General features: G+C 38.3%; 7 protein-coding genes across 20 annotated transcripts in view; 2 read left to right on the top strand and 5 right to left on the bottom strand.

Moving 5' to 3' along the window:
* Nucleotides 1-5,103: 5,103 nt before the first annotated feature.
* On the top strand, nt 5,104-64,222 carry nedd4l (NEDD4 like E3 ubiquitin protein ligase). Of its 10 annotated transcripts, XM_059357504.1 has the most exons (33): nt 5,104-5,436; nt 8,444-8,517; nt 15,612-15,705; nt 17,366-17,404; nt 19,141-19,194; nt 30,956-30,991; nt 31,708-31,758; nt 33,377-33,438; nt 33,792-33,894; nt 34,901-35,052; nt 35,848-35,983; nt 36,073-36,261; nt 36,430-36,507; nt 39,199-39,258; nt 41,234-41,380; nt 43,005-43,190; nt 46,271-46,468; nt 47,702-47,779; nt 49,401-49,415; nt 50,406-50,460; nt 51,646-51,704; nt 52,025-52,090; nt 53,006-53,235; nt 54,840-54,961; nt 55,084-55,154; nt 55,823-55,918; nt 56,015-56,088; nt 56,193-56,253; nt 57,879-57,938; nt 58,089-58,196; nt 60,200-60,296; nt 60,763-60,835; nt 62,319-64,222. In XM_059357504.1, the coding sequence occupies exons 1-33, from the start codon at nt 5,392-5,394 to the stop codon at nt 62,419-62,421; spliced, it is 3,072 nt and encodes a 1,023-aa protein (XP_059213487.1). In that variant the 5' UTR covers nt 5,104-5,391; the 3' UTR covers nt 62,422-64,222. The 10 variants fall into 10 exon arrangements, with proteins under 10 accessions (XP_059213487.1, XP_059213488.1, XP_059213490.1 ...); XM_059357505.1 differs by lacking the exon at nt 30,956-30,991; XM_059357507.1 differs by lacking the exon at nt 30,956-30,991 and having other exon boundaries at nt 15,612-15,693.
* A 25,566-nt stretch (nt 64,223-89,788) lies between these two features.
* On the bottom strand, nt 89,789-95,821 carry oacyl (O-acyltransferase like). The gene is made up of 15 exons (XM_059358395.1): nt 95,739-95,821; nt 94,607-94,740; nt 94,441-94,519; nt 94,206-94,341; nt 93,718-93,921; nt 93,370-93,578; nt 93,196-93,298; nt 93,012-93,113; nt 92,131-92,296; nt 91,955-92,034; nt 91,232-91,342; nt 90,908-91,031; nt 90,638-90,824; nt 90,086-90,228; nt 89,789-89,982 (listed from the first exon to the last, which is right to left on the bottom strand). The coding sequence occupies exons 2-15, from the start codon at nt 94,718-94,720 to the stop codon at nt 89,878-89,880; spliced, it is 1,863 nt and encodes a 620-aa protein (XP_059214378.1). The 5' UTR covers nt 94,721-94,740; nt 95,739-95,821; the 3' UTR covers nt 89,789-89,877.
* Nucleotides 95,822-99,373: 3,552 nt separating this feature from the next.
* Nucleotides 99,374-111,845, bottom strand: znf532 (zinc finger protein 532). Of its 5 annotated transcripts, none has more exons than XM_059358279.1 (9): nt 111,739-111,845; nt 106,085-108,359; nt 105,697-105,878; nt 104,791-104,967; nt 103,961-104,123; nt 103,406-103,729; nt 102,503-102,615; nt 101,971-102,109; nt 99,374-101,880 (listed from the first exon to the last, which is right to left on the bottom strand). In XM_059358279.1, the coding sequence occupies exons 2-9, from the start codon at nt 108,326-108,328 to the stop codon at nt 101,389-101,391; spliced, it is 3,834 nt and encodes a 1,277-aa protein (XP_059214262.1). In that variant the 5' UTR covers nt 108,329-108,359; nt 111,739-111,845; the 3' UTR covers nt 99,374-101,388. The 5 variants fall into 5 exon arrangements, with proteins under 5 accessions (XP_059214262.1, XP_059214261.1, XP_059214263.1 ...); XM_059358278.1 differs by lacking the exon at nt 111,739-111,845 and adding an exon at nt 109,344-110,430; XM_059358280.1 differs by lacking the exon at nt 111,739-111,845 and adding an exon at nt 109,328-110,430.
* A 7,348-nt stretch (nt 111,846-119,193) lies between these two features.
* grp (gastrin-releasing peptide) lies at nt 119,194-121,210 on the top strand. The gene is made up of 3 exons (XM_059358494.1): nt 119,194-119,756; nt 120,644-120,858; nt 120,944-121,210. Exons 1-3 carry the CDS (start codon nt 119,603-119,605, stop codon nt 120,995-120,997), a joined length of 423 nt encoding a protein of 140 aa, XP_059214477.1. The 5' UTR covers nt 119,194-119,602; the 3' UTR covers nt 120,998-121,210.
* Nucleotides 121,211-122,993: 1,783 nt separating this feature from the next.
* On the bottom strand, nt 122,994-126,039 carry rx3 (retinal homeobox gene 3). Its single transcript, XM_059358199.1, has 3 exons — nt 125,763-126,039; nt 125,172-125,407; nt 122,994-124,236 (listed from the first exon to the last, which is right to left on the bottom strand). Exons 1-3 carry the CDS (start codon nt 126,013-126,015, stop codon nt 123,787-123,789), a joined length of 939 nt encoding a protein of 312 aa, XP_059214182.1. The 5' UTR covers nt 126,016-126,039; the 3' UTR covers nt 122,994-123,786.
* Nucleotides 126,040-130,218: 4,179 nt separating this feature from the next.
* cplx4a (complexin 4a) lies at nt 130,219-136,714 on the bottom strand. Its single transcript, XM_059358200.1, has 3 exons — nt 136,551-136,714; nt 133,776-133,863; nt 130,219-130,446 (listed from the first exon to the last, which is right to left on the bottom strand). Exons 1-3 carry the CDS (start codon nt 136,712-136,714, stop codon nt 130,219-130,221), a joined length of 480 nt encoding a protein of 159 aa, XP_059214183.1.
* A 2,815-nt stretch (nt 136,715-139,529) lies between these two features.
* Nucleotides 139,530-144,179, bottom strand: part of lman1 (lectin, mannose-binding, 1) — a 15,920-nt gene continuing 11,270 nt past the window's right edge. The window contains exons 11-13 of the mRNA XM_059358468.1: nt 141,672-141,834; nt 141,452-141,576; nt 139,530-140,034 (exon numbers count right to left, since the gene is read on the bottom strand). Of these exons, the coding sequence (XP_059214451.1) occupies nt 139,998-140,034; nt 141,452-141,576; nt 141,672-141,834 (325 nt within the window). The 3' untranslated portion in view covers nt 139,530-139,997. The remainder of the gene's footprint in view (nt 140,035-141,451; nt 141,577-141,671; nt 141,835-144,179) is intronic.

Here is a 144,179-nt window from a genome sequence, read left to right on the forward strand (position 1 = left end):
AAACCTCTCTTTCTCATCTTTGAAAATGAAACCAAACAATATATTAAGTCTATTAAGAAGTCTACCAACATGAAAGCTATAAAAACTTTGAATTTATGTACACTTTACAATGTTTTTGTATGAAAGCTTGCCTCTGTATTGTTGAAACCCCCTGACGTTGGTGTATTGTCTTGTATTGCACCATGATGCTTTAATAAAGCTTCAAAAAAAAAAAAAAAAAAAAAAGGACAGATGGACTGAGTTCACATCCACCTCAAAGGCAAAACAATGGAAAACAAAAAGAGGACATTTGGGAGCTTAAACATTGTGCCAAGTTTGTTTTATACAGTGAAATGTAACTAAAGAGGCTATATTTAGATATGAAAGTACAACATTGATGTAAGGTGCTAGTACTTTACTTGAGTATTACCCAATGGTGGAACGTACATTTACCCAAGTACAATACAATTATATATAAATACAATTGAGGTACTTAACTTGAGTATTTCAACATAATTATGTAACTTTATACTTCTACTTCACTACATTTTATGGGCAAATATTGAACTTTTTTACTCCACTATATTATATTTAGCTGCCAGCTTTAGTTACTTTTCAGGTAGAGATTTAACACAAAAATACAATAAAAAATGACAATAAATCAATACAATAATACAATACAATAAAAAATCACATGCAATTAAAAAAGATTACTCATGCTTATAAATCAAACCACATAACAGTCTATTAAGTTGTTAAAATTAGCCCACAACACACTAAAATGCTGCTTACATAAACACATCAATAATAATAATAACCCAATAACATGTTTAGAATATATAAAACAATCTGAGTGAGGCCATTCTGCATAACGAGTACTTTTACTTTTGATACTTTAAGTACATTTTGATCCTCATACTGTTGTACTTACTAAAGTAAGTTTTGAATGCAGGTTTTTTACTTGTAGTGGAGTAATTTCACAGTGTGGTATTACAACTTTTACTTAAGTAAAGGATCTGGATACTTCTTCAACTACTGGAATTACCACTTTCTTCTACTTTTAACTCACCCCCCTTACTTTGCAGATTTGATTAACGCTGCAAAATAATAAAAAAAATAACTTAGGATTTAATATTAGGAAGACTATGGAATTCACAAGCTAACCTGCAGTAGATAAAGTAATTAAAATCAACTCCTCCTCTGTATAATTAAAAGTGATGAACACATTAACACATCTATAGTCCAATAATATAATATACAATATTCTGAATAAGTAGGCTACTTTTAATGTTTCTACTTTTGCACATATAAATTAGTAAGATTTTGAATGCATGACTTTTACTTGTATGTCTAAACTGTGATATGGCTACATTAAAGCTCTGAATACATCTTCCACCACTTGTTTTTTATTACACCAAATTATTTTTCATTCTCTCCAAATGTAAAGAATTGTCCCATGGTTGTGGTTATTACACATTACCCCACTCTCTGTTTTACTGTCAGGGATGTTGGGATCCCTGGTAACCTAAATAAACAGATGCCCTGTGGCACACCAATCCACTATGCCCTTGCTGTAACTATATACATTGAGCATGAAAACCTGTAGGATCATAGTTTTCTCAGAAAAACAATAAAAGTCACATGTCTTTAGGACAACACATTGTGCTACCATAGTGACCTTAGCTCACTGTTCGTATGAACAAATATTGTAAAACACATTGTGACATCAGAGCATAAAATACTGTTTATCCTCTTACCGGTTCCTCTTATTGGAGCTGTAAACATAGTAAGGTCTCCCAGTATTTGACCTGTCTCTCTCCTATGTTCTGTCTCTAATTCACTCACACATGGGAGTTTATCTCCTCTTATATTGTTTGATATGAGCATATAAAGGATTAATATGCTTCTTTTTGTGTAGATTTTAATTCTCTAGAATTTTTCGCAAAATGACAGAAAGCAGTGCATATTTTTGTTCGCCTTGAATAAGACTAAACATGTATGGAAAAGGGAAGTCTTAAAGTGTGGAAGTCTGTGATTCTGTATGCAAAAAACAAGCATTCACAAAGGCGAATTAATTATAAAACACACATTGTTTCTAATGAAACTCAAACATCTGGGAGGATACAGAAGGAGAAAGAGATGTAATTAGTTTCAGTATCTTTAGGGATCTGTCTCAGTATCCGATCATTGTCCAACATCCCTTTTTACTTATTCTGATCTCTTTTTTGGGAAAGCTACACCTACAGAGATATTAACATCATTGACACAAACACACATTGATGTCAAAGAATTCCTGGAAACTGATGATGGTATGGACAGCAATGTGTGCTTGGCACCAAAATGTAAACCAACTTCAGGGTAAATCATGTGAAGAAATAATAAAGTAATTAAAAAAAAAAATAGGGAAAGGTCTAGTAAAGCATTCAGATATTCACTATAATACTTATTATACTTATTTATTAATATTTTATACATTAATTCATTCATTACAAGTAAAAGTCATGAAAGAACCTGCAACCCTTATTATCATTATTTTTCACTATTTTAGGAGTTTATTATTATAATTTTTTGTTTATTTTTGCTTGACTGTTTATTTATGTATCACAAAGTTATGTATTTTGACTTATTTTCTTTGTCCGTCTTTGGTTATTCTTTTCCCTGCTTCCATCATCTTTGCACCTGTAAGGTCATTATTTTTTGCATAAATAAAAAAGATAAGAAGTATAAAGCTGCATAAAAGGGGAACACTTATGTAAAATACAAGTACAATAAATATGTACTTGAGTCCTATCATCTTATTGTGAAACAATTTTCCTGTCTGCAACATCTCAGTGATTTGTGTAAAATGTCTATACAATCAGTGATTGGTGAAAAGAAACTCCTGTCTAATATATCTTCTTTTAAAATTAAATTAAATTCAAATAAAACATCTACCATCATTTATTTATTTATTTATTTATTTATGGGGGGGGGGGCTTACATGTGCATTTAAAAAAATAAATAAATGGTTAACAATAAATTATTAACTATGATAAACTATTTTTTTTTTAACAAATACACAACAAAGTATTTGGATGGACTGATTGTAGCTTGGGAAATCTCCCTGCCCTCCCCCTTTCAGCTCTACTTAGGAGCAATATTGTTACATAATGTGACCATCTGCTCTCACATCGATTTAAAAAGTCACATTTTGCGCCATAGCCATGGTGAATGCCAGTGAACATTTGAACCAGGATACGATTGATGGAAGCAAAAAGCTCACAGATTTATTGCACTTCTTAAAAGATAAAATAAATAAAATTCTCTGTCACTCATAATAAATGTTTCTGTGTTGCAGCAGAGGGTGTTAGATATTTTGGTGTGACAGCTTGCATGCATGGGCTTGCTCTGTGAGGCTGGTTGCAAAAGAAGCGAACTGAGGCTCGAGCTGCAGTCAGAGGTAAAGGACTGAGGACCACTTCATCTCTTCCTCAGTAAAACAGTTTCACGGGTTGTAACTGCAGCTTTGTGACATTTGCTCTTTCAGTCACTGGACATCTGCCATCAGGCTTCAGGGCCAAACATTCAAATGATGAAGAGAGCATGACTATGTAGTGACATCTAGTGACGCTTTAGTGAAAACAATCTCTGTTCATGCAGTCTGACAGAATTGCATTAGCGTGATAGGCATCTAGGCGGCAGTATAGGACCACTGTTGCTCATGAAAGTGATTCAAGAAACAAACAGAGGTGGAAGAAGTACTCGGGTATTTTACTTAACTAAAAGAAGAAATACAAGTGTGTAAAATATACTTTACAAGCAAAAGTCCTGTGTTCAAACTCCTACTCAAGTAAAAGTACAACAATTCAGCATTGTAATATATATTTAAAGCACTAAAAGTAAAAATACTCATATGCAGAATGGCGCATTACATAATAATATTTGATGGTAATTATTAAAGTGTCCCTGTCTATAATCTTACAGCTGGAAAAGCTAATTTTAATTATGCTATGTACTTCAGATTGCTTAACCTACAATAACAAAATCATATCAACAAGTTGATTTATATTTTGAATAAATAATCTAAATATCAAAGGTAATTAAAGCTATTAGATAAATGTAGTGGAGTAAAAAGTACAAACAGCCCTCTCTGAGATACAGTGGAAGTTTGAAGTATCAAATGTAAATACCCAAAATTGTACCTTACTGCTTACTTAAGTAAATGTACTTAGTTACTCTCCACTGATGTAATCAAACATGACATTTACTTGTCTTTTGATATGGTATCAAGCTATGATTGAATGGTAAAAAAGCAACATGATATAAACTATGATAGCATTGCCAAAACAATGTAAACAAATATTTGTTTAAATGAATGAAAAATTGTGCAAGATGATATCCTCAGTCCCACTTGTGAATAGGAACTCTTCACAAATGCTCAACATTTTGAGACGAACATAACATTTTTATAGACGGTTTATATGGATTACATTATGTATGCTATGCTATTAATCTATAAACCAGACCTATTATAATATAGGCTATAATAACTATAAGCACACTTTAATATAGCCTTATTTTAGCCCATTTTTTGATATCATTATTTTCACTCCTTCACCTCTTGTTGTTGAACAAAATTGTAAATGCTAATACTAGAGATAATTTTATTTCCCACGGTGACTCTAACTGTTGCCTCCTCATCGACCTAAATTCGTGATGCGGATCAGTAGTTTCATCTAATCTGGCTCTTTCTGTCTATGTCGCCTGTGATTGGCTGTCCTCTTCACAAGCCCCGCCCCTGACACGAACGCGCTCAGAGCTGAATGGTAATGACCAGAACAAGTAGTCCATCTTGTTTAGACCAGTTGGCTGAAAAAGATGACATTATATATTATAACGTTACTTAAAAAAATCCTGACAATGTTAAACTTACTTGCTTTGCGAGACACATCCTCACACACCCTGAAAAAGAGATAAAAAACACACACACACCCAGCTCCACGCCCTCTGCATATTTTATTGGCCGTTGAGGAGCTTTGGGGAATTCTCGTCGCACCTGATTGGCTGATGCTGACAGCAATCACGTCTACTCGGCACACGATTGGCTGAGCTGTCAGGAGGAAGTCAAGTGTCAAAACGTTTCGGGGGATAAGCTCGGAGTTGACAAAAGAGATCTGTCTCAGTTGAAACATTTTGGACACTGTTTTTCTTTTTAATTTCCAGGTTGTGTTCTGGACGGACCACACTGGCGAGGATTACATTATCCAGTAGCGAACCAAACCCCACGATCCGTGCCAAGGACTCGGTCTCACCGTAGACTTGATCACCACCGCACGACACAGTGAGGAAAGTGGGACTTTATTGTTCAAGGCTAGCTAGCTAGCTCTGCCAAGCGGATTGTTTTTGTATGTTTTAGCGTGGACCGCAGGCTATATGGCTGCGAATTACGAGCCGATATATGGACTTTCAGAAGATGAGGTAAGCTTCCATTTGAACAAAGCTTTGTTATGTAGACAGCAAGTCATAAATAGGTGTCTCTCACTGGGGGTTCAGTCGTTTGTAGCTAACACCAGCGCTAGCGAGCTAACCTCACCCACGGTTACATTCCATAGTAATGTTCAGGCAGCTGTCAGTGTCCTGCCCCCCGTCTGCCTGTCCTCTACTTTACCCACCTTAATTTTACTAACAGATACACCACTTTGCCACTGAAGCGTCTAGTTCAACAGAGCAAGTCTAGCAGACACGCCATATCGTCACACTGTTAAAATAATCGCCTAAGTAATTTTTTGTGAAAATTGTTATTTGTTTTTTTTGGCTAAATCATCTCCTCATGACGCCTGCCACCTATGGTAAAATCGCCTACATCCTCAGTTGATCAGATCATGTGATTTTACCCCTTTAAGATAATGGCCTATGTCAAGTGTGTGACTTAAGCAGATTTATAATGCCTAAGTCAAAATAAAATGTGACTTAAGCAAGATATGGTAACACTTTATTTTGAAGGTGTCTACATAAGAGTGACATGTGCGTGTCATAAACATGACATGGGATGTGTCATGAACATTAATGACACTTTGAAGTAACATTAATGCTCATGATACTTGTCATGCCATGTTTCTGACAGGCTTGTGTGACTCTTATGTAGACACCTTCAAAATAAAATGTTACCATATCTTGCTTAAGTCACAAAGGCATGTTCAAAAAATTCCCTAAGTCATTTATTTCTCTTAACTTACATAATTAACTACATAGTAATAACACAGTGTGTTATTACTATGCCATCCTTTGTTACATCCTTTTTGAGTGAAATTATCAATAAATGTCATATGTTGCACTTTCGGTGAAGTTTTTTGTTTCCTGCAAACCTTGAAAAAATGAGTTAGGCGATTATTTTAACAGGGTGACGAGATCCTCTATTTGAATTAATTCATGCACGACTTGTGGCTCCAAAGTGCTATTTTGAAGCCCAGGTGCGCAGATGAGACATTTCTTGGGTGGAGAGCTGGATGGCATGTCAAGCCAACCACTCTGTCTGACTTCTAACACCGCCTTTTGTCACTAATCAAAGCTGTTTGATGGCGAGCTGACCGCTAAACGAGTTTGAAGCGGAGGCATGTACGTCTTGCTCTGTCAACTGAGGTCAATATTGATTTTTTTCAGTGGTAAACTCTGTGTCGTCTTTGACATACAGACGTACATCGATACTATAAAGTAATGCCACGGTGCAAACGTTTTTCACGGTAGCAGGGTAGTCACGAGTCAAACACATGGACACTACTGGGTGACAAATGAAATGATATGCCAGGCGAGCAGCTGTCATATCGAGTTTTAAAAAATAAATAAAATCCGGATGGATGCCTAAAAATAATATTTCATATGTTTATTCAAGGTTCTCAGAGGCAAATAGGGGCGTGACTCTGATTGTTGAGTCTGTCATCAGAAGGCCAAAGTGTTTTACCACGATGCAGGAGATCGGCATATAGCCTTATCATGCCATTTTAGTGGAAATATATGGATACACATTAAACAACAACAGCATTAGACTGGGTGGTATCTGAATAGACATTCCAAAGCCCATTTAATTTGTTACATTTTCTTTAAAAGGAATTCTTGATAAATGATAAATTGTATATCAGTTACTCAGTTACCGACTGCTTGTTACCTTGAATTCTTAAAGAAGAAATTGTTTTTTTCCGATGTTTCCAGGGTGAATGAAGGAGTCCAAAAAAAGAGAAAATTCTTGATGAATTGAAGTGAATGGGTATAGCAAGTCTATTTAAGAATTCACACAGTGATATCCAAGTCTTATTTATCTAGTCGTATGCTACTGTCGTTTTATTAAAACCTAACCATTAAAACACTACTCTAATGTTCTGATGACTAGTGCACCTGAGACACCTGGATCACGCTGCACATGTTGTGTAAGAGTTTGTAAACTGATGTTTTGATATGGATGTTAAATGCAGCCATGATTACTTCAGTTCATCAGGAATGTCCTCCGTTTTTGCATGCTTAGTTCACTATGGGGGCATGTGAGAAAAACAAAGTTATCTCTAAGTTTTCAAGGTTACACAGAGTGAGTTATTGATATACAAATGATTATGTTGGGGGTGAAGTATTCCTTTAAGATGAGAACAGGTAATGATTAACTTCATTGCACGGGGTATGAGCAATCTAACTCAGCTTGTGTTTGTGTTTGTGCTGCTTTCTTGATGAGGTAACTCTTTTTCACTTTCATAGCCCTATCTGTCAGTCATTACTTGAAAGGAACCATGCCAATAAAAAAAATTCCACACAGTGCAACACAGGGGACTTTAGAAAGGGTTGGTGAGTTTTTGGTTAACAATCACCATATTGCCGGCATTAAATCTCCACCAGTAATGGTTTTAAGACAATTGTGGGTCTACATTCCACAAGATACTGCATTTCCTGTGACTGTGAGGCAAACATTCAGAAATGTTACACCCTCTGAACAAGGCCTTGGCCTAAGGTAACAGCTGGGTTGGCCTGGACTCCCACCCCCACTCTCTCCTTTTCTTCATTCTCCAGCACTTGTCTTGAAATTGTGACAGAATTTGTTAAAGTCATTGTATAAATGTTATTACCTTTACTTAGAATCCCCACCAAGAAGCAGTATTTTAGTGATTCAAAATTGCAGTCATGTAGAGAAGAGAGTTTGTGAAGCTGTAAACCAAGCATGGTGTGAGGTGGTTTACTGAACATACATTTTTTGTGTACAGTATGCGCTGTCAACTAACATAAAATAATGTTTTTCATTATGCTTTTTAATACCAGGTTCTAAATGTTGAGTCATACAGGACTGAAAGCTTTTTCAAATAACAACTCGTTTCATTTCTAGGTCAGGGTTATTTGACTTAAAAAATGCAGCTTGAAATGTTTGAAGTGGCTCCATTGTACAAGGTTATGAGATCATTTTTCTGTGAATTTAATTTAATGTCTTGTCCATCATCTCTTTCTTCTGCAGCATGAAACGAGAGTGCTGCGGGTTAAGGTCATTGCAGGAATTGATCTGGCGAAGAAAGACATCATTGGAGCCAGGTGAGCATTACATTCACAGGAAGGTTTTCTTTTGGGCCACTTTCATGCCATAATTGTGCGATCAATGTGTACACCTGTTAAGTGCTTCAATTCAGGTGCACTGCCCCAATCTGTGACAATCTTAGGCTATTTGTTAGTTGGTTTTTGGTTCTTTTAAACTTGCATATTGCCATCTTTAAAACTGTTTTGTACCATGCATAGCATCCTAGGCTTTGATTTAGAGGAGTCCTTTTGTCTTTTCAGCCCTTTGACACTCTTGACTACACTCTTTTTTCTTATAAAGACCTTGAACTCCCAAGTGTTGATTAATGATTACCTACCTGCCTCTCCTACCCATAACCCACCTCTATTTCAGTTTTGGCAGATATGAGCATTTGACTTATAATTATAGATACCATAAACTTTCTAAGATGCAGGATGACACAGATGTTAAACTTAAACTTTTGTGGGTCTTTGAAACGTTATGTTCTTTTGCTGTCAGACAGACCGCCTCTCTCCCTGTGCGATTCTGTGATGAAGTGTAACCCAGTGTTATCACAACTTTTATGCAACGTTACATAATATCCCTCTGTAGAGTTGTATTTCAAGTCTGTGTTTAGTTATTTTTGTGCATGGCTAAGCGCTGTAACTTCTGACCCCTGAAGTTTAATTTCCTACCTCGCTGTGCTTGAGGTGCTAAAACAGTGGGATCAATTATTAGTACACAGAGTGACCATTAATAACTCCTTAATCCTTTATCATATCATTATCTATGTGCTATGTTTGTGCTCTAATCTGGACCAAATGCATCATTCTGTCCAGGGCCAAGATAATATGTTTATTTTTGATGGGTCAAATGACTGAACTGAACTGTATTTGACCAACCATTCTTTCTGCTGCATTATTATTTAAAGTTGGGGTAGGGGGAAACTGCTCTGTTTCAACAATGTTAGGCTGCATGATGCATTGCACATAGCTCGCCTTATCTGGCAACGGTGGCGACTTTTACTAGTGACTTGTGGGCACCAAATTTGAATATCCATCTTCTACATTTTTCTGAGCTTAAAGGTGCTTTTTGCAGATATAAGGCTGAAATGTCACTTAAATCCGACATTTTTACTGCTCTTGTCAGTGATTCAGGTGAGTGACATAACTATCGCTCACAAAACAAACGGCATATAGAGTCACATGTTATGTGACTCACCCGAGAGGAGAATTCACCGCATACAAAACAACAAGTCTTGCAATATTTGTTTTCACAAGGCAGCAATGTAGCTTCTACAATTCTAACGGTTATGAAACCGTGACGTCACGCAACCGTGGTCATTGCAAAACCGGGTTAATCCTGACATCCCTTCCTGTTATTGGCCAAAGTCTCCAGTCACAGGCAAAATTTTCTACGCACCCTCAGTTCTCACACACCAAACATCCTGCCTTCCTCCGCTTTAAAACAGTTCAGTGACATACTGCTAGACTTTGCTTTGTGGCATTGCTTACCACACTTGTAATGATGTTATACTCTAGACTATAAATAAGTTGTGTAGTTAATTTGCTCATATACAGTAGTGTTCAATATAATAGCAGTCCAATGTGACTAACCAGATTAATCCAGGTTTTTAGTATATATTTTTTTGCTACATATGGCAAACAAGGTACCAGTAGGTGCAGTAGATTCTCAGAAAACCAACAAGACCCAGCATTCGTGATATGCACGCTCTTAAGGCTGTGCTATTGGGCATTTAGTTGAAAGGGGTGTGTTAAAAAAAATAGAAGTGTGGCATTCAATCAGTGAGGTCATCAATTTTGTGAAAAAACAGGTGTGAATCAGGTGGCCTCTGTTTAAGGATGAAGCCAGCACTTGTTGAACATGCATTTCTCTTTGAAAGCCTGAGGAAAACGGGTCGTTCAAGACATTGTTCAGAAGAACAGCGTACTTTGATTAAAAAGTTGTTTGGAGAGGGGAAAACTTATAGAGAGGTGCAAACAATTATAGGCTGTTCAGCTAAAATGATCTCGGGAAGACGGAAGACAACCATCAAAATGGATGGAAGAATAAGCAGAATGGCAAAGGCTCAGCCAGTGATCAGCTCCAGGATGATCAAAGACAGTCTGGAGTTACCTGTAAGTGCTGTGACAGTTAGAAGACGTCTGTGTGAAGCTAATCTATTTACAAGAATCCCCCGCAAAGTCTCTCTGTTAAAAAAAAGGCATGTGCAGAAGAGGTTACAATTTGCCAAAGAACACATCAACTGGCCTAAAGAGAAATGGAGGAACATTTTGTGGACTGATGAGAGTAAAATTGTTCTTTTTGGGTCCAAGGGCCGCAGACAGTTAGTGAGACGACCCCCGAACTCTGAATTCAAGCCACAGTACACAGTGAAGACAGTGAAGCATCATGATATGGGCATGTTTCTCCTACTATGGTGCTGGGCCTATTCATCACAAACCAGGGATCATGGATCAGTTTGCATATGTCAAACTACTTGAAGAGGTCATGTTGCCTTATGCTGAAGAAGACATGTCCTTGAAATACGTGTTTCAACAAGACAATGACCCCAAACACACTAGTAAACCAGCAAAATCTTGGTTCCAAACCAACAACATTGATGTTATGGAGTGGCCAGCCCAATCCCCAGACCTTAATCCAATTGAGAACTTGTGCGGTGACATCAAAAATGCTTCTGAATGTTTCTGAAGCAAAACCAAGAAATGTAAATGAATTGTGGAATGTTGTTAAAGAGTCTTGGAGTGGAATAACAGCTGAAAGGTGCCACAAGTTGGTTGACTCCATGCCACACAGATGTGAAGCAGTTATAAAAAACTGTGGTCATACAACTAAATATTAGTTTAGTGATTCACAGGATTGCTAAATCCTAGAAACAAAAAAGTTTGTACAAAATAGTTTTGAGTTTGTAAAGTCAACGGCAGACACTGCTATATTTTTGAACACACCCCTTTCAACTAATTGCCCAATTGCACAGCCTTAAGAGCGTGCATATCACGAATGCTGGGTCTTGTTGGTTTTCTGAGAATATTCTGAGAATTATATTTTACACAATGCCTTGAAAAGCAAATTCTTAGACAGCTAAATGGAAATTCCTGTTCAAGAGTCAGCTGTTTGGCCTACAAAGGTCCACTTACATACCTGAATAGGTCATGTAGCTCATAACTCATGTAGCGGTATGGCAGCAATGTCACTCCAGGTTATCTCTCTGAAGATCACATATTACCATTCTTTAACTGCATTAGTAACTTCTGCAAGCACAAAAAGGTCCAAGACTAGTGTTGATGAGACATCGATGAGCATTTGGAGTGCTTTCTCTCAGAAACAGTTAGGAAAAATGCATTTTTAATGCACTTGGTATTTGAGGGACATCTCCATATGACTAGTATAGACTCATCTAAATGGGAACACTGTTTCTACTGTTGTTTACAGTAATGCATTGTATTTGAGCTATGAGAGAGCGGACGTTGTCAGAGAAAGAGCCTGGCATGTTTAGCACTGTGTGAGTGCTACTCACATGCCAGGGTGCATGTGAGTAGCATCCTGATGGCCTGCTGGCAGGACAGCTCAGCCTGGCTCAGGAGAAATCTGAACTGTAATGAAGAAACACTGAATGAGGTCTGGGTGTGTGGCTAGCTACCACAGGAGACAGTGCTGACTTGGCAGTCTGTCACCTCATAAGATGCTCAAACAGTGCTGGCCTGTTCCTTTCTTCTTTTTGCTCCAAACCCGTTCCTGTTGCCGCTGCAGCCCGTAATGCAGCCACTTTGATCTATTGTGTTCTGCTCTGTTATTTCAGTCTAAGTGAAACAGCCCGAGGTTTTGTTTTTGTTGTTCTAGCGAGGTGTCGATAGAAACTCGAGGAACTCGCATGCAACCCAACAACAAGTGGACCAAGCTACCATTTGAATCCAGTGACCCGTGCTAGCTTTCATCTCTAAGAGTTGACCTGAAGTAGCCTGTCTCCCTCAGCAGGATTTTTGTTGATAGAGGGAAGGAGACAAGAAGGAGTCTCAGTGCAGTCGAGATACAGTAGGCCCATTGTTTTAGTTTAGTCACAGCACATCACAGTACCACACAAACACACAATTAGAGGCTGTGAGGTTCCTGGAGACGCTAATTAACAATCAAGGAGCAGCAGTTTTGCTTTGGGTACATTTTTAGCTCATTTTTAATATTTCCCGTCCCTCCTGCCCCTTCTGATTTGCTCCCTCTCAGCAACTTCCTTAGAATCAATGTACGGCTGCGCTCCAACAGGCAGACCAAATCTAATTTTGGATCTATCCAAACTGGAATTTGATTTCTGCTTATATCGAGTTTGGACCGCAAAAAATATCCCCCTGGAAACAGAATATGCCAAATCAGATTTAAAGCACATTCAAAGATGGTTTGAAATGTGATTCAAATCAAATTTCCACCGTGTGTGTTAAGTCTAGCTACTGCAATCAAAATGTAATTTATTACACAGGAAATGCAACACATAACACTCCAGCTTCCCACCCAGAGCGTGGGGAAAAGAATGATTTAACTTCCTTGGTGTCATCTGGGAAGATTGAAAGCTAGATATTGTTTTGGTGTGAAGAGCTAGATGAGGTTTCTGAATGCTTCATGTAGCCTGCACCTTGCTGTTTTACGTCTTCACTGGATAAACACACCATCTGTTACCTTATGTGTGTGTGTATAAGTTGGTGGAGGTTTTTTCAGGACACGCAGTTGTTGAGCAGAAAAGGACAGAGAAATGGAAACTTTATTGGAATGTTTTGCCCCCTCTGAAGTAGATCAATTAGTCAATTAATTGATTAATTGAGAAAATAGATTGGTATCTATTTTTAGATCCCTGATTAATCATTTAAGTAAGGTTTGAACTCTTGGTTGCATAAAATAAGACATTTGATAATATTATGTTGGATTCCAGAGTGTTGTGATGAGCATTTTTCATGTTTTCTGGTGTTTTAAAGACAAATTTATATACTTACACTGAAGTAATCAGGAGCACTGAATGTATTTAAATACATTTTGTGGGTTTTTTTGGCAGAAATTTAAACAAGACAGAATAAAGTGATTTTGATGAAACATCACTTTGTTAAGCTTAGATTTGTTTATTTTTTCCTGATAGTAGCATTTGCCACACATGATTCCTTAAAGGGCCGTTGTTCATTCATTCATTCATTCATTATCCTAAACCGCTTATCCAAACTCGTGTCAGCGGGTCTGGAGTCAATCCCATCGGACTAACGGGCCGTTGTGAATCTGAAAAATAAATAAATAAACGGTGTAATTTTATTAAATTATTTTACAGAAAACCTGCCTTTAAGGTGCAAACCTACTGTTAAGTATTGGATCTGGATGTTTTGTTTAGACCGAGCAGGTGTGATCCAAGTTAAAGAGCTTACCTTGGGGTTTCCCATCCACTTGGTTCTGCTGAAGTACTTAAAAAAAATCTGCCTTGCCCTTTCCTTATCCATTCAGAGATGTCACTGTAGTAAATATTTACATTCTCTTTTGCCAATTATGAAACAAGACGGTACAGAATGTAAAGCCCTTCAGCTGCCATGTTTGTTTGTGTTGACAGTGCCATCTCTCCTCATTCTTCTGGTTTTACGTAATATGCAAGAAATGGCATTATTTTGGACAGGCATAATACAGAAAATGGTAATATAAATGTAAACAGATAAATATAAATAGTGAGTGTGTTATCCAGGTTCAGTTTGAGTAGTAGTAGTTAAGTAAATTATTTAAGAATATAATTAAAAAATGTCCACTGTCCCTACACACAAAGACTTATGAGAAGTTTTCTTTTCAGGAAGGTTTTAGAAAGGTTATAACCCGACACTGTACCTTGTGCTGCCTGTTGGGACTGAGATCAGTAGAGTAATTGGTCTGCCTGATGAATAGTGCAGCTCTGCCTCTCTATCCAGAACTCACTGGAGATTTTCTCCCCTGTCAGCACCTTCAAATAAACCAATTGGCTATTTTTAAATGTCACTGTCACATACCCTGCTTACTATTTGCGCTGCTCACCTCAAAATGTTTTGCAGTTTCTATTTTTAGCACTCTGCTTTGTCAATAAGACATTATAGCCTTATCTCACAATACCCAAATGCAAGCAGTTTTTATCTGCTGTGTTGGTGGTGGCCAACTCAGGTTTCAGCTCTGGAAACAAGCAGTGTGTCAGAGTCTAAGTGGCCTAACAATATGGGCTCTGACACCTGTGTCCACAGTTTATATGATGTTAGACTGGAAGTGGGACTAACTGAAGCTAGGCACTCTACTCTGTACTGATACTGTACAGTATTATAAACACACAAGTAACTTAAAGTTTCCACTATATGCTTGGTCAGATTTTCACTTTTTAGTCTGATACTGACTTTAAAAAGGGACTTCATTCCTAAATCAAAAATACATTTTTTTCTCTCTTAGCTGTCGCTCTATTTATCAATCAGATTGTTTTGATGCGAGCTTCCTGCAGAGTGTTGGATATATCAGCCATTGAGCGGTCCACCTTTTCACATATATAATGGAACTAGATGGCACTCTGCTTGTTTTGCTCAAAGCTCCAAAAATACATTTGAAACACTCCACAGCAGTGTCCTTTTCCAGAAATAATGACCCGGTTACTCAAGATAAGCCACAGACCTTGTTGTCATGTAGGAACCACTTTCTTTCTAGTAAAGTTCCTGAATGAAACCGCTGACAACAAGGACTGTAGATTATTTTGAGTAACTGGGTCATTATTTCTGGAAAGACATTGCTGTTGAGTTTTTCAAATGTAATTTTTTGACTCTTTGAGCCAGTGCCAACTCTTTACATTATATTTAAGAAAAGGCAGTCCTCCACAGTCGATATCTACTTGTTTCATAGTACTTGGCTTTTTCTTGTGTGAAAACAGATTTTAGAAAGACACTGGAAAAATATTGTTTTGGTATTGGCACTGAAATAAATATTTCTCGTCATGTGTTAATTTTCAAAATATGTTTTGGTAAAATGACATACAACTTGAGTGGATTTGTACCTGTGAATGTGATTGAGGTGTTACTAATTGAGAAGTGTGAAAGGCTCAAGATTATTTTATTGACACTAATTATTTCAAATTTCTGTTTTGTTTCTGCAGCGATCCATACGTCAAACTTTCCCTCTATGTTGCGGATGAAAACAAAGAGCTTGCCTTAGTCCAAACAAAAACCATTAAAAAGGTGAGTCCTAAGGTGAGAAGTGACTTTGATGCATTCATCTGCTGCCCACTGCTGCTGCTTCCTGTGTCCTGCACAAACCTTTGACTCGTAGTTCCAGACCTACTGAACCTAATGATCTCTGATGTGTTTGCATGGTATCAGATTGGCCACTCCTGCCACACTAATCTCCTCCCACACCTGCACCACACATTCACCGTACAGCCTCTTCAATTAGGATTTGTTCACTCCTCTTTTAAGTCACAGATTTGAGATCACCAGCTCCTTATCCCACCCAACCTCCAACACTACCACCACCTTTGCTTCAAATCAAGGCAATCATTTCATGTTTACAGATGGAAACCACAGGAAGGCACCAGAAGGCAGTGCTTCCTTTTTTGCTCAGTAGAGTGTAGGGGGAGACATTGGGCAAGCCCTTTTCCCCTGGTATCCTATTTTGGGGAGGAAATCTATTCACAGCAGGGGGAGCTATTACTTGCTATTAGTGTAAACTCCATTCAGAGGATATTTTAATGTCAACGTGGGCTGTGATTTTAAAACAAATGTCCATGTTCATTGCTCACGTTGTGGAATGCTCCAAGCTGTATGGTTTAAAATCTATACAGGTCCGCATTCCATGTTACTCATATGTAATGCATGTTATTCTGCATCACATGTTATATAATATGCAGGGGCGAAACCTAGAAGAAAGCTGTTTGCTTCAAACACTGTGAAGTAGCCTGACTCAGCTTCTTATATCTTTATATATTTCCTCCTTTCTTAAGGTTAGCTTCATGTAGCTGCCAGCCAACCCTCTGCTGGAGTCGGGCAGCTCAGGCCTTCATGCAGGCAGACATATGCTGCCAGTGGCCATGGTTGCCTTACTGGATATAAATAGCTGACAATGCACTGCTATGTGGAGCAGAAAATGAAGCATCACTGCTCGGCTCTTCCATGGGCTTTATGTGTCTTTAAGTGGGACACCTTTGATGGCGTCTTTGTCGTTGAAGCGAAGAGTATGGCTTGTGGCAAGATGAAAAATGATGACAAATGAAGAGCCAGTCTGAGACTTGACATAAGTAACTAGAAGCTACCATGAGCCCATGATGTTTTTCTGTGAATTATTAATCATTTAATCAATAATAATTAGACATTTTAGAGGTAAATTGGCTTTTTTTTTCCAAAGTTCAGTGGGTTCATTTGTAATTCTGCTATCACAGTGGTTGTTTTAACAGACATGTTATTTTATGACTGCTGTAAAATGCCGTAAATGTTTATTAATCAGAGCGACTTGTGAAATTAAGGCTCCATTGACATTCTAGTGTTTAAGTCATTTCAATCACCGGAGGAATTTTAATGAGATGTGTCACATAGTTCTCAGTCTAATAAAAATATCAAATGTGTGAGGTAGAAGGAGAGCGTCTGTGTGGCCACATACCGAGCTGATCCATCCAGAAAGTGGATGAAAATCCTCATGGCTGTTAATCTAGGGACTAATGCCAATCACTGGGACATGTTGTTAGCTACAAACTTCCTCTAACAACATAAGAGGATCATTGACGCACAAGATTGAGCCTAATTTCTCACTTGGGCCATCTTCTCTCACTCTAAGTTGGATAAGTTTCATACATCTGTTCTGTTCTCTGTGTAAAGTAATAATGTTCACTGGTAACCGTGTCTGCTCTTTCTGTTTCAGACCCTCAATCCCAAATGGAACGAGGAATTCTACTTCAGAGTGAGTTTGGATTCTGAACTCATTGGAGGGCTGTACTGAATAGTTCAAAGTTTGTTTCATAACAGTGACATTCAAAGTCTAAATCAACATTTGAATGCTGCACAGCTTTTTTCTTTTGCGTGTGTATTCATTGTCTTTTTTGCATTTCTGCACAGTTGCAGATACAAATTAGGCTACACTTATATTTAATATTATACTATTTGTCCAGGCTGTTTTGGTCTAATAAATAAACTAAATAAATATGCCAATGAAGGAAATATCCTTATACCTTGTGAAACAGAAAAATACAACCACAGACCTCCTTTAGTCAAGTTTTCCCTTTCACTTAATCGATATGAGCATTATTCATCGTAAAACACCCATTCAAACTCGACAAAAACAAAAAAGGACTCGCCAAAACCGTCTTGGTTAGACTTTCCACAGTTACCACAATCACCAAGTCAAAATAAACCCTTAATACACTGTGGAAATATGTGAAAACATGTCAAAATTTATTGATAAAAAGATAAATGTCATCATTTCCAAATTCACAACATGTTTTTATCTAACAAAATATTCTGCTTCAATCCATATTTGTGGCCATTTAACTATTCAAAAACAACATTGTCACTGTGTTTCATGGTTTTTTGTTCTCCTGCTTGCCACATACAGTCATGGAAAAAATTTTTAGGCAACCCTTTTTCTTCAATTTCTTGTTCATTTTAATGCCTGGTACAGCTAAATGTACATTTGTTTGGACAAATATAATGATGACAACAAAGAAAAGAGCTGATATTTAGCCATTTTGCATGGTTTTCTTGTTAGTAACCAACATATTTATCAAGAAAACCATGGAAAATGTCTAGATATCATCTTTTAAATGAAACTCTTATGAGCTATTTTTGTTGTTGTCATTATATTTGTCCAAACAAATGTACCTTTAGTTGTACCAGGCATTAAAATGAGATGAGATGAGATTCAACTTTATTGTCATTGAACAGAGTAACAAGTACTAGAACAACGAAATGAGCCATAAATGAACAATAAACTGAAGAAAACAAGGGTGGTCTAATCATTTTTTCCATGACTGTACAAAGGTAGGAGCGTATTAACGGGCTGCTCGAGCAACACTGTAATTGACAAGTTCTATCCATTCAAATAAAAAATAAATGTATTTATTAAAAAAGACTATTTTAATCCAATGAATCACTTCATTTAAATTGAGGATTTTAATATTTTTTTTAGTGTGATGACATCATAAAATATCACGGCAGACATTCAAGGCTTCATTTGAAACCCTCGGTAGGAGCTTAAAAAAAAAGCCGTTGGGTACAGCCCTAACGCTTGGTGTGTTTTATTATGTGTCAGATTCCCAGTACACTCCCACTACGATGGTCTGTTATTGCACTTGTTTATTCTAGAGTGGTAGTGTTAGAGTTGTTAATCTTTGTTTGCAGTTTAACGGAGAGCCGAGTCCCACCTCCTCCACCACTGTAATCAAACAGACCATATTAGACTTTAGAAGCTTTGCTCCATACGTATGGGTACTCCCCACTGGTTATTTATAAAATAATTATAGTTGACACTTGATTGACTGCCTCGTAGCCACAGTAGTTGTGAATTATTATGACACAAAAACTAGCAGACTGATGCCTAAAAAATGTTTGTATGAATGTACATCTACGTTGTATTTGTATGCCACATAACCACTGGGTGACTACTGTGTAATCTCTGCTGTTTTCTTGTTGCCAACATAGGTGTGTCCGCAGAATCACAGGCTACTCTTCGAGGTGTTTGATGAAAACCGATTGGTAAGATCTCACCCTTCATAACTCCTTACCCTTCAATCTCTCTGTTACATATTATTTTAAATTACAGCCTGTTATGTTTTGATTTATTTAGTGCTGCCTACCGCAAAACCTCACTTCACTTCAAATTTACTTTGTGCAGTTTGTTTCCTCTTAAAAATATTTAGCCATTGTTATGTTGTGATAAAAAACTTGTTTCATTTCCTTTTGGTGATAATGAGCTTTCCAGTAGTACTTTCTTTTATGGTTTAGTCTCAATTATACCAATAAAACTTTCCTGTGCCACCAAATAAATTGTGATGATTGTAAAAAAAAATATATTGCTGCTCACCTGATTTGCTTTTAATGCCATTTTGGAAGAAAATAGTTTTATTTCACCACAGGAATCACTAACAACCTGGATAGAATTTTAATACCTTCATCTGCATCCCTTTGTCTTTATAGTTTTCTTCTTGTGAACTTTCTCAAACTTTGCCAGATTAGTTGTCACAGGATTTCAGCTGTTGGCTGAAGTGAGATCAGTCATGTAGTCATGAATGATTTGTTGCTTCTTGTTTTCTGTTTTTTTTTAATTGTATTTATGTCTTGTATTGTTTTTTTCTGTAATTTCTTGTTGAGTTTTGTGCTTTTACTGTACAAACATGTTGTTGAACTGCCTCTTGTGTATCTGTTGTTGAGTTTTATGTATTTTAAAGGCCCATCTATGGAGGGGCATTACAAATTAGGTTGCTGTGGCTTGTGGCATTTGTTTGGGTATACTTGTCCCTATACAAATAAGCATTAAAGTAACATAAAATTAGAGCCCAACCGATATTGAACTATCAAAGGCATATCCTAATCTATTTATATGTGATATGTGCCATTATGAAAACTTTTTTAACACACACAAACATTTTTTTATACACATATAAAAATGTTGCTGGATGTGATTCAGAAATGTGTTAGTTATTAATTTTTTTTATTCTTTCTTTTTAAAAGTCAGCAATTGAAAAGTACTGATTATTACTGATGTTTTCTCAGTTATCATTTATAGAGTTGGCTGACAGTGTAACTCATTGTTTGTAGAATGTATAATAATGAATAACAATGTTGAATAATAATTGATAATGGTTTATGTTTGAGAAAGTAGCCCTCTGGGTACATTTACATAGTGGTGCTAAAATCTGTGCATAATACTCATAAAGGTCTGTTTTCATTCATGCTCAAAAAATTTCTAGATCAGCCGCCATATTGGTTATCATTGAATTTGCCCTCCTGAAATCAGTATCGACATCTGTCTTAATAATCCCATATTTGTTCTGGCTCTGCACAAAATAAAGGCTCGGTAAAGAAGAACTCAAGCAAAACAAAAGCATTGCAGTAAACATGGAGGGAACAGGAACAGATGCAGTGTTCGGCCTGTTAATCTGCTTTCACTGCTCTATTTTAAAGCTGTAGTCTACCAACAACTCCTACATTCCTCTTAAGTCAAATTTCTCAGATTTCCGCCACAGACGGGGAACACTAGTTTCATTGACTTGTGAAATTAAGCCTGTTGTAGGCCCTCAGTTGCCATGACAACTAGATTAAATGTCTGAACAATATCAAGAGTCCTAGCAATTAAAAAAACAACACAAAGTAGGTCCTGTTAATCAATTCACCAATTAATGCTTTTGTGTAAGCTTCACCTTGGCGAGCCATCTTCAGAGGAGACAGAGGCGGGTGAAGTGGTTGTTGACATAATGAAGACATTGTTCTCGAGAAAAGGAGAAAGGCTTCTCTCAAAGGGGTTTAGACCCGCAGTGACATCGGCTTCTTATGAATTCTCAGTAAATCTTGGGCCTGTTTCTCGAGCTTGATGTTTGATAAAACAAACAGCGGATGCAGCCCAACATCGTATTGATGTTTTTGGCTGGATGAAGCACATTCTGTCTGGGCCTCACAGGTTCAGGAGGACTACTGCTTTTGTGCATGGAGTACCGACGTGGGAGGTCGAAAGATTTGAGCTTGTGATTTGAGCTGTTTGCTACACCACATTCTGCAGTTTTCCTGATAACTTAATGAAGGGAAGGGTTCATTTTATGATTGCATCTCATTCAGTCACTTTAATGTGCATGTAACTGATAAAATCAGTGCATACATTAGTGTGTTTTGTGTGCACGTTTGACAGAGGAGAATTTCTGGCACTCTGCCTGCTATGAAAAGGGCAGCACTAATTTTCCCAGTACAGTGGGAGCTCTCTGCTGCTGTATGGAAGAGGATGACACAAGAACAGCCTCAAGCCCGGTCCTCTCCTTATATGTCTGGGGAGGTGCTTTTCTGTCTGTCTCTAGGTGCGTGCCAAGGAGAGCTCCTCCAGCACTGGCCAGTATTTCTTTGAAGGGGCTGCTTGTTCTCCTGCATCGTTTAATTTATGGTTTATTTGTGCGAAGAGACAAAATATTTGACTCAGCTTTGTGCTATAGCATGTATGATAGATTGTGTTTCACTTAAGTCTACTTGAAGAGATACTAATGCTTTAGAAATGTCAACTAATGTAAGTGTCTTCAAAATATATATGAGCGCTACTGTGTGAGACTGGCAGCCAACACAGAATGTAAAGATAGGCCTACAATACAGTATGGTGCTTTGTTTGCAGCAGGCATGTTATGTCATTTGGCAAGATGGGCTAGCTGCCATTGGACCACACACTGGCATTTTGTTTCTTTTATACAGAACATTCTCCATAACATTTCACACACACACACATTTATTGACTGTGCCTAACACTGTAGGCTGTGTGTGTAAGTGTAACCGGCTGCCAAGCCACGATTTCTTCTTGCTCAACATTCTTTTTCTTTTGGCTGTTTTCCTGCCTCAAGTCAATATCGCTTGTCTCCTTGATGCCCTCTTGTCCACAATGGAGAGCTTTCTTTTTTTTGTTTTGGTCCTCTCCTTTTTTCCTCCCCTTTCCCATTGTGGAGCACCATCAGTGGCTTGGCTGTCAGCTTGTTGCAGCTTGCTTTCTGAGACCGATAAGCTGACGCACTGAGGACTGAAGCATAGGTTGAACTAGTCATAGAAGTGGGAGCAGCTTTTTGGGTGATACATCGGCTGAAAAGTGAAAATATCATAGGGGCTTTGTCAGTTCTGTGAAGGCAGACTGCTCGCCCAAGTGGCCTCACAACCCCTTTTTTTATCCATCGTTGAATCACTACAGGATAAGGAATGCATTCATGGATATATTGTGAAATCCTAATCAATGAATTTTATCATGTATTGTAGCCAAATAGTACATTTAAAGTGCTTAAGCATCATAATTTCTGTGCCTGATATCAGCATTGCAGACTAAAATCACAGCTGAGTCGTATCTCAGCAGGTTTTTGGATGCAAACAGAATGGCCTATAAAACCAGCAGACAGTTAAGTGTTTGGCTGTGTATTGCAGCGTAGTCTATTCTGTTTGAAGAAGACTGGGATATCTTTCTCCAGAGAGGACTCTGCTGTTTTCTTTATCAAAGCTGCAATCTGTCAGATACTCTGCTCTTCATTCTGCAGCTGCCTCTTTTTTCTGGTCCATTTTTAACAACATCTTCCTTATGCTTCTTTTTTTGTATGACCAAGCTACAAGAATTAACAGGGCTCAATTTGTTCTTAACATTTGTTGATGAAATTCTGATTTTTTTAATGGGAACATTTAGCCATAAAATCATTGTACCTTTTATGAAGAGGATGATGGTGTTTTGAAGCTGTCTCTGAAAGAAATTAAGCTACACTGATTTAGGGAAAGGAATGAAGGGAATCTGGGGATGTCCCTAACCCATCTCAAAGATGCAATATTGGGGCTGCTCAAGGCATTTTTTAACTGATCAGTATTGCGTTATATTTAGCCTGATCCAGTCCTGTGTTTTGGTATTAATACTCGCAAAGCTTTCCTACACAGCAATACAGCGAGTTCAGCCAACAGCAAAATGCAGTAGGAGGCTGTTTATTTATATTATTTACCAGATTCACGTGCACTCGCTTCATTTCAGCTCAGTGTGAGAGTCTCTTGTGTTCGGCTGTCATCCTGCATGCTTTTTCACCGCGTTTCATCTATTTGGAGGAGACACAGATAGCAATACAAACTGCCACTTCAAGTGCAACAAAAGCCCTGAGAAATAATAAAAATAAATACAATTATTTTTTTAATTTTATCTGTTCAAAAAATGACAAAAAGACTCAATGGAATGCAGTTCATTTAGGTAACTCAGTCAAATGCTCCTCCGAAGCAACAAACACTGAAGTAGAAAGAAATTCCCTCGAGATAGTGACAATGCCAATGCCAGAGAAACATTTAGGACATTAAAATTAACATTGACGAAAAGCTTGCACACATTTTTTTTGTTTTTGCAGTGCAGAGCTTTTCCATTGTCAAGCATAAGCAATAGATTGATTTTACCAGCTGCATCATCAGGGAAAATAGAAGTACCGGATTGGGAAACGGTTTCAGCAGATACTCAATATAAATTTCTCTGCTCGGGATTCGGAGGGTAAAAAAAAACCTTGACCTGGAAATTCCTAGTAATTTCAAAATGAAGAGGTAACTTATTGAGGTTGCAAAGTGGACAGAGAAGTGAGGATGTTGAGAAGGTGAAAGAGATCATGTGACAGGAGGACGGGGTTGACAGTGGTACGTTGGGTGTGTTTGGGGGGCCAGTTGGCACTTGAGGGCAGCATGGGGTTGTAACAGGAGGTGCTGGGGCCATTTGTGGTCACATGACTTACAAGCAACCCACTGTCACCCCGGAAACCAGGAGCGCCGGCCGCTCTTATCCAATCATGTCAGGAATGCTGGCCGTCACTCGGCTCAGGCTATTTCTGCTGTCTGTCGCTAGTGCTTGGTAGTGCTAAGAGTCTGGCATACAGGGATCCTTCTTTTTTTCCCCCTCACCCTTCCTCTCTCTAGCCTCCACTCTGCCATTCCTCTGAGTGCGCAGTGTAAAGTTGTCAGCTCTTTCGCAGTTCAGTTTTTGCGGTGTGACTTCTTTCCTCCTTAGAGTTTACTGTGGAAGGAAAGTTGTGGAAGAGTCTCGTAGAGGCTGGGAGGGGTGGGGGGTGAGGGAGACTGGAGGAAAAAAAAAAGGGGATCAGTCATCCAGCCAGCCAAAGGAGAGAAGTGGGCGACACTAAGAGACAGAGACTGGAGCCAGAGCAGAGAACCAAACAGCCAGTCAGAGAGAAAGTGAGAGGGAACGGGAGCTGTGGGACGTGAGGTGAAAATGGCTCAACGTCTGCGTTTGTACTTTGGCTCAGGCCGCAGTAACACAGCCCCGGAGATACTGGAAGGAGACTCTGAGGAGGGAGACAATGATGTGGTCACGGCGCTCCACATGCAGCCGCCTCCCGCATCGACGCCTTCTCAGGAGCCAGCCGCGCAACATGCCCCATCAAGAGCATCGAGGTCGGAGCCTTCGCTTAAACGCAGCTCCTCCATGTTCATACCCCAGCTTGCCGCCTACGCTGAGCCGCGGCCCACCAAGAGCTCCTCCATGCACATCTCCCTCCAGCGTTCTAATGGATCGAGTAATGGAGATTCCCGTGGTTATGCTGATGATGTCCCGCCACCCTGTTATACTCCTCCAGGGCCTGCGCCTGCCTATATCGAACCAGAGGTCGAAGCAGACGTCCCACGGCACCCGCCTCCTCCGTACTGCAGCCCGGATACTTTAAACTCACAAACTTTTCTCACAGACCCGAACCTGCCCAAACGCAGGGTCTTCAGTATTGGCTCCAATGGCCATACTACGTATAGCAGAGGTCAACCTGGTATCAGTGTTGGTGGTATTTCTATCCAGAGGAACTCTCCTGACGGTTTGGACATCCAGCATTTCAGAATCCACCCTTACGGTGGTAATGGCTGGTCTGTCCAGCAGCAGAGCTCGGACCAGGGCTCTGTCGTCAATGGTGGAACACAGAGACTAGTGTTTCAGCTTCAGCAAAATCAGAACCAGGATCCGAGCCAGGGCAGGCAACAGGCTGCTGCATCCCAGCAAGAATGCACAGATGTTGGCATTGCTAGCTCAAGAGGCAGCCGCATGGTTCGTTACCCCAGAATTCGCCTGGAGAGAAGGTCGTCTCATCCGAGGCTGTTGCTGGAGAATCAACACCAGGAAAGTGGGGCAGATAGCCAAGCCATAGAGGAGAACCAAACAGACATGGAAGCAAGAAACCGATCTAATGGTTGTACTTTCAAAATCAGTGGGGATTCTTCCAGGCGGCAGCCTCATTTCAAGATATACTTTACTCCAGGAGGAGGTGGAGATCAGGATGTGAGCCTTGGCAGTGATTCAGCAAGAAATAATCCCAAGGTAAAGATTATTCTAAAACTTTAGTAGGACTAAAAAAGTTTTTAAATGGAAAATATTTGAATGACATCTAGCAAAGAAATTGGCAGGTGGTTGGTTTATGATGAAGAAATGAATTTGAGAATGAATTGTAAACAAAAACAACAAATAGTGGATGGGTCATCTTTCTCACATGACATTTAGTTGAGCACCTGACCTACATGTAGTGTAGCCAGGGAAGTTTGCCTTTTGGTAGGGACATGGATATAACAAATGAGAATCAGGGTGAATTGTATGCGACCTAAATTATGCAAACTTTGTGGGATGTGTTTCACATCTAATTTGTCACTCACTGAATACAGCCCAGTTGAGGAGAGATCCGTATGGTGCAGGAAGAGGGTGGTGACATTCTGGGAAGTGAAAAGCACAGACATGGTTGCTGAGCTAAATCACACACACTGGCTTTCTTTCACTTCACAACCACAGGCATTTGAAGTTTTATACACATCGGCCAATTCAGTCATGAAAGGAAAACAGGAACAGGATGAATGGATAATTTCTCCCTGTGCACTTGTTGCCTGTTTCACAGAAATGTGACACTTCAGTTTGGTAATACCCTTAACTGCAGCCAGTGCTCTTTGAGACTTGGCTGTTTCTATCTTTAGTCTGTTTCTAGTGAGGTTGTTGATTTTGAGAGCGGGCAGGCGGCATGTCTTCTTTGGCTCTGGGCTGGTATGGATCTGTATCCTCGCAGCTGCTCCATGAGTGATTAAGAACTAAGATGTCATTATGGGCCAAACTGCGATCAAGAAGTTTAACAAGCTCTCACTATCTAAGTTCCTTAAAGCCTGAAGTCTTTTGATGTATCTGTTTGTTCTTGCATGTATAGCTCAAGCTTTTGGAAGCAAAATGGATTTAAAGGTTGCACTTTTTTAAACCGTGTAGCAAATTACCTAATTTTTCATCCACAAGCTTCTTTTTAAAGCACTTAAGATATTTTCGATAGGTACAAATCATGGGCCTGTCATTAATTATATAAGCATTACTCCCATTAGTTTCTCATAAATGGTTTCTGCCAGAAACTTAAAATAATGTGCTTGCCTCCCACTTTTTCAATGTATACACCCTGGATATTTGTAGTTCCCAACCTTTTTTGGCTTGTGATCCTTCAAAACAAAAAATATATGTCTATTTGCGACCCCTTGTCACTGGTTGTATGTATACCAGTTGTGACCAGATGGCCTCAGAGTCTTGTAAAAATATATATCTTGTATTGGATTTTTTTTCTGCTTTTCTTTTTCTCATATTTTTTTGAGACACCCTTGGGGTGTCCTCACCCCAGACTGACTCTACTACCAGTGAATTATAATGAATCCAACTTAAACTTAGTTTTTCACCACTAATAATGCTATGGAGCAGGTTTTTTTTGAGTGGGTCCCCATTTTTTAAGCAGGTGACACAATTCAACATCCTGCTAATAGTCTGACATCATTCCATTTATGTGTGGTGTGGTATAAGTGGTGGCAATGTGCAAAGATTAAACCCAATGCACCAGATAATGTAAACGACTGATGTAGATGAGTCATACTGACTGTAAACACAACTTGTTTTACAAGAAAACTCCCCAGGGTATCTCAAATACTGAACACAAAATTGCATTATTAAATTATATGCCGCAATAATTAGATCAGATTAATTTTTTGGAGTGTGCCCCAGCACCCTCAGCCATATGCCAGGCTTTAATTGCATGAATAACAATTTTGATAAACTAGTTATTCTTGCCTTCCTGGCCATTAAAGCCAGATGGCAATGACAGACAGCTACATTTTATTAGGAACTGTCAACTTCAAATCCAAATGTTATAAATCCAAGATGGTGTAAGATTTAGTAAAGTATTTCTGCCTTTGTCAGAGTCTAGAGGCAAAATTTGACGATGTTATGATGGTCTGTGCTCTGCTAATGCATCTATATTCTTAATGTATTTTTAGGTATATTTTTGACAGCCATACTTGAATACATTTTACATGCCTTCACCTTCCCCTCTAGCCTTTATTAAAGACACACGGTGTTGTGTTACCCGAGGGCATCCCGTTTCTCATGCAACAAGGAAATCCTCATTTAGACCATAATGACAGGTCTTCCCCAACTGTTAGCCTGGAGTTGGAGTGCCCCTTTTAAAAGCCCTGCATGAGATACTATGAGTGTGTATGTGTGTGTGTGTGTGTGTGTGTGTGTGTGTGTGTCAGTGAGACTAGCTGTCTGCCACAGTGCCATGCCCTCGTTACAGCCACGACGCTCCCCAGCATCCATTCACAAAGAGCTCCTGCAGGCCACTGGGTTTGCTATATTTACCTGAGACGGGATTGTGGACGGATGGGGATGGGGTGGGTGGGTGGGTGGGGACTCTCTTTTTATTTTGGTCCAGTAGCATGTGAGAGGGGTTCATATTGCTATTGTTGTGAAGGGCTTTTCTGTGTCAGCTCTGATCTCTGAGCTCTGATAACAATGCATGGTGCTGTAATTCAGTCGTGTCAGCACGGAGACTGTTGAGTAGGTGAGACAACCTTTTCACACTTCAGTACCAGTCTGGACATGCTCCAGGTTTCTGTATATCATAAACTCTCAGGCTGTTGCCACCTCTTCATATGCATCTTCATGACTTCATGTTCAGTATGACTACAGTTACCATTGGCAATTCTTATAACTTCATTTATTTTCCTATCGTCTTATATGATTATAGATACAAAATAAAATCTTTATTTTTTCATCACTTACCTCTTATACTATCCAGACATGCTCATTGTTTTTGTTTTAGTTCTTTTGGGTCCAAGACATGGGGGGCATTGAAAAATAACTTTTTAACTCGGGCTGCAATTTTTTATTGATTAATTGATTGTTTTAGCCAATCAACAGTCCAAACATACAAAGCTACTCAGTTTATGATCATGTTTGATAAAAAAAAAAAACCCCATCAAATTCTACTTTGAAGAAGCAGGAAACAGGAAAAAGCAAATATTTGGCTTTTTTTCTTTACAAAAAATACAAAAACGATAAGGTTATCAAAATACTCATAATAGCCAATTCATTTTCTGTCAATTAATTGATTAATTGATGCAGCTCTTATATAAACAACAGCAACATTTACTTCTCTAAACAATGCCTAAAACAATTGTTGATAATATGCTTTGTGGATTATCAGAGAACGACAGGGACATTATTGTTTTAAATTAATTAATGTTTTTAATTAAATATTTTAATGCTATGAAGACAATTGCATTCTTATCCATTGTCCTGTTGTTGCTGCTTCAGACACAGATAAACAAGTATAAAACCCAAACCTTATTAGCATACAACTAAAAGTATGTGAGATGTATGTTTTTTGGGTAAACTGGCCTGTTTGTGTTTTATTTTCTAACTTTTTATAAGCTAGCTTTACAATCCTTCATCTGCCTCTTTCGCTCTGCGTCCCCCCATCCCTCTCTGAGTGTAACCTGGCCCTGGGAGGCAGCTGCAGGCTCAACTGTGACCCTTTGATGACTCTGCAATTATATCCCACTGCATACACATACCCACAGCTTAAAATGCTTGTTATTGTTAACGACAGAAAAAAAAACGGCCATGTGTCCCAGGAGCACATGTGTCCTGTGGGACACCGCCATTGGCACTGACTATCTCATAGGTTACAAGCTTCAGCGCTTCCATGTTTTATTGGATGGAGCATGTTAGCACGTGAGATTTCCAGCTTAAGATAAAATGCTCTCAGCGACTCATCAAAGCTGAACGTCTCTGCAGCATTAATTGTAATTTTAAAAGTTATTTGTAAAGCAATTTTCAAAATGAATTGTTTATCTTTTTAGGTTATAGGTCAACACATGTGAAAGAGTGTAATACGATACCATCAGACTCATGCTGTGGATGTTTTTGTAGCTCACTTGTAGTTCAGATATGATCCACTGTTTTGAATTACTTGTGCAAGATGTAAATTAATTGTGTAGTTGCTTTGGGAAATGGAAGCAGATACTGCTGCAACTTACACAGTAGTCGTTCTGGCTTTTCCAAGAACAAATAGTTCAAACTGTGTGTGTCTGCATGTGAGTAGGTGTGTGGATTTGTGTGTGTGTGTGTTTGTGTGTGTGTGAGAGAGAGAAAGTACACATGCATTCACAAGTGTCTGTTTACGTGCCTGTGCATTAATAACTCAAGGTTTTTATGTGACTCATTTGTAACCTTTCACCATTGAATTCCAGGTCTGTTAACTGTGGTGGGAGCCCAGTGCACCCACGTCAAAAACACTGCTTTCGCTTTTCTCTTCCAATAATGAGAAAACAAAGTGTGTTTGCTGTACACCTTAACCTCAGACAAGCTTAAGTTTTTCTTGTTTTTTTACTACATTCATTTTTGACATCGCAAAGCCACATTTAATAAGCTTTGGAAGCGCTTAGGACTAAAGAAGTGGCTTTCAACCTTTTTTTTTTTTACACACTTTTTCTTCAAAGTGTTAAAAATGGACCACAAATATTAAATTTAATTGTCCTGTCAAGTTGATACTCAGGGTTCCCCACAGTTAAAGTTCAATGAGACATTGTTTTCATAACTTCTTATTGAACTTTATGACTGTGCTACTTTTGTGCAACAGTGAGGCAACTTTTACAGATGCCACAGCACTGAAATGTCCTCTGTTATATGAACGCTTACAGAATGAATGAACAGCCTTCAAAAGAAACAAAAGCTGTGTTTCCATTCACTTATGCATTTTTAAATTATTGCTGTCGAAAAGCTGAATGGAAACAGCAAAATTCGATAAGGCCGTTTGCCTTTGTCGAAAACGTGCTGATGCTCTAAATGGGACATGGGAATGCCTTACCCAAGAATGCCACAACAACAACTGTTTTTGCTGTCCATGTCTAATATAATAAATAATAATGATAATAAATGTTTATTTCTTTGTGTCCAGACAGCATATAACATGGTTAATAATAGCTAACATGAAAGAATAATTTAATCTTGCCTAATTGAAGCAAATTCTGTAAAGGTCTCTCCATTTTTCTATTGTACATGGCTTAGATGACCAAGGTGACTTGTTTTGTTTACGGTTCCCATCCCAGTCTTCTTCTACTCTTATAACTGGGAAATTACAGCCATGCATTGCCTAGAGCGCCAACTTTTGCTGGAACTGTGCTGTAGCCTAGTTTATTTGCTTCTAACCCGTTCATAGAAACACGGCTTAATTTGTATATCTTTCTTGCAACATTTCAAAAGTCAAATTAGAATAGAAATCCAATAGAACTATTGTATCTGCCATGTTGCTCTTCAGTCTCCCACAACCCTCAGGTGGACCATAACTCAAACTGAGAAACACTGGACTGATGAAAGTGTCAAGCATTGTTTCAGCTCAGCCTTTCCTGTCAAACCAGTGTCTACAAACAAACATCATTGTTAGTTTAATGCCTGTTGTCTAAATCAGTTGTATCCCGCACACAGGCTACTTCCAAGAATGGTCTTTTCCTCCTCACACAGGTAATCATTGCTCCCACTGGGGGCTGCTGCTGTGCAGCTCAATCATCCGTCAATCTCCCCCTTTTCCTCTCAGTCTGCATTAATTACGACAAAAGGATGGACAAATCTACGGGGCTTCTTAAATCTGAAACACAAACCTCCCTCTGGTTCTCCCCTGTGGTCACCTCTATCCTTCTCTCCCTCTGTCTGGCTGACATGGCTTCACTCTGGTGGCAATGGGTGTTGTTTTTCCTTGCTGGGTTCACGGATTCTTCTCCTATGAAATGATACCAAAGGCCTGTCCATAAATAAAACCTTAGACTGAGCCTTCTGCAATGGACACTTGTGGGAATCTGATTGGCAGAGAAGATATAAACATTGTTGCATAATCAACCGCAACAATCCAAAATAAATATTGTAAGAAATATGTGGCGGAAATTGTCCCAGACATAAATGCACTCCAATCTGAGACTGTCTGATCACTACAGGTGTTCATAAAAAAAGGCTAGAGGTTATTTCTGGGCTGTCCATGACATGAAAATCTTTGTCTCTTTTCATTCTTTCTGTGACAAATAAACACAAAATGCTGCTGGAATTAAGTAATTCACATCAACATTGTGGTTTTTTCCCCTCTCTCTTCCCCTGCTGGAAATGTTGGTGTTCCCCAGACACTCTGAAAAAAGCTGTTACTTCTAAATTTAAGCTGTTAAAGGTGACCTTCTTGTTTTCTTTCCCAGACCAGAGATGATTTCCTCGGACAGGTCGATGTTCCTCTCAGTCATTTGCCGGTAAGTTATTTGCATCAGTGTGGGTGTGTGTGGCCTGACTAACGGTTATAATAGTGTTTTGAATACTCAGCTGTTTCTTATCTTCAGTTTTGCTTTGCCTGATAAACTCCTGTGAAGGTCAGGGAAAGAGTGTGTTTGTGTGTGTGTCTTGACTGTGAGAAAGTGCCAGCCTCACAAGTAGCGTGTTGTTGTGTTCAAACAGCGCGCTCCTTGTTAGAAATGGAAAGCGGGCTGCCTGGAATATAAACAGAGGTGACCCTCCTGAGGGCGGGCTACCATCAGAACCAGTGGAAAAAGCTACACTTGTCAAATTCACTCACATATAACGGCTTGGAAACTATTCTGTGAGATAAAAGCCTGAAAAAAACAATAACATGCCGAGCCAGTGTGCTGCCTGGGAGATTTATATTTAATGTAAGTGTAAAAGGCCCTGAAATGTCAAACAAATAGACCTACAAATCATTGATCACCTCCTCTCTTCAGCTTGAACTACGCTGTCAGAATGATTGAGGCTCTCTGCAGTTCTGTCTAAGTTGTGAACCTTAAAAGCATATCAGTAAAAGGTGTCAGGGTTAATTATTAATGTCCTGTTTGACTCCCATAGGCCCAGGAAAATTAGCAGCAGATAAAAGCCTCAGCTGAGTCATGTTGAGAGTTGAAGTCAGTGGACGGGATAGAGAATATTTGGTCCTGATGCAGCTAATGCTCCCTAATGCTGAAAATCTTTCTTTAGCCTTTAAACGCATGAATAAGCAACTGCGAAGCTTGTGTAGTGTGTGATCTGCGTTTTATGTGGGTTTTGATTTGATTAATGAGTTTAACACATGACTACATGTTGTAGGAAGTGTTATTCATAGTTCCTGGACATTACTTTAGTCATCACCTTTCTTTTTATACCAGCTTTACTTTTCATTAATCCAGTCGGCCATGACTCATCTAAAGCCATCTGGTAGCTGCATTTTCCTTGGAAGCTTGAACTCACTTAAACATTTTACAGGAAACCCACCAATGTACATAGCCCTGTTTTACATGAGTCACAGAAAAATATAAGAGTACATGTTGCTTCAGGCTAACAGCAATGTTTTCAAGCAATCATTTGGATGGATTATTTACAAAACTTGATATAAATTCTTAAAGGTATGAGGTACTTTATTTTATTTTCACCATTTTACCTTACCATCAGATAGACAAAAGTACCTCGTGTAACCCTACTTCAGAAAGATCTCTCTAAGTTCTTACATGTGAGAATGGTTTGGCCCTAGCAGCTTGATCAAATTTCAAATTATACATTTTTTTGTGTTCAAGATCTTCCACTTGATATGGAAACAGACAGTCTGATAAGCTTACAGAGCAGTGTGTGGTGAGCAGCCTGTGTGGACTGGTTTGGCCCAGTCAGTCAGAGAGTAGTAGGAGATGGCTGTGAATACAATAGACCTTCCTGCTGTTCAATATGTAACAGGAGAAGCTCAGTATTGCATAATGATCCTGGGACAGCTGTGCAGAGGGTTGCAGCCGTGCTGTAAACTCATGACTCTGATATTTTGGAGCTGTCCAACATGTGTATTTGCTTGTGTGTTCTATTGATTGCTGTCAACAAATGCCTCCTCTCAATTTGCAGACAGAGGACCCGACGATGGAGCGGCCCTACACGTTTAAAGACTTCCTGTTGCGGCCCAGAAGGTCAGTAACAAACAGGATGTGACAAGTAAACAGTGACATTTGATACTAGTAATGTAAATTCTTATGTTAAATTAGGTCTAATTTGGCCTCGATAGCAAGTGGAATAGACAGATTATTAAACTCGTATTGACTTTAAGGATTCTTTGCAACAAAATGTAGACTGGTGTCATGTCTCTAGGAGCAGTCATGTGATGGTCAGTTGAACACTGAAGGTGAAAGACCATCTGGTGGTAATGGGTGCTTTGGAAAGTCCCCTGCTTTTCTAAGAATTAGCTTACTGGGTGCTCTGAGGGTGCAGGGTTTTGATGTGCTCATTTTAAGTGGCTCCATTTTTGCTGATGTTGTTCCTCTAGTCACAAGTCCAGGGTGAAGGGTTACCTGCGTCTGAAGATGGCCTATCTGCCCAAACAAGGAGGACCCGAGGAGGAGGCTGGGGAGATGAGGGAGGAGGCTGAGGTAAGGTCTTGGCTCCTGATGTTGTTGGGATTTAGTTTAAACTGCTGACTTAGCATTACCTAAGGCACACTTTCAACCATCGTGTTCATAACGACCTGCAGCCAAACCAGAGTCTAGTTTTATTTCTTCCTTCCACACAAAGAAAACACACTTCGAAGCTTTAAGATGAAAGTGAGCGTCCCGTTTTGGTCCAATAGGGCGAGAGTGGTTTTCGCTGAGAGCAAGAGGAGAATGGATGGCTCTTCTTTTTATTATTTTCTCTAAGAATTTGGGCAGCATGTTGCTGCCAGAATCTGGTCATTTCCAGTCAGGGTATGGAAAAACCATTTACAATACTGCCTGTTATTTGGAGAAAAAGGAGCTTCTCCTCTTTTATTTTATGTGTGTTCAAGTGTGGATTTCTTGTGGAAGAGTGCTGGAGAGGTGCTAGACATTTTCAGACGGTGAAAGGCTTCACAGATAAGGTGACTTTTAGCAGGCGCAGTACAAAAACTTTAATGCCACTCTGCTAACCTCCCTTCACTAAATGCTTTCACTGTGAAAAATCCTTTACATTCACTCTCTATATGTATTTACTTCTGTTCACTGACCTGTAAATGAAATGTATTACACCAGCACTCGTTTTTTTTCCTGGTTACTTCTCTGCCAACCTGTCTGAGAAGAAAGCTCAAATTTGTCAACGCTGGCAGTGACACTGATGCACATTAGCTCAGTCTCAAATCCTGTGGTCGGATCCTGTGGTCTGAGAAATCCCACCCAGCCGGCAACTTGTCAAACAAAAATAAACACCAGTAAATGCTAACAAAACATTTTAAACCACAACACAGCAACAAGTTTTAACCAGCCACAAGTTAATCCAACATCTTTAATGTATTCCCATGCCTGAATCCTTTCTTAAATCAGATGTTATGTGTGTCTGACGAGCTGTCAGCTCACTGGTATATCTGTGACCACGGGCTACCAGTGAGTTACTCATATGGCCTCTGTCAAAAACGTTCTCTTTTAGGGATGGGATGAGTCTGCTGACTCGGGCCAGCGACAACAGCAGCTGCTTCCTCCACTGCCCCCAGGCTGGGAAGAGAAGGTGGATAACCTGGGGCGCACCTACTATGTAAACCACAACAAGCGCAGTACGCAGTGGAAACGGCCCTCCACCATGTACGCATAATCTTTCACTTTACGGTTTTAGTTTTAGAAGTTTTTTTTCTACATTAGTTACATAAAAAAAATGTTATGTTAAGTAAAGTACAATAGCAGTACCAAAGACCTCAAGAGTACTTTTTTAAAGTATGCATTTTATTTGTCTGTGAGGGATCATTTTCTAAAGAATTTTACTATAATACTACCTTATATATTAGTAGCATCTTGATTTCCCATTACATAGCAGTAATTCTGGCTGAATCTAATGTTTAGTGCACATTTCTTAAGGTGTGTTCAGATAGAACACCGAGCAAATTTTTTTCGTGTGGTGCGATTTCAAACAAAGTCAATGTAAGGATGCAAATAGATGCAAATATGCATCTATGCTAGTTGAAATGTGATAAATTTGTGCGATGCTATTTTGCAAAAGCCTAGCAGCACTGAGATTCCCCTGATGTCAGTGAGAATCAGAAATGGAGGGCAAATTTATTATCGTCTGTGGGCACCTGAAGCTCCGTGACTCAATCTTGATACTGTACAGAGACGAAAAAAATAGAGGGCTTCAAGAAAATGAGACTTGTATTTTACCATGAACCAAGTAAGGCAAACCCCTCAATCTTTCCTGAAAGGAGTACTCTCATTGATTGTTTCAAGCAAATATTCCTGAGTTGTGAAATATTCCAAAAAACACTCCAACTTCAATATAAGTAACACGAGGCGATAATTAGCTTTGAGTTTGGTCTAAACACACCTTAAGCACTCATTTTGTGACTTAACACTTTCTTCTGTATGAAATTACTTCTTCTCCTTCAGGGATGTCATTTCAGAGACTGAGAGTGACAATCAGCAGCGGCAGATCAATCAGGAAGCACACCGTGTTTTCCGTTCGAGACGCCACATCAGTGAAGACCTGGAGAACGAGCACCTGGAGCCCAGGGACATGGACAATGTGAGAAAGAAGAATATACACATGCACGACTGAGCTGAGCCACAGCTATCTTGAGTCGCTAAAATGTTTTGTACTTCTCTTTCATGTAGTCCTGGGAGCTCATCACAGAAGAGGATCCTAACGACAGCCTGGCCCAGTCTCTGCCTGGCCCCTCTTCTGTTTTGACACCACAACACCCACCGACGCCCGTCACCCAGGAGTTCTCTGAAGATTTAAATCTGAGGCTGTCACTCACTCCAGATACCAACGGCGAGGTGGCAGGGCCCAGCTCTGCTCTGGTGAGACAGCAATTTCCAGTAGTAAAAACCTAAATCACTCCACTTTTAAACGACTTAATGTGTAGGTGTAAATGTAGGCAGGTCTTTTTGTGTCACACATTAGAGAGACAGCCAGTGCTAGCAGTAAAGTTTTTTTTCTTCTTTCCCCACTTGCTGTTTTTTTAACAGAGCCAGCTGTCAAACAGACTCCGATCCTCAAGTATGACGGATGGTGTCAGTGATCAGGCCCAGGCTCCTCCTCTTATGGTACATATTTATGAACACTTACACTTCTTCCTCCCTTGACTTCCTCCCTTTCCTTGACATGTGTAACCGCTGTGGGTGTTCCACACTTCAAATCACCTTCTTTGCTCGTCCTTGCATTTAAAATTTCCACTTCTTCTCACTAGGCTTGTACGTGCTTCCTCCTCACCTTTCCTTCCTGCTCTCTGTGTTACGATTTTACCGTCCCCTCTTTTCTCCTTGCCTTTGTAGGATTACCGCACCTCTTCCTCCCCCTCCTCTCCCACTACTACTCTGTGCTCTTTGTGATTCACTCGCAGCTTTGTTTGATGCATTGTAAAAATGTTGGCGTTACAGCTGAGTGCCAGCAGAATGACCATTCCAGTAGAAACCATTGGCAAGCAAGATTAAGGGCAGCGCAGCATCAGATCAAACGCTCCCCAGAGAGTCCTGAGTCATAGCATCAGTGGGGATTCAACTCGAACAAACTGTCACAAGATCTGAGTCAGATGTTTGTCACAGAGCTGAGTCACAGCAGTAAGCTAGACATTGTCAAGCCAAGGAAAAGTACAGGTGCTGAAGTCAGCCTTTTCCTTGAATGACAAGTCTCTCAGGGCTGGACAACAGGACGAGGCTCATTAAGAGGGCAACTTAGGGAAGGTTAGTTACAGTTCAACAAGATATTACAGTAGTACATGTAGGTGGATGGCTGTGGGGCCCACGAGAGCATTTGCAAGTTACTGAACCAGAAAAAAGAAGAAGGCAGACATTCTATAGTTTTCTTATTTTCAACAAATCCCATAAAAAGACCAACACCAACAATGTGTTACCCTGTGCTAGACCGCAAGCGTCTCAAATGCAGTTATTTACGCTTCAAGGCGTTTATTTCTGAATAATTGGTTCATTCCCATTAATAAGGCACTAAATAAATATATTTATCTACATTTTGAAGAGAGTATTGCCACTGACTACCTAAGCAGGACACAGGAACTTCTCAGTTATTGAGGAACTGCAGTGTTAATTCATGGGCAAAAATGTGACAAACACTGTACATTTACTGCCACACACTGCACTGAAATTTTTGCTTCTCATTTGCGGATGAGGCCGGACAGTTACGGACAGTCCCGTCTATACCTGTCCGGCCTTGACAGTCCTGTCCGCACCTATCTAGCTTCAGTGTCCTGTGAACGCTGTTGTTACCTAAGCACTGAACGCTGATGTGATGCAATGTCCGTTTGTCACTCAATACTTTCACACTTCCCTCTCCTGTCTGTAACACTCAGCCTTAAACTCATTGGCTCCTACGAACAAATAAAGAAAAGAAGAAACAATAAATAATGAGGGTTTTTTTAAGGGCTCAATCATTTCCTAAAACAGCTGGGCTATGGTGTTTTTTATCAAACTTTACTTAAACAGAAGGAAATGGTGCATTTTGGGGACTATTTTCAGCAGTGGATTAATACATATATAGTGGTCTGGTGGATATTAACAGAAGCAGGACAGTGTATATGGGATTGACTCGAAATAAACTATAGTGGCTATGTTCGTGGTAGTTAAGGTAAATGTCCGCTAGTGAGGCTCACTGATGTGTTTTTAATAGATTTTGGACAATGATGGAAGCCTTTCTTCACTGAATAAAAACCTGTTGTATATGTCAGGCTTTTGCTGCACAGACAATACATATTAATCAAAACAATTCATTAGCAGTTTGGTCTTGGATTTGTTGATAATAATAAAATATAGAATATTACCACACATACATGGAAGACTGACTTAAAATGTGTACCCACCCATTTTTGCTTTATTATATGGTTTTGACACTAAAAACAACTATTGAGGTAATTCTTTACTTTAATTATGAGGCTGTTATAGGGTTGGTAGTGATGAAATTCTTAAGTGCAAATCAGTTTGCAATCTGTTTTCCAGATTGTGTCGTTTATAATGAGCAAAACAACATCCAGCGTCTTCGTTAAGCAAACTGCTGGCTGAACTACACTTATGCTGTCATCCTACTCGTCTTTTTGATTGCTTGGATCAAACTACAGTTTGTATTTTTGTTTTTCTGCATTTGATTTGATCATTTCCCAACAGCTCATGTCTGAGATTCAAACTCCTTTTTATGAACTTGCTTTCAACTTTAGAACTGTAATTCAGTTTTACCGCTCAGCACAGAGAACAAGCTGTTTTCTCTGACTGTTACTGTAGCTTACACATCATTTTCTACTTGGGTTAAGATAAAAGATGCTGCTCTCGCTGGGGATTAAATTTACTGTTCAGGGAAAGTAATCTGTGTCTTCCCTCCAGCAGGGAAATGAAAGCTTCTGAGGCTCAGACTGTCTTGATTTTTTTTCTTTGTCTGTCTTAATATTAAAGTTGATTTACTTTACTCAAAAGTTACTGACAGCTCACTGATGAAAGTTTCCCTACCCCCTGTAATCACGTCCACCAATCACTACTCAGTTACTTTCCAAATCATGCTCCTTCCTGCTACCCAACAACCTCACAGCTCGTATGCTTCAGTGGATGAATCTCCCACTTTCTGTCACTCCTCGCCTCCTATGAGAAGTAATTTCCCCCCTTTGTGCACTCAGTTTTTTCTCACTCAACCTTCACTCCTGCACAAACACTCCCCCCTTGTCCCGATACTTCCACCCTGGAACTGAAAACATAACATATGTGGACTAAAGACCGTCTTCCCCTGTTGTCTACCACCAGCAGGGTTCCCAGACCAGAAGAACAAGAGCTCAAACAGTCTCAGGTGGTGAGGAGTCTATGGTAATATCTCAGTTTGTATACAGTTCAAACCCAATCAGTCGTATACCTCTTAGTTCCCAGACACAATGTAGGATGGGTTTTGTGATTGAAACCTAAACTTTGGTTAGAAAGCCACATTCAGGCTTTCGGTTATGTATACTGAGACTGTAGAGGGCCTGAAGAAAAATGGCTTGCCAAAATATTTAGAGACTAATTGCAAGTAACCTTGTGGTTCAGTAGTGATCCAGGGTCACCTCTAGACTGGAAAACAAATTCAAAATCGAAGGATGTTTGAGGGGAAATGGTTTCAGCAGTATTCTCCCCTGTCATGCAACACTGTGAGGACCTCAAATGAATGGGAATTCAAGTGTCTTAATTTTTTTATGTATTTTTTCTATGTTAAAATGGCCATTATTGAAAGATTGGGAAAAATATAAATCCACAACTTTGGAATGGAGAGAATAAGATTCAACAACTTTATTTGTTAAATCTTAGTGCCCATTTAAAGCATCCATGTTTGTTATTGCTGCTTGCAGGTTTATCAAGAACGGCTCCTCCAAACAACTTCACACTCGACACTGTGGTTCTTTGAATCCTAATACACCTTCCATGACAAAGTTATGTCCCCTAGCAGTATGAGAATTTACATGTAATTTGTGAACAGCTAGCTATTTGGGCCGAGGCTATTTCCAGAGACAAAATTGGTCATTCTATATGTTACACTGTTGATACTTTTGCTACAATGTAACATCACTGGTCTCTTTATCTGTTCTTGAATGTACCGTAGTCAACGACATTCTTTGAAATGCACATCCTTCCTGGAAGGAAATGATCAGCTATAGAAGCAATCCACAACCAAAGGAATCTGCCTATATAAAGTCTGTTATCTAGATTAGCAGTTGTGCCAAAGTTTCTGACATGTTGTATACAGTGCTACGTGTGTGTGTGCAGGTTTGTTGTTGATGTGGTAACTTGGCAGTTAATATTAAATAATGCCACTGATCAGCCATTGATAGCAAGCCATAAAGCGGCATTATAAAATGTGTCCAATAAGGATGTCCGATTCAAGTGGGTTTGGTTTTTTTGGGCCTAGATCAAAGTCCATTAATATTCAGTGTGTCTGCTCATACAGGGTGGGATCTGATTCTGATTCTGGGGGGTATTTTTTGTGGGGAAAAGGCAAAGAAATAAATGTATCTTATGTGTCCTATGCATTGATATAACAGCTTAAGACTACCTGGTCTTACACAAGCTGCTTGATCCGATAAAAATATATATATATTGTTATGTTATGAATGAAAGTTTAACTGACAAATGCGACGCCTGAAATTGACATGATTCGATCGACTAGAGAGAAGATGTATTGCTCTGTTGGAACTACAGAAACACTTTGCTTGTACAGACTGGAGCTTTCTTAACCTGTCACTCAATTCACAGACTCCAAAGTTCACTCACTTATGCAGCAAAAAACATTTACTGTAAAGCCCAACTGTGGCTGCAGAGTACAGTAAGGACAGAAAAAAGGTTATGATTGGCTGATGCCAATCTATTAAAACAAGCCCTGTTCATGTCCTGTATATATCTAAAATCTGACCACAGTTAATGCTGTGATCATTTGGTTGACTATTTCAGTTATCGTTATGCTACAATGGTTAATAGTTGACTCAGCACAGCAGTAATGATCCACTGCTTTTCCCCATGTGGTGTTTATTTTAGTACTACTCTGTTTTCCATTGTTATTTTTGTGGGTGAAGGTCCATGTCATACCCAGTCACAAACTTTTCCATTAAAAATCTTCTTTTTTCATATTTTGTTCCTAAACTGTTTCTCTCACCTGAAATGGGAAAAGATGTGAAATTTCTTGTGTGTTCCTTGATAGATGTAGAGAAGAAAAAACCCTGCTAATTTGAATATTTTATCCCTCCACTTGTCCTTAAGCATGCGGGCCTGTACTGATTAGCTGTCTTTGCTTTGCTCTCTCTCCACACTCGGCCAGTCTCCCTCATCGCCTGCTTACGCCTTGACCACCCCTGGCCTGCCCCCTGGATGGGAGGAGAGGAAGGACGGCAAGGGAAGAACTTATTACGTCAACCATAACAGCCGCACCACTACCTGGACTAGGCCAATTGTGCAGGTACAGCAGGTCAGAAGGCTGAGCTGGACTCTATGCATGGGACTGGACCTGTCCTCGGCCCCTTTCATGGCCTGTGTGTCGGAACCTCTTCCTCTATTACTCCCCCTGTGTTTTCTCCTCTGTGTAGCCATAAAGAATAATGGAAAGAGACACAGCTATGCAGCCTCAGTCTCCTTTCTCTGTCTTTCCCTCTGCCCGGTTTCCTCTTCTGTCCAACTTTATTGTGCGTCTTCCTCCTCTTGTCTAGCGTTTTGTTTGATACTCTGGATGAAGTGCAGCTCTGTATTGGTCACGCCTTTCTAAACCCTGGCATGGAACTGCAACCACCAGTTTTTCCTCCCTTTTCCCATTTCTACCCTGTTTTTCCACTTGTCTTCCCCCTGTCTTTCTGTCTGCAAATGTGGCAGCTGCATATAGTCTGAACTCAGGAGGAGACTTCTACATGGAACATGCCTCTCCTCTTTGAAATTCACACGTTCATTTCTGCTTTTATCAGAACACTGACGGTTATATTATACATGTTCATGTCTTTCATCACATGGTCTTCTCATCCCACTGATCTGTTTTTTGTTATCACTCAGAAGGAGGGGACACGACCAAATGCTTTGTTTTTGGTATATAGTCGTGACTTGTTGTACATGTGGGTTTACACATTGTACCAGCCACTTGGGTTAGGGTTGTAACTAACACTAACTTTTGTTTTTACAGTATGTTATGTTAATGATCCTAAGCCCTAATCCCCGTTTTCTATTGGGATGCATAATCGTAATCATTATATGTTAAAGCGACTACAAGGAACTTTGATTTTGTGTTGATTTTGGCGATCCCTGTTTTCAAAAGCGGTAGCACCACTACCTAGTGTCTCAAAGATCTGGCTAGCATGGCCAGAGCAAGACTATTTTTATTTTTTAAACACAACTAAATCATTATGCAGGATGCATAATGATTTAGTTACATATAGATATATGTGGCTATCTAAAATCAATACCCTATAAATTAATTTACCTTATAAATAAAAACAGACATATTACATACCTGGCTAGGAGGAAAAAGGACAATTAAGGTTCGGTTTTGAATCCTTTTAAATTTTGCATTCCATTTTAAATCCCTTTTGGCTTTTTTTGTTTTTCAGTCAGTTCTATTCTTTTTTTCTTTGCTGATCCTACCACAGTATTGGCCGTAAACTCAAAATATAACATAAAAAGCTATATTCTCTAAAGAAAAATCTCCACCTGTCTCCACCAGTACTGCTCACTGCCAAACTTTCCCTGGGAGGCTCTTCCGATCTGAGTGCCATACATCATTTTTTTCAAATAGAAATAGCCGATCATTCTTCTCGTTCATAGTGTTGTTTTCTTATGCAGGTCATATAGAGGCATCAGTATTAAATTGACACAGTTTCATAACCAGATAAAAACTCCTTGTAGTTGCTTTAATCAGCTGTAATTGATTTTCTTCTTGGACTTTTATGACAGAATGCTTTTGACATTTTAGGTCCTCATTTCAACCTTTCCGGTGCAGACAAGCATCTCCTGACAGCATGGCTTATGATGAGTTTAGTTATTTCGCAAAACTGCATCGCTTACCTTATTCCAACACCACTTAACCTCAAAAGTGCTATTCTCACTGACAGCTGACTGAAGACGGAGCGAGCACATCCTCAGCAGCTGCAGCAGCATCAGGAGGAGCCTCGGCCCTGGCACCCGCATCCACCCCCTCCTCCTCCTCCAATGCCTCCAACAACCACCTCCATGAGCCCCAAGTCCGACGACCTCGTAGCCTCAGCTCCCCTACTGTCACCCTTTCCACCCCCTTGGAGGTGAGAATTAGTCACCCTTACCGTCCTGCTCCATCATTTCCTTTTCCTCTTTTCACACCCCAAGGACTTGTTTCTGTCTCCTTCCTGCAATCTCTACCCTTCCACACTTCCTTGTCATGCATTCCTTCATTTCTATCCCTTTTGAAGATGACAAAATCATGATCCTTACCCACCTACATCCTCAATTTCCTTCATTAAAATATTACTTCTTTCAGGTTAACTCTGTCTTGATGCTGCTTTTCTATCTTTTCATCCTTGCCAACCCTTCGGATGTATTTATCACATCATTAAACTGGTCTTTTCTTCTCATCTCTTCTTTTCATCTCTCCAATGAGGATGATTATATTTCCTCATACTGCTCTTTCTTTCATCTTCAATGGATAACGAGCCGATGACCAACAGCTTATACAATTATTAGTCACATGAAATGGTCCGGGCTTTGTTATTCATGACGAGGAGTTTGTTGTGAACGATATGCACTCTTTGTGCAGTCAGCAGTTTATTCTGCAGCACAGTGTGTTTTATAGCAAATACAGAATGAGGCTGGTGTGGTAAATCCAATGGTGGTAGATTCAGTTACTGCTGAATGAATAAATTATTTGAATTGATCCCAAATGGTTGTTGTAATTTGCTAAAGCAAGCCAGGGGATATCCAAATCAATCATATTGATTTTGGAAACTAAATATCATTAAATCCAGAGGCCATTTTTGTAACACAAAAGCAACCTCAAAAGCAAAAAAAAATGATGTCTAGTGGGTAGCATTTGAAGATCAGTGTGTACAGCATGGCATCCTGTGTGTACCTTAAAATATCCCTATCCCTATTTAATACTAGTGGTTACACAGTGTGTTGAATTTTTAAATCCGCGATATGAACTTCCACATTCAACACTTGCAAAGACTAGTTTGGATTCACCAAACTCAAACTAACGGATCGAGGTGGCAGCAGACAAGCATCTCCAGTGTTCTGTGAAGTAAAAAACAAACATTATCTATGCTTTCTTCAAAGCCACCAGACTCCATTGACAAAAACACAACTTTTATCTCACAGAATACAGGAGTTGATGGTCTACCACCACCTAGATCAGTTAGTGTGCTTATGTTATTGTGTGACTTTTTATTTTTTACTTATGACTTTAAAACACCAAAATCACATATTCACATAAACAAACTAACCGATCAAAGCAGCAGTAGACCAGCTACTCCTGTGTTCTGTAAGGGAAATTTTTTTTTGTCAAAGGAGTCTGGTGAATTTGAAGAGCATAGATGGATACAACAGCTTCAGTTTTCCATCAGAAAAGGGTCGTTTGTCGTCAAGCTTAAGTGTATAATATTCTAAATATTCTAAATATAGCATACACTTAAACTGATCTTGTAAATACTCTAAATGTGAATGATCAGCAATGGATCACAGTTATTCCTAATCCCTCTTGTTCTAGCTAAATTCACAACATGTCTTCTGTTCTGGATGCCTTTCACACAGTCAGTTTTTTTTCTCATTTGTCGGAGGGTTTAATAATCAGACAGCCTGGGTGGTAAATGTCTAAACCACATGAGACTACAGGTAATACCTTACTCATTGCCACTTTTTGTTTTGGCTTGAGCAGGCAAGCTTTTCTAAGATGTGACATTACACAAAGAAAACTGCCTGGGATAAAACTCTTGTGATGTTTTTGAGTTGGGTTTTTATTGCATGTATCAGATTTTATGCTCTCAACATAACAGTGTGTATTTATGTGTATGTGTTCTTAACATGGATGCACTTGCAATTGCAGCTCACATGTTAGAAAAATTTTTGATTTACTTTTTTGTACTCGGGGCCCAGTTATCACAATTTAAGTTGAACTTTAAAACATCCACTGTAGCTATAAATACACCACACAAGCTTGGCTAATTAAGATGAACATGTATCTTAAAAACAGGACGGTTTATTTTCGACCTCTAACTGCATTTAATGGCTTGACTCTGTGCTACTACCGAGGGAACAGACCTGTGGAAAGTTTAATTAAGGTGAGCGTCTGTGTGTTAACAAGGTGCTGTGGAGGTAGAAGAAAGTGAAACACTCAGTACAGAAAGTTGTAATTACAACTTCAAGAGGTGGGAGGTCTGTGGATTAATTAATGCAGTCTTTTATCTTGTTTAAAATCAGATCAGTCAGCGATAATTACTGCTAAAAGAATAATGTGATGTGGGAACACTCGAGCAGTGGTGGCTTAGATTGTTTAATGTGGCTTTTAAGGAGCCAGAAATGTAAGTTTTCTAGAGATATGTAGTTTCTGGAATAGTGGTATTTTGTGACCAAGGTCTCCATCTATTACCAGAAATAAATTCATAAACAGTTTTGGCAGATTAAAAGTAAATGATCTTCAGTCTTCCTTGGACTTTTACTTTGAAGGAGGGAAAATTTGTATAGTAATATTTTATTGTAACTAGCGATGCAGAGATGTCGATCATTGACCATGACATGTAGATACTGATTCATATACCGAAATTACTTTTAAATGTTTACAGAAAGGCTTTATCCAGCGAAATCTTTATGAGATTTGTTTGAGTGAAAGTGAGAGAACGTCCTGTGATCTGGTGCAGTTTTGGTGAAAATGTTATCAAAGAAAATGTTAGTTTTTTATTATGAACAGGCAATTCATTTTTTCATTAAGAAAAGTAGCAAAAATGGCGCTCTGTGCTCTCAATAATAGTTTTTGGAAAGAAAACAATATTGGAATCCAAAATCAGAATTGGCCAAGAAAAAAAATCACTAAAAGCTTAAATTTTTAGATTTTTGGTGTGTTGATTAGCTTCATCCCTCTTTACATGTGCATCAAAAGAATTTACCCCCACGGTGATCTCAGATGTGATATTGTTGTGACGATGGTGATGGTATTTCCTCAATCTCTTCTAATCGTATTCAGTTTTCTAACAGAGTACCAAGACAGCTCTCGGAGGACTCCATCCTTGTTATTGTCCGTTGTGTTTCAATGGATCGGTGGAGTTTTGTTTCATGCTGTCAGTCATCCTCATAGGTCCAATGGGAGTGATAATATTCTGCTGAACTTTTATTTATTGTTCCGTTTTGGTTCCAGGGAGCCAACAACATCCAGGTGAGGAGGGCTGTAAAAGACACGTTCTCCAACCCACAGTCTCCCCAGCCGTCTCCCTACAGCTCCCCCAAGTCACAGCCCAAGACGCAGCAGAGCTTCCTGCCCCCGGGCTGGGAGATGAGGATAGCCCCCAATGGACGGCCTTTCTTCATCGACCACAACAGCAGAGTCACCACCTGGGTGAGCAGAGTCGAGTCTAGTTTATTTATAGAGCACATTACAAACAACAAAATGCTGGCCCCAGTGCTTCACAAAGAGATTGAATAAAAATGCAGATAGAAATTAGAGATACATGAAAACAAGCATGGAATATCTTGCTAACAAACAACATTGCAAGAAAAACGAAATAACTCACGCTGTGGTAACAGGCTTGAACAGAATTGTACTATAAACTAAAAGATTTTTGAAATATGACTGAAGGGTAGTGCTTTATTTTACAGGTCTGTAATTTCCTGACAATTTCCTACTAAGTTTCCAGGAAAGAACTGTTATTTAGTAATAATTATAGGTAATATAAGAGATAATTTTAAGTTCCAATGGACTAAACTCAAGCACAAGGTCAGCCGACCAGCATACAGTGCAGCATACATGAAGATATATGAAGTCTCCAATAGCAGATGAATAATGAATGAGTATTTACTTTAGTTTAAATTTCAAGGAAATTCCTCTCAAAATCAACAGCTGTGTAGAAACTGGACCATACTGAAATAACTGTCACTTTACACCTTTGTCTATATTTTCTTTATTATTACTAACGATTTAAAAAAAAGTAGCTTTTTCCAGTTGGGACCCCAAATGATACTATAAAATTGACAATACAATACATATTTGTTTCTGCTTGTGATTATGAGCATAGTAAGACAGTTCCAGTTATTAAATTATAATAGAAAAAAACATTTCATTCAACTAATATTCTTATTTTGTCCGTTCTTTCACTTTAATACACTTAATCATAGGTCCCATTTTCAGCAATATTATTATTATTATTATTATTAGTTACACAGTCTTCATTTCCATAATATTTCTATTTTACATATAAAGCTGTTATATATTATAGTCTAATGTAAATATTTTACATAGTTATTTCTTATACCTATTTTTTTCTCTTTTTATTTCTAATCTGGAATGGGAGCAACTGTAAAACTAAACTAAGCGTAAACAAATTTCCCCTCTTGAAACAAAAATGTATTTCTGATTTTGATTCTGACTGATTAAATGGACACTAAAAATCTGGGGCAGTAGTTTGTGTTGATCTTCCAGGATCATTTAGTGACATCTGCTGGTGTGAAAGTCCATTTGAAGTCTACTTAAGTCCTTATTATGATTCAGCCCTTCAGACTGAGGAGCTCTGTTGTATTAAATATTTTTTCTTCACCCTGTTAATTAATCTGTATCTAATCCTTTCTTCCCTAGGAGGATCCCAGGTTAAAATATCCAGTCTATATGAGGAATAAGAACTCAATGGAGCCCGGTGAACTCGGCCCTCTTCCTGTAAGTACAGTCACAATTAGGCCAACTGCAGCATATTTAACCTTTAGCCCACAACAACCTAATAGATCCCAATAATGCCGAGCTTCATTCACTCATTAACTAACTCACTAACTGGCTGTTACCAAGATGTGCTTTATGATGTGTTCTAGATCAGTCTGTATTTATTTAGATTCCCATAACCAGTGTCCTAAGATAAACTTTGAATGAGAAAAGGTCATCCCTGACTTTTCATGTTTTTGTTGTGGTTTTTGTTTATAGGTCATCTTAAAGGGATAGTTCTGATTTTTTTTTTTTTTGTAGGGTTGTATGAGATATTTATCCATAGTTGGTATATTACCTCCAGTAGTCATCATTGCCCCCATTTTGGAGGAGCAGGCAGGAGTATTGGCACAGAAGATAAGCAATGAAGAGTAAAGTTATTTTTGCCACCTAAAAATATATTTTAGTTTAAGCTAAATGTGGAATACTTTCACCACATTACCTTGTGGACAGCCCTATTTAAGTTTATGCGGAGGGAAGTTTTTATGCTCTCTTTAAACCTACCAGAATCCTTTGACAAAAACAATAATTTTACCTTGCAGAACATGGGAGTTACTGCTTCAATCAGTTAGTTTGTTTGTGTGATTGTGTCACTTTGGTGAATCTAATTTAACCCTTTTAAAACGCCAAAGTCAGACAATAACACAAGCAAAGTAATTGGTCAAGGTGGGGATAGACCAGTAACTCCTGTTCTGTGAGGTAAAATTTGTGGTTTTGTCAAAGGAGTCTGGTGGCTTTGACGAGACCATAGATAATTGCTTTATAGCCCCTGTGTGAACTGTCTGATGGCAAGGTACAGCAGTGAAAATATACTAAATATAGCATACACTTTTTTATGTGGATATAATACATTTTTTCTGCTGTTCCTGTGCACAGCTAGCCTTGCTAACACCAGACTAATCACAAATGAGATGCCTGGAGGTGCGAAATGAAATTCGAGTGCGCAAGGCAGTATGGGTATACCCAGGCTAGTGCACAGCAGTACATGGCTCTGCTTCTGAGTCTCTACTCCTTCCTGCTTCTCCAAACTGGTGGCGTGCAGACAGCCATCCTTTGTAGTCAAAACACTGAATCTGGATAAGAACCTCATACAACCTCCTCTGTGTTTAAATCCAAGCCATGTGAATGAAGTGGATTTTGCAGGAAAAGATGAGACACGATCCTGTGATCAGACTGTTTCAGGCATTTCCTTTTTAGTCCTGCTAGAAAAGAGGGTGTCAGTGGAAGAATTTCACTGCATGGTGAGGACGAGACAGCCGAGGTGTATGTATGTGTGTGTGTGTGTGGGGGGGGGGGGGGGGGGGGGGCTGAGTGATAATCCCTAATTAGCAGCTGAAGACTGTCTGCCACCTGCACTATTATCTGTGTGACAAAGACAAACTCCCATCATGTGTGCCAAACGTTATTGTAGGTAGCTGTTGAATAATATAAGCTTCGTAGGTATTTGTACATCTCACAGGCTTGTGTGATGTGTGCATGTGTGTGTGTTCTCTCTCCCTCTTTCTCTTTCTCTTTTCTCTCTCCGTTCTGGTGGATCTAATGTATGCTACTTCTTCTACACCTGGCCATGTCTGTTTGGCAGCACCTACCAGAGGAGGTTGGTTGGTGCCTCCCTCCCTCTGCCTGCCTACCTACCTGTCTGGTCCGGTCTGGTCAAATGCCTGCAGACAGCCTTGCGCTTTCTTTTATTTTATTATTTTTTTCTTCTTCTCTCTCTCTTTCTATCTTTTCTCTCTCATGACCGGCATGAATGGACTGTACCTCTCCCTTCCTTTCCATCAGTATCCCCCCCCCCACTTCCTCCTGCACCACCAATACCACCCCTTCTACGATTAACATTCGGAGCTCCTCACCACTCTCCAGGGATCCCTCAGACTGCTCCATGTCTGTGTACCTCTATCAGCGTCTGAAGCACAGACAGACGAGTTGGGAAAGTGGAACGAGGCGAAATGCCCCAGGCGTTTGTTAGAGATGGGCTGAAAGAGCAGAACAGGGTTGAATAAAGGGGGCAGAGGGAGGGAGAGATACAGAAGCAGCTATACATGAATGTTAGAGGAAAGAACTGGCTGTGTGCTGCATGTGTTATCAGCTGGTCTCTCAAATCATGCAGTAGCAGCATACTTGGAAACACAACTTGTCAGACTCGGTCCCTTTCCCCACCCCTTTACTCTCAATCTACTGTTTTACTTGCCTGACTGCTGGTGCCGTACGATTACGTGTGTGTGGCCTGTGACACTGAGTGGTCACTGTGTCAGTGGTGGTGTACTGGTTTTATTAGTGGTGATTAACCTTCATGTTGTGGTCGTACCCCTGCCTTGCTGACGTCTCAGACCTCGACTCAAATAGGAGAGAAAATCCTTTCAGTTCCTTTAGCGGTGTTTGATTGAGCTCGCCTCGCCCAATCGCAGTGCCGGGCCGTCAGTGTTCAGGACCACTTCATGGTCAGTCAAGTTCAATCAAACATAAATTAAAAAAGGAAAGAAAAAAGTGGATGGATTTAAATTACTATTTGAGCTTGGCCTGTTTATTAGTGCAATCTAATGGTGACGTTGCTTTTTCTCACTCTGCTTCTCTTTTTGTTTTTTAGCCTGGATGGGAAGAAAGAGTTCATTCAGACGGACGCACCTTCTACATAGACCACAGTAAGACGACTCCACCTCACCACTTTCTGTCTCTTCCATGCTTGGTCATATGTGTCTTATCTGGTTTTTATTGTGTGTGGTGGTTGAAGTGCTGCCACAGATTTTTCAGTGTCAGGAACGGCAAAACACCTCATCCATTACAGCAGTGGACATGTTGTGCTCTCTAAACTGGATTATGGCCTGATGTGCTGCAAATGCACAAAGAATGGATTGTGGCTGCTGATAGCACCATGAATTACGCATCATTACCTCCATCTGCCCTGTTTATTGCACTGATGATATTACAGAAAAAACATACCCATAAAGTTTTGCAGCTAAGTGCAATTTGCCCTTTTTTTATACATCTAATTGCAATAATCCATGTGGTAAAGTAGAAATGTTTCCTCTGTGCCAAGAACATACAAGTAATGGCACAAAGAAAAAAATAAATAGGACCAGGTCCCAAGGCATTGCTCAAACTACAGGCAACAGATTTATAAATGTGTCAAAAATAAACTGTATTTGGGATTTAAAATCCTAGTCTGTCAGTGCTGTAGGTACGCTTCAGTTACCACCAGTTCTCTCACCAAGGCTGTAATAATTTCACTGTAACTGTGTGTGGCTGTTAGTGCTGATGGTTGAAGTGTCCCATTTTGCTCCAAATGTATGCATGAAACCTCATTTAAATATGTGAAAATAGCACAGGAGCACTGATGATGAGCATTTCACCCTTTGGCGAGTGCTTTTAGTTTGTTATTGTCTTATTTACACAGGTTTAGCAGCCATGAAAAGTCTTTAAACTAAAGAATTAATGTTCATAGGAACTGAAGAGCTCCAGCAACTTCAAATGACTTTCCTTATTGATTAATCTGTAGATTGTTTCTTGGATTAATTGTTTAGTGTATGACCTGTCACCAAAAATGTCCTTTATATTTCCCAAATGTGGCCTTTTTAAATTACTTGTTTTGTCCGACTAACAATCCAAAACCCAAATATTTTTCAGTTTTTAGTAATATAAAACAGGGGAAAGCAGCAAATCCTCATATTTGAAAGTGTTTGTTTCTTGCTTAGTAAATTAGATAATTAATCAGTTATTAACAGTGTTTACAGATGAATTTATTAATCATTTCTGCACTAGATTTCACTAAAATCTTGTTTTTGCCTAAAGACTTGTGAAAAAGTGTTATTTGTGTTTGTTTTATCCAGATACAAAGAACACACAGTGGGAGGACCCTCGTCTGCAGAGTCCAGCTATCACAGGACCTGTGAGTAGTTTCCTCTTTCTGCCCCACTATGTCAGAGAGCCTCGGCAGCGCTGCTACAACATTGAACTTCAATCTGTCACACTATCATCAGTGTGGCCTCAGTGTCATTGTACAACAAAGATAAATCACTTTGTCTCTGCGGTCGTCACTTAACATGCCAACACCTTTGTGTCACTCTGTCGCACTTCAGATATTGTTCTCCATGTTGCCAACTCCACTCCAAAAGTTATTCTATGTAGTTTTAGCAACAAATGGAAACATATTTATTTTCCTGTTTCTAAGTGCATTGATCATTTGTGTTGTTTTTATTGTCTGTGCAGGCTGTTCCCTACTCCAGAGAGTTCAAGCAGAAATACGACTACTTCAGGAAGAAGTTGAAGAAACCGGTAAGATGCTTTTTAAAATATGATTTTGAAAATGTTAATGGTCCCCTGCTGGGCCACTTTTTCATAACAGGGCTAATTTTGGTCGAAACCTCACGATTTCTCCTTTTAGAGATGGCAGTCTAATTTGCTTATATTTTTATGGTGCTTGATTGCAACTTTCTTCACACTGGCTTGACACTGCGTGACTGAGTTTGACATTTGTATCCCATGCTGAATATTCATTATAATCATTTCGCAATATCTCCATGATTAACACTTATATATAGGTGGAGTGCAGTGAGTAATGCTGCTGCCTTTTTTCTTATCTAACTGTTGTTTACCTGGTGCTGGAATCTAATCTCGGGTGAACAGTAACAATAATAATTGACCTGAGATCCATTTGCAGTGACACAGCGTTCACTCTGATATTAGAGAACATTTCAGGTCACCAAGCAGGATTAATATGCAGAGGGTAATATGTACACTGAGGTTTTCAAAGAGGAAATTGATGCATTTTATTAGATGTAGTAATGACTTCAGTAGGCGTCCAGTAAATAATGGACACCCTGCCTTGAATATTTCTGCGCTAACCACCACACCATCATGTAGCCCCTACAGCAATCTTCATTAAGTAATTTTCATTAAGTAGAGAGTGATAATGATTTTGCACAAACCTGTTGTTAATCACAATATTCATAATCTTCAGCAGCACTTACACTTTCTAGTCATCGTTAATGTGTCTAAACTACTTTGTTGCCTTTGTGGTATTATGGTTGGTGCTGCTGTCACAAAGACAACCGGATCACTTTCCAATATCAGTGCTATGATAAATTCAAAGTGAACCCCCCGTTATTATTAATAAATTGGAAATAAATTGCCGTGTTTGTACAGTATGTTTTTTCTTTGCATTTGATTGAGTTTTGTGATCTATTCTAGGCCGACATCCCCAACCGATTCGAGATGAAATTGCACCGGAACAACATCTTTGAGGAGTCGTACCGTCGGATCATGTCCCTGAAGAGGCCCGATGTCCTGAAGGCTCGCCTGTGGATAGAGTTTGAGTCGGAGAAAGGACTGGACTACGGCGGCGTGGCCAGAGAGTGGTTCTTCCTCTTATCCAAGGAGATGTTCAATCCTTACTACGGACTGTTCGAATACTCTGCTACGTAAGTCTCTTCTTTGATGTGTGTGTGCGTGCTTGTGGTAGATTTACAGAGTTGCCTTGAAATAAAGACAGTGGTTTAAACAGGGTATGACCGAATAGCAACCAATTTTTTTTTCTCATGCGCAATCTCTACTTCTTCTCCTGTTTAGAGACGGATTAGCCTACAGCAATACATTACACTGCCATCTTCTGACCAAAGTACGTTCATACAGCTTTGTTTATTCGCTCTAAACCAGTTAATGGAAGTGTCTCAATTTTGCATTTTCTTTTAATGCAACATTTCAAAATTTCACTTCAAAATTCGCTACGACTTCAATGGAAACACGGCTATAGTTTTGAAGCAAGAAGTCACTTGTCTTGATTGACAAAAATTTCCATGAGCACCACCGCTTCATGTGAGCATAAGGCAAATGCAACTTATTTTTAATACAATTTATCTTTTTTGCAGGATGCAAACAGTCCTTTATAGTTTTTTGGGGGGTTCTTTGGTCAATTCAGTCAATATCACCCCTTTCATTACTTGCTTCTTACTAATGGTCTTGTTAGTAATCGGTATTATATTATATTCAGAATTTTTCATAACCAGTTAGAAAACACATTTCGTAGTTGTTTTTAAGCAAAGAAACTTTGCTATACTTGCAGCTGTGGAAAAATCCTTCTCTAGTCATAATTTTTGGTTTGCAGAGTAAGGGCCAGAACTGCTGTATTGTTTCCCTAAGAGACTTGTTAAAGTTTCCTTTTACTCTGATTAACTTTTCCTCTCATTCAAAAAGCCATCCTGGAACAAATGTTTCCCACCAACAGCAAACGTTAAGATAATTAAAGTGAAGTATGCTTTGTTCCTTTTCTTGGCAGCGTCATCAATAGATGAACACTCTGTTGATTTTCTCGTTTTTGCAGTGTAGGGTAAAGGTAACAACAGATTAATAATACAAATTAAGCTGCTGAAATGGCAAAGAGGTGTACCAATGAACCCTTACTTTGATTAAAACGTTTGCTGGATTTAATAAAAAGTAAGAGTTTGATTAAAACTTAAACGCTTTGAAATGTAACCACAGTGTGATTGTTCATCACAGCAACTTTTATTCAGGTAATTTAAACATCATGCAGCAGTTTAATGAAAAGCCAATCCTTTGCAAACACTTTGAGGTTTTCTAAGGTCACACAACAGTGTTACTGAAAACAAAATAATGTAAAATTTTAACTATGTTTTGCAGATTCAGATGTCAGATAATGATCCAAAACAGCAGCAGCAACTGTGTGAATCTTGCAGGGTTTTGTTGCCATGGTAAAGAGGGAAAATATGACATGTTTTATGTAATCTGCTATAAAAAAAAACAACCTCAAGATGTCCCCTCAGCTGCAAGCAGTAGTTGATCAACATTGTAGAAAACCAGAATCTGCAGGAGTCCATGTACATCTAGGTGTGTACTGACCTAATGTGAAGCACTACGGAGGTAATTACAAAATAAAATGTCTGGAGCAAAACACTTGAAATAAATAACAGCCAGAGAAATAAACCCATTGGTTGCTACTGACTGCATTACTGAGCATTACTGAATAACCTGGAAATGATTTTCTTCCTCTGTGCCCTCGTCTCTGCAGAGACAACTACACGCTTCAGATAAATCCCAACTCTGGTCTGTGCAACGAGGATCACCTCTCCTATTTCAAGTTCATCGGGCGTGTGGCAGGAATGGCTGTGTTCCATGGAAAACTACTGGATGGTAAGATGCTTGTTGTTGAATTATGCATAAGATGTTTGAAATGTACTGAAATGATTATGATTTTAAGCTTTTTCCCCACATGCATAAAGCTACAGCACGGTGTTTCTTTTCTAATTTCTTAGGTTTTTTTATCCGACCTTTCTACAAGATGATGCTGGGAAAACAGATCTCCCTTAAAGACATGGAGTCTGTGGTAAGATCTCATTGCTACTAGATTATTAGGCATAATATTTATATACAGTCATGGAAAAAATTATTAGACCACCTATAATAACCAAAATCATTATCAATAAACCATAGAAAAAGAAAATCAGCTCTTAAATTAAACACTTATGAGCTATTTTTGTTTACCATTATATTTGTCCAAACAAATGTACTTTAGTTGTACCAGGCATTAAAATGAACAAGAAAAGGAAGAAAACAAGGTGGTCTAATACATTTTTCCATGACTGTATATATAAAGGCAAAAAGCACCGCCAGAGTCTTCTGTCACAAGCTATATTTTCTAAACCCTGAAACAGAACTAAGAGGAAGTGCAAAAGCCTTTTTTTGTCTCAGACCACTGTAATAACAATAACTAAAAGGGTATTAAGAGAATATTTTACTGATGATGCCAAAAGAAAAATAGAGAAAAAGAAAATCGCACACCCCAGCTTTAACTGAAATATGCTTTTAATTTAGTAATACATTTTAATGTTTTTAACAATCAGCAATTAAGAATACTGACAACAGGGTTGATTGTTTGTTTGACTGGAAATGCAGACTAAATAAGCACATAATAAATCTCTGAAATTAAAGCCACAGAATTACTTAATTCTCTTTGTGTGTAATCTTCATCTGTCCTGCGTTTCCTCCCTGCAGGACAGTGAATACTACAACTCTCTGAAGTGGATTCTGGAGAACGATCCCACTGAGCTGGACCTGAGGTTCTGTATTGACGAGGACAACTTTGGACAGGTGTGCACGCCCACAATCAGTCATTTCTAAGTAGTAATGTAGTTTGGTATCTGAAGGGTCTAAGCCTTTATTTTCTTGTGTTTTTTTGCTTCTCAGACGTACCAGGTGGACCTGAAGCCCAGCGGCTCAGACATGGTGGTCACGAACGACAACAAAAAGGAATACATAGAGTAAGAGCAATACGAATATTTTTTTATCCTGTATCTTTTTATGAACAGTTACAGGCTACATGTTCAGACATGAATGTAATTGTCAATGACCCTGCCTGTTACAGCCTGGTCATCCAGTGGAGGTTTGTGAATCGGGTCCAGAAGCAGATGAACGCCTTCTTGGAGGTATTTATGTGCAATATTACAACCGCCACTTGGGGGCAATGTGACCACAGAGTTCAGGCTGGCATGTCTGTACCCAACTTAATCCAATCCAATCCAATCCCTTTTATTTGTATAGCACATTTAAACAACACAAACGTCTCCAAAGTGCTGTACATAAAATCAACAATAAAACAAACAATTCCATATACCAATCAGCAATAAAAAACAAGTGTATAAATCTAAAATGATGCCATAAATAAAACAATACAATCAAACAGATAAACATAGTAAAATAAAATAAAAGACGTAGTTAAAAGTAGTAAAATAAATAAAAGAAATAAAAGACACAGAGGACCACAAAACTCACGCAGTGTTAAAAAGCCAAGGAATAAAAATGGGTCTTGAGACGAGACTTAAAACATTCCACTGTGGGGGCTGTTCGGACATGGAGGGGGAGGGCGTTCCAGAGTCTGGGGCCCACCACAGAGAAAGCCCTGTCCACCCTTGTTTTAAGTCTCGCTCTAGGGATCACGAGCTGGAGCTGGCCCTCGGACGTCAATTCACGCACTGGAGTATAAATTTGGATGAGGTCCTTGATGTACTGTGGGGCCAGTCCATTCAAAGCTTTAAAAACAAACAATAAAATCTTAAAATCAATCCGAAAATTAACAGGAAGCCAGTGCAAAGAAGCAAGGATCGGGGTAATGTGTTCCCGCTTTTTGGCCCCTGTTAAAAGTCGTGCCGCGGCGTTCTGGACTAACTGCAAACGAGAGAGGGCTTTGTGGCTGATGCCTGAGTACAGAGCATTGCAGTAGTCCAGTCGACTTGAAATAAAAGCGTGCACGATCTGTTCAAAGAGGTTAAAAGATAAAAACGGTTTCACTTTTGATAAAAGACGAAGATGATAAAAACAAGATTTTAAAACACTATTAATCTGTTTATCACATTTAAAATCGCTGTCTATGGTGATGCCAAGGCTGGTGACTTTAAGACGTGCATACTCTGTGAGGGGTCCCAGGTCGATGAGGGCACTGCCAAACATCATAACCTCCGTTTTTTCCCCGTTGAGTTTTAAAAAATTCTGGGCTAACCAAGCCTTGACATCACATAGACAGTCGAATAGGGGTGTCAGGGGGCAGTGGCTCTCCTTAGACAATGGCATATAAATTTGGCAGTCATCAGCATAGAGATGGTAAGAAATGCCATGTCTATGAAAAATCTCTCCAAGGGGGAGGAGATACACTGCGAACAGGATAGGTCCCAGGATAGATCCCTGGGGGACCCCACAATGAAGTGGGGTGGAGGACGAAGTGGAGTCCCCCAGCCTGACAGAGAAAGACCTCTCTGACAGGTAGGACCTGAACCACTCCAAGGCGGTCCCCCTGACACCCACACAGTCCCTAAGGCGGTCTAAAAGAATTTTGTGGTCGACTGTGTCAAAGGCAGCTGTCAAGTCTAAAAGCACTAAAATGGCTGAACTACCCGAATCAGTCATTAAAAAGAGATCATTAAAAAACTTAAATCTTTTACTTGAATATTTGAAGCTTTTAAAAACGTAATTATGTAGTGAGGATCTTTCATTATATTGTATTAGCTGAATTTCCATCAGAAATATGTTTTAATTCTCTTTTATGTTTAATTTTCAGGGCTTCACTGAGCTAATTCTCATAGATCTGATCAAGATCTTTGATGAGAATGAACTGGAGGTACAGCACCAATTCCTTATTCAATTAAATTAATCCTCTAAACTAGTGCAATGTGTCATTTTGCATTTTAACATTCAATTAAATAATAAATGTCTTTCTTTTTCTTCCTCTTCCTCTTCTTTCCTGTCCTCGCTCCTTGTCTCTGTGTAGCTGCTCATGTGCGGTCTAGGTGACGTTGACGTCAACGACTGGAGGCAACACACTGTTTACAAGAACGGATACTGTCCCAACCATCCTGTCATCCAGTGGTTCTGGAAGGTGCGTCAGGGACTAGTTTTTTAGAACGATAGATACATTTTTTTGTGCCTGAGGGGAAATTGGTTTGCAACATACAGGGTTTGTACGGGTGCTTGAAATCCTTGAAAATGCTTAAATTTAAATGTTGTATTTTCAAGGTTTAAAAAGTGCTTGGATTTTGGATAAAGTGCTTGTAAATGCTTGAAATTCTTACTGTACTTCTCTTGCAATCTGACTATATCCATCTATAGACTATAAATAATCACATGTTCATTGTAAAAAATAATGAGTAATGAAGACCGTTCCTTCTAAAAGTGTAATACTATCGCTGTTGGTATAGTTAAGTGAAATCTCCCCCTTTTAGTATATAAATACTAATCAAAACATGCAATTTACAACAAGTGTAAGGTACTGGAAAAGCTTGAAAATTGACCTTGAAAGTCCTAGAAAACTGCTTGAATTTACCACTGGAAAAGTGTATGAACCCTGAACATAATGGCAGGCACCTCTGGATATACACAGATTTCTCACTTTGTAACAAACTAGCTGTCAGTGGTGGAAGAGGTATTCAGATCCTTTACTTAAGTAAAAGTACTAAATTACTCCACTAACAGTTAAAGTCCTGCATTCAAAATTTACTGAAGTAAATGTACAAAAGTATCAGCATCAAAATGTACTTAAAGGATCAAAAGTAAAAGTACTCTTTACGCAGAATGGATCAACTGAGATTGTTTTATTTATACTGGTGCAGTGCCCGTAGGAAGTATGTATTCGTATAATGGGAGATTAAGTAGATTTTTCAATTATGGCCAAATGAGGTTGTGTTTGAATATCATTGGAAAATCGAACCTTTTAGCGCACTTTACAACTCCAAGAGATAGGTAGGCTAAATAGACTTAGAGATGAGATGAGTCAGCCGTGGAAATCCAGAGTGAGTTGGGTTACTGACCAGGTGTAGGCCTATCACACAATGGGGCGGAGCTCCCCTAAAAGGCGTCCAATCGGAAACGGTGCAATGCCGCAACACGTCCTACATAAATAATGATATTGTGAAAAATGAATCACATACCAAATCTTAGGTCAGTCTGACTAACGGTCAGCGAGATATGCCCTAGACACACATCCACACACACGCGCTTCTTGTTTTTATAGATAGATCTTAAAGACAAATATATATTTAGAATACAATATGGATAACAATACAATAACATTATTTAATAATAACATTATTATTATTTTTGATGCATTAAGTAAGCAGCATTGTACATTTTAACTACTTAATATACTGTCATGTGCTTTCATTTATAAACCTGCATAATTATTTTAAATTTATCATCATTTTATGTTAAATCTTGACCTGCTAAGTAACTAAAGCTGCCAGCTAAATGCAGTGGAGTAGAAAGGACAACACTTTAGTCTAAAATTTAGTGATGTATAAAGTAACATATGTAGAAATACTCAAGTGAAATACCAGCTGGACATCTTTTGTGACCGGAAAGGTCATAAGGTGCTGATGCGTTTTCGTGAATATTGTCATCCAGTAATTAAAATGAAGTGTGCATCCACACACATATCAACTAGAGAAATGTTGGCTCCAGTCATCTTTCTGTCCGTGCGGTCTGCGACAGGTTGTTGGTGGCCTCGCTTTTGAAGATCAAAGTCTGTTTGGAAGAACAGACTTGTTTGCACTGATGAAAGAGCCTAAAGTAGTACCTGCCCTGCTTATCATCTGTCTTAACTCGAGTTGCAACGGACACACAGTCACACAAGCAAACAACACACACAAGCCATAATTTGTGTGTCATGCCATTTGATTAAGTGAACCGGCTCAAACTGCTTCTGTTTCAAAAGTTTTTCTTTGACGTAATAGTTTTTTACACACACAAACACACAGATTGCAACAAAAGCTTTACTGCTTTGAATAATTTCATATTTTTTTAGTAGTATAATTAATTAAATAAAAGCTGATATTTGATAAAGAAACTGTTTGTCACAGTGAGATTTTCTCTTTCCTTTGTCTTCAGGTGGTCCTGTTGATGGATGCTGAAAAGAGGATTCGACTCCTTCAGTTTGTTACGGGAACATCACGAGTGCCCATGAATGGCTTTGCTGAACTTTATGGTACGTTGCATTGCCAAATATGCTCCAGCTTTCCTTTATATCCTGCTTTTATATCAGCAGAAGTAAAAAAAACCCCATATTATAAGTTTAAACTGCAGGATCTGAACATTATGTAACAGTGAGAATGAGTCGACAGCTGCAGTTCCAAGAAGGTCATTATTATCAGTGTTTACACACAGAGAGATGAATGTCGGATACTATGAATACCAAAATGTTAGATGTGTATACATATAGAGTGTTATTTTATCAAGGTTAAGTTTAAGCTGTAGGTCTTTAAATGATTAAATCACAAAAAAATAAAAACTACTTAAACTTTTTACATTAAATTCTCTCTTTTCTCCTCTTTCTCTATGATAAAATCTTTTGGATTTGGCGAGAGGTTAAACGTATAGTCCAATAAAAGTATTTCTGTATTGTATCTGAACTGTGTGTGTGATCATAATAATCTTTTTCTGTTTTGTGCCAGGTTCTAATGGACCTCAGCTGTTCACCATCGAGCAGTGGGGAACGCCTGATAAGTTGCCAAGAGCTCACACATGGTATGTTACTACTGCACACACACACACACACACACACACACACACACACACACGCTGCACTCGGGCTCAGTGATGCTTTGAACTTAATATCATGCAAACCTGCTTACAGTGATGGATGCTAACACATTAGCACTAAACAGCTAAAGTACAGCTGAGGCGAAATACTTGAAGTTTTTTAAGGGGTTTGGTCATAAACAAAGTGTTGGACAAATAACAAATCTGAACCGTATTGGGGCACTGGAGGAAAAGTCAGGGGATAGTCATTAAGATACATCAATAGATAACCATGAATGTTTTTCTTAGAGGCTTAGAGTCTCTCTTTTTTCTTTTAGTCGTGTTTCCATCTGTGCATTTTGATGATTTGCTTTAGAAAAGCTTGATGGAAATATAAAAATTTGATAAAAACTTTCAAATATGTGCTTAAAAGTTTTTATGCTTGTTTGAGGTGTATTTTGTCCTTTTTGAAAAATGCACTAACGGGAGATAGAAACGTTTTTTCTGAACATCTAACTCAAAAAACTGATCAGCTGTTTCTGCTCTGCTGGTCAAGAAGAGCTGACATGAAAGAACAATTATAAGTTGCCCAATTTACTATAATGCCTGAACACTCCATTTTATCTCTAGGGTGGCCAAAGTTGTCCGATTAGCACCCTGTTTTTTGTTGTTTTTCTCTCTAGCTCAATTTCTACTTACTTTCCTGTTTACTGACGAATTAGCCTACAGCAAAACATTACTGTCATCTTCTGATGAAAGTCTGTTTATACAGCTTTGTTTATTCGCTCTAAACCAGTTGATGAAAACGTCCCTAATTCGCATTTTCTTTAATGTGACTTTTCAGATTTCAATTTCAAAATTTGCTTCAACTTCAATGGAAACACACCTATTGAAAGCTTCTATTGAAGTTTTTGAATGAAGCTTAAATGTCTGTAATCATATTTACGATGTCGTTACCCTAAAAAACCTTAAAATCCTTAATTTCAAAGTATTTTCATCTCATTGAAAATGTTGTTTTTGAAAGGCTAAATGCCAAAAAATATGCATAGACAGAATATTTTAACAGATAAAAACATGTTTTGGACTTTGGAAATGGTTACATCAATCTTTTTTAACGCATTTTGACTATAGGACTTCACACACTTTGTAATGTTTTCTGCATCTCACAATTTATAAACAACCTATTGTATGCAACTCTGGAATCGAATTCTATAAATATTATAATACTATCAACACTAGTGTAGCCTAATCTTAATCTGCAACTGTGCAGAAACGCTGGCTTTAAACAGAATTAACAGACATGACATTTTTAAAAGAAGCTGTGCACCATTTTAATGTTGATTAAGAACTTGAATGTCAATGGTGAGCCAATCAGCAAACTGTCGCTCATGGAGCCACGCAGCGAGGATGACTAAAAATACTCTGAAGTTGTATAACTGCATGCCTAAACGTGAAGTTTTATTAATTTGTGAAACACTTTTCTTCCCAGTTTCAACCGCTTGGATCTGCCCACTTACGACTCATTCGAGGACCTGAGAGAGAAACTCCTCATGGCCGTGGAGAACGCGCAGGGCTTCGAGGGCGTTGACTAAAAAGACCGCCGCCTCTGCATTGCAGCCAACCAACCAACCGAGAAAAAAACAAACAAAACAAAAAGCCACAGGGATATCAAACCAGCTGCTGTAGCAGTTCTGTGCGAGCATGTTGTACTGTAATGCCTGACTGTGAGCCACTTCCACAGCACGGTGGCTCGAGACTGTACAGCGATTTGTCGAGCCAATATGCCTACGTCTTTAAATCTTTTCAGAGTGGGTAGGTCACTCCTTAAAGGTGCTGGGGAAAGAGCGGGAGAGTCGCACTGTTGAATGCTGAAATCTATTATCCACAGGCATGAGCGATGAATGAGCTGGCCCCCTGATCTGCCGTTTCTTTCCCCTCTACCCTCCTCCTGTGAAAATCTACAGTGCTGGAAAACACTAATGCATTTCAATAGCTCCTTTATATGTACACTATAGCACAGTATTCAAGCACCCTTCAGTGGAAGGGACTTAGCATGGCCTTAATCTGGCTCCTACATGCACTATTTCTCTGAAAAACTGCAATGGCACTATGATCACAACTCTCTCTCAAATCCTTAGACCAACACCAGATTACCTTAGGAATGCTAGCCAATCACATTTCAGGAAAGCGGCCACGCCCCTCCGTAGAGCCTTGTCTATAATACGTCGTGTGATCAGAAACCGCCGCTGCAGCCTTTTTGTAGAATCTTTTTTTTTTTTTTGCCACAGATTTGAGAATGGGGCGGGGGGGCTGAAATAATCCCCAAAAGATGATTTTTTAAAATAGTTTTTGTCATCATGGAACAGATTCTTCTTGTTTTTCTTAAATCATTGGTATAATTCTTGCAGTAAAAATACCCTCAACGTATTTGTACTGATGATGTTTACTATTTTGACAATTCTATATGACATGGTGTGTGAAGTGTAAATCTGGCTAGTCTGGGAAATAATTAATCCATATCATTTGTTACAGTGATAGCAAATGTGTTGAATAAAATGGTTTTTATTGTAGTGCTATGAAAGCAGCATGAAACTGTATCTTGTGTTTGCTTTGACTACATCGTAGTGATTCGGACGTCGGGGTCGAGAAGGGAAAACTCGGGGTAGTTTCTCTGAGGCGTCATGATTATATTAATATTCTCATGCCTGTTGCTGTTCATAATGCTGTAAATTGTTCTTTGGAAAAAAAAACACATTTTAAGTTCTTTCATGATATATAAATATATGTATGGATTTAACAGAAGTATTACTGATCAACAACACTAAAAATGAAGCTGTGTGCGTGCGCGGGTGTTTGAGAGAAAAGCTGTGATTGCCACTGAATATAAAGCAGCACGTTTCTTACAAAGAAAAAAATGTTTTTTTTTTCTTTTTTATGTTTTTGTTTCTCTCTCCTTTTTCTAACACCATTGAACCTAAAGGGCACTTTATAGATCACTCTGAGGTCATGTCGCCTGTTGTATGTCTTTTGTCATTATTAACTTGAATGTGATTCTTTTTTTTTTTTCCATTCGGAGCACTTACCTGGTGCAATATAAATAGTCTGTAAATCTGGGCTGCTGCTAAGGTAGAAAAAGTTGACAGAAGTGAAGCAGAGACTTCACGTCCTTTTAGTCTTCTCTATTTCCTCTCTCCTTTTGTCCCTTTTTCTTGACCTTTTATTTCCTCCCTTGTGTTTCCTCCTGTAACCCCACCACTCAAACTGACTCAGTAAAGATTAGTCCTTTTTTTAATGAATGACGGGGAAAAATATCACTTTTGTTAAAGATTCCACCACTCTCTGCAACTCTTTGTGGTTCATTTAACTTCAGTCAAATAAAAATGAAACTTCTCAGAGTGTGTTGTTTGAGTTAATACAACTGGACTTTTCCTCACAGCAGAATCCAAAGCATAAAGGACTCATAAAAATATATGATCTAGATGAAAGTACACTGATAACTTACTAGTTTAATTTATGAATTTACAAAGACAATGCATATTATTTTGTTGAGATGTGTCTTGAAACCAATAAAGTAGCGGTTAAAACGTTTCTTTATACCAGAAGTAGAAACATAAGATGTATAAAAATATACTGCATGATCATATAACTATCTACAGTAATGAAAAAAATGATTAGACCACCCTTGTTTTCTTCAGTTTCTTGTTCATGTTAATGCCTGGTTCAACTAAAGGTACATTTGTTTGGACAAATATAATGATAACAGCAAAAATAGCTCATAAGAGTTTATTTTAAGAGCTGATATCTAGACATTTTCCATGGTTTTCTCGATAATAACCAAAAGTATTATCAAGAAAAACCATGGAAAATGTTTAGATATCAGCTCTTAAAATAAACTCTTATCAAATATTTTTGTCCAAACTAATGTACCTTTAGTTGAACCAGGCATTAAAATGAAGAATAAACAAGGGTGATCTAATAATTTTGTTCCATGACTGTAGATTAATTTATGAATAAACATGGACAATGTATGCTATTTTGTAAATTTTCCACTGCAGTGAGTTTTGTATTGAAATCAATGAAGTGACAATTCACTTCACAGAGAGTAGAAGGCAAGATATCATTAAGAGAGCACTTTAATTCAATAAATACATAAGAATGTTCCTTTAAGTTTAGCAGTTAAAATATATCTTAACGTGTTTTTAATTGTGTGAAAATATTCTTTTCACAAAGAATTGAAAGTTCTACTCCCACATGGACAGGTGCTGCTGCTGCTGAGGTTTTAAAAAAAAGTTACCTGTCTTGAGAAATTAATGAGACTCACAACTCTCCCTGTTTCTCTCTCTTTCTTTTTTATCTTTTTTTTGGTATGTGCGCACGTGGTGTGGTGAAGGGACCTCAGTTCATTCACACAGGCAATCTAGAAGTTATCAGCTCCAAGGACGAGCAAATAAAAGCCACCCTGCCTGTCCGGGGACATTTTATCAAGCCCTGCTACCCGCGATCTGGTCACAAACAAACCAAGAGCCAACTCTTCTTTAGATCCACCTGCTCGGAAATAATGTCACACAGCGCAAATGAGAGTAAATCTAAACATAATTGTGAATAGAATGAATCACAACAAAGCAAAACCACACTTCTTTGTTGTTTTTTTAAAAGATCAGTCACTTTAACAGGCTGTTAGTGTCCCACAGGTTTCTGTTTTGTTGTTACGTCACAGCTCTGACCTTAATGAAACCCTGACTGGAAGAGTGACATAAAGAGAATGCTTGAAACCTAAAATATTTTTATTATAAATGTCTCTCTAAAACTCTAATTTTCCTCAGTTTAGTCAGATTTGGGTAAACCTGTCAAATACTAGAAGCTATTTATTCATAACATACATATATTGTTGTTGGGGTTTTTTTTAAGAAAAAGGGGGATATTCACCAGTGTTGTTACAGTATTCTATGATTTATTTCTCTCAGTTTTCATAACAGAATTTTAATGAGCGAAACAGTTACTAGAAAGAGCCAGACTGACTCGATAAATTGCTGTCGCGTTGAAATATTAATTACAATCACATACCCAATCCTCAAACAGTCAACTCATAAATATAAGTTTTCTTTTCTAAGTGTGATCACTGAATTGATGCAACATATGTTTGCAAATATGTCCCCTCATCATAACAATATCACCTGGGGTAAACTGTGTAAAATGTGGCAATGAGACTAAAAAAAGAGAAAACATTACTCCAATTACAATGGCCTTACCCTGGCTGCCTATTTGATTTTACTTATAACTAATAAAGCTCTTCATGGCCTGCTATTAGAATATATATCTGAAGTGCTGTCCTCTAACCAACCAGACTGGGATCCTCAGGCAGGAAACTGCTGACTGCTGACCTCACGCTTAAAGACTAAAGGGCACTAAAGGAATTTCAGTTTGTTACATCAGTATCTCCTTTTAAATCACCTTTGCATACTTATATTCATCTTACAGTTTCTCCTTTGGTTTTTAGGTTCATTTTTTTTAACCATTGGGTTATTTTATTCTTGATGTTGAGAATAAAGGACATTGTATACTTCCACTGTTGTTTTTTTATCTCTTTTTTCTCATGGTTATTCAAACATTATTGTGTATTTTATTGAAGCCCAGTCGCATGTTGGAATATTTGCAAACCACAGATATGTTAATGTAAAACCTTTTCAGTGGAGTTTCACCCAGAAGACCATGCCCTGTGTGAAACCTCAAGTTAATTTTAAGTTTTAAGTTAACCTGTAAATTAACTTTCCTTCTCATGCCATGCTCTACGTAACCTACGTAACTGTGCAAAATGTATCCAATAGTTTATTTCATAAATCTTGACTGAAACTGCATCCAGTACTTATGTACTGAGGTAATTTTTTTTCAGCAAAACCATGGTCTTTTTCCTAACCTTAACCACGTTTTTTCTGGTCCCTAAACATAACCAAGTAGTTTTAATTTCGACTCTGACTGTTTTTTACTCCCTAAAGTTTTATTACCACCACGGGAGGGAATCAAAATGGGATGCAGCTGTCCAGAAACATTGAGATTCAACGTATTTGTGGTTTGCAGAAATGTTGCAATACCAAAATTTATTTTGGCAGCAGGATTGTTTATTGTTGTGGTTGATGTGTTCAGTGTAAAGCACTTTACAATGCTGGTTTTGATAGGTGCCATAGGAATGTACTTCTGACTTTTTAAGAAGTTTATTTCTAATTCTACTATTGTTCTACAAAGTTTCGCTCAAGTCATTCAGTTCACGGTGACTTTCAGTGAAACCTTGGTATTCAGGCCCTGTTGCCTCACCAGGGCAGTTTTTTGGTCTCCCCCTCCTCCACCCCTCACCCTCTACCTCTGGTCAGGGTCGATCAATACTTCCCCTGTAGCTTATCACTAATGTGGAACTGGCTGTTTGTCCAAACTCTGCTCTGTCTACATAAAGACTTGGAACGGGACAGCATCAAACCCAAATGCATCACATATCACCTCATGAACCTGCAGCTGCAGACGCACGACTGGACTTTTAACTGTTTGGAAAGACTCGGAGACAAAAAGATACGCTGGTGCCAGAGAGACGGAGCAGAGACGAGAGAGTAACAGAGGATCCACTTCAGAAACTTGAGGTGAGTTGGTTGTCGTCCTGCAATATGCCTGAGTCTGTAAACAATGTTTTTATCTAATTTATTTAATGACCTATACTCAATTTACAGATTAAGAAAACCCTCTTGGTGTCATTTTGAGTTTAGAAAAGTTATGTAATTTAGTCAAAAGCAAAAACAATAAAGATGGGTTGAATATAGAGTGAAATATAGTCTGAACTAATCTTGTTTTTATATTTTACAAAAAGAATGAAAACAAATTATGTAGAAAGAAATTGGGATCCAACAGGTGTTTTGTACTCTTTCTCACACACTTTAAGGGTACACAGCTGCAGTCTTCCCCACAATCACAAAAAAAAAAGACGTGTACTTTGGACACTTTGGATAAGCCTTATTTGCCCAGCATTATATTACTTGTTTTCTATAATTTTCTACATTTTTCATTCATGTTTTATTTCTGCATCTTTATGGGTGCATTAACTTGCTACATGGATAATCCTAAATCATAGTTCAGTGTGATTTTAGCCTCACTTGAGATTTTAACAGGCCTAAACACCATCTGTGGAGTACAGACGCTGACAAAATTGATCTAATAATGAAATAATTAATATACTAATAATAATAATTAATATCATGAAATAAATGACAGCATAAATCACCAAATATGCAATTAAATGTACCAAAAGCAATATTTAAAAACAAATGTAGACATAAATTATTATAACCTTACAATTAATTAATTAATTATTACCATTAATTACCTTTGTATTTATTCCATTATTTTATTAAATTATCCCTTTTATTTAATATTTTTTAAATATTAAAAAAAATATATATATATATATATTTTTTTATTTTTTACATTTTTAAAAATAATTTAAAAATAATGTTATTTTTATTGTATTTCTTAAAATATAGTTGTTGGGGTTTTTTTTGCCATACCAACACCATGAGCACTTTACAATTATCTTTCTTTAAATCTCTCTTTCATTCTCTTCTTTTCTCCTTAATGATTTTACATGCCACCAAACTACTTTTTTTCCTCTTTCACCAGGTCGTCCATCCACCAGTTCTCATTAACAACCTCTCCTTGTGCTTATCTACAGTAAACGTCCTCTGGAGCTGTGGAGTGTGACAATGGTGTTTGTGTCCTGTCTATCAAACGCCATTATCACACTAAATAGCTACAGTGTGAAACAGACCTCAATCTATTTCTGGTTTCCTGGTTTGCCTGTTATTTTCTTCTCCTGTTGTTTGTTTTGTAGCTTCTGTATAATTATTATTTTCTTTTTTGTAAATTTGTAATGATTTGTATAAATGTCCTCATTCATTCTGTAAAGTAAAAACACACTGGGGACACATTACACCATGCAGGAGGTGGCAGAGATGAAAATAGATGTGTGTTGATACGTCGTACATGATCTTCAGTCTCTTAGTGTGACCCACTTTACTTTAGTGTTTGAGGTGCTAATTTGCTGCTGGAGACCTTCTCCTGTACATACAAATAAAAATAGATGGCCCAGTTGTTTTCATGTTGCCGCCATTTCTTGTGTTGTCATCATTCAAACTGTTTACAACATGTAAACAGGTCATCTTTTATGATTTAATTCCATCCATGCAAATTACATAAATAAATTGTTTGTTTTTTGTCTGTTGCTATTGAGTGAACTTTTGCTATTCATAAGACATTAAGTTATGATTTTACAACAACATTTAAAACACTTTCAAACCCAGCCCGGTGTCCAAGGATAAGCAGACATTTGCATATTTATAAAGAAACAGTTTCAAAATTATGCAATACCCCCACATCCCTGAGACCTATAGGACACGACCTCGTCTCATAAAAATCACGTCCCCGTAAAATAAAACTGCCTTCTAATTTTTTTAGGGAAATGTATTTTCTACCAGGCAATTGCAGTTTTTAACACGTTGTTAATGTTGTGATTCAAACAAAACTACTTGTTAAGGTTCAGTAAAAGATCAAGGTTTGGGTTAAATTATGTACAATTGTTACATAACCTATGTTACCTATGTAAGTCAAGTATTTTCTGTAAGTGACATAAGGTAAGCATGTTATGTAGTAATAGTAATAGTAATAATAATAATAATAATAATAATAATGAATAATACTTTTATATAGCACATTTCTTAACTTTCTTAAGAAACGGCACATATATAAAGAAGAGATGGGGCCAAGAAAGGTGCCTTGAGGGACACCAAAAAAATGAACTAATTTGTTGAGTTACCCAGCAAGACAGAAAAAGTTCTATTGGAAAAGTAAGAGCGTAAAAAGCTAAAAGCCAGGCCCCTGAGGCCTATCCGAGTTAGAAAAGAATGTTACATAACATTCGTGGATATGTGCTTTTCTTCTCCTGAGTGAAAGTTCCAGGTTTGTATGACCCAACCATCCATCTCAACCTCCTCTCTACATAAACGTACCCTGTGTTTGATTAAAAATGTGAAAATAAATTATATATATGTATGTGTATTTATATATTATAATTTCCCTCAAACCGTAATTGACAAGGCAGCTTCATTCTATGGGAATGTGATTTTTTTAGGAGACCAAGCTGAGGTCAGAGGTCTTATTACAGGAAATGTGAGTCTAAATTCATGAAGCAGAAATAAGAGTGCATCTTCAACCAGTAACATCTCTTTAATGACAAAGATCCACTGTTTGCTTACACACTGGCCAACACTGCAACCTGAGAACCATGTCAGCAATGTGGGTCAGAGATTTAAAGAGCAACAGTGAGACAGAGAAGCTGAGTATGTTATTGAGATCATATGTATGTTAGTAGATTTGGCTCCAAGTGTCAGTCAGTTTGACCTACAATACAGAATAGACATTCCAGACATTCAAAATCAGTTTAACAAGCAAAATTGCACCAGACAATTAAAAGACAAATCAATAACTCTTCACATTTTTCAGTGAATACATTCAAATGCATACTTTACATGAGCTTTATGTGTACAAAATATCTGTGTTGTTTACAGAATATAAATATAAGCTTATTCTAAATCAGTAGCTTTTACTTAAATGAACAAACATGATAATTATGTAAGATTTGAACTGAATATACAATAATTAAATGTCACCTCGCAAACCAAACAAACAAGAATGACCCACTCATACTGCACCCAAACCAATACATGTCCTCTACTGTGTGCATTTCATCATACAGCCCACTTAAAAGACATTTTCTCTAATCAATTAATCAAAAAGCTCATTAATTTAATGAACTAATAGTGTGAAAACATCACCAAAGTAGAAAAAAAGAAAGAAAAACTCATTGCATTGATTGGTGAAGAGAAATCAACCTCTAAGACATCACAGTTCAACACAAACTCAGCATCATTTTCAAGTGTTTACATTTGTCACAGTTTTTTTTTCCAAAACTTGTGAAATAAAGTGTCCTACCCTACATTATAAATACACTCTCATAGAGAAAGCATCTCTCATTAAGATGAAATATATCTCTCAGATGTTCAACATGAGATGAAGCAATAAAGAATCGACAGTCCAAACTCAGCATGACGAGGTCCAACAGGAGTGAAGCAAATCACCAGCAAAATCCTCACCACTTCAATAAAAATGAAACCCCATAGTCCGAAATTTTCCTCCTATTATAACTTGTCCTTCACTGTTGGCCCGAATATTTTCTTCTTGGGTGCAGCAGAGGGTTGGGGTTTGGGTTTCGGAGCCGGCTTTTTAGGTTTGGGCTGCAGGGATTTGAGGCCCAGGATCTCACAGTACTTGTTGCACATGTGCAAAGCTTTAAACTGGTCGATGAAGGAGGTGGCACAGTTTCCTTTGAAGCCCTTATATCTGAAAAGAAACAAATAAGCATATGATCAATTTGCATGGATAAGCACATTTGTCTATCTATTATTGCTGTGGGGGAAAAAGAAAATACTCACCCTTTCTTACAGGTGGCTATTCCCACATCAGTGAGCCTCATTCCAACTCCTGAAAAACACAAAGATTAAACTGATATTAGTTGTAATTTAAAGCACAATCATTTAATCTTGTCCTCATACCTAAACAACAGAATAAGTCGCTGCCAATGACTACTAAAACAACATATTATTTGAAAATAAATGTTATTGTTTTGAGATAGGGCTCATTTTAACTACTTCATATACTGTTATGAGGTTTAATTAAAAAATATATATAATCACTTATTTAAAACGTTTATCATGTTTTTATGGTAAATCTTGACCTGAAAAAGAACTAAAACTGAGTTAAAGTATAAAGATACATAAAATTGAAATACGCACCACAAAATTGTACTTTAGTACGGTACTTGAGTAAATGTACTTAGTTACATTCCACCTCTGTTAATAACCTCATACATATGAGTTAAAACGTGTCTGCTCCACTTACTGTAGGTGCAGAAGGTCGTTATCATACTAATGATTGGCCAGTGTAATTAGGTTTTACTTTAATTTTTGTTAGGTTTAGGCACCAAAACTATGTGATCAGGTTTAGTATAAAAGATCATGGTTTAGATTAAATACCTTACATTATGGAATGGATGCATGATGAGACACACACGATATAAAAATGACATGACTTGACCTGAATTGACTAAAAAAATAGGTTTTAGTTTCATACTTTTAGCCCCTCAAGGGATGCAAATCCAGGTTGCCTGGATAGAAGTCCTGTGCTTTATAGTAGATATGTCACCTTGTCCTTCGCTCACATCAGAATGAATACAGCCACTAGAAGTTGGCGCTTAACAGCTAATATAAATATAGCAGGCCATATAAGGGCCGTAACTTAAAATAATTTGGAAAGTCATGATGGTGTTTGTCACATCCATCCACCCTGACCTCCTCCCTATGCAAACTTTGTGCTTTGCTCCTGTCATAATTACTATGGCCACTAGAGGTCACCGCCTAAAAACAAACTTTAATGTGAGTTGTTATAAGCTGCTTGCATAGAAGACCTATGTGGATGTGTTTATTGTCTGAATAATTAGCAGATAAAACATTGTGAATTTGTACATTTGCAGACATTTCAAACGTTCTGTTCCCGACCTTGCATGTCAGTAACCAGCAGGTTGCCCTCCGTCTTGTGGTAGACCCAGTGCTGGAAAGCGCAACATTTCTGTCCTGCCTCCGAGTCGCGTCTCATCAGGTTGATCTCTTTGCCGTCCTTGACCGAATACTTGACAAAGTCGCCAATCAGCTCCTCCTCCAGCGTGGCGTACGGGATGTCGTTGGATGGACGGTGAACCAGGTAGATGGGAATGATCCTGGAGGAAGCATGAAACAAAATACCTTCAGTTTTGAGTATCTTGTATTTTCCTAAAATGCTTTGAAGGCAGAGAATTACAGCATGTTGTGCATTAACAGCTTGTCACATGTGTCACTCACTCTGGGACCTCCCCGAAGGCTTCAGTAGACTGAGCTGCAGTGTTGTAAGCCTTGATGTACTCTCTTGCTGTGTTCTGGACTTGGCACTCCTACAGAGTCAAAAAGTCAATTAGAAAACTTTTGGTATTAGAAGATTTCTGCACAGAATGATAATTAGTAGAAGATATCTCTGCCACAGTGCCCCCTTTTTTATTAAGACTGAACTGAGTTAAAAGACCATCTGGCATTATAATCATTTAGTTGTATCTTTCTTTTTTTCCCCCCAACTTAATTTTATAGGTTTTCAGTTATGCTTTTAACTTGTTTCTTTCATTCAGTCTTGTTTAGTCTTATTTTGAAAGGTTGTGTTTCTCATGTGTCATGCTTTATTTACTTCCTGCCTTCTTTTTCCCTCCTGTTTTCTACCACAACTGTGTGTCAGGGGTTAATTAGTCTCTTGTGTATTTAGTCAGTGTTCCTCCTTGTTTCAGATGTCAAGTTGTCTACTTAAGTGTTTAATCTTTCAGACCTGCTCCTAGTGTTTTGTTTTAAGTTTTGTTTACTAGTTTGCTTTGGATTAACTTCTTTTACCTGCCTGGTTTTGGACTCAAGCTGTAAGTAATTGTTTATCATTAAATTATCCTTGCTGCATTCTTATATTTTCATCTGAATTTGAGTTTAAACCCGCAAACATGTAAAATAAATAAGTATATTATTAAAATAAAATTCTGAAAAATAGGCATATCCATATATAAATGGAATATAAAAATGAATATAAGATAGTCAGTTTAATATAAAACAGAATTTCCGCCATCTCTGCATGAAAAATGACTTTATTTTACTTTAAATACCATTAATCTCATCCCAGTTCCATAATTTTGTGACAGTAAATTTGTGCTGTCGCATGTTAAGTGTTGCATGGTTGCACAAAGGACTTTTATCCACATAATGCAAGAAAGGACTGTTGTAGTGACTCTTACCTCCACAGCCAGGGTAAAGTTCTTCTGAACGAGCTCGTCGTTGTTCTTGGTCCCGTAGCTGATCGCGTTGTGCACTTTGAGCACACAGGCGTGTCCCGGTACTAACAGGGGTATCTGACCCGCCTGCATCTTGGTCCGGAAAGCCCGCCGGTGCATCCCCTCCCCAAAGTGGACCTTTTCAGTGATGATGCTGGCGGATTGGTTCTCTCCAAAGTATTGGTCGGATAGAAAATCCTCTCTGAAAATCAGCCGGGAACAACGGACATCCTCTTCTTCACTTGACACATCCACAGGGGCAGCTAGAAAAAAAAAAAAGATAGAGACAATCTGTCATCTGTCTGCCAACACAAAAAGTGGATGGTCTTTTTAAAACTCAAAAGTAATATATTGTTCTGAGACTAAAACTCACATGAGATGGTCGTTGGAGTTGCAGGGATCACAATCTCGCTGAGCACTGTCAAAAAGTAAAAAATCATGAAAGGAAGCACATTTTTTGTAATGTTGGATATACATTTTTAATAGTTGTTATAGCCCAGTAAAATCATGTTTTATACCTTCATATGTGAGCACGTAGTCCAGAGTGACTGATCCATGTAAGCTGGTGAGCTGACACTCGTACTTGCCCAAGTCTTTGTGAGAAGCATTGGAGACGGTAAGAGACACTCTGCTCTCGTCCCCTGCACTTCACAGAGAGGTACAGTGTCACTAAACGCACCACACTATGACAATAAACTCTACACGACAACCCTCTGGTAATGCATCTGAAATTTTTCTTTACTGTGTTATTGAATTAATAACATTATTGCAATCCAGGAACCATCCTATGTCAAAAGTATGAATTCTTTCTGTTGATAATTGTTTAGTTTGTTCCTCTTCTTGTCGAATGGTCATGCCAACTAGAGTATTATGCAAGTGAAGATACTGCAGCTAAAGATAGGAAAAATGCAGGTTACACAATAGCATACAATAGCTGCAACTGACTGCTGTGCAAAAAGTGGTAGATTTTATTGAAGAAATCATACCTAATCCCTGCAGTCAAAGTGTTGCATAACAGATTTTCAACCCACTTTCCTCCTACTTAATCTAACTGCCTGCATCTGATCAGTGGTTCCCATCAGCCTGTACCCCAGTAGGTACATGGAAAGATTGTGGATGTATCCAAATTTTAAGTTAATTCAAATGAAAACATTTAGATCTGGGCTGGTGGTGTTGATGAGTATCACTTGTGTAAAGATGAGTTAAGTGAAAGTATTGTTAGTATTGAGAAAACACATGATAAAAAGCGTGAAAAATGAAACTAAATACCTTCTCTTGATCTCGGACAGGACCGCGCCTCCTCTTCTCCAGGTGACAGTGTAGTTGGAGAAGACGGCCGAAAACTGACACCACAGGTACAGACTCTGGGGGTCCCCGCTCACTGACACTGCCTGGATAGGCTGCACCACCTTGATGTCTGCAGATATTGATTTATTATTATGTTTACAGGCCCTCATGCAAGAAAACAGATCCTAACTTTAAAATTTGTAATAAAGGAGTGCTTAGCAGGAAGAAGTTATATCCCTTACCTTCCTTCGGAGGGATTTTCTGTTTGACCACGTCACTGTACGCCTTCTTGCGAGCTGCCCCGGTGTCAACCTTTGGCTCCTCCCCCTTTGCCTGGATAGAAACATCTGCTTTTGGGAGTTTAGACTCCAAAGCACTCACAATCTTGCCAAACTTATTCTCTGACAGACGTCGTCTTTTAATAATATCATCGTTGACAGGGCTTTTGAAGTTTTTGGGCTGCTGGTCTTTATGATCTGCATGAGGTTTTTCTCCCTGTGAAGCTTTAGCTTTAGCCTCTGTTGGCTGGGGCTTTTTCTCACCTGGCTCACTCTCCTTTTGAACTTTAGCGCCCAGCTTGGCCTCAAACATATCAATCCTTCCTTTTGCAGTCTTTGGTTTTGCTCCATTCTCCACTTCAACCAGGGGCTCAGCTACATTTTTCACTCCTGTTGCATTTGGAGCATGTTTCTTTTTCTTTTTGACGTGTGGCTTGTGTGGAGTCTTCTCCGTTGCCACATCGGCCTCAATTACCAATTTAGCTTCCTTGTCCTCAGCCCCCATTTGAGTGTTCTCACTGGTGTGATTCTCCCCAGTAAGAGGATGAGTTTCCTGCTGTTTGCAGACCTGCTGTGCTGAAACATGATGAGACAAATTCTCCTGTTTCTTTGAAGGCTGCACAACATGATGATGAGCAGCTGATTTGTCCTTTTTGGAGCGTGCTCTGCTCTCTGAGGTGGATTTGTGGGTTTTGTGCGGCATCTTTTCAGCTGTTTTTTGATTCTGTTCGGCTATTGCGATGGGTTTAGCAGCCCTTGAGAAAAATGGGTCATCTATATCTAAAGTGATGACTGCAACACGGTTCTCCTCTGAGAAGAAGGACAAATGATCATAAGTGAAGCTTGATAGTTCTCTGTTTAGTTCATGAATCTCCTCAAAGAGTGTTTTTCTCACAGAGTCACCAGTGAAAAAGTCAAGTTGTTCCTCTGATGAAGATTTCTCAGCAGGGTTTATAATATGTTCCTCTTTATTAATCAACTCATCAGATTCCAGAGGTGTTATGTCAGTAATCCCATCCAAGGTCGGACAGATAATGCAGTGCTGATCACAAGTGGGGTCTCTGTTGTCATTGAGAGACCTTTGGGAGCAAGTTTGATCTCCGTCCAAACTGCAGCTTGTCCGACAGACGAGGGAGGAGCCGATACTGAGAGGAGCTAAGGGCATAATAAACTTAGGACTCCCCGAATATGGCTCCACCTGACATGCTCCGTCAAGGTCCGTAAAAGTGTCAGACGACACGTGTGTGTGAACATTGATATGTCGGCCAGGTTGTGTATGAACACCTGGCACGTGTGAGTCTGTCAGAGTGTGTGCGTTGAGGAGTGAAAGATCTGTTGAAGCTTCTGCTCCTTCAGGATCGTCCTCGGCCGCCCCGCAGCTCCTTTTGGCTTCTTGCTCGGTGAGCGAGCCCGGCTGGGGAACACTGTGTTCATCTGTCACTTCACACACTTCATCTCCAAAGGGCTGATGATGAAAAAAGACAAATAATGTTAAATTTGTGAAGTAATTGTCTATATATTTATATATATATATGAAATCCTGATATGCCTGAGTATAAATCTGAGGCTGTAATATGATAGTATGTTATTGTAAAAATGCTGATAAAGTGCCTGCATCAGTAGCACGAAACAAGTAATCATTTCAAAGGCACATCCCGCAAAAAGTAGGTGACAAGAACAAGCCATAACATTCAACACCTACCTTTCTATAAAGCCACAAAGCAGACGTTTATGATAAAGCATGTCTCTATATCCAGTCCTACAGTCCATATGTCCTGCATGCAACTGTAACCTACGCTGCCGCTGTGATAGACAGGAGCTCTAGCTATGCCTTGCACACCTAAGCCAATCAAAAGCAGTCTCCCAGGCCCACGGACCTGTTGCCATCTGGATCTTGGGTTTTTAAAGGAGATGCGGTGCGAATGGGTGTTTTAAAGGGCATTAAGAGAGAGAGGGAGAGAGAGAGAGCAAGGGAGGGTCATGTTTCAGTCCTCAGCTGTGCTCTCCTCTCACCCCTCCGCCCTGACACGCCACGGATGCATGCTATTATCATTGAACTCTCAGCTATTATTAGATGCCATTTCTGTCCATCTGAAGTTTTCCTCTCATGCACTCCCTGTTTCCTTCAGCACACACACAGCTGTCAGTCTTTGAGATGGGAGCCAAAGGACTTATCCAATAATACAGAATCAAGCTTATAGGTGAGAGTCCTTCACAGGGGGAAAAAAATGTGTGGCTCCGATCCAAAGCAAGGTGACAATACTTGTGAGTCTCATACGTGGAGTACTCCACGTGTGTGCCTCCTGACTGGCCTTTATTATGCTCTCAGGTATGACAACACTGACAAGGGCAGGAGCGGGAATGTCTCCTAATGTTCTGGCTGTGTTTTCAAAGCACATGACTGATTTATCTGTCGGCCAGCACGACTGATGTGAAGGTGATGTTAGCCGCTCTATTGTGAAGGGTAAATTTTTCCACTGCCTTATCTCTTTGTCTGTCTGTCTATTCAACACATTTAATTGTGTGTCTCACAATTAAATGTTTAATTTGTCATTTGCAGTCACATTTCTTGCTTAATTTCATGCTTTATGACAAAGGGATGACAAATTAATCACAATTTTATTAAAATCGTAGTGTGAACTCAAGCAAAATTTCAATCTGAGTTAATTATTCTGGTGCCGCAAGATGTCACGGCCTACAAATTGTCAATAAAAAAAACTTTATTTGGTACAGATCATGATCATTTCAATATATTTTTCAATGAATATTAGAACAGTGATGCAAAAAATATAATTCCTGGAATATTGTAAATACATCATTAATATCGCAATTCCAATATAATTAAAAAATAATTGCAATTAGATATTTTTTTTCAGATTTTTCCACCCTACTTATGGGATAATCCATGCAAGAGATAATATTGACCATAAGTCATCTTACCTCCTGAATGATCAGCTCTCCCGGTATATTTTGTCCTTCCAAATCTGTATCCTCTATTATACTCAGTATGACCGGATCTTCATTGCTGACAAAAATATCTGACTCAACAAATCCACCAAAGAGAGAGAGATCCAGATCAGCTGAAGATCCAGGAATCTCATCTGCACCGTATCCTCCAGGAGAGGCTACCGTGGCTCCGGATGACCCCGTGGAAGGGTGCTGGTGTGTGGGGCATTGAGATCTGAGCTCTGCCTGGCTGCTCTGGATCTCCACCGGCTCCTTCTCTTCCTGTGTGGTAGCTGTTGAGTCACACAGGGATTCAACGCTCTGGGAGCCCTCTCGGTCTCTGAGCTCAGGTCCCGCAGCTTCGAGGCACAAAGAGAGACAGCTCTGCCCAGAGAGGACGGAGCTCTCTGGGATGTTTTGAAGCTGATCCTGGACACCCATGGTTGGCTGTGGCTCTTGACCCTTTCCTTCTTTAAACGTCTCTGTTTCTAGATGAGTATTCACCTCTTCTAGCGCCTGTGTCAGAGCATCTATCTCGGCCCCTATCTCCGTGAAAGCAGCGGTGAAGTCCTCTGGTGGAGCCGCGATGATCCCAGTCCAGTCTGAGAGTGCACTGGCCCAGCTGTCCACTGATGACCACCTCTCAACCGGTGGCCCCCAACCTCTGGTGTCATCGCTGGCCCAGCCAATCCCCTCGCTACCATCAGGGTTGTAACCTGACACCTGTGTCTCTCCTGGGGGGAAAGACAAGTCACTGGTGAGCCCTCCTTGCATCAGACAATGTCCCGTCTTCTCCAAAACATCCCGATCTTCTGTATCCAGATACTGGCACGCATCCAGCCACAGCTCCATAGGGCTGTCACCTCGCCGTACTTGGGGGGTTAAATCCGTGACCTCAGGTTTCCCTCGTCCCACATCATTTACCGATATTAAGCCTGCCTCACAGGCATCCACAGCAGGTGGTCTCAGCTTTGCATTTAGGCTCACGTCTGACTCATAGTCCACAAGATCACATTGTGTCACCACTTTATCGGAATCACACATCAGGACATGTGTATTAAAGTCAGGGTTCTGGGATAATGTCTGGTATTCAGGACATCGAATCGCGTGGGGATCTACACTAGGACTCATGATGAAGTCCTGTGTCTCACTTTCAAAGATATAAAGGTCTGACACAGGTTCGGTAGCTGTATCACTCTCTAAACTATCTGACTGATGCGATAACGACCTTAATAGGTACGTGGCTGACAGAGGTTTAGGGACAGACGAACACTCAGAGGTAGAGGACATGGCCTCAAAAGGTTGAGGTGCACTATTGTCTTGTATGAGAGAAAAAGAGAGGGCTGGCTCTTTAATGTGAAACTCTGAAAAAGATTCACATAGAGGGGACATAAGTTCATGAGAGAAGTGAGGTAAAGGAGGTAATACAGGTTCTGAGGAGCCGAAATAGCTACAAACCCTGAAATCACCATCTTTTGGTAAACTCTCAGACATATTACAGGTGGGTGATGAAGGCTTCAAACAGTTTGGGATGGGGCTTTTCTCCTGAGAGAGGCAAACGTTTGATAAAGGCTCAGTGGATTTGTCTCTGTCTGACGCAGCCTCTGCTCCTGTCTCGTATGCAGACGGCGTGTTTTCTGTGGGACTGCGCAGGAGAGAAAGAGGGTCTAAATCTTCAGTCTGACTGTCTGGAAGAGTTGTCGTTTGGTCATCCGTGTAAAAAAGTGACGGATCCATCGGGACTCCTAGTTGTCTGCTCGAGGAGACTGTCAGCAGCAAGACTCCAGCTGTCAAACAGCAACTTCAGGCCAAGTTTTGGGACAGATGGTGTAAAGTTCTGCACACAGATTGTTTGTGCTTGGCGCTTCTGGTGTCATTTCCTCCCATGGGTCCAACTGTGTCCTCAGATCCCCAGTTTTACTACCTGCAAAGTGAAGTCAGAAAGTCAGATAATCTGTAATCTGAAGCACTTGTGTATATTTACCTCTTTAATCTGAAGCATTTGTAGTAAAGCCCAGTATCTCCCTCTAGCTGTTTATCTTAGTTGCTGGCAATGCCCCCTTTAAACAGCATGTTGCAGCTATTTTGGAAGCTTTTAAAGGACACTTGACATACCTCATCAACAGGAAGCCTTCCTGTTGTTTTTACTTTGTAGCTGATTAAAACAGTGTCTGGTGTGTGTTGTTACTCCAGTGTCTACTGTTTTGCACAACTGAGGGGTAGTAAAACATATATTGTCTATATTGTCAAACATTTCTATGTAAAGTAATATGTGGGACTGTTTGGGCTTAACCGAAAAGTGTTTTTCATTTTTTACACAATCCTCTTCAGTCAGTCTATTATATGGAAGCCATGTGAAGCAAGTGAGAGAAAAAAAATCAGGTGATCCATTTAGATCCAAGTCTAGTCAGAATTGTTTTCTCACCTGTGTTTATAACTTAAGAGCAGGAGAATGAAAAGGTTTTTCCAGGACAATAAGTTTCTTAAATAAATAAAAATGTGCCCCGTAAAACAGGGGGACCAAGACCACTTAAGGTTCAGTAAAAAAATACCAGGGTTAGACTTAAAAAAAACACTACTTCCGGACAACACAATGCAAAAATGTATCCTCACTTTTATACTCCTGTGTTGGTTTGTGCCATTGACCTCTTCTTACCACCTACCTGCAACTAAAAAAATATCTACAGATGGATATAGGATGTTAAAAATCTGCATTTTATTGCATTGTCTTTGGCCAAAAAGGTTGGAGGTTGGAGATCAACATCTTTGTGGTGTGCAGAAAAACAAAACAAAAAGTCATTTTTTGCGGTGACACACAGCTGTTTTAGTACCTTTAACATTTATATACCCCAAACTTGATAATTTGATAAAAACACATTTAATATAAGTAGTTTTAAGTAATTTTTTATGTATATTGTTAAATATGGTGAGTTAGCATCTTAAAATGCTGGCAACCACAATAATGATACACCTGATGATTCTGATGATGTTTCTCCTGTCTCCTGTTATCTTACAAACCACAGCTGCATATTATTTATTGCAGCATAGCTGTGTCTTTAAAGCACTTGTCTTAAAATCCCAACCCCGTGTTGCCCACTACAGGCTACCTGACATACATGCAGGGGCCTGATGTGAAGTGTTGAAGGGGGAGGCTTCAAAACATGCACTCTGATACACAAGATTGCAGGAGGAGGAATTGGTGGCACAGACGCTGGAAAAATACCAGCACATCTTCACCCATGACCTGCATTTGTGACATTCCTGCTGCAGTGAAGGACACCTAGCTGACAACTCAAGCCTCAAATGTTTACTATGGAATACAGGTCCTAACTTTAGTTAGTCTATTGACAAACAACTTGAATATGAAAACATTTAATACAATTTTCAGGCTGTGAAACACTGAAAAAAGCACTAATCTCTCAGTTTGAGGCTCGTTTTCTTTGAATTAATCTAATCGGCACAGTCACACTTACTACACTGACTCCATATTTAGATTTAATTATAGCGAGCATATTAATAGTCCCACATATCTGAGTTGTAACCTACTTTCAGAGGCACTTGGAAGGTTTAAATCAGCCAGAAATCATTGTTGTTGGTGTGGTTGATCAGTGCATTAGATAGGACTTGATCTCTACTGACATTAAAAAACAATAAAGCTGTCAGCACCTGCGTGACTGAGAGCAAGAAAGTGTCATTCAATTTCATCTCGACTGCATGTGCCAAAATAGACTCATCCTCGGTCACACAACACCCACAAGAGCCTGCTGCTGCTGCGTCTTTAAGGCTTCTGGATGTAAATGACTTGGTTGAAAGACGCCAGTATATAAGGGACAGAGTCTTAAAAAAGTAATAATATAAGCCGCCTCATAATGTCAAGCTTTCTCAACAAAACAAACACAAAAAAATAGGTAGAAAGCTAAATAAATATTTACTTGAATACATTATACTTGTTATTTACTTTAAGGAATTATTTCAGATGTTTGACAAAGTGTTTTCATTTGCATCATGCAGCACAGCAGAGTGTGTCAACCTGTCAGCACTGTGAGAAGAAGCAGTGTAATTGACAACAATAACCATTCCCAAAGGAAACCACAAGCAAGTGTCTAACAAGTTACCTCATAGCAGAACCAACACGTGTGATAAAAGTATTCCCATTATAGTCTGTGAAGGGGATTTTCGGCCGTGCATGTAGTACGTACCTTTGTCATAGCAGTGTGCTGGAGGATATAGAGCGATGATGTAGGACTCCAGTATGAGCTCAGGCGAGAGCCGGCGGTCTCGGGGTGTGAGTCTATTTTTAACTGTTGTCCCCCTCAAGTACAAAGTCGGTTACCTGATAGTGCAGACATGTGCCGATCTCCAACATTTAACCCTCAATCTAAATATAAATAAATCTATATTTACAGGCTGTTTCAGTGTTGGCCTACTTTACAGGTGGAAATGTTGACTTGTAGAAATGTAATTAAAGATCAATTATGGGGAGTTTAGAGGAATACTTCACCCCCCCAAGATGATCATTTGTATATCAGTATATCATCTACCTGTGTTACCTTGAATTCTTGAAAAAAAACTATTTCTCACATGCCTCCATGGTAACTGAAGAGTGCAAATACCTCAACCATGTTTGATGAATTGAAGTAAATGAGGGCTACAGCAAAACTATATCAAAACATCCATTTTATACAGCCTGCTCATACAAAATACTGTTTATGCGGTGTGTTTTGACATTTTTGCAAGAATTCATGTACTTTGGAAGTAGTGAGCATATGACTGGATAAATGAGACTTGGATTATCCCGCATGAGAGTTTGTAAACTGGTGCTTTTACATAGTTTTGCTGTTGTTAAACACAGCCCCCATTTAATGAATTCATCCAAACTTTACTCCAATTTCTGATTCTTGGTTCACAGTGGAGGCATGCAGGGAAAAACAAGCTTTCAAAGTTACACAGGGTGAGTAACTAATATGCAAATGATCATTTTGTGGGTGAAGTATCCTTTAAATAGGCTCATACTGGTGGAATAGTTGCAGTTTAGGTGGTCATTTTGGCACAAATAGACATCCTGCATGCAAATAATCTAATCTTACATTCTTGCTACTAATAGTTACTCTAAGGTTGTATATTATAAAAACGTTTAACTAACAGCTTTTATCCACCTACACATACACAAGTCCAAAAAAAAGTAATACAATTTTGGGGCTTGGGGTTGAGCCTACATGGGAAAAAGAAATCCAACAAAAATGCACTTGAATTTTTTTTCTCCATTAAAACAATGTAAGACAAAGTAAAATCTGATATAGATGTGTTTACAGTACACCTGTGGCACTGAGGGCCACATTTCTGGCAGTGTTTAACATCCATCTTACTGCTCTGGCAAAAAGACAATGCACTGTTGTCAGTAGCCAAAACAACCTAATGAAGACAGATCTTTCTTGGCTTTTACGTAAAATTATTAGTCGTCAATTATCTCACCCTTCTGTGACAATGATTAAATGTGACTTTGCCTCTCATTTGGCCAAATTACTCATCTCATAAGCAATGAACACAAGCAAATCCCTAATGACACAGACCCCAGGTCTGTTTCCAATCTTTTTAACGGTCCAATAATTCTAATTATCACCTCTGCCAAGGAGGTCATGTTTTCAGTGCTTTTTGTCTGCAGAATAACAGACTACTGACCTAATTTTCATGAAACTTGGAGGAAGGGTGTTTATTGCGTAATACTGTTGAGTAAGGGCCAATATTCCAGGGGTTTCAGTGCAGCCAAGACTTCCTCTTTTGTGTGCTGGTCATGATTTACAGTACGATTAGCAGCTTGAAATGCTAGAATGGAGTTTGAGTTGAAAGATGATGTCGCCGTCGAACTGTTTCTCTGCATATGGATGCAGATAAAAATTAAGGCTAATAAACAGTTACATGTTTGTCAGATTATAGCTGTAGTGTTTCGTAATTGCATTTCAACCAACACTTGCTCTTGACAAACATCAAACTCTACCTGCATGCAGCCAAAGCCCACTGAAACATGATTGGTCAATTCTACTTCCAGAACACATCCGAAACCAAAATACTCTTTCTGCATTCATATGCAGGTATTTGTTTATAGAGATTACTTCATCCTTGGGATGGAGTACTCGAGTCTTGTGCTCGGACTCAAAGTCCGATATTCCTGACTCGACTTGGACTCGCACTCTGATGACCCGTAATCAGACTGGTGCATTCTGGTACGCAATGGCTCAGTCTTGGACTCAGACTCAAACTTTCTCAACAATACATATAAAGAAATGGAACAACCACATTATAAAAGTTGACTTTAGAGTGTTAAGGTCAATGTCTTTTCAGTTTCTGTGGATTTTTGAAGATCTAAATAAACTCACTGACATGGTGATAATGTGTCAGAGTGGAGAACTTGGAATTCGACTTGGAATCAAACACTGATAATGATGCCGTGACTCGGACTTGGACACTGACTTGATGGGGACTCAATAATTGGTGGCTCAACTACAACTCTGCTTTATCCTGTGCTCCCATCCTGCTGCTTTACAGCTTTCAATGACTAATTCCTGCTACAAAGCTCCCATACATTACTTTCTTTAACTTCAGGCCTTACAAGTCACTTTCTTCTTTTGTTTTGAACTTCTTTTTGATCATTCATCTTATTTTTTTGCCAGACCAATCAGTCACTGTAATCTCAATGTTCTTATCTCAGCAAAAACTTTGGATATTGTAATATTTTTGGATGCAGATTTTTTTTTCCATTTTTTTAAATACAAAGTGCCAAATTGCACATACATTCCGTGTATATCTTTCAGAAAAACACGATTACTAAATGTTGTTTCATAATGAGAGTGAAGGACAGTTTTATAACCAGGTGCAGTTTATGGCTCTTACATAAACTGCTCATTGTTCCTGTGACAGGTGGAGGGGTGCGGATAGTTTTGCTGCTTTAAAATCACCACGTTGTAAAAAGTGGTTTAACAACAGAGACAATGCACAACATGATTTTTACTGCTATTATTTTTGTACTTTTACAACTTCTACAACTACTTTGGCAAAGCAATGTATGAAGTCACTATTGTTAGTGTGTGTGTGTGTGTGTGTGTGTATTTGTGCCTTCACAAGAAGTCAGTTATGAGTTTAATGAATGAATACCCCCCCTACACTCAATACCCCCCCTACACACACACACACACACACACACACACACACGTACACACATTACACACGCGCCACAAATTGTTTCGTTCTGATAACAATAAACAGAAAAGGATGTGGACACAAACCATTAAAATGATGTCATGTCCTTTTGCTCTTTCCGTGTCATTATGTAACACTTGTGTCCGCACACCTGTTCCTGTGGTGGCTTGTAAATCTACTAAGCGACAGAGGGAATATTATTGGACTACTGCTGCATGTTGTGCATGTGTCCCTTAATTAAAACAATGTTTTTTAAATAAAATATCTAATAATAATACAATATATCAGTGCAGGTTCATCATAATTAAATTATTTTGCAAGTTTCACAAAGAAAAGAAAGAAGAGGGAGACGTGATTATAGCATTAAAATTAAGCTTTGCTCATTATACAGTATGTCACATCACCTGACTCACTATTATGTTAATTTAGTCATCAATTACACTTGGACAGGACTTTTATATAAAGTAAGGACTTGATACGTTGTAACTATTAACGGATATGTGTGTGTGGGTCTGTTGCTTCTCAGGAGAAACTTATTTACGATCTCATCTCTGCAGGGAATAGCTGATGGGTTGATTATAACAAATAATCAGTAGAGAGATTCATTAAATAAAACAGAAAAATAACCACTTTCTGTATTCTGCATTGCAGGTAGCCTAAAACAATATTCAGTGGTGGAAAGTAACTAAGTACATTTACTCAAATACTGTACGTGCAATTTTATATGTACTTCTACTTCACTGCATTTTGAGGCAAATATTCTACTTTACTTCACTACATTTTGGCTGACAGCTTTAGTTTCTTGTTGGGTCAAGATTTAACTTGAAAGACATTATGATAAATTTAAAGTGATTAGACGTTTGTTTTTAAATGATACCTCATAAAAGTATATTAAGTAGTTAAAATGAGCCCTGCTTACATAAATGCATCAATACAAATAATCTAATAATATATTTGGAATATATAAAACAATCTGAGTGGTTCCATTCTGCATAAAGAGTACTTTTACTTTTGATACTTTAACTACATTTTGTTGCTGATACTTTTGTACTTTTACTTCAGTAAGTTCTGAATGCAGGACTTTTACTTGTAGTTGAGTAATTTTTCAGTGTGGCATTAGTACTTTTACTTAAGTAAGGGAGCTGAATACTTCTTCGGCCACTGACAATATGTTATATATCTTTAATACAAGTAAATATGGAATTACACCATGTAAACCTCATCTGGATGTAGCACTAATTTAACTTAATATATTTTAATTTAATTTCAAGTTTATCTCAAGTTTTTAATAATCTCCTTTACAGCAGCACATTAAATGTTCCAGACACACAACAATACCAGCTACAGATTAATAACAATAAGAGTTTCTCTCAGCCATGCTTGATATTTCTTGAACTTTAATCTCAAAACACAGTCCTTACAAATCTGAAGCCGTCTCAGACATGTTACACCATCTCGAGCATGTTGTTGTGGGGTTTTGGTTTTGGACGTGGGCCCCGTGGACTCTTGTAGTCATGGTGAGAGCAGTGTCATCTTACCAAAGCAAGATATATTTTTACACCATGTTGTTGCACAGTCTGCCCTGGCCTGGCGTCTGCCCTCCTTCCCTAAACTTCCCTGGGACGGGAGCAGGTGGAGGCTGGTGCTGCTGCTGCACATGTATGAAGTGTGCGTCACAACTGCATTCTGTTGTCTGGGTGCATGAGAGAGTCAGCGAAAGCACCCAGACAACAGAACCAATTAAGGAGTGCCATAGCAGGGAAATGATCAGTGGTGGAATGTAACAAAGTACATTTACTCACTGTACTTAAGTACAATTTTGAGGTACTTGCACTTTACTAGAGTGTTTCCATTTTATGTAACTTTATACTACTCCACTACATTTAGCTTCAGCTTTAGTTATTTTTCAGGTTGAGATTTAAAAACATGATCATTTTAAAGTGGTTAGAAATGTTTAGACATTTTTTTATTTATTAAACCTCATCACAGTATATAAGTCTGTTAAATTGAGTCCTATATTTACCAAATTAAAATGCTGCTTACATAAAAGCATCAATAATAATAATCCAATAATATATTAGCAATATATATGCAAATCTGAGTGGGCCCATTCTGCATAAAAAGTACTTTTACTTTTAATACTTTACTTGACTTTTATCTGTAGTAGAGTAATCTCACAGTATAGTATAAGTATCTTTTACTTGAGTAAGGGATCTAAATACTTTTTCCACCACTGCACACGATAGACATCTTCGCTATGCCAAAGTGTTATGAAATAAATATTATATTAGGCTGTTAACTCATAGCACTGAACACATTTTTAATCTCCATCCTCGTGTCAAACAACAACATTCCTTCATGTTGATGTTATGGTGGAAATCACTACATAAGGAGTGTGTGATAAACAGTCGCAGAAGGTATTTCTTTGATGCTGTTCACAAACTATTACTCAACTTAATGCAATGCACATCAGAGCATGTGTCCTGCATAACTGAAGTGCTGAATGCATCACAAGAAACCCAAAACCTTTGTTGTGATCTCATCAGCTGAGTCAGTGGCATTTGTAAATTCTGACTCCATGGAAAGTGCAGTGAACTATATGTTCCGTGTTACTGTGTAATTAAATACGATGAACTTTGGGTCACAAGGGAACCAGTCACAGTTGTCTTGTCCTTTGCAAGAGGGCAGTACTTTAAGTGTTTATCTGTAATCTTAGACTGCTACTCTTTTAATACCTTCCAAATTGAAAATAAGACACACAGGGGTGCGAGAATCTTGTCGGTCTTAGAGAGCGGTAGAGTAATCAGGGGACTTCTCCTGATGTATGTGCATGTGACACCACCACTGATGTTGGCTTATACATGCTTCCATGATTAAAATGTACAAAACTGGTCTTAATTATTCATCTTATCTAATCTATTCATCTATATCCTTGACAGGGACACTTGAGGAGTCAGTTATCAGTCTTGTTTGTTTTTTAAACCACCCTTTATGTGGATTAATTCAAGAGCAACATCAATCATTGTAATTCTGGTGTTTCCAAAATCTGAATAAGTGAGATTGAAGTGCTTTTCCCACAGACACAGACGATATAACATTATATCTGTGAAACATTAAACCTAAAAAAGCACCAGACACAATTCAGTTTGACAAAATATGGACTTTTTTCTGTCCATCTTCCTAATTTGGTAATTATAATAATAATAATAATACATTTTATGTGTATAGCACTTTAAAAGGTACTCAACAACACTTTAAATACAAATTTAAAAAGCAAGAAACAGTGTAAAAAATATTATTTAAAAAAGTACAACAACTAAAGATAGCAAAGCAAACAGAAAGAACATTCTCTGTAACAATATCAGTATTTAAACAGCAAACTACTAAGAACGGTGAGAGCAATAACAGTAAAGGGTGTGACCGTTGGTTCTGGTTGACATCAGTTTAAAGTTTGAATACATATGTTCAATTTGTTCAATAAATCTTGACCCTTAAAACAGTGAAAGTTGATGAATGTTTTGTGTTATTCATAGGATGTTATCTGTATTGACCTCTAGACTAAAAACTCAGATAATTCACCGGCGTACAGTTAACGATATACGGTTTGAAAGATAAGAAGTTAGACTCCAGTTTAACACTGCTTCATTAATTGGAAAATAACATGGCCATTTGTGTTAGTAGTTAATGTGAAATTTTGATAGAATGTTAGCCAAAAGCCGGCCGATGTGGAAATCAGTTACGCTAGCTATTAGCACTGTACAGCCCTGTATTATGCTAAGCTCCTAGCAACATTGAAAGCTAGCTTAGCGTGCTAATTTTACAGGTGTCATTGACATAAGTTTGTTGGACTGGTTCTGCACTAGTAGTGGTAAGAATACTTGTTGAAATCCGGTTTGGGTTATCTCAGCTAACATAGCTAGACAATTGTTAGTTAGTCATTATGTTTGCTAACTAGCAGTTTAACTTGGAGCAGACATATGTGTGTCTGTTGATCTTCGAGATATTAAATTGGGAGAGGGGTCTCCCACACTGTTTAATCCATAGCCGGCAACGCTCCTCTTGTTTTTTGAGTTTTGGAAAAAGGCAAAGAAATTACTCCTCCTGCTAAAATCTGAGGGTACCTGTCGTCAGATTTAAAAATCCTGTATACTCACAGTTTCACCTTGTTGCTCAGAGCTCAGAGGAGTTCTGCTAACGGTCAATTATAAAAATAAAAATAAAAAAGAATCCTGACATTTTTTTCCAGTTTTTTTTTTCAGGTTTATTATCTACAAAAGTAGAACTGAACAAGAGCACTGACATAGCTTACAAGGCAGAAGAAGACAGAAATTAAGATGAGTGGTTTTCTCTTGCTGACTCTCTTGTTATGTGCTGCTCCATTTTAAGAGGAGGTACGGCTTCTCAACCAGTACAGTCAACACATAGCTGACCACCAGCGTGAGAACAAGGTTTCCAAAGAACAGGTACATCTAAAGAAGACAGTTATACAATACAACAAGATCAAATATCTGTAAAACCTGAAACACCCCAGCATTAGGCTTGTTGAAAACTGAATGAAATATAACGACTTACAAAGTTGATGTTGCTGTAGTGGATTGGTGTTTCTTGCAAGCCGATGTAGAGGAGGATGAAGACAGGATGTGTTAAATAGCAGGCAAAACTAATGTTGGATAGAGGGAACCAGAAGCCCAATGACAAGAGGCGCTGGATAAAACCTGGAGATTGTGAAACACAGACAGAAATGTAAAATAGATTTTTTTTATGACCTTCAGGTGCAAAAGTCGAGCTTTAACGCTTATGCTTATGCTTATGCTTCTACTGTATTTCTATCCATATTTGTTAACAGAATCATTCCCTTGAGTCTTGTAAACTGTAGAGAGACCGAAAAAGGCTAAACATATATGGTTTTAGGTATTGCTAGAGGACAAAAAGATAAAAATCACCCAAATTGTATATTTTTCTCGTCATAGCTACTATTGAAGTACAACCCCGATTTCAAAAATAGTTGGGATGCTGTAAAACAGAATGCATTCATTCAGGTCCTTGCAAATCCTGCATAGTATACCCTTTAAGATGCATATTCAATATTGTATGGTATTTGGAACATCCCTGTTCTTGGTTTACCTCCGTAACCCTCCTCACAGGCCAGTATGATCCAGGTCACAGCCAGAGCCCAGAGCGGTCTGTGCAGCCCCTGGTAGAGGGCGTGTGGCACAGATGGATAAGCCGGGGTCTCCCTGAGGATGTACGCCAATCCAACCAATGCAGCCATGACAGACAGACAGCAGAACCAACCGAGTGCTGCCTGCCACTGCAGCAACAACAAGATACGATAAGCACATAAGAGATAAAGAGCATGTGATGTGTTCAGTGATACGGGCAAAGTGTTCTCACCTTTTGCTTTAACAGCTGATCTTTCTTTGTTGTTAAATATATTCCAGTCAGGATTCCTATTAAAAACGGCCCGTATCTTGTGTGGGGTCTCACATAGTAATACAAGACATAATTCTCAGATGTCCTGCAAAATAATGAACCAAAGAAAAAGTTTTATTTGTTTGACTTTTAAAGAAGGAATTGAAACTAGCTTGATTTTTTACTTCATTTTTTATTTTTTTTTTATTTACATTGAATTTCACAGTAGAAAAAGTACAATTAAGTCACTTCATGCATTTGGTACCAAAGCTGCATTATTACTATATCACCATCACTGAGTCTTACAGTGTAGATGGCTGAAAGACTGGCAGCTGCAGGAGAGCAGTTACGACAGCACTAGTCACTGTGGTCATCAGCAGAAGGCCTCCAGAGACAGCCACAAACATACATTTATTTCTGATAAACAAAAGACAGGATGGACAAGATTATTACTCCAGTTGCTGCTGTAAAAATGTATTTTATCCCATGTCCCATAGGAAAAATGAGTTGCTCATGTGTGCTTAATCTCGTCTCTTGAGATCAGTTTGAGCTTCTCATATTCGTATCATGCTGTGATAATTTATTTCTGAATAACTTCTCCTAAGGGAATTTGAGCAATACTTGAGAAGTGGGATAAACTGAGGGGATCTCATAGTTGCATGCGACTGATCTCAATTATGTCTCAATTCAATCCTACTTTAAAATAACCAAGACATAATTGAGATCAGGGGCATACAACTATGAGTTCTCCTCAGTTTATCCCACTTCTCAAGTATTGCTCAAATGGTTTATTCAACTCAACCTCCTTTGTCTTAGTGATGTCTTGTCTCTTTTTAGCTTATCTCTTGCTCCTAAGGGTCCCTTAGGAGAAGTAATTCAGAACAAATTATCACAGAATAATACGAATATGAGAAGCTCAAACTGATCTCAAGAGACGAGATTAAGCAACATATGAGCAACTAATTTTTCCTATCAAATTTAACTGAGGACTTAAGATATTTTTTTAAGAATGATGTGAAAAGGACATACAGTCTGTACAAATAGACCAGCAGAGGAGTGGTGACATAACACTGGAAGTCAAGAGACAGGTACCACGTCCAGGGAATACACTGAGGAGACATCAGGACATTAAATGTTGCAAATTAGGTCAATATAGATGTATGTCAAAACAGAATTGGAGCTACTGACTTATTACTTTAACTTACTATCTCATGCACTGGGAGGAGATTGCTAATCAACAGTAAGTTAGCCCACCAGTACGTCTTACAGTCCATCATTGTATCTATAAATGGGAACCAGTAGGGTCCCCACTGGACCAGTGAAATGAGGCCAATGGTGAGACACATAATAAACAGATGCAGTGGCTGAATCCTGCAGCAAAGGAAACACAAAGATAATTCACATTAACTGCTTGTTTAATTTTATATCACACATACAGTGAAAAGCTTCTATACACACTGGACAAAAAACTTTATTTCACTGGAGACTGATTTACCTTAACTGAAAGCTATTGGCTGTGATGCAATCAGCACCATAACTAAAGGACCCTTTTAATATTACACGTTAAATACATTTTATTAATTCCCAAGATGACTCATTAATTCCTAATATGACTCCTACTTTTCCAACCTTTAATTATTTATGCTAGATGCAAAATGATTACCAAATATTATTTATACAAAGATCCATAAAATATTTGTACATCATTTTAAATGATGTACAAAATATAAATAAGGTTAAACTACCTGATTGGGTTAAGGAAAAGTCAGTGTTTAGGGTTAAAATAAGTATGTTGCTTAATGCATGTTATGTAACTTAACTTACGTGTGCAAGTTAAACATGTGGTTGGTTGCACATAGGGGCCCAAACGGCGTCTCCGTTTTCAAGTTTTGTGTTTTTTTTACCCATCCATCCACCTACCTCCTCATGAGAACTTTTTTTTGCTCTTTATACTATGCCCCTGAATACGTCCTTTAGTACATTAACTAATGCCACTAGAGATCACCTTCTAAGAGTAAATGTCAGTCATAATAAACTACTTGTTATTTTTTGACGAGTACAATCTGAAATTACCAACATGTAGTACCTTCTAATCCTCCTGAAGAGGTAGTTGGCCACCAAACCCGGGCTCAGTTTGTCTTCAGCCCTTTCGATGGAGCCCAGCAGAGACCTTGCACTGAGCAGACCCCTGCAACACAAAAGCTTAAAACTCACAATAACATTTTTTTAGACACACTATGGTTTTTAACACCATTTGGTTTCAGTCTCACCCCAGCAGTAAAAAGGTGTCCACAGCCAGAAACACAGGCCCACTGATGGTAAGCACATGCAGAGGTTTTCGTTCAACTGTTTTCTTCCAGTCTTTGTAGTTATCTGCAATAGAGATTCAACAGTATATAAAAATGTGTTTGTGTGATTGAATTATTTTCAAGGAGCAGTCCTACCGAGGTTGTTTATCACGGGGAACTGTGCAGAGTGTCCACAAATGATCCACAACAGGCTGAGAACACGGATGCCATTCAGGGAGGAGTAGCCTCCTCCTGGGATGGACGAGGAGGTGCTAAAGACCCCCTGGCTGGTGGTCTGTAGTGAGAACGCCTGAAGACACCGGTACACACAGCTTCGAGGAAAACACAGTGAAGTGTGTGCGCTGCTGTCTAAGAAACACAATATTCAATCAACCTTTTAGTGTTCAATATTTACTTACTTCTGTTGTAATGTCACAGGTCATCTGGAAAACATGCTCAGGAAATGTTGGGGAACACAAAAGACATATATAGTACACATTGTACTTATTACTGTTTTCCTCTGAAGCAGGACTAATAATATCGCTACTGGTGGAGCCGTTGGTCTTCAGGGTCCCATAAAGGTTGAGGCCAGTGTTTAAACAGGAAGACTCCGCTGTTGGCCTGACCTCTCTGTTCCGCTGCCACCTTATTATAGCTGTAAACAGGGTAGCTGCGAGAGGAACGGCTACCATCACACAACATACAAACCTGCAGGAGAAAACAGATCTGATTTAGGTAAAGACTCAACTAAAACAGAGTGAAGTTTAAAGAGTAGAACCCGACCGATAAGGGACCGTTTCTATGTGGATTGTGTACCAATAAGGCACTTAAAAGGCTCTTTTTAAATAAATAACTGTTAAATAATATTTGACATTATGGTGCATTATACATATAGTTTATTCTAGTAAAGAGTAAAGAGACACTTTTCCAGCTTAGTTTGCATTTAGAAAAGTAGAAAGGATTTAAAAAATCAGTTTCAATCATATACTGACAGACAGGTGAGATCTGATGCATCAGGGTCTATGGTGTTGGGCAAACAGTGGGTCATGATCATTTCCTGAGTGGACTGATTGACCAGGATTGAAGGTAAAGAAGGAATCAGGGACGTCTGACCAATTTGAAGTTTCCCTGTTAAAAAAGTGAGACAAGTCACAAAGTAAACAAATTGTACTGACAGAATAATTTCAGTCCAGAGACACATTTTAAACACATTTTAAAATCACCCACCGTACAGTGCCAGCATTTGCACATCGTCTTCCCCACAGGAGTCAGGAATACAAATGCCCACAAAGTACTGCACTGTTCCCTATGGTGGTGAAAACACTTTGTTCAAAATCTATGCCAGCTCTCAGGGTGACATTTTATCTTTGATAATTACGTTGATTCTTGTTACCTGCCTAAGGAACACCTGGCAGTACTGTCCAGAGAAGGTGGGACCGTGTGCAGAGCGACACTGCTGCAGCAGGCCGGGCTGGTTGGTGTTACCGCCTTCGATGTTGCTGCCCATCTTTCCAAATGCATCATACACTGACAATACACACAATTGATAAGCGATTAGGAATGCATAAAGTGTGTCGTCTGCAGTGGTGGAAAGTAACTAAGTAGATTTACTTAAGTAATGAACTTAAGTACAGTTTTGAGGTATGTGTACTTTACTTGAGTATTTCCATTTTATGTAACTTTATACTTCTGCTCCACTGAATTTTGAGGAAAATACAGTATTTTTTTTAATATATTTATCTGCTAGCTTTAGTCACTTTTCAAATCAAGATTTAACATAAAAAAAACTGATTAATTTAAAGTGATTCATTAATTAGCCCTATCTTTACAAAATGAAAGTGCTGCTTACATAAATGCATCAATGCAAATAATCAAATAATATATTTAGAATTTATAAAACAATCTAAGTGGGTCCATTCTGCAAAACGATTTCTTTTGATACTTTAAGTACATTTTAATTCTGATACTCTTGTACTTTTACTAAAGTAAGTTTAGAATGCAGGAATTGTACTTGTAGTGGAGTAATTCTGCAGTGTGGTATTAGTACTTTTACTTAAGTAAGGGATCTGAAAACTTCTTCCACTACTGATGATAACAGAGATGCTATTTCGATGTCTTCTTCATTTTTGCAACTCGTTGCCTCAAAGAGCGGAACAGCGCCCCTCTGAGTTGAACGGCCAAACATGGTATTGCATCCTTTCAGTTGACGAAGACTTGACAGTCGAAGTTGTTCACCTTGATTAGTTGTCAACAAAATCAAACGCGGTCACTATGATGCCACTGTTAAACTGTGAATGGATACGTCTCTGTGAAAGAAACTTAACAATTAACACTTAAGGTCAGTCCTAATTTGGCCTCACAACAATTTAGTACAGTAATATTTAAATGAAAGAGTTAGCTTGTTTTTCAGTGTTGCTAGCTAGCCGTGCTGTTGTGAGATAGCGTTAGTTAGCTGTTAGCAACAAAACCAAATTAATGTCTGACAACTGAAGCACATTATACGAAATGCATATCAACCACTTCACCTCCATGTATGAAAGAAAGACGGCCTTCAAAGTATCATAACGAGTGAAAGACACCCTGTTTCTGTCTCTTTTCACACAGTTTTGTCCCCAACGGTTATATTTTGTCACACTGTTAAAATAATCGCCTAAGTATTTTTTGTCCAAATTGTTGTTTTTTGCCTGGTAAAATCGCCTACATCCTCAGTTGATCAGCTCATGTGATTTTACCCCTTTAAGATAATGGCCTATGTCAAGTGTGTGACTTAAGCGGATTTATTATGCCTAAGTCAAAATAAAATGTCACTAAGGCAATTTTTTGAACATGTCTTGACCTAAGCAAGATATGGTAACACTTTATTTTGAAGGTGTCTACATAAGAGTGACATGAGCGTGTCATAAACATGACATGGGATGTGTCATGAACATTAATGACACTTTTAAGTAACATTAATACTCATGATACTTGTCATGTCATGTTTCTGAGACACTTCAGGTGATTATTTTAACAGGGTGACGATTTATCTCTGGTTGTTTGTGTATTCATAGTGTATTCAGTTTGGCTGTTGTGTTATTATAATTAGCGGCAGAAAGTAAACTACTATAACGTTAGTTAAGGTTCTTGTAAGCAGTGGTGGAAAAAGTATTCCCATCCCTTACTTAAGTAAACATACTAATACCACACTGCTAAATGACTCCACTACAAATAAAAGTCCTGCATTCAAAACTTAGTTCAGTAAAAGTACAAAGGTATTAGCATCAAAATGAACTTAAAGTATCAAAAGTAAAAGATAAGGTCTGGCTTGCCTTTCTTCTCAGTTAGAAAAACCTCTCAGTATGAGTACAAGTAAAAAAAGATCTTATTATACTGTGTCTTCTACCCAAATATATTCACAATGATGGAGCTACAGCAGGGCTTCAAATAATTTGACTTATCTCCAGTTTTAAATATATGGGTTCACTTGTTGGTTTTTAAAAAAAAAGTCTGAGCAGAAGGACAGTTAGTTCCTTGTGAAAATTAATTAATTGCCACTCAAAATGCAGCTCCAATTGCTTTACAAAATAAAAAGGGAAATAGCAGGCCAAGGAACAACTAAACATTTTAAATGGAAAATTTAACAGTTAAAAATAACAACAGAAATGATCACTACCATAGCCACTTTCACCATTATCATATTAATAAGTGTAAACCTTTGAATAACCTCAGTATAGTTGGCATTAATAAGAGGTCCTACACCTGGATAGCACATAAATAAGACGGTGTAAGTCATATATTTGATGCATTGATTGTTTTTGATGTGAACATAATATCTTAAATATTTGCAAGCTTTATAGTACTGTATATATTCTTGTTTTTAAAGACAATGCATTTTTAAATGCATTTCTTTTTGGATGTGAATATGAGCCTGTTGCCTGTCTGTTACTGAATTTCCCCTCGGGGATGAATAAAGTAATTTTGATTTGATCTAACGGCTTCTGATCCACTTTGTGGATGAAATGAGCCAGTAGTTTCAAAGTTAATGTAGCTGGCCCCTCTAAAAGAACAGCGGCCCCCTGCAATTTAAATAAGCGTGCCCTGGACTCATTGCAAATGCACAAGTGGCTCTACAGCTTAACACACAGAAAGAAAAAGCCCTTCAAAAGTCAGCAACACTTACTGAGAACAGCATATTCCTTTGGCGTGTCCTGGTTAATTTCCCAGAGGAAACTGTTGGTATCTTCCATACATTTCCGAGACACAGTCAAGGCCTCTGTATCCTCCAGTGCTGCGCTACAGCCTGCAAACAGAAGGAACGCCACCCAACCCAGGGCCATTTTTTAGGACTGAGTGCCCTTTTTTAGTGGAGAAAGTGTTTAAATAACATAGGAGGGGACACATCATCATGAAGAGGTTAGTGTGAAATTCATCTTGAATGGAGTAGATTTAAAAAATTGCCTTGGCCACTGCAGATCGTCCACACCTGTTTTTCTCTGTCAGGTGTGACCAGGGTTTGGTTACATGAGGATGAGAGGCGAACAAAAAAAAGATCCAAGCTGTGATTATGGTCACCACACAGGATCAACATAATTATGATGGCTACTACTCACGTTTTTGTCTCATCACTACGACTAAAACAACAGATGTTTTACATTAGTATCAGTCTGATTTCAATTTGTATAATCTTTTAAATACATTTATCTAATTTGTCAACTGAGTTCGGTTAAGGCAATGTTGCCTCGGGCTAAAATATGGGAGAAGCAACACCACACAGTCCGGTATATTAAATAAATCAACAGTGGCCACCAGAGGGCGAGCTTGTCCTAAAATCCTAAAATAGGTGTCACTTCACTAGACAGCAGTAAAAGAAACCATCTCTACACATTGAATTATGCATTTACATTCTAATTAATTCGGGTTTTGGTGCTCATGCTTGCAAGAGGAGATGATAATTTAGTTATGCAGCACCTATTTACCACAATCACTTTGGTGACAAGGACCTGATTGTAAGTCATTATCTGGATGAATCTGTTTACGCCACAGTCAGTTTTCTGTTTTACAGATTAGCATCATAATATAAAGTAAAAACATGCAAAAAGAAACTGGAGTTCTAAGTGTCTACATCCTGACACACACTGACCAAATAGCTCTCTAATGGAAACCACATCAATTGTCGTAAGGGAAACATAATTTATTTTGTTAAATTATATCCACTTGAGCGTTTTTTGCAGTTCAGGAGTGTTACATTCTTCTACCATACGATACAGTTTAACACTTAAACCAATTTAATTAGTTTAATTAATGAAATTCTAGTTTAATTTTTTCGCTTCCAACTATAAACAAAACAATGTTTGAAGTAGTGTCACCTTAGGTTGATATAATGAAGTTCATACAGCTAGACAGTTGTCTTTGGTGTTTCTGGGTGTCACGATTCTCCAAATCCAAGATTTGATTAGAGGTTAGAGGTCACGATTCAATAAGATTTTTTAAATTTTTTAATTTGTAAGATAATTAGTTGAAAGTAGAAAGTCATTCACCTTTTCAAATTCTTCTTTAGAAAGAAAGGCTACATGGTAAGTCTGTAATAAATGTACTAAACTAAGGCCATATGGTAAAATCTTCATTTTTTCCAATCCTGTGTTAACTAAGTGACATTAAAAGCTGATTTCCATTATATTGTGACACCCTTAGGAACAGCAATAACCTTCACTTGGCAACCTGATGAATTTTTGTTAATCTCTCTTGAACTCTAAGAACTTTTTTTACTGTCCTCTGTATTCGTCCCAATAAACCGTAAATAAACCTGGGCAGCCCACCCAGGTAAAACCTACAGTCAGTGGAAAACACTGCAATTTAAGTTGTATTTAGCACCATGATGCCGTGAGTACAAAGTGATAATGTTGGCTGCTTCTTTAATACCAGATTGTGTCATAATGACAAATGCCCTTTCAGCAGGGTGGCAAAAAAATCAAACTTGTTTAAGCTTGTTCACTAGATTGGGAAAACTGTAAATTGGCCCAACTCTAGTAGTATAATTTATAATCACTCATAATAAGACTACAATTGCCAGTCAAAAAAGAGGATGGTGTGACAGTCCAGGTGTTTATACAAAGCAAAGATTGCAGCAGAAAGACTTCAGCCTTCATAATAATGCACACAAATGGCACCATACAAGCATGAGTATGAATGATATAATCCCATAGAGAGGAGATGATGTCTCATGTGCAGTGGACATCGTACCTCTGCAGGTGTCATCATTTATTGACATAAAGAACAGCTTTTGTACACAAGCATCAGAAATGTCTAAAAACAGCAGCAGCAGCAACGAGATACATTCTAATCAACAAACATTTCACAGACTGCTTCTCACATGCAGTTTTACATCGCGAGACAATTAAAAGTCTTATTGTCAGAGTAGAAAAACTACAGTCCAAAATGGAATCACGTTTTTTTTTTTTTTAAACAAAGAAAGCAACGGAAACCCATTTTGTCATTCTAACAACTTTCAGTTATTGTTCATGTAATTGAACTGGTTGTCTTGTATCAATAATTCAGTTTCACAGCCCAGTTTACATTCATAGAAGTATTTCTTCAGTTTGGATGTTTTTCCCAGTGTTATTCCTGCCAGTGAACGCTCATTATTTCTTTCACATTAAAACCATAGTACCACAAACTGCAGAAACAAGGCAAAAATAAAAATGTTGACATTGGTTACGATGCAAAGAAGACTGCTGTTAAACAAAAGGCAAGTGCTTTTTTTTTTTTAGCTTACGTTAAATACGTAAATAAACCTTTTTTATGTGACCTTATCACAGAGAGCTGCCATATATTTATATAAATTAAGACTGGAGTGAAACATAAAAAAGTTTGACAATTTTTTCCAAAATGTATTTCAAAAGCTAATACAAATTTGGCCCATATATTTGTCATCGAATGTGAAATTTTTTACACAATCCTCCACAAAACAGGGAGCTTTAAACTCATTTCTGAATTTTTGTTTGTACATATTTGATATGTAATTGATAATTATTTTGAAACAGGCATCAAGATGCGGCTGAACATAGGCTTTATCTTGGATATTTAGATATTTAGTTTAAGCAATATTGGTTTAGGATTAGAAGGAGAATAGAGCCATAGTTTATTGTTTAAAGATAAATATTAGTTATCCATGAAATAAAAGAAAAATTAACAATATTTGATGCTGATCTTCCACTGCACTTAAAGGGGACGTTTTTTGCTTTCAGATGTACATTAAATGTGGCCAGAGTTTCAAAGAATGCTCCCTGTGAGCAAAAATCTCAAATTACAACTGTTCTGAATTTAACTGTTTTCTCCTTCCGGCTCAAGCTGATGTAAGCTCATAACGGATTTCTATACATGGTCATCTGCTCCAGGCACATTACTGCAGCGTTTACATACACTGCTACATGTAGCTACATGCTAACATCAGGAAAATGTGTAATCTTGATGGCTGCTGTTGTTAATTTCATCCCAGTTTCAGATCACATTCCTACTGGAACATGTTTGATTCTGGACGTTGGTTTCAAAGCTTTTACTGGTGATTTTTCGCAGCAAAAAGTGCTGACCCTGTTACTTCAGAAACGCTAACCAATCAGAGCGGACGTCTTAGTTTTTTTTCAGGAGGGGGCTGAAAGATAGGTTTTTCTTTTTAACATTAAAGCATGTGAACAGAAACCAAGAATACTAGTATGAACCTGAACATGAGCATAATATGTCCCCTTTAAGTGAAATGAATGACCTCAGTTAGGGGTAACGTGTGAGCTACTGCGGTAACCTGAAGCTCTCGAAAGTTTCATATATGTATATTTTTCTTTCAGACATTCGTTTAGACAATAGCAGCATTGAACATTCAGAACACTGCTGACTGTATGAGGATTAATCCCATTACAACAATATATCCATACATTATCTAGTCCTAGTGAAAACAATGGAAAGTGCTAAAATAAAAATGCTCTTCTATAAAAAGATCTATTCAAAGCCTATAGAAACATCTATGTGTGTACAAAAAACTAGTTCAATTTACTTGGACACTTAAAGTGACTTTGACATATATTACATATTTTATGTGTATACTGTATACATATAGTATTACCCTACATGTACATTATGTATGTACAGCATAATATATTGAAGGTTGTAGTTTAAATTAGCTTTAGGTGGAATGGTTTAAAAGTGTCACTTGTCAGCCGTGCTGAGTCTCTTTGATTTTATGAACGCCATCCCGTGTGTCCTCATATGAGTGTTCAGGTTTCCCTCTGTTTCAAACATCTTCCCGCACACTTTGCATTTGGTATTTGGTGTCCCGTCTGAAACGTCCAGCTGATTCTCTCTCTGACTCTCGTCGTCATCCTTGCCCCGTCCGTTAAACCGACCGAGACCCTGCGGCTCTTTCAGCCGATGGACGATAAAGAGGTGTCGGGCCAGCGAGCGGTGGGATGTGTAGCACAGGCCGCACTCCTGACACTGGTATGACGAGCCGTCGGACTTGTGCTGGGGAATGTGCTCATGGAAACCTGCAATGTCCTCAGTGGTGAAGCCGCAGACGGCACACTTGTGGACTTTCAGGATGTTCACCTTGAGCCTTTTCAACGGCTGTGAGTCAGAACCCCTGGAGTTCAGGCTCGGAGACCCCTCGTCCTCTTCTGGCTTCCTTTTAGGGCTCAGGGTCTGCATTGGACATTAAAATAATGGGTTAGGAATGACTGCAGAAGCAGAGAAAAATAATAAATGTAGATAGACAAGTGTGTGCCTCAGTACCGTTTCCTTGACAGATGAAGCCTCCATATTATCAGAGTTGACAGTCTTCCCCTCTGGGTCTTTGACTCCATGCATCATATGAATGTGCTGATCCAGCAGCACTCTTTTAGTGAACGGCTGACTGAGAGCTGGACAGTGCCTGTCAGAGTACAAGAAAAGAATAACCATACCCTCTTGCAAGATTTTTTGCCTTATACTGCATACATATAATCTGCTTCCATTTTTGGGTCAACACAATGTTGGAAAACATGGAAGACCAATGATTATTTCCTGTTTTTCAAGTCAAAATTGGTTTCTTTTGATCATGACAGCAGTTCTTTGCTAACTGTATCCAAGTTGTTATTATAGTCACTATAATGACCAAGAGCTCCTGACAATAACTATTTAATTTAGCCGCAATCTGTAGGCAACAGGACGTGGATTTGGTGTGGGAAGAGTTCTGGCTTTGGTTTGCCGTCTGATTAGTAAGCAAGCCAAAGAGATGAAGACGTGTTGAATTTAAGGAAGAAAACCACAGTGAGTGTGTACTTACGGGCAGCTGTAGACCTTCCGCAGTCCCTTGTGTTTGAGACGGTTGTGTCGGCAAAGACTGTGGGAGGAGCTGAAGGACTTGTCACACTGCCGACATGGGTGTTTCTTCAGTGTCTGCAGTATAAGGAAAATGCATTAAAATATAGACAGTTTCAGATAATGTTTCTTCTGTAGTTAAACTTAAGTACAGATTTGAGGTACTTCTACTTCTCTACATTTTATTAGGAAATATTGTACCTTTTACTCTACTACAATTACATTCAAAACTTATAAAGACTTTATGGAGTTGATGTGATGTTATAGATTCAACTACCCATGTATACAATTAGAGCTGAAAAGAACAGTTTATTAATCAGTTTGTTGATTGACAGAAAGTTAATTGAAATTGATGGAAAAAAAGAGAAATGTGATGGTTTAACTTTGGGCTCGGTGTAATTAGGGTAAGGGTATTTGAATATTTTAAAACGTTTTTTGTTCTTGCAATTAACAGATTTATTCATTGAGAAACTAATTCATATAACCAGTAATGAAAATCAAATTTTTTTGCAGCCTTATATTACAGTTCTGTCCAACTTATTTATACAGTCTATGGCTCCATCTCAACCAGTTACAAAATGCTGCATAAACCTTAATGCAACTAATTATATGCACCCACATAACAGCCATTTTTCTGAACTGAGCATTTCTACTTTGATTTTCATACTTTAAATACATTTTCTTCATTATACTTTTACTATATAGGCTACTTTTACTAAAGAAGTAATTTTTATGCAGGACTTTTCGTTGTTTTACTTGATGAAACGTTCTGAACACCTCTACCACTGTTGACTTACAGCATCAACTCTCTGAATTTACTTGGAAAATGATCGTAAACTTCCTAATGAAAATGGTTTTAAACACTCACCTTGCCATGTTCGCGCCTCATGTGAGCCACAAAAGCCTCCCTGGAACTAAAAAGACTGCTGCAGTCTCCACATGTGTATCCTGAGCTGGGAGGGTTCTTGTGGTCTGCTGAGCAGTTGCTGTTTGTCTTCTTCAGAGGTGAAGCTGAAGACTTCTTTTCCCCCTTGTCCTGACCATTGACATTTCCTCCATCTTTGTTGTTGTTATTATTATTATTATTACTGGGGCTGTTGGTGCTGATGGAGTTAGTGGGCTTGGTGCTGAGAGGGAGGTTGATGCCCAAGTTTGGTGGACCCTCAATGGTCTTCAGGGTTCCATGGATGGACTGGAAAGGATACACACATGCAGATTGAATTATTAACTAGAACTGTAGAAACCACTGGGACGTGAAACATTTCTGGACTAAACTTATCAGCCGTACAAAAGATAGTAATAACGATCCACACAGCTTAAGGCTCAGTTAAATCAGGGGTTAATTAAAGGTTAAAAAAACCTGTGTATAAATAAAAAAGTAGTTATTGTCCAGCATTCCTATATAACTGCTTTTTATGCCCACCTTGATATGGTCCAACATGAGCTGTTTCTGTGCGTAGTGCATGGAGCAGTCAGGACATTTGAATACAGCAACTTTATGATTGACGATGTGCTGATCAAAGTGCGTGTAGAGCAGGGACTGCAAAGTGAACACGGTATCACACATGGAACACTTATAGATCATCCTGAAAGATAGAGGGAAGAAAATCTTTAAAAAGCACAAATCTTGTGTTTCACATGAAGCTATTAAACATTCAGTTTCATTTGTGTTCTTGCACTTAATGCCTGTATCTCTTAACAAACCCTATATATTTTTCAATGGTGAAATTATCTAATTAAAAAAACTGAAATAGATGCTTTAGTACTTTGAATATTGTTTCTCGTCAGACGTTTATTTAGCTTTAAGTTTGGGGCACAACCAGGGCCAAACACAAACGATTGCATAAGAACACCTGCTCTTGAGCACCTGTATCATCAGTTGTGTTGATGGTGGACAGTATGTGAGTCAGTGAAAGGTTGCCACGTGGAAAAACAAACCCATGTTAAGCCACCATGTCTAAAACCCACAAATCCTGCTACTGATGAAGCAGCGAGGATGATTTTCCTTTGAAAAATGAATTGGATGTGGGTATTAAGTTACATCAGTGTGTGCCTGTGTGAAAGGAAGAGATGTGTGTTGACAGTTGTTGCAGGAAATAGCTTTTGTTTTATGTGTATACTCCATACTATTTGCATTTAAATATTTATATATTGGAATCAATTTTGCACACTTCAAAATGTACAGTAACAACTTGAATACATTTTTTTTAATGAATATGAATAATAAGTGCCCACAGAGTGTTTTTGACCTACTTGGGCTCTCCTCCCTTCATTCCTGGATGCTGTGAGTTCACATGAGAGTGAGTGGCAGGTGCTGACTTGAAAGCCATGGGGCAGAGAGGACATTTAAAAAAGACCTCGCAGTGAGAATTCTGGATATGGGATTTTACAGTTGCAACATCGGCGAAGATCACATTACAGTGGATACAGCTGGAGGCAGAAGAAACAGTCAGTTTTAAATTCAATTTTAACTGAGTTAAAGTCAGTTTAACTCATTCCTCGAATACTAGCACTTTATTTCTTATTAGAGATGGCCTTTTTTTAGTTTACCTGATTGCTAAGCAGCATTCTGGTGGTACAGGATACAATCTTTTCTTGGGAAATATGCATATTAAAACTATTGAAACTATTTTTTTTACAAGAAACCAAATAACTGAATGCCACTGAATATATCATTATAAGACAGGAATGCAAATATATTATAACATTTCAGATTTTACTTTGAGACTAAATGTTCTTTCCATAACATTTTGATAGCCCAGACTTGTAATTGGACCTTAATTGGTAAGATAAGTTTTCAGATTTAATGGCTTGTATCTTGAGTGACCCCAGCTAAAGAATTGTGGCTGTCCAATTTCCCCACATAATTAATTGTGAATAATTTAACTTTCAGTTATATGGCATTGTCAAACTGAGGCAAATTTAATGTAATAATAACTGTAATTACAAATGTCATCATAAGTGGCACCTTGACAATAAAGGGCAAAAGACATTTACGCCTAAGTATAGCCATTTAGAAAGAAAGGACATTGCTAAATGGTAAATATCAGTCAGATTTGACTATGCCAAAAATTAGGGTCTTAACAGAAGAAATAGTTTGAGCCCCAACAAGAGAAGACTAAAATGCAAATTAATAATAATTTTAGGTGGTAGACTGACCGGTAGCCGACTCTACGACTATAATGCAGGCAGTTCTTGGTGACATGTGATTGGAAGTGGACAGAACGGCAGCTGGCACCACACTCGGGGCAGATGTAAGGAGACTTGTGCTGGTGGATTCGCTGGTGTGACAGAAAGCTGCACTGATTTGGGAGAAGCATTTGGCAGATGGTGCATGTTTTCTGAAAAGAGGTGATAAAGAAAATCATCAGTTGCATTTTGTCATGGCATTGGAACAATTGCAACCTGTTTTTTTTTCATGTTTCTTGTGGATTTAAGCTAGAAATTAGAATCTCCTGGCAATACTCCCCCACCACTTAACCACCAAAATGCCACTCAATTAAATTGAATCATATTATGTAGCAGTTTACACACTACCTACACTTACCTGCCCGCTGGACTCTGCTGCCTGTTGGTAGTGCATTGCTAGCGAGCTGTCATCCTGGAACATTTTGTTACACTCTAAGCACTTCAGGCTGTGCCTGCAGAGCTTCGATGCGTCATCCTCCAAAGGCATGGCTGCCACAAGAGGAGCACTGGATGGAGCTAAAATCACTGTACTTTGAGACCCTCCACCAGCAACTCTCCCAGAGATTTGACCAGTGGGTGCTTGTGCTTGGCAGGTGGAGGTGGTGGCAGTGACGTTGGGTGGGCCTGATGAGGGTGATGTGGTTATCATTTGATCTGCAGGAATGGGTTTTAGGATTAGATGTGAGCATTGCATGACAACCCCTTTGTCCTTGTGCCCCCTGGCATGGGACAGAAGGCTGCACTTGTTGTAGAACACTAGGCTTTTGGCACAGTGGTTGCAGGTGACCTCGATCCGTACACTGCGACGTTCGTAGTGATGTGTCAGGCTCTTCTCAAGAGCGAATGAATCTCCACACTCCAGGCACTTGTAGCCACGTGAGGGCAGAGAGATACAAGCTGAGGTTGGCGGAGAGAGGTTCGGGACATACACAGGGACAGGATTTATGCTACTCAGGACTTTATTGAAGGCGTCCACTACAGAGCTTTGAGAGCTGCTGAACACTTGAATCCTAGAGACTTTCTTTGAGGCCCGGCCAGGGAGGATTGTCTGTTGTTTGACTTGATGTGGTTGTTTGGAGGAGGACAGGGCCTGTTGGAGATCACAGACAGCAGAGGATACAGCCTGAGGCAGAAGATTAAGTTTACTAAGATGGACTGTCTTTGGCACAAGTTTGGCATTAGCTAAACTGGAGGCAGGTACCATGACATTTTGTTGCTGGATGGCATTTGCAGCTTTCAAGATGGCACTGCTTGCACTTTGCACTGAAGCAGCGGGGATTACCGTTGCTTTGACTGTGGTGTTGTTAGCTAGCTTCAGGTTGAAGACTTGGGACCCAGCTGTCTTGACTGCTGAGACAGGCAGGAAAGCTGTTGCCACAGGTTTAATAGTCATTTGCTTTGTTATTTCAATTGAAGGGCCTCCAGTTGTGGCTAATACTGTGGTTGGCAGAGAGGCCCTAGTAGGAGATGAGGAAATTACTCTGGTGGTTGCCATGACAGAAAAGCTATTATCTCCTATTTTCAGACCTTCAGGATCAAACTCGGGTACAACTCTTGTGACCGTGCGCTTAATCTGCCCAGATGACGTCTTGATTGTTTTAATCCTGACTTTTGGGATGACTGGTGTGGTGTCTGTGCTTGAGGCAGGGGAACCTTTGCTGCTACTGTCACTAATAACACTAGAGGGGCTGTCTGGTTGTCTTGTTAGCAGCCTCTTTGCAAACTCTAGGGCTGACTCCTGCTCCTGTGGCTTTTCTGGAGTTTTGGGATTTTTATTGGCCAGGGTGGATTCTTTCTGTTTTGTAGGAGAATCCGAAACGTCTGTAGCACTAGCTTTTTTGGCACTGAGGGCCGCTATGGCTGCTATACAAGATGACAGTTTTGCAGAGGACTTGGCTTTCACCTGAGACACACTGGACACATTAACAAGCCCCGTTGGGTCTCCAGCCTCCTTGCCCTCCTGACCCTGAGACTGGAGGACATTTTCCTCCATTTCCCCCTCAGGTACACTTGATTGAGGGGGCTCGTTAGACTTCGATCCTCCCAGAGTGCCACTGGTGTCCTTGTTTCGATCAGGCTTTTGGTTCCTGGTTGCTCTGGGCTTAGGAGCATTTTCCAAAGATACAGGAGATTTGGGATTCTGGTTCTCTGACTTGGTAGTGGATCGGAAGAATGACTGACCTCCTTTGTTATCCATGGGATCATCTACCTCAATTTTATCATCGTCATCGAACTCTTCAGCACTGGAGATTGGGCTAAACTGATTGAAGGTAGATGATTGGGGCAAGAAGCCATTATGAAGTCCATTTACAATGCCTACAGAATGGGTTTGGGGCTTTAAATGTCCATCCTTCTCTGATATTGTTCCACCATGCTCACTAGTGTCCGTGTTTCGGATGTTCTTGACAATGACACTTATGCCAACATCTTGTCCATGTCCGGACTCATCTTCATTAGTATTCACCCCACCACTGGGTTGCTTGTGCTGTCCATCATGGTCATCATGGGGGCCAGATTCAATAGCGGCTTTAGGATCCACCATGTCGGGGATGTCAAAGGCCGCCAGCAGGTCATCGAAGTCTGGCGTCTTCATATCTCCCATGGTCTTGCTCCGGTTCTGATGAGGAGATCACCTTGGGAACACAGATTAAATGGTAGAATAATAAGTAACCTAAGCCATGTTTACTCGTATCTATCAATGCTAAATTCTTCAACATGCTATAAATATAAAATTTTGCAGTGAGAGTCTTCATACTGTCTTTGTATTAGTTATCTGATTCATGTAGTAACAGAAAAACAGGAATGAATTTAAACATGTTCTTATTGTTGCTGAAATATGCTGTTTTGTCTGATATAATAAGAGGAAATTAAAAATGCTTTTCCTTATTTCTCTTTGCCAAAAATCAGCATAATAGATCAGAGATAAACACTGCGTGTGATTACAGCTGATCCCTTGTGATCTGGTGTTAAATGCTCCTAATCACTTTCATAGTAATTAGTGCATTAGATTACGGGACACATATTTTAGTTTTGGGGTTGTGCAAGATTAAAGCCAATACAATCCATAGATCATAGTTGACATAATGAACATGTTCATACTCTTGAAGACATGAATTTTCTAAAAAAAACAGTCATAGTTAATCATTTATTCCAAATCAGTTTATTCTGTTGATGGGAAATAACCACACAATTAATATTAAAGTAGAATTTGCTTAGGTTTAAAAGTGATAAATTGGTGATATTTTTCAGGGCAATAAATGTAATTATCTTCAAATTTGAAAGACTAAGGCCATTGTGTCTGTTCCTTTCGTATCCCTTCTCTCCTACTACGTCTTCAAATCAATCCATGCATCATACTGATGCAAAAAACAAAGTCCAGCTGACGTACGTCTAGTCCTATTTATGCCTCCTTCATCCTTGCTTATGTAACTTCACTGTATTGTTTTAGGAAATGGCTTGCTGGTCTACACCAGGGGTATATGTGACATTTTGATGACATTAAATGTGGGCACTTAGCAAAAATATTTGTCCTTTGCAATCAATACATGGTTAGCATTGCTATAATTAAACAAATTATATGGGGAGAAAAATGATGACATACCAGTAATTGATTTTACCTTTCTTAAAAAGCTACCGATGGAACACGGGAGCAGCAAAGACGGGCCTTTGAGAGTTCCTTTTTGCTATATATATTTCTGATATATATAATCAGGAGGATGATGGATCTCGTCCAAGGTATTAATACAATATAGAAGATTAATATACTTTTTGTAATTTTCCTGTAAGTGGATTGGCAGTCAGCTGGTTTGGGGGGAATACAATATAACAATACCTATGTGAATGAAATATGAAGTGTATGATGACAAGGGTAGGGTAATATGAAAAAGATATATGGTCAGTCAAGCAATTATAACATCTTTATTTATCAAAAACAACCAATGCTCATAGAACATATTTTTTACAATGTTATTCAATACCAGTGGGTTATAACTCTGCAGAAACAAACAAATCTTTATTTTTTTAATAGTGAGCACTGCAAAAATATAATGGGACTGAAGTGCACTGTGTCTGTATATTATGGCTTTGTGGACAAAAGGCACTGCTCTGCTCTGCTTGTACAGTACGTGCAGTTAAACTAGTGCTGCTCTCTGATCCAAATGCATGGTCAAACACATCTGCACACACACACACACACACACACACACACACACACACACACACACCCATATCCTGTAGCCTCATCTTTGGTTTTTCAAAAAGCAACAATTCTCAGTTCAATCCAGATGACGGAATAGTTGTGATAATGAGGTAAACACAAACAAAAAGAAAGAGAGAAGGGAAGAATTGTTATGAAGGGAGAAGGCAGTCGAGAAATGCAGTGAGAGAAGAAAAAATGGCTGCTGAGCTGTGTGAGCAGAGAGAGAAAGGCCTGGTGGAAAGAACAGCTAGTCACAGCCATGACAGCCAGAACAGCCTGACGTAGAAAACCAATGAAGGTTAAATACAGAAAAATATGAAAAATAGACAACACAGAACCCCTCTCAACAACAGCAGTTGCATCATTACCACCTGAAATCCACACACTGTGTAAAACTACAATCTTAGTAAAGTGAATGTAAAACAACAATGGTGGAAACATGCAAGTGAATCAGCCACTCCTCACCCTCTTGCCTCCGTCCCTCTCCAGCCACTAGCCAAACCTTCTTTCCTTCCTTCCTTCCATCCTGCAACAAACAGTCACAACACCTCTAACCCACAAAAAAACATCTACCCCACCCTGCCTGGAGGGGGAAAAAAAGTCCTGCTTCCTTCTTCCCAACCATGCAAAGGCCCAGAATACAGGGTCAGGTTACATCCAGGGATGTGGTGAGTGGTGGTGGTCCTGGGTAAGGATCCTCCTTAGTCATTCTCTGCACCACTAGCAGCACACAGACATACAAACAGACAGATAGATCATGCTCTTGCATGTGTGTGTGTGTATGTGAGGCTCCAGGCTGCAGATTCACAGACTCCCAGCCAGCCACGTCCCCCTGCCCCTCGTCCCTTCCCAAATCTCCCTGCCCCCCTCGCTCGCTATGAGCTGCGCTGCATAGCACACCGACATCCAGCCAGCAGCGAGCAGCAGCAGTGGCGGAAGAGTATGTGTCTGTGCCATGGTAGCCAGTGGCTGAGCTGTGAAGGGCTGCCATGGAGTAGCCTGGGCTATCTCTATCCCTCAGTGAAGCACAGAGACGGCATTGTTCCTGGCAGCCCTCCGTCTGCCTCAAACCGGTTTCATCTGGTTCCGGTCACCCAACATAAAGCCTTGTGCTGCGCTGCAGTACGGCCTCAGAAACACACAGGCAGAAGCTGCATGCCCACCTCCCTGGAAACACTGCAACATATTTCACTATGTATACTGTCATGGATTTAGATATACAAGAACTCAGTTATATATATACAGGAGCTGGAACCTATTACAGAGGCTCTTGTTGCTTGCACTGCTGCAAAATCATGCCACAAGAATACAGCAATGCACAAAAAGATGGTGTTTGGGTGAGCAAAGTTAACTTGACACATAAAAAACAGGACGATAATAAAGAAAATGTCAAATCATACAATGTTAGCAAAAAAAAAGTTACATGAAGTCAGATATGAAGTAAAATGATGACCAATAACAGTCACACATTGAAAGGAAGAAGCAATTTTAGATAACCATTATGGACGTAGAAGCTCAATGAGGCACCTTGGCCTGTTTTTCTCCCAGTGCTTTCACCTAAGACACACTGATAGTCTCTCTGAAATTTAAAAAAATTCATACAACCCGCAACAGCATGACATCCAGCTGTTTTTATATAAACTTAACAATTTCAGCAAGGACAATGTGACATGGGCAAACACAGGCCATTCATGCTCCCCTCTCCCCAGATTTGCATCAAACACTTGTCACCCCTGCCCACATATGCCACCACAGAGACGCACATATACAGAATCATGCACGTTCATGCACATATAGAGGTAAATGTGGCATACCCTTGTCAGATATTTTTCCACTCTGAGAGATATTCAGAAAAAAAAGGTCTTCCTGTAGAGGCCTCAGCACCTGCCTTTACTCAGCCCCAACCATTCCAGACCCCATCCTCCTCCTCCTCCTCCTCCTCCTCCACCACCACCACCTCCTCCCCTCCCCCTCTTCCCACTCTCCTTCACTGGGTCAGTCCTAGAATTTAGTCCCAGTCCGGGCCTCGTTTTCTCCTAGAGCCCCCGCCACCACCATCACCACCACTACAGCCGTGCATGAAGGGACGGATGGAGAAAGGGGGCAGTGTTCAGCAGCCGAATCGGGCCTTTTGTCTCTGTCTGTGCAGGGGGGCGAGGGGACTCTCCTCTCTGGCTCTGGAGCAGCAGCAGCAGCTGGTGCAGAGAAAGAAGAGAGAGAGTGGGAGACAGAGACAGAGGGAGGTGGGGGAGATGGGGAGGAAGAAAAGGAAATGAGCAGGAGAAGAGTCTAATAAGGACTTGAATATTTGTTCATATTTTAGGCCTGTGCCATAGCAGAGCTATATATTTGAGTGGCGTTTGAGCTGAACTTGTCTCGATCCTGCACATTTGTCTTCAAGGAACAACAATATTATATATTTACAACATTATGTTTAAGTAGCTGAGGCCTCTGTTTAGGCCTAACTGCCCATTTGGATGCTGTGTGAGCCAAGGTCAACATATCTGCATTTCTGTATTTATGATGAAATGTATCAAACTCTGAAGAAAAGAGAAATAACAACATGCATACATAAACAGGACAACTTGATATAAGAAAAAATGGATACTTTACAGCCTAAAGGATGAAATAACACATCCAATAATGGCATAATTTCCAATTACATATGTGAATATTTGTAACTCATAATCACACTGTTTCACAAATGCAAATATTAGCATAATTTGCATATTCATGTAGCTCACACAGCAATGTACAAACAAAGGAATAACTTAAATTCAAAGGCAATTAAGAGGTTAAAAGATGGCATCATATTTCAGTGCATGTGATAGTTAAATTAGTAAACAAAACACAAGCAAATCAAGTATTTTTTAACCTACCTGGGACACTGCAGAGGGGGGCTTTCAGCTGAATAAGGCTGTCTCCCTTTGGCCTGCCACCAGTCCTTCATACATCTGGCAGATATATCAAAGACAGCCATGAATGCTGCAGCATTAACTAATTAGCCTTCATTATGTTAAGGGCCATGCCAGATTTATTCATCAGACAACACTAATGCATTTATATGCTTCAAGGCAGCTGGATTTGTTCATATATATATCATAAAAGGCCCTCGTATTGCCTCCTGCCTCTCCACAGTGTGCCAGATTCAGTGCAGGGAAGGAGGCTGAGGTTGCTGTGCTCCCCCACCCCTATCAGAGGCACAGTCACATGACGTCACGCTGCCTCCATTCATGTCGGCTATAAGCAGGGCTGCAAGCTTCCCATTTTGTTTTTTAATTCCCGATTTTTAGAAATTCCTGCATGAGATTAGAATGTTTGGTTTTAGCACTTGAAAGCTTAACACTGTAAAGAGAACATTAATGATGTGTTTTTTTTGTTCTAAACTTTTTTGTGACTGGGGAAAAAAATGGAAATTTAGAAAAACACCAAATATGTCAGGTGGATCTTGGGGGGAAATGTGTCTGAAATTATGCATACAACATCACTGAACAACGTATTTTGTGGCATACGAATTCCAGTGCATTACGTTTTATAAGAAAGCGTACAATCTATACATAATACTTGAAACGCAAAAGGCCCTGTCTAGCAACTGTTTAAACAAACCTAAGAAATTCTACTTTTAAAGGACTGTTAATGGAAGGGTTGCAGGAAAATCCACAGCAAGTGAGCCAGGATCCAAGCTAGGCTAACAGCAGCCCCACATTCACCTGTTGTACAGTGTCTTTCAGCCAACAGTCACAATCTCTTCAACAAGCAGGATGACAAGAGTGCTGTTTACCATCCACAGCACGGATAGTTTATTTTGGTGATATTAAAGACCTGGCTGCATTAAACATTGCCACTAGAGCTAGCAGGGTGTGTCATCCCCTGTTAAGACCCCACACCAGACCACCACACTCTACCTCCTCTCTGCAGGGCTGTTGGTCTCTGTGCACTCCAGTGAGTAAGTAATTCCCCAAGCTCAAACTAGACTCCTGCAGAATAACAGTTTGGTTGTTGGTCTTAATTTAATTTTTAAAAAAAGAAGAAGTTTGCTATACATTATTGAGGACATTGCAAGGTTTATTGCATGTCTGACTGTTAAGTTACACACTCTTGTAAAGTGTGATCTGTGCAACTAATAAGTCTTACAATTTTTGCACAAAGTGAAATGCTGCCCCATTCTTTTTGAGCATGTGGCTAGCAATTACACATTGCCACTTTAATTTTAAAGGTTAAATCTGTCCGGTGAATAAGTGAAATTAACACTGAGTTGATTTCTGTTTAAATGGATAAAGCAAGCCATTTGTTGCTTGAATAGCTGCACTTTCTGTGTCAAAATTACCAATTTGCAAACAAAAGAAGTTTTCAATTATATCCACTGTAAATTTGCTAAATAAAGGCAATGGCAATATTACTAAATAGATAATGTTTCTTCAGCGCTACCTTCAAGGTCTCTGATTGCACAGCTGCCAGATGATTTAGTCAAAACTGTGACGGACAGCAAAGACCTCATAATTGCAAAGTGTCCTTTTTAATAGACATTTTCCTGCTGAAAGGCCTTCCTTAAATGCTAATTTTTACTTTTCATAAAACCAATATCATTAGTCTTGACACCGCCATCAGAACCCTTAATGTATCATATGACATTTTAAAAGAATGAAGAGAAAGGGTATTGTATTCACAGCTCAGAAATAGAGATTTTCAGCATGAGATCACTTATTTGTCACTCTATAATACATGAGGTATATCTGAGGAGCCAAAAAAAAAGTAACATTACAGTATTTGTTTGATGAATTTATATATTAAAAATGATGAAATAGCATGATCTAATTGTTTAAAGTAATTTATAAACATCAGTAATGAAGTTATTGATAAATGTCTGGTCATAAAGGACATTGACACAGTTCTCCCTAAATTCACCCCACAGTGCCATCTGCTGTTCCTACTCCTGCAGTTTTCAAAATTAGTTAAAACTTTAATTACCAGCTTCAACATGCCAAACACTGAATGACGCAGTTGATCATACTTCAGGCATTTAACTAATAACATATCTGAATTAATGGTGTGTTGTTGAAGTATTTCAGTGGTCTTTAGTGCAGGTGATTAAAGACTGACAATCAGACATGAGTGGCTGTTAGTGATTAATGAATAAATGAGTATGTGAGTCATTGACCTCTCAGTAACCAGCAGTTCATACCTTCTTGAAAGTTCAATGCTTTTGGTTAAACTATGCCAGATGAAAATTCCGGTAAATAATATTCCCTTATATCATCAAATCAAGTTTTATAAAATTTTAAGGTATAATATTTAACATTTCTGCATTAAAATGTCTATAAAACACTGTGCCTGTGTTATATAGTTTCCAACAATATTTAAAAAAAAAGAAATCTGTAATTTTAATCAAGGTAATGATCCGTTTCAGTTCCTGTGATTGCGTGTCAATGTCTTCATATCCCCTTTGCACACGTCGTCATTAGCTGCTCCTATCCAGTTTCAAGCCACATTTTTATAATACACTTTTCAAACATTGTGGGTTTAACTATATGTTTTAACTGGATTAAGGATTTTAGTTACTGGACATCTTGATCTAAAGTTATCAGAGAAACAAGCTGAGACAACGTTAGCAGCAGCTGTCTGCCGAACGTCAGAGAAAGGTTTTTTATTTTTATGTGGAAATGCTTTATTCAGTGTTCCTATTGGTTTAAATACCTGGTCGGTTTGTTTTGGAGAAGAGGAGCCCTCCACGGATAATTTGGCTGCCGGTAAAGCCTATTTTTTGCTTACTTTATGTGCAAAAATAGATGCGTCCATTGCAAACGATGTAACCATCAATGCTCGCATACTTCTGTGCGTCCCTTTTGTTTGCATGGATTTTAAGAGATAAACCCATTAGAGGGCAGCTAAAGTTCATTACAAAAGGTTGAGGAGGTTGTAATAATGTACCTCTTTAGGGGAAAAGCAGAGCCAGAATTGTAGACACCGGTGGTTTGTGAGGGCATTAAGGACTCAATGTTCGTTACGCATACATGCAGAGCTTTCTATCTGTACTCTGCATTAATTGCATCTGTATTTCTGTATTTCTGCATGTTCTCTGAAAGCTTACCAACATAGACAAAACAGAGCAGTGGAACCGGAAATTGTGGAGGTAATAGTTCGAGGAAGACATGACCATAGTCATGTTGTATTTAAAAACTCAAGAATGTCTGTTATCAGAGAAACAACCTGAGCAAAGGTTAGATTAGGCAAATCGGCTCTCCAGGACGTCCTTTCTACATCAGACATCATGAAAGAAAACGTTATTTTCAAACGTTAAACTGCTATATTCAATGATTTTACTGGTTTTAATTTGAAACCAAAAGATAAATAATAATAAACCAAAGATGTTCAGTTTTCAGTGGTACTTTTAATACTCCTGGAATTCTGTTATTTCTCAAAATGTTTTCGAGGTACATGATCACACGCAGGTTGTCTCACATAAAAAAAATAAAGCAACAGATATTCCAGGTGGCACTAGCGGATACTGCCCTTTGACCATAAGTGACTCATCCTGTTTCGTTAAGGTCATCCTTGGACGAAAATACTGCAAGCCTGAAATATTCTTTTATTATCTAACATGGGATGTGTGTGGGGCCTTTGGCCTGGCAATAACCAGAGGAAACCTCCAACCTTTTCAACACAAAATGTTACTTACCTGTGTGGAATCCTTATCTGTCCTCATCCATTCACTTCCTCCAGCAATCTGTCTGTCAATACTGTCATGAAAAGAATCAGTCAAGTATGAGAATTTCACACAGGCACATGCGTGGGCGCCGCACTCTATTTGAGGACTGCTTAATTCACACTGTTGACATTTCCAGAGGGATAAATACACTGTAATAAACTGTACCGATAAATGATGTGGACACAATAAGCGGACATATAATGTATTGTCAAATTCTTGTAAGTGAGCACATGGCAGGTGTTGTCTGCATCGATGTTCATGATCTGTGTTCCTTCACAATCGCTGTTTATTTATTTTTGTACACTATTGCGTCATTTCCTCAGCTCTGAAAACGACGTGGTGTTTCAAGAACTGCATGGGTGCAAGTGAATGAGTACATCTTATTTGTAGCTGCACAGGAAATGTCACAAAGGGCTTCAGGATTTAATAAAAAAACTCTTGAGACACAATAAAACAGTAATGGGAAAAACAAACCTACAGGCCAGGTATATTTTACCTTGTGGTATAAAGTCGCTTTTATGGTCTCAGAATAATCTTCGTCACAGGGCTTTTCTATTCTGCTCTGATTTATTGGCTATTTATCTGCAGCTTTCCCTCACTGTTTGAATATAACACTCATTGGTTAATAAACTATGGTAGAAAGTATCATTCAATAGATCAGCACAGTTTAAAAGGCGCTTGTACCAATCAATATCCTACTTAATGAGTCAAGTATAGGATATAGTATAGGAACCCAGAACACGTCACTCTCGCATCACACACGATTGCGCATGCACGCTGGTTGCAGTAGGAATCAGAAGTCGGCTTAAATACACAAGAAAACTTTAATCACAGGAAAAGTTGTGATCTGTTTGAACATGTTGTGTTGTGTGGTGGGCTGCCAAAACCAGAAAAAGGTACTAATTTATATTATATGTTATTTTATACATTTACATATACATTTTTTATACTTGCTGATCTCAGAGTGACAAGTTGTTACAATATCGAGACAGCATTTCAACACTAATATAAAGGAAAAGTCCTGTTAGAAGTCATTTTTGCCAGTTAGTTTTCTTCAGCTGGCATGCATGTGCATTGTCAATGTTTGTATAATAATAAGTGGTCAATATTTCAGAGTCAGTATTGTATTTTTTAATATTTAACAGTTACTTAGTTACTTTGAGGCTTAGGGTTTAAATAAACACACTATAAGTTGACAACAGGTGAATACATCAGTAATATAATCCCATGATATATAGTAAAAAATCATTCTGAAAAGTGGCCATTCTGCATGTTGAGTACTTTTGATACTTTCGTAGTAGCCAAACAGTGGAATTACAGTGTCACATGATGCCTTTGGGTTCAAAAATAGCCTACTTTTTTCCATAGACTTCCATTACTTTACTGTAAATCAGCAGATACATTCTTTGTAACAACCATCAGGGAATGACTCCTTTTAATATCAGAATTAGATTCACTTGGTTTGACACCATTTGGAAAGTCTACTGGTGACTAGTTTTGAGGGTAGCAACAAACGACATGAGGTTGTATGGTTTGGAGGACTTGTTAGTTCGAGTACATACTAAATATAAAAGAGAAAGTCTCAGTTTTTTCTGCATTAATTTTAACTTATTTATAATAATGTCCCTCATTCGAGCAATGCTAACTCAGTAGGGTACTATTAAGGGCAGTTTTAGGTGCCTTCCCTTCATGCTACTTTGTGATTCTACTATACTACATTACATTGAACTTTCTACTCTACTTGCTTTATCTGACAGTTATGCTTCTTAATAACTACTTTTTGTCTCTATGATTTAGCATTCTAACCCTGATTATCATCAATGTCATAAAATGAAAAATAACCACAATATTTAAGGGTGTAATAAATTTGTCCGAAATATAAATGAGCTATTCTTGGTAGTAGGCTACTAAAACTATTATTTTGGGAAAATCTTCTTTTAATGTGATTTTTTTTTTTTTTACATAGTTGTGTTGAGAAAAATCAGGTTGTAGCTCGCAGTCTACTTTACTGACCTTTTTTCTCGAAGTGCATGATACATTTTCCCCCTCCTCTTATTACAAAATTTAAATTGATTCTAAAGGATGAAGAAATAATTTATCTTGGTCAGTGTGACTGCTTCATATAAGTCTCTACTGAGGCTCCTTTAGTGTTGTTGTGATGGCTGTATTTGTATTTAATTGTATTTACTTGTTGATGTTAACTGTGTTTTAATGTTGTAACTTGTCACTTTTTATGCTGCTTTCTTGGCCAGGTCTCTCTTGGAAAAGAGATTTTTTTAAATCTCAATGAGACTTTTACCTGGTTAAATAAAGGATATACATTACTTTTTCTCCTATTTGGCCCTAATCCTCTTCCGTAGAATGCTTCTTACATGCTAGAGTAAAATATTTCAGTTATAGAGCCCTATCTATAGTCTGATGCTTAGCCTACGTTTATCCTAAAAGCCTACTTTATGTACATTTTACTGATTAACACGTGTGTACTCTTTCATATCACTTATTTTTCTTACGCAGAGGATCAGAATAGTTTTTTCTCCCCACATACTGGAACAGTAGCAATTACTCACAAGTCCCGTCCATCACCGTGAAATGACGTTGACACTCCCCGCAATCACCCTGCTATCTCTGGGCAAACATTGGCCAGCAATAGGCTAATAATTACAGGCTATAGATGATCATTTGTCATCATGACTTCCTCATCACCGCGGCACTTTTTAAAAACACCCGCTGACGTACGGCTCGTGTCAGGAGGGGCATTTAACTTTCATCATTAGTCATTTCTATCAAAAACCAACGGGAGTGGAACTTCAACAAGTCTGCAACTACTGGAGCACTTTACAACCGCTGCGGTACCGGTTCACTCAACTCAACATCGACTATGCCGGAGACTTTCTAAAGTTAGAGCAAGCCGAATAACTGCAACCCGAAGGATTCAATCTGCGCTGTTTAGATCTGACATTTTCTCTGATAACATGGGCGGAGTGTGCGTGTGCTACTCATGGACTTGCAGACCGGTGTGGCCACTTTTTATCATTATGGCTACAATACCGTGCATGTTGAACTGCTCAGAGAGTCCTGCAGCTGTTGTTGGCAAAATGTATCCACGCGGTAACCACTGGGCAGTAGGTAAGAGAAACTCCTTCTTTTTAAGTATAAATAATGCATTTTAACGTTATATAGTTTGTTTTTACCCTAATTTATTTGGTAAATATGCACCATAATTTGCAATTATATTTGGAGCAAAACATATAATATCTCATCGGATCAGAAAATATTTAAGCCTATTTAGTATCCTGCATGCTTCATAGGACTGTCACTCTTGGAAATATACAAATATTTGCTCACTGATAACAATAATGTTTATTTATTTAGTATAATACTGGAGTAATTTGCATGTGTCATCTCTGTCAGCTCTAATTATTCATATGTTCTTTATGTAATGAAGAAGTAAAACATCTGCTGGTCCAGTCCACCAAATAAATACAATTCAGAAATTTTAATTAAGTTTAAGAGCGGGGAAATATATTACATTACAGTATATTGTTAATATGTTATGCCATAATAAGACCAAAATCCAAGATCCAAAATATCAAGTATATCTAATACAAGTTTTTTTTCCTGATTTTAAAGGCTGCATTACACTAAAGTGATGTAATTTATGATAGCTTTTCTATTATTTGGTTTTACACTTATTCATTATATGCACATTACTGATGATAATCAGAAATCTCATGTAAATATTTTGTGAAAGCACCAATAGTAAACCCTACAATATCAATATGGAGATATTTAGTCATATATAATGTCATGTTAGATTTTTTTTAATCATTAACCCAGCCTACCTCTTTTATATTAAAATGTTGTTTTATTGGAGACTTGTACTGGATATAATTGGTCCAGGCTTGCATTGTTGTTGAAGTGGGGATTACTATTTATAGTTTAATTAAAAAATTTAGTAGTGCAGTTGGTGTTTAGGTTTTGGTTAATGAATCCCATTATGTGCAACTCCCCAGGTCATTTAATGGGGAAGAAGAGTATCGAGAGCCTACCTGAGCTGCAGGAGATGAACCATGACAGTGACTCAGAAACAGCTGTGGTCACAGAGTGGCTGGTGGAGGCTCTGATGCAAAAAAAGAACCAGAAACAGACGATGCCACAAACTGCAGACAGGCTGCTTCGCCTGCACAGTGGCTGGAGAGAAGAGGACAGAGACAAATATCTCAGAGAGGTCAGTTTGTGAAGTGTCTATCAGTAATTATGCAAATCATTTTTGTAAAAAAGATCTTACAATTATATGTATTTCTCCATTGTAGATGTCAAACCTTCTTCTTCTGGCTTTGAAACTGCGAGACAATGACTCCACCTGAATGCAAAATGAATTCAGAAACGGTCATCATCACCTACTGTATTTTTTTTTTCTGCTGTAAGACTACGCTGGAAACCTAACAGAAGTTTATTTTATCAGTAATTTAAAATTTCTAATATGCACCTCATGCAGCAGTTTCATTACAGACTGACATGACAAGATAATGTTACAAGGGATAAAAATGCTGAATAAATTTAACGTTGTGATAACTGCATTGTGGATGTCTAATCTTGCTTTGCACACCACATGTGGTCTTATATTTATTTTCCTTTAAACCATTCACTGTTTCTGCATTAAAGTATGTAAATGATAAAGCTCACTCTACCAGTACGGTGATCAGTTTCTACCACCAGATGGCGCACTACATCCATTCAGAGAGCACCACAGTTACATTTGGAGTAACTTACCAAAAAGCTGAAGCACAAGAAATAATCATGATTATAATTACAGATGAAAAAAGCCATTTTATGGCCCTTTCAGTGAGAACAAATCATCATAGACCTGTGTGTATTTAGTAGTGGAGGGAATCACCAGAAGCCCCATAATACAATATTATTACTATTTAAGCCATAATATAATATTATTATCATTGTAAACATTTTTTAAATATGCTGAGTATTGCAATAATATGTATCAATATGTATTAACTTTTTAAAACTCAATGTTGTGTCCAAAAAGGAAAACATCTGTATCTGTAAATGCTGCATGCACCTGACACACTGAGCCTTTTGTAGTACAGTCTACATAGACCAACTTAACAGAATGCAAATATGTGCATTTTGAGCCATGCAACCTAAAAAAACCCTACAAAATAAGCACCCCCTTTATCAACTGCAGATTTCAAAAGTAAATTCCTGTGAAATCTGAATAAAATAAAATTGAAAAAATCAGCACCATCTAGTGGACTGAACAGGAAATGGATTTTATTGGGTTTTATTTTTTATTTGGTATTCTAGTACCAAATGGGTCCATTTGTATTTGCAATATTAATAATTCTATAATAAAATATTGATACTTCACGTCTGTGTATCGTTACCATATTGCCATGCAATATACCACACTACTCTGCTTCATCATCCCCCCTGCCACCACTCCACTCCTAGTATTTAGGACAGTAGGATAAATGATGACGGGGGTCTATTATTAGCCCTCAGGGGTTGCAGACAATAAAAAAAATGCTAATTGAAACAATTTAGTTACACACATCCTTTTTTTTCTTAAAGCCAGAGGAAAGTGTTCTCTTCTGTCCCCTTCCCTCATTTGTCGCGGATGATTGGCGAACAATAGAGGTACAAGCCACTTTCACCCCGTCATTATGAGTCTAATCCCAGGAGCGAATGGGATAAAGTTTACAGGAGTTAATGAGGAGGAAATAAGTGGGTTGACAAACTGTCAGTAAAACAGAGGGATGAAATCTGGGAGTTTAAGCTGCTTCTTTATCCAAACATACATTTTTGTCTTTAAATTAAATGGTAAAAGTGGTGTAAAACTAAATACCATATAAAAGGTTAAATGTTTTTTTTTTAATTCAAAATTGCATTTACAGCATGTGTGTTCATATGTGAGCACATAAAGGGATTCAAACAACATTTGCAAACTCACTTTATTATGACAGAATGAAACAGCTGAAAATGTTAATCAGCTTCCTTTTATTGGTTGTTATTTAGTGTTAAATTTATATTTTATTGCTTATTATTATTGCAATTAAGTGTGTGCTGAGCTTCCATTAACTTCCATTCTGCAGAAGGCCTAATGATGCTTTACATATATATATATATTTTTTTTTTTTTTTACATAAATGTGATATTTTTATCAACTACAGGTCCTGGATGCTATTCTGATAATTATTTCCTTTTCCACTGCAGTCTTTCCTGATGCACACACACACACACACACACACACACACACACGTCATCATATCAGATTAGTCTGACTCAAATTCGACGAATTGTCTTGGGAAAAAACATGATTAGCCACAATATGACTTGTGAATTTTACATATAAAGTTTATTGTGTAGACAAAATATTCACATTCGTTAAATCTTTCATGACGAAGATCAAACAGCAGCAAGAAAGAGGCGGATTAATCAAAATGAGGAGTGCTCCATTTACAAAAGTAGAATAAATACTGATGAGTTGTAATGGACTTGTTATATTGGCAACATAAAACTGGATCACAATGAGACAGGGCTGAACGAATGCAGAGAAATTTACAGTAAACACAACTTGCAGAGACGATAAAGGAGAAGAAAAAAGACCGGCTCATTTGGGTTGTTAGTTTCATATTTTACAGAAATTTCACAGTTAGTGTCAAAGACTCTCAGATGTTGTTTATAAGGGTTACTTTAAGTCTTATTGAGCATTTATAAGCAGCATACGAACAAATCATAATGTTGTGGTGATCAGATAAGGTAATTTTATGTATTTCTATATTTTTATGAAGTTTTTATTAACATACAATATTTGTTAACAACTATATCTTCTCCTATGAAGACATATGGAATTGTCCAGGTCAAGTTGTTGACAAATCTCTAATTAACACTTAAGTATAGTGCATTATAAACTATTTAATGTTTATGTACTGCTTATGAATGCTAAATAAGGAAAAGTAAAGTGTTACCCTTGTTAGTGACGAGGATGTCTCTAATCCTGGATGTCAACTGTAGATTTCACTCTTAAAAACTTCCAAAGTAACAATCCCATCAGCATGAGGATGAAGTCAGTTTCTCAAAAAGATGCAGCATGTTGCATTCTGGGTTTTGATGTCCATTTTTTAACCTCCGCTCAGCATCACCACGTCTTCCCAATAGACTGAATATGTTCCTTGGCCTTCATCCTCAGTGAGGCAATACTGGAGTTCCTTGGGTCAGACGAGCAGTGGTACGCCGGGGGCGGGGGGCACATTGAGCCCATGTGGGGTAGGTGAGAGCTGTGTCCCAGGGCCGGGGAGCTGAGGAAGGAGGCTGACAAGGAGGAGGGCATGGAAGGTGGAGGAGAAGGGGTGTAAGCACCCGGGAGGCCCTGCGGACCTGTGATGAAGCCCGGGAGGGACTGCAGGGAGGTGGAGGTGGTGATCGGGGTGGAGAGCCAGGGGTCCAGCTGCAGACTGGAGCCCAGGGAGCTGCTGGGAGAGCGGCTGAAGGAGAGCAAGGAGGAGGAGGAGGTGTCCTGGAGCTTAATGGAGCTCACCTCCAGCTTCTCCTGCCGACGCCACTTGGCCCGTCTGTTTTGAAACCAAACCTGGAAAGAAAGAGGAGGATTGAAATTTTTAATACATCTGTTTTCAACTCTGCAAGAGAAAAAATGCTTTCAAACTTAAATTAATTAAAGGCTTTAAAACTATTGCTATTATTTGAAATTAAATATTTATTTTGCTGTTATTTTCCCAGGATATTTCCCATTGAGATTCAAAATCTCTTTTTCAAGGGGCTTCCTGACCAAGATAGCAGCATAAAAGCTTCCACATATAATAGACCTAAACAACTCAGCAAAAAAGTTAAAACAAAGATTATGAAATATTTGAATATTGTGTGTGTGATATTATAATCTCGTGTGAAAGTATTTGAATATTGAGAAATATCGAGGTTGACACGATGAGATATATGAATGATGATTTCAGCTTTTAAAGGAAGCACTTTGCATCAAATTGTAAAGCTATAATCAATCATTAGTGACTTGATTGATTTATCTTCCAGTATTTTATTTCCTCTCAATATTAAATTAATAATAAAAGCCATAACTGGAGTTTAACATTTTGTTAAAACATTTTCATTTAAAATTCTGCCAAAGTAAATCTTATGCAGTTCCAAAATACCAAAATAAAACATGCCCTGTCTTCACTGAATTAAACATGTAATTGTCTCATATTTATGATGTCATGGCACTTTAAATAACCCTATAAATTAAATTTATTTAAGCAAATTCAACTAACGTGATACAACTTCTTCTCTTTTTTTAATATAGTTAATATAATATGGGATATATTTACATTAACTTTTAATGTAAATATAGATATTTCTTTCATAATACAAGTTTTAGGGGATAATTCAGATCTGGCCACAAATATATAGCCCCTTCTTGCAGCCATTATTACTTCCTCCAGGCCTCCAGGCTGAATATTTGCGTGCACGGTGAGAATAAAAGGCCGCTGAAAGTGATTATTTTCGGGGACATACCTGGACTCGGACCTCCGGCAGGTTGACCTTCAGCGCCAGCTCCTCCCTGCTGTACACATCCGGGTAATGGGATTTTTCAAAAGCTCTCTCAAGTTCGTGGAGCTGGAAAGTGGTGAACGTCGTCCGGTTACGACGGTGTTTCTTTTTGGGGTTGTCATCATCGGACAGTTTTCCGTCTCTGTCCGGTGAGTCCGGGCACACCGAGGCTTCAGCCGCTCCGCCGGAGCAACACACACCTGCGGGGAGAGGAGTGTGAGGACCGGGAGACTGAAAATGCCAAGTCTGACTGAACAATAAACACGCTTCCTAAAGTTTAATTGTGAAGTAGAGTAAAATAAATCAACTTTTTTGCCCCTAATGTCATTTTATAATGATTGTTTTTAATTTGTTTGGACTTTTAGACAGGCAACCTGAAAGATAAAACTTTGCACTATCAAGAAAATAAGACCTGTCTCATTTTTCTGCAAAAAGAAGTAAAATAAATATATTATCTTTCGGTTTAAAAACGTTAGAAACGTAAAGTCTTAATACAATGAGAAGTATCTATTTTGCACTTAAATAACTTGATGCAGCAATTAGGAGAATACTTACTGTCAAAACTTTCTGATGAATGGCTTTTCTTCAGTGGGGTCATGATAACATTCCGCTCTGCATCTTTGACTTTCTCTGTCATAGTGTAACAGGCCGATTTGTGGAAGAGGGTGTCCTCCTTAAATCCCAGTATCGCCTCTATGCTGTGGACAGTGGACGTGGTGTCCCCCGGGCTCTGGACGGAGCGTGCGGAGGGAGACAGGCGCTCATCCATCATCATCATCACTTGGGAGGTTGATCCAAGGAGCCACATTGGTCGGAGAAGTCCAAAAGAAGGTAAAATATACAACTTTTTTTTTTTTTTATGTATCGCTGCTCTTTGTGTTTAAAGTTGTATTAAATTGCAAAGCCCTGCGGAAAAGTTGCGCACAAGACGCTGACCAGTCGGCTCGTCTTGCTTAGTGGATATGAAGCATCTTCAGAGGGGGCTTTTAAAGTAGTGCCTGCTGTAAAACCCCCTGCTCATGCGGCACCCCCGCTGCACGTCACAGAGGGGACGTCCTGTTGGATTTGGCCCTGGATTTAGGGGGTAACTGTGCGCCCAAGCGGGAGGCACCAGCGCGCACACACCCTCCCCTATAACTCCTCCTCCTCCATCTCAAGTGCATCAGTCAGTGCTGGCTCTAAACCTACTTACATAAATCTTAAAACCATCTTTCCACTCCTCCAGATGTCATGTTCATGTCAGTCTGTGGAAAAAAAGAGGAAGATTAGGCCCACAGATTAAGGTACAACAAAATCATAATTACAAGATTTCTGGTCAGGACATGGATTGCAAGATGACAGCTTAATATTTAATCAAAGCGTCAAGATATTGTTGCCAAAGCAAATACGTTTCATTTAGCAGAAGAGTTATTTGTTTTATTGATCTAAAGGAAAAATCACGCACCTCCTGACACATGTTGAATAAAAGAGGTTTAAATACATTTATAGGCTCATTATAAATCTATGAAATTAATGATTTATAAACTTATGAAGACTTTCTGTCACCAGTTTCTTAAAGGTGTTGAGTCAAAGAGGGTAACAAAGCCCTAACATAACAGTTTTGGGCTATAACCACTTAACAGCAAACAAAGATTGACAGCAGTGTGGTAATCCTGCTTAAGGGGATTACATTATTTTACTCAAAAGAGTTAAAACCTCTAAAACTATTTAGCTTTTCCTAATTACAGAAGGTGACCTTATCCTTTGTTTGCCGGAGAGGAGAGGGGGGGTCAGAGAAGCTAACTGAGCACAGCAAAAAGTTGTTAAAGTTTATCTTTACAGCAAAAGTTTCTAAAGATGCTCTTTTGTTTTCTTGTGTTTGCACGTGACAAGCTTTAATGATGCCTTACAGCACACAAAGAGCATGATAATAGGTTATATAGTGAAAAGTTTCATTGAGTTTGAATTAATTTACTTTTATTGTTAAAAGAAGCTGAACATTCAGTTTCTGTCTCATGAACTCAATGCTCAGCTGCGGGTTAGCCTTGAGGGTTGGAAACACACACGTTGAATGCAGCCTCACCATAATAACCTTCACTGCTCACAATACCAATAAAAAGAGACAATATAGAGAGAAAATGTCTTGCAGGATTGTTAGACTTACATGTGGTGAAATAATCTCACTTGAAACTTAATTTAAAAGTCATTGTCCAAATTATCCAAACAACTTTTCCCAAATATGAGATGGTTCACTGATGGTGCTGACCAAAGATGCTCCACTGTGATTCTTTAGGATAATAAAGCTTTAAATGAATAGTTCAAGATTTTAGAAACTACCCTTCTCTGTTTCCTTGTCAAGTTGAGAAGATGTCTGGTCCTCTGCCTGGTAAATATAAAGCTACAGCCAGCAGCTGGTTAGCTTAGCTTAGCACAAAGACAGGAAACTGAGGGAAACAGTTAGCCTTTGTCCAAAGATTTAAAAAGAACATACACCCTTAAGCTCACTAATTTTGTCCTGTTAGTTTACACCACAGGAAAAAAATTATGAAAACAAGAATTTGTTGCTTTCCCTAGTAGTTTTGTGTTTCTTGGGCAGGAGCAGTGACTCTGTTTTGTACAGACTAGTGCAGTTCCCATTCAAAGCCTGGCTCCAGTGTAACATCTCCTGGTCAACGGAGAGTGAGCTGTACCCAGCATGCCATTCGGTGGAGTCCCCTCTTAATACGCTGCCACTGTGTTAATAACCCAATGCTAATAAATGTCCTGTAGATCTCAAGATCTTGCATTTGACGCTGCTTTTCTTTGGGTCTTTAGCAACACACTTGCAAATTGTGAAATTGATCAGATGAACGGTTGTTGAGAAAATTGCAGGACAGACAGACAGAGACAGCTTCCATTTTAGTCAGATACAACAACAACAAAAAAATATCACATTCACACTGCAATCTCATCCTATATGGACGCTTGGTCGCCAGCCCTTAAGGTCAGTTTCTGACACACATGCTACCCCTTTAGTTTAATTTTTGGATGTGCAGGGTAGTGTAACAGACTTCAACACGTGGTTAATGTTTCTGAATGCACACAAAACTGTTTGACTGTGTTTAGGAAACAAAACTACTTGGTTAAGGATTGAATAACATATTACTTTCAGTTTTAAAAAATGTGCCTTTTTGATGGTTTCTGCAGGATTTGAACAGCAATTACCGGGGATGAAAGTCCTCTCTTTGTTTGACCCATATATCTACACAACCTCCTCCCTCTGTGGATTGGTGCTCTTTTTTACTTGTGCACCTCAATTCTTCAGGCACGTCCAACAGTAATGTTAAAGGGTTACCCTGTGCTTTAAAATGCGTGTATGTGATGAGTTGGGAATGAGAATGCTTGGGATATAACTTGTTGATTGTTAGAGGTTCTGGTAGGCGCTAGAACCAGGCTAGCTGTTTCCCTATGTTTCCAGTCTTTGTGCTAAGCTAGGCTAACAGTCTTTTGGTTGTCGATTCATGCTTACTGTGCAGATACTGAACTAACTAACTAACTACAGCTACAGCTAGCATTAGCATAATAACTTGAAGAATATGCAAGGCTTCAGTTTGTCCTGAGCTGTTCTCATCTGGAGAGAGAGAGAGAGAGAGAGAGAGAGAGAGAGAGAGAGAGAGAGAGAGAGAGAGATGCTGACAACCTTGGCTCTGCTGATCCTATTAGTTGGTAATCTCCAGACTTTGCAAATCCACAGCCGTTTAAACTTGGGTTCATGTGAAACTCTAAATGTTGAGGATTCCTTCCTCCCCCCGTTCTGCCTAATCACCCCTAACAAGTGTTTGGATAATGCCCAATTAAATTAAGACCCATTTCTTTATTCACTGCATTAGCCCTGAATCAGGTAGATAGGATTAATGCAAGTTGCTTAATTTTGAATGTTAAATGGTTGTACAACAGGATTTCTGAGCCACTGAGGATTTGAAGTGACAACATAAAGCCTCATACAGCAGCGTTACAGTTAATTAGCACAACAAGGTGGCAAATATCACTGATATTTACATGTATGATAAGTGGCTTACTCTTGGAGCTTAAGACATGAACATTTGTATTTATGGAAAAGTTTTATGCTGGAAATTTTCCAATTTTACAACACAAAACTGACATATTTCATGTATTCAATATACATCTTTATTTGAACAATACATTTACAAGTATCCAGTGTATTTCATCTGTATTTATGTACATTGTTTTCATTTTCTGGAATAAACCGTTCAGTATTTTAAGTGATGTAGTTTGTGCAAATCTGCAAATGTTTTTGCTTTTTATTACAGTTAAAATATGTATGTGGAGAAATTCAAAGTAAATCAACAACTTATGAAGACTGTCTGCTTTGTAATAACACCAAAATAAATCTAAATGTCATAATTAATTCACATACAAAAAAAAAATCTAGAATAACCAGCAAACCAAAAGGAAAGTTGAAACACTCACACAGGATTGAATTTTGAATTTTGACTGGAAATCACACTTTTAGAGACTTAACTTTCATTTTACAACAAACAGAGAAAAAAGTGAACAATATATCACAAATAATCATCATTTTTAAATGTATTGTGGCCTGTAAATGATGTGAAAAGGAATACTTTGCTAGGAAAATTAACTTTCTATACATAATTAATCTAAAGAAAATGATCATGGGGGAGAGATGGGGCACTGTGGTTGTAATTCAAAGTATTTTCAGTTTATTGTAATAATAAGTTGTAAATTACTACCCATTCTGTAACAAGCTAACAGGGAAAATTTGACTCTATTTATTTCAGTAGATGCAGACAGGTAACAGTAATGATTTAACACCTTTTTATTATAGATAATAAGCCTTTTTAGTGCTTATAATAAAAGAGAATACTTTGTAGGCGACTGCAAGTGAATATCAGACTTATTAACAGTCTGCAGATTCCCAGAAAGTGTTGAAATTAATTTCCTTGTGTTTTTCTCTTCTTCATCCTCCTCTTCTCCGCACCATTCAAACACAGACGACTCCCCCTCTGGCCGTTCACATGACGGAGCACTTCTCCTCTGCTTTGCTCTTTAGCTCGGTGACGGTGGCCGAGGCCTTCTCCTTCAGCTGGTCCATGTCCATGTTCTGCAAGTTCTGAAACTGGCCCATGATGGAGTCCTTGCCCTCCTCCTCCGTGGCGTCCTCGTCCACCATCTTCAGCAGCTCCTCGGGCACGTCCACGTCGTCCCCGGCAATCTCGATCATGTTCTCATCCTGCTCGCTCTGCAGATGACAACATCAGGAGGAAATGAGGTCAGAAACACAAACATCTGAAAGACTTTACATTCGGTATGATATTGAGGACAAGGTCTGTTTTGTCGCCTGTAAAGTTTCTCATTGGTATGCAACTGTCACCACAAAGTTTCACCCTCTCAACTTTCTAAACACATTTTTAATTCCAAAATCTTAAAATGAAACCAATCACAAAATCTGTTTTTGAGAGTTGTGGTCAGTAAGTTCTAAAGCCCTACCCCAAACATTTCTGTTATTTATTGATTTTTTTCTTTCCTCCGTCTACTACACACACACACACACACACACACACACACACACACACACACACAACACACACACACACACACACATCCGTACAAAGTACTGTCTAGACACTATTGTTATAATTCTAACCAATTTTCCATTTTCCATCTTTTTATTTTTTGATTTTGTAGTGTCTCTTTCTTTTTTGTTTGTTAGTTTTTTTTTAGCTTGCAAAGCCTGTCCTTGTGTTTCTCGTTATTACCTATAAAGCCACTATCTCATTTTTGCACAAAAAATAAAATAAAAATACATACATACATAAGCGAAAAGATACAGGACATGCATTCATAAACACACAATTTTTCTTTGAAAAATGTCTTTGCTTTCTCTGGAGCAGTAATTTATATATATATTAAAATACTTATTCATACTATAATAACTTATCAAAATAGCATGTTGTTATATATAAACGTCCTGAGTACAACACATAAGGGAGGGAATTGTTATGTTCTTTCTTATAAAAATAAAATAAAAACTGAACCAAAACTATGGCACTGAATGATTATTTCCAGCAGTAAACAACCTGAAGGCTGACTTAAAGGCTTTTTACGGGATTAACATGCTGTCTGCCTGCGTGACTTCCAAAACATATAGTACATCTTTGACCTTTAACACTGAAATGTGACAAACAGTGCATGTATGGACCACAGTTTATCAGAGTACATATGTGATCAATACACACAAACCCAATTTGTTGACTGCTTTTTAATTAATTACGTTGCCCTCCTTTGATTTTAATTTAATCCCGATTCAACACATATATTCATAAAATACTGTACACTGGTGTGGGTTTGAATTCAAATTATCAGCACGCAATCGGGCGAACTAGGAAACAAAAATAGATTAACTCTCGGATCTATATTAATCCACTTTCAAGTGGCTGCTCTCGAGGATATTCTGCTCTCGGAGTTTTCTACATATTTGTGAAGCAGACTCGAGTCTCTTTTGACTTTTCATGTGTGTTTTGCATCATTGAAATGCTACATAGAAAGCCTTTCCAATTTAATCACTTAATATCTGGAATAGTCATGCAATAGGCAGTGGACTGGGACTACTTTAAACTTCAATCTGTGGGATTATCTCAGTCCTGCCTTAGCCTTTCCTCTCAGGCTCCCAACGATAGTCTAAAGATATCTTCTATAGCGTTGCACGAGACCTTAATTCCATTAGACCGGCAGCAACAACTTCCTGTTTATACTCACACTTATACTGTACACTTGTACCATTAAATATATATATATAAATATTTTCTTTCTAACTCGCTCTTGATTGCAAGTACATGTGCTCTCAGCCTCCTACCTGTTAAAAGAAGAGAATCAATAGGATGCCTTTAGGTGCCTTATTATTATTGAAAATCAATTTAAAATGCATATTTCTCCTTTATTAAAGTCCCTTTGTTCTATTTCAAGCTGCCATGCAATGTAAACATCACTGAGGGGAAATAATTAGGTTTATATGTAGAGGCTGCAGCCTTTGTCCTCATCATATATGTGTGGTTTCATTTTAAAAGACAAACAGTGAAAAGAAATGCACCCATTGTTTAGACCAGGAAACTGAACAATGGAGTGTCTGTTGCGTTGCACTATAAGAGACGCCTCCAGCAGCCAAGGTCATCACAGCATTCAGGTGAATAAAAGTAATGGTTTTAGATAGCCTGTATTAGGAGTTGATTTTGCTCTTTTTCCATAAAAACAGACCTTTCATTATAAGCAAGTCCTCACCTCTAGATTAATTTATAGGATTTATAGACACTATCTTTAAACGTCTTAAATAAAATCCCAACTTACCTTATTTGCTCCTTCCATTACACCTTATTTTTCTTTAAAGTTCTTTAAAATCGTGCAGTTGCTCCGTTTACATCCACTAAAGTAGATGCTGTTCTCTGTTAAAGCCAGTTCACACTGCCCGGGCGCTCCCTAATGAGCCTGGGACACCTGCTCAGTGGCATTTGGCTTTGTAAGACTCAAGGTGCAATATGGGACACATAGCCTAACGTCTTCCTGGTTGAACGTCTTTCTCGCTAATCTACTGGCATGTCTTCCACCTCCTGTCGTCCAAGCTGCAGCTGCCAAGTGCCGCTATTAGATAAAGACAGCCTCAACCATGAAACAGCTATTTGTTGCTCTACCTGCACAGGCAGGATGCTTAGCTCAGTCAGTTTTTCTATCAAACACTGGATAGTAAAGCCACTTCATGAGGCCTGTTGATTAAAATTACTAGGGCTGTACCCAGCTAAAGAAATTCTAGCACTTGAATGATTTTTTTGACTAATCAATTAGTTGATTTTCATCTGTAAAACTGAGAAGAAACATGCAAAACACTCATTAAAATCTAAATACTTTTTACAATCTTCCTGGAAATAAGTCATTCAGCATGAAAAAAGCATGAAAAATGACTAATTGACTGCCGATTAGTTGACTAATTGACTAAGAAGCAGCTTATAAGTACCAACCTTTTATTAAAGAATGAGAAAAGAAGTATATAATCTGATGAAAAAAATAAATGAACTGATACAGAAAGTTTATCATAGGCGTCGAATGAAAACAATTGGTATCACTTTACTTTAACACATCTATATAGCATTTATAAGCAGGATATAAACATGTAATAATCAGTTTACAACTTAGAATAATGTAGTTCTCAGCTGAGGTTATGTTTATATATGTGTTAATGTATTTTTCAATAATTATGACTCCTTTGTAATAAATCCATTAGTGGAGGCAGCTGTATAAACAAATGATGACAGTATAGTAAAATAGATTTATTATAATTTGAAATTGTCTTAATAGGCAAAGTTATAATTGTTGACAGATACTGCACATTAATAAACACATTATAATGTGTTTATGAACAATTTATGTAAAATACTCATAAAGTGCTTGAAAATAATAATCAATGTAGAGTCAATCATTATGCGTTTCTGTTAAAAATGGTTTATTACTGTATTGTATTAAATAAAACTTTAAAATATGAGTTACACCAGAACTGTAGGGATAAAATAAAAAGTATTTTACCTTTGGCAGCCTGTATTTTTCTCTGAGGCACACCCTGAGTGTTGCCCTCTCTGCCTTCTTGTGTAAGAAATCTGCATCTCTCTCCATCCTGAAATAAAATAAATACATATATTATTAGCCCAGTAACACTTATTATTGGCATCATTAATATCCCAGGTTGGTTTAAAGGAAGAATGTTATTTATTTTAATCTATTTTCTTGAGAATACAAAGAGGGGAAAAGCTGCAAGAAAGTACCGACAAGATGCGGTTTTATGACCTTGTGTTGCCGTCTGTGTTTCCGTGGCTCAAGAGCAGCATTATATATTTTCATGAAAAATATTTTCCTTGTGATGGCTCAGTCAGTCAGTGTTTTGTTTGTCCCAATAAACAACAGGGAGACAGTTAAGCTCAACACAACCTCCAGTTCACCTTAATATCACTAAAGAGGAAATCATGTCTGCGGAAAAAAGTGTATTAGCGTCAACTACTTATGATTCAGTAAAAAAAAAAAAATATATATATATATATATATATATATTGGATTATTAGGAGTCTCTAAACACTGTCAACACCCAAAAATTAGTTACTAGTTTTGTGCAAGAGTTATGCAGCATTTTCAGGTGCATTGGATGCTGTATTCTATATAAGTGCACCCCATGTTGTATTCTAATAAATGTCTTGTTATATCGAAGAGGTAACAATAATATGAATAATTATTAATTATAGTATATTATTGTAACATCTTTGGTTTTATAGTACTGCTGCATTCATGTGGTGTCAGAATAATCTGAAAAATTAGTTCTTGGCTGGTAAAAGTCATGTGATTGAACACAGAAAGTCACAAAAATGTTAGTACTTGACCTGACGAATTGAAAACATATTATGCAGAAGCATGGAGAAAGTAGATATTGGGTTGTGTTTGAAAGAAACTTTTTATTAATTCATATATTGCACATAAATTTCTTGATCATATATCATGTGTAACATGCTATTAGGTTGTAAACTTTAATTGCTGTCCATGCAGAGTGAGCTACATTAGTTAAAATGTTGTTGTTTGTTGTTACATAAAACCTAATTACAAGTCAGGTTAAGCAATATTTTAGTGGCTAATAGAAAATCGACGCTCTGAGCAATGAAATACAACATATCCTCTTGTAGCATCCATGTTTCAAAATTGTAATATAATATATGATTATTATTATATTACTTAAATATGAAATCTGCAATGCTTACAACTCAATTTAAATGACATAAAGGTATTTCATTACTAAGGCACTTACTCCAAGTTTACCTGCTTTAGATAAATATAATACAACATAAACTGTGCTGCATTTTATGTTACACATTAAATTAAATGTTGTTGTGATATAAGTGTTAGCAGCATTGTAGGCCATTAGAAAGGAATTCAACATGTGTCATTTGTGATTCTAGTTTTCTCAACATAAGTCTGTTTTGAGAACCTGCGTAAATCTGTATTTTAAAGGCTAGACTCACGTACTCTCGCTCAGCCAATTAAAGATGGGATTATTAGACCAGACTGAGTCAAGCAGATTTGAAATGACGCCAAGAGGCCAAAACTTGAACTATAGTGAAACAACAACACAGATAGCTGAGGTTTCTAACAAACTATATATTTATTAAAATGCATGTTTTTAATACTTTAAAGAAGAATGTTCATGTTCTGTCCATTTAATTACCATCAAATGGTCAAATGTGGATCAGGATTTGTCGCTGTAGATTTGAATACATCACTAGAAATCTACAATTTCTCTCATTTTATGGTTACCAAATAAAGAACTTCCCCAAACATTTGAGTGGGGAGGCTGGATTAATTTTGTTATGTAATGCAGGATCTGCTTGATGATGCAAAATCTACTCTGCATAACAAAAATCCAAATATTATATAGAAAATATTATGCACACTATTTCTTCAAAATGCAATTTAGGATAGATTACTCATATTGTTTCGAAGTGTACATTCACCCATACAGGACAGCAACATGATGGATGCATTTGATGCACAAATCCATGCTAACTGCAGCTAATGAAGAGAAGTAGAAGAAAAAAATAAATTCAAAAGATATTCTATAGAAAATAAGACTGGAAATGAAATACTTTTTAAAAAACAGCTGTGTCTTTATGGTAGAAAGCTGTCATTTAATGTGGACTGTGATACCACAGCTACCTCAAATGGAAATGCAAATTAAACAGACAAATAAATAAATATAATTTTGTGGGATTGCTTTTTCTGTTCTGCACCACCACAGAATCTTCTTAATTGCAGTATTTTTAACATTCCAGTTAAAATATTCCAACATTTTCTGCCCTTACGTCCATGTTTGCAAGCTGTGAATTAAACTGCCATTTTAACGATTGCTTACTTGGTTGTTTTAAAAACAATAAAGTCCTTCAAAATGTTACGCATAACTGTTGGGTGCAGAAACAGATGACAGATTATGGGAGATTATTGATCCAGGCACGACCATTAGCCTCAGTGGGTTATTATAAGGGAAAATATCCACTATGGTGGTGCTTCTGCTGTGACCTTCAGCAACAGATGCATCTCTCAAAAGCACAGTTTGCTTATTGTAAGTTCATAAAAACAATAAATGCATGAGTGTTTACATTTAGTCAGGGTGAGAGTTAAAAGCAGTGCAGAAGAAGGGAAAGTAAACAGTGGAGGGGGAGTAGAAAACATCTTGTCAAGGTCAGATTGTACATTCTGCATCCATACTGTTTTTGATGGGCCAATGGCATCCATTCAAAATGGAGCACTGTCCGTGTTACTACTTACTTCTCCTCCACCACCTGTTTTTGGTACTCTTCATACTCCTCGCGTGTCATCCCTGCTGCTTTGGCTGGATCTGTGGGGGTGGCCTCCTCTTCTTTGTCACCTCCACCACCAAGACCAATTCCTGACAGGGGGTTCCCAATCATGCTCTTGATCAAGAAAGCCATCTTGAGTTGTGTTCACTCTGCGAGGGTGAGGATAACTTGTTTTTTGTAGGTGAAAGCGATGCTGCTCCCCTTATGGCGCCACCCGGGTTCGGCTTCCTATAGCTGTCAAATCCAGTGGTAGCTCTCTAGCTAACCTGCTGCTTGTCTATGCAGCCAAGGACACACTGACGACAAGCAACAGACACAAACACACACACACACACTGACACACACACACACAACGGCCATAATCTGGATTAAATCCTCCCTGCTCCACTATGCTAAGAGGCAGATGGCCTGTTTTCTTTCTATTTTTAAATCATGCAGACCTTTGGAGACTTTCCTCTTTATTTATTTTGACACTTTGTGCATTCTTTGGAAGAACTACATGCAGCACTCATTATAAAACAGTTTTGGAGATGGCTGTCCTCACTTTGGGACCACACATGTACTGTTTCCGCCCACTAGTGCTTAATCATATTAGTAAAGTACTGACTGGCCCGTGTGCAGCTTATACTGCTGAGACCAAGCAGAGTAGAGAGAGAGAGGAGCGGGATTACAGTCTTGTTTATCCCCCACTGGGGCCATCGTTCATGCCGTGCTATTGTTCAGTGACGGGGATGATTGACAGGAGGATGAGAGATGGGGAGGAGACAGCTATCGTATCATTCTTTCACTATCAGTACGCTTTGGTGAAGGACTTGTACTGTAGATATTACCCCAGGGCCATAATCACCTATCTAACACCTCCAGGAGGGTCTGGGAGAAATCTTTAGAAACAGAAAAAACTGACCATTTTAAAGCAAAAACCTGAGATCAGGGTTTTTATGATGAGCCCTTTTGGGGAGAATATGATTGGAAAAGTGCACATGTAGAATATATTTTCCATCTAAGTTCTTCTGATTTTCTTTATAGTTTACTATTGCATTAATCAAGTATAGCATAAGGAATCATTTTTGATACATTTGTTAAACTTTTACCTTTTTATATAAAAATAAACTCTCTTGGCTCTCTGCATCATCTCTGCATGCTATAGCCTGCTAACAAGCCATTTGAGACATCAGAAAGTTCCACATCAACTGCCAGTTGCCTCAATGGCGCTCCTATTTATTAAGCCCTGTTTGTGTCTGCTGTGGTGTACCTAGCGCAAAGGGGGACATTTTTTCATAATTTTTATGGCATACTATACTGTGACTTTTTTTGTGGTTTTCAATGACATACAATACTATGACTTCTAATTTTTTTATTTTATTTTAGACATACTGTAAAACATATTTTTGGACAAACTATTTTGGGGGCACATGCTATTACCATGATAAACTTTTTATTGTGTTTTTAGGCATTTTTGAACAAACTGAAAATTAGATTTTTGATTTTTTTTACACTTTTCGATAAACTTGGTCAAATTTTAAAATGCCTAAAAATTCTTAAAATGGGTAAATTATAGTGTGTTGATACATATTATAGCATAATATGGCCAGAAACTACAGAAAAACACCATATTATGCGATGTCCAAAAACTGAAGAAAATCATACTATAGCCTGTCGATGTTTTAACAAAAAGGTAGAATTTTAAAATGCCTAAAATGGGTCAATTATAGTCTGTTGATACATGTGGCAGTATAGCTGGTCGAAAAATAGCGAAAAAACACCACATTATGGGATGTCCAAAAATGACCCCCTCAAAAAAAATAAATTATACTATAGTATGTCGATTTTTGTCAAAAAAGGTCAAATTTTAAAATAACTTAAAGTTCCTAAAATGCTTCAAATGGGTAAATTATGGTCTGTTGATACATATTAGAGCATAATATGGCCAGAAATGGCAGAAAAACACCATATTATGCATTGTCCAATAATTGAAAAAAAAAGTCATACTATAGCATGTTGATTTTTGTCACAAATTGTCAAATATCTAAAAATGCCTAAAACGGGCCAATTATGGTCTATTGATACATATTAGAACATAATGTGACCGGAAATGACAGAAAAACACCATATTATGGGATGTCCAAAAATGACCCCTTCAAAAAAAAGTCATGTAAAAAGTATGTTGATTTCTATCAAAAAGGTCACATTTTAAAATGCTTAAAATTTGTCAATTATGGTCTGTTGATACCTATGTTCAGAACCCTATGGGTGACGTAACGGAGGTTACGTCCATATTTAATACAGTCTATGGTTGATACATATGAGAGCATAATATGGCCCTAAATGACACAAAGACACCATATTATGCGATGTCCAAAAACTGAAAAAAAGTCATACTTTTGCATGTTGATTTTTGTCAAAAAATGTCAAATTTTATAATGCATGTCATAGTCTGTTGATACATGTAGAAGTATAGTTTGTCCAAAAATACCGAATAATAGTTTCTTTAGTATTTTTGGACATACTTTACTATTACCATGATCAGCATACTACTCTTAAGTGTTTTTAGGCATTTTTGAAAAGCTACAAAAAATTATAATTATATTTTTTATTATTTTTTCGACAAACTGTAGTATGGCATTTTTCCACTTTACTGTACACAAGAAATACAATTAAATTATAGAACATTGTATGTACATAATTAGGGAATATATTAACATTATGAGCTTGGACCTGTCATGTATACATTGTATTTACATAATTTGCTGCTTTTCTTCAGTGGTGCAATTTTTCTTGTGTGAACGTTTCACAATGTAATGATACAGTAAGATTTACATATCTATGTATAGTTGATGGTCAAATCGATCAGTAAACTGAAATCATGTGATAACAGGAGAACTCAATAAATGTAGAAGCATTTTGTGTCGAGTGTTTTTGAGTGATGAAATAAATGAACAACACAGAGTGATTTGGGTTTTCTCTTTATGTAAATTGTTCATGTAGAGGATATGTCAGATTCTGACATGTTTGACTCGATCAAAGCAGATAAACGGAAACTGCTCTGAGTTTTCATCACCAATATTCAGTATTATACAAAATTGCACATTTCAAAACACAAGTTTCTTTTGTTGACAGTTCAGTTTCATGAAATGGGACTTGGAAAGATTTCGACTTTTGAAAACAAAATCAAAACAGGATCTGACCAACCAAAAATACTGCAAGGAAAATGTTACATCATGTTGGAAATCCAGCATTCCACACTAGCATTCATACACAACAATTTACTGATCAAATTAAAAATCTGCAATTAATTAAAACAAACTTCTTCAATAAACCAAATTTTCAAGTACAATAATTTACAATCTGAAAATAATCAAAACAAAACAAAATGGACATTCCCTCATTTACAGGCTCTTTTCATGAATGCAATTCATCAAAAGAACTTCTTTGCTGCTGCTTCTTGATGACTTCTACAAGAGAAAGGGAGACACAACGCATTAGAGACATGGCTAGAAGTATTCAGATATTTTTCTTTAGTAAAAGTAGCAATATCACAGTATAATGTCCTGCATTCAGAATCTTACTGAAAGAGAAGTACATATCAATTACCATCAAAATATACTTCAAGTAGCAAAGTAAAAGAATCATCCTGCAGAATTATAGAATTTACAGTATGAAATATCACTGGTTTATAATAAGCGATTTATTAAAATATTCAAAATGCCATTAAAAAGTCATGGTAGTAAGTTAAAAAAATCATGAGTATGTCATTCAAAATAGCAAAAAAGTCATAGTATAGTATGTTGTTCCAAATCACAAGAAAGTCATACGTATGTCGATTTTTGTCAAAAAAGTTCAAATTTGAAAATGCCTAAGAATGCGAGAAATGGCCCAATTATAGTCTGTTGATACATGTAGCAGTATAGTTTGCCCCAAAACAGCGAAAAAACACCATATTATGGGATGTCCAAAAATGACCCTCTCAAAAAAAAGTCTTACTACAGTATGTCGATTTTTGTCAAAAAGGGTCAAATTTAAAAATGCCTAAAAATGCTTAAAATGAGTAAATTATAATCGGTTGATACATAGTAGAGCATAATATGGCCAGAAATGACAGAAAAACACCATATTTTGGGATGTCCAAAAATGACCCCCTCAAAAAAAGTCATTTGATAATAAACCATGAAACTAATCAGGAAAAACATCTGGACAATTCATATTTTTGACAACTGTACCGCTCGCACTGCTGGGACCAGCAGCTAACTGTCACTTTCTGCTACAAGGAACGAAGGATCTTTTGAATCTCTCCGTCCTGCAACGGAGAGAGAGGAGCCGTCCACTGCTGTTTATTTTTGTCCATAAAGGTTTTGTGTAGCGGATGATGTTCAAAATGTTATAGTCAACTTTACAGGTACATGTATTAGTGGGATGGATGCTATAAATAACCATAGTTGTAGATAATGATGTTCTGGTTCTTTTGGAGCTCCACTCGGATGCAAAACAGTTGGTGATACTCCACTTCTTTTCTGTTGTTTTGTTTTTTTGTCATTGATATGAATAGATGTACACATCCATTTGCATGTCAGCTCCACCAATCATTAGACCTATCTACCTGTATGAGTGGAAATGCAGCTCAGCTACACACTGAGTGAGTTAGGTAATGTAGTTAATAAAAAAAATGTATCATCTGTCACCAACTTGTATGAACAAAACAGCTTAATGTTTGTTTAGCTTTGTTGTACTTTTCTAGCTGTAAGTACATTGAGAGCAACAATAATGCAGGTGCACATACAGTAAATGAAGCTAATGCTGAATGCTCATCATGCTTATAAAGTTGTTTAAATCTACGAGCACCCCTATCGCAAAGTAAACTCAATGACATCTTACTTGTACATGACGTAGCAGAAGAACAGGACTGACTGGATGACGATGAAGATCACAAAATGAATAGTGGACAAGCAGGAAGGCATGGGAGGCACCTCAGGGCACTTCATCACCTTCTCAGCAGGATTCTGTGAAAACAGACAGAGAAAAAAACCCAGTTCAGTTAGTTCTGATTCTTTTTAAAAAAACGGCTCCATGTCAGGTTCCACACTGTGATCCGTACCTGAGAATTACGCTGCACCAGGTGCTCCACGTCCCTTTTGACCGTGTGCAGATGCTCCTTGATGTCGTTGAAGTGCTGCATGGTCTCGTATGTCCCCATGCCGCCTGTGTTGCCCTGGTGCTGGACTGAGCCGATCTGTTTGAGCGACTCATGAAAGGAGTTTCTGCAGCGAGAAAGAGAAAACACACAGAGTCTTTGCAGGAGCGATAAACATTACTGCTCCCAAAAGACTGAAATAAATAATCTTTAATGCAATAGACTTTTCATGGACAATTTATCCGCAAATATAGTCAAAATGTTTACTTTTGAATCATATGTTGAGTGAATCCATGTTGGGAAACAGTAAATTGTGTACAGTAAATATGCTGTGTGGTATCATTTATTTTCAGTAATACAAATTGTCCAAAATTAATCCTTTAATCCCTATTCACAAGAGGCTACATGTTCCCAAAGTTTGAAAAACAGAAAATTACCATCTGATAAAAGAGGTCATGATTGCTGAATTAATCCCTTATAAAAACATGTTCTTACAACAGATTACAAGTACAGGAGGTTAAGAAACAGACCACAGAGCAACAGTACATGGAATCCAGCGTCTAGTCATGATGCTGAGAGGAAATAATAATAAAAAAGCATATGAAAAGTGGAAACACATAAATGTAATCACTATAAATGCATTTTATTGTTTGTTTTTTTGTTTTTCGGCGAGTGGTCAATAAGGTTTATGTATACAGTCTATGGGTTTAAGTCTTTCCAAACTGAAAAAGAGAGAGAAAATGTTTTAAAGACCTAAATAATAACAAATAAATGGTAATAAAAGGCCTTGAACTTGTTTTTGGGTGCTTTTGTTGATGATCTTCAACCCTTTACAGTGCTTTTTCAGTTTCTGAAATTTATAACATTTTGGTCACTTAAAATTGACCTTGGTTGTACAAAAAGATACTCTAAGGAGTCAACTGTTAATTTTTTTATTTTCACTTTGCTAACTAGCTAATTTCTATCCGTTCGTTCAACTATTATCACTTCTGGCTCCAAACAACCAAAAAAGCAATGGCCAAAACCCCAAAAAGATGATTGCAAAAAAGGCCAAACTCGACAAGTTGGACAGTAAAACGGTTGTAGATAGTTTTGTTTAGGCACCAAAACTACTTGGTTAGGTTTAGGAAAAGATCATGATTTGGGTTGAAATCAGTACGTTAATCCACAAAATTATCTCAGTGTGTGATCTGTGAGCCTGCAGATCCTTGAGGCTTCAAAACAGTAGTTCACAAACCAATGGGTATATAGGATCTGTGGTTTAAAATCCATAGTATTCATTAATATCTACTAATGGGGGTATGTTTCTATAATAATATTTGTTACTATAGAGACCTATGGTCGCCCTTACATCACTCCCTCCAAAAGACATCAAAATATACGACCACGAGGCATTTCTGTCACGGCTCACCAGTAATAAAATGTGAAATCTGTAAATCTGTATCTCCACTTTCAATTTCATCAGTAAATGAAGCACAAAAAAAACAGTGTTCTCCAAAGAGAATGAAGATGTCTAAGCCCGGATCATATTTCTCAACAAAATGTAATATCTTAAAGTTGATTACTTACAGGGAGAAAGCAATAAGTTTGCCTTATCATCTTAAACACATCTAAGACGATTATGAAGAAAAAAGTGACTTGACAAATGAAAGGAAGTCCAGCAGCGTAAGTAGGAAGGCCCCGAGGGGAGGATTGTGACAAGAAATCAATTGGAGGTAAACCATGTTTTGCCTGCGTATGACAGATGTATTTAAAGACTCCTAATCTGATAAGGACAAAATGGTGCTAAGATGGTGGCCTTTTCTTGCTCGGCCACATGTCTGAGGTCTGACAGGACGGACAGGCATGACAAATAAACAAAATCTAATTTGTTTCACACAAAAAAAATCTCCCTTGAGAAAGTAAGTGAGCATTTATTAAAGCCTACATCTAATCTGCTACAAGTGACCCATTTATGAAGAGAAAGCCCTCCTTGGAGTCTGAGACCAAGTCCTATCATAAACTCTGTGTTTAAACGAGGGGTCGGGATAAACGGAGAGCTTAATCTACAACGATCAGTCGCTCACATTAGCACATTAGAGGGAGCAGCTGCAGCCTTTTGCAGGGTCTCAACTTATTTATGGTCAATCAGCTTACTCCTGTACACCTCTGATCTTTCTTAATATCAAATCGTTACGCAGACTCCGTCTTTCCCTGCCGTTTATACAATATAATTCATACGGGTAGAATTAGAAGATGAGACGCGCTGGAAGTGAAAGTCTGGGTCCTTGCATGGGAGTTATGGGTCAACAATATAATAAAGAAAATCATGTATGCAAAATCATTTAAGGATGAATGTCCGGTTGGATTAAGGGCATATAAACAGCTTGGTTCTTTTATGATACATGAGACTAACAGATTAATGTTACATAAAATACAATCTTTAATATCTTGTGATTCTGATTAATTCTTAATGCAGATGGTGTGTTAAAA

Source organism: Centropristis striata, chromosome 19 (assembly GCF_030273125.1).
Source record: "Centropristis striata isolate RG_2023a ecotype Rhode Island chromosome 19, C.striata_1.0, whole genome shotgun sequence".
In the NCBI taxonomy this organism is placed as follows: Eukaryota; Metazoa; Chordata; class Actinopteri; order Perciformes; family Serranidae; genus Centropristis; species Centropristis striata.

Excerpts from the sequence above, each read along its gene's own strand:
- cplx4a (XM_059358200.1), bottom strand. The coding sequence starts at position 136,714 with ATGGCTTTCTTGATCAAGAGCATGATTGGGAACCCCCTGTCAGGAATT. Across the intron at positions 133,864-136,550 it reads AAACAGGTGGTGGAGGAGAA|GATGGAGAGAGATGCAGATT; the intron begins GTAAGTAGTAAC and ends ATTTTATTTCAG. Across the intron at positions 130,447-133,775 it reads AAAAATACAGGCTGCCAAAG|AGCGAGCAGGATGAGAACAT; the intron begins GTAAAATACTTT and ends TGTCATCTGCAG.
- nedd4l (XM_059357498.1), top strand. The coding sequence starts at position 24,410 with ATGGCTCAACGTCTGCGTTTGTACTTTGGCTCAGGCCGCAGTAACACA. Across the intron at positions 25,499-31,707 it reads CAGCAAGAAATAATCCCAAG|ACCAGAGATGATTTCCTCGG; the intron begins GTAAAGATTATT and ends TTTCTTTCCCAG. Across the intron at positions 41,381-43,004 it reads CAATTGTGCAGGTACAGCAG|CTGACTGAAGACGGAGCGAG; the intron begins GTCAGAAGGCTG and ends TCTCACTGACAG.
- znf532 (XM_059358279.1), bottom strand. The coding sequence starts at position 108,328 with ATGGGAGATATGAAGACGCCAGACTTCGATGACCTGCTGGCGGCCTTT. Across the intron at positions 102,616-103,405 it reads TGAGGCGCGAACATGGCAAG|ACACTGAAGAAACACCCATG; the intron begins GTGAGTGTTTAA and ends CTTATACTGCAG. Across the intron at positions 102,110-102,502 it reads CGGAAGGTCTACAGCTGCCC|GCACTGTCCAGCTCTCAGTC; the intron begins GTAAGTACACAC and ends GTACTCTGACAG.
- oacyl (XM_059358395.1), bottom strand. The coding sequence starts at position 94,720 with ATGGGCAGCAACATCGAAGGCGGTAACACCAACCAGCCCGGCCTGCTG. Across the intron at positions 94,520-94,606 it reads GCCAGGTGTTCCTTAGGCAG|GGAACAGTGCAGTACTTTGT; the intron begins GTAACAAGAATC and ends TCACCACCATAG. Across the intron at positions 93,579-93,717 it reads TCAGAGGAAAACAGTAATAA|CAGCGCACACACTTCACTGT; the intron begins GTACAATGTGTA and ends TTTCTTAGACAG.
- grp (XM_059358494.1), top strand. The coding sequence starts at position 119,603 with ATGGGCGGAGTGTGCGTGTGCTACTCATGGACTTGCAGACCGGTGTGG. Across the intron at positions 119,757-120,643 it reads CGGTAACCACTGGGCAGTAG|GTCATTTAATGGGGAAGAAG; the intron begins GTAAGAGAAACT and ends GCAACTCCCCAG. Across the intron at positions 120,859-120,943 it reads GAGACAAATATCTCAGAGAG|ATGTCAAACCTTCTTCTTCT; the intron begins GTCAGTTTGTGA and ends TCTCCATTGTAG.
- rx3 (XM_059358199.1), bottom strand. The coding sequence starts at position 126,015 with ATGTGGCTCCTTGGATCAACCTCCCAAGTGATGATGATGATGGATGAG. Across the intron at positions 125,408-125,762 it reads TTCATCAGAAAGTTTTGACA|GTGTGTGTTGCTCCGGCGGA; the intron begins GTAAGTATTCTC and ends CTCTCCCCGCAG. Across the intron at positions 124,237-125,171 it reads TGCCGGAGGTCCGAGTCCAG|GTTTGGTTTCAAAACAGACG; the intron begins GTATGTCCCCGA and ends CTTTCTTTCCAG.